General features: G+C 39.9%; 2 protein-coding genes across 8 annotated transcripts; one reads left to right on the forward strand and one right to left on the reverse strand.

Moving 5' to 3' along the window:
* Positions 1-3751: 3751 nt before the first annotated feature.
* On the forward strand, positions 3752-11449 carry LOC131254758 (heparanase-like protein 3). Of its 2 annotated transcripts, XM_058255478.1 has the most exons (9): positions 3752-4251; positions 5557-5593; positions 5725-5908; positions 6165-6313; positions 7327-7560; positions 7954-8143; positions 8233-8358; positions 10463-10562; positions 10908-11449. In XM_058255478.1, exons 1-9 carry the CDS (start codon positions 3991-3993, stop codon positions 11274-11276), a joined length of 1650 nt encoding a protein of 549 aa, XP_058111461.1. In that variant the 5' UTR covers positions 3752-3990; the 3' UTR covers positions 11277-11449. The 2 variants fall into 2 exon arrangements, with proteins under 2 accessions (XP_058111461.1, XP_058111462.1); XM_058255479.1 differs by lacking the exons at positions 3752-4251; positions 5725-5908 and having other exon boundaries at positions 5572-5593.
* Positions 11450-32227: 20778 nt separating this feature from the next.
* Positions 32228-121529, reverse strand: LOC131254759 (probable anion transporter 5, chloroplastic). 6 transcript variants are annotated; one of them, XM_058255480.1, is made up of 15 exons: positions 121066-121528; positions 108527-108672; positions 103663-103762; positions 102951-103003; positions 76178-76252; positions 61973-62053; positions 61557-61618; positions 56392-56489; positions 54565-54680; positions 44798-44834; positions 43442-43537; positions 33460-33601; positions 33314-33366; positions 32630-32716; positions 32228-32531 (listed from the first exon to the last, which is right to left on the reverse strand). In XM_058255480.1, exons 1-15 carry the CDS (start codon positions 121456-121458, stop codon positions 32430-32432), a joined length of 1641 nt encoding a protein of 546 aa, XP_058111463.1. In that variant the 5' UTR covers positions 121459-121528; the 3' UTR covers positions 32228-32429. The 6 variants fall into 6 exon arrangements, 5 of the variants coding, with proteins under 5 accessions (XP_058111463.1, XP_058111464.1, XP_058111466.1 ...); XM_058255481.1 differs by having other exon boundaries at positions 56392-56485; positions 61553-61618; XM_058255483.1 differs by having other exon boundaries at positions 102853-103003; positions 121066-121203.
* Positions 121530-137770: the final 16241 nt, after the last annotated feature.

Genomic DNA, 137770 nt, shown 5'->3' on the forward strand with positions numbered 1-137770 from the left:
GTGAATTGATCTCCCTTTATAGCTATTGATTACAAAATTTCACAATAAGTATGGAATAGTCAAGTAGTTGATTATTCAGGACTGCAGATATTTGGTTGTAATGCTTACTCTAATGTACAATCAATTGAGAGAGATAAGATAGATCAAATGGCTAAGAAGCGTACTTTTCTTAGATATGGTGATGGGGTGAAAGGTAGATTCTATAATCGGGTTTCACATAAAGTCATATTTAACTGAGACGTCAAGTTTGATGAAGGTTCCTTGTTTCGGAAGGATGAACATAAGGAAGCGAAAAAAAATAAAAAATAGTGATTGATGTTGACACAGACAAAGGCGAAACACATGAAAAACCTAAGCCATAGATAGAGTTATAGGGAGAGGTGGCTCACCACCTGTCAGGAGAAATCCACCAAGGGATTACAACTCACTATTGAGATACAAGAATAAATCAAACATTGCGTTTGTTCTCATTACGAATAAGGGGGATTCATCTACTTTTCAGAAAGCTCTAGAAGTTAAAGATATGGAAAAGTGGATGATAGTGATATATGATGAGAAGAACTCTCTGCACAAGAATGAAACGTGAGAGCTAGTAGAGTTGTCCATTGGACTTCAAATTATTAGTTGTAAGTGGATTTACTAGAATAAACTGGATAGGTACAAGGCTAGATTAGTAGCGGAGGGTTATGTTTAGAAGGTAGTGTCGACTTTATATTTTCATCAGTAGTAAAACAAGTATCTATCAAATTTGTATTAGCGTTGGTTGCTTAATACAATATAGAATTGGAACAGCTAGATGTGAAGACTGTGTTTTTGTATGGGGAACTAGAAGGACGGATCTACATGAAGCAATCTAAAGGGTTTGAGGTGTAGGAAAAGGAGAATATGATGATTTTACATTAAAGTAAGATAAATATATTATCTTCATAATTTTACCACCAATAAATCAACATAGAAATTAATGGACAGAGAGCAAATATTGTCAGCAATGAATAATATAATTTATAATATTATGCATTTTCTAATTGATAAAATAAACAGGCCCTAAATAAAAAAATTGAGATTTTTTCGTAATATAAATGCTAACAAAACACCCCTAAATCAACCTAAAAATTTGAGTATTAGAGATCTAGCTCACTCCTCCATTCATAATGAGGCTCACGACTTGGACAGTGCGGATTAACAATTCCTAATTCGTATGGTACCCTATTTATATTTTTGACAATTCTTAAGAAACTTAATTGGAAATGACACATGTTATAGAAAAGTAAAGATATAACATTTAAAGAACTTTAAGAATATTTAAAGTGTTTTTTTATGGAATTACAATTGGCAGGATGATAAGATGGGAAATAATTGAGAGGAATTCAAAAGTAAACTAGGTGGCCAAGAAGCATCTAGAAGATGCAACCAAGAGGTGTCCAAAAGCAGACCAAGCGGCCAAAAGGTGTTCAGAAGCATAACGAACGGGCGAGAGGCATCTAAAAGTGGAATGAACAGCTGTGAGACATTCAGAAGCGGAACAGACAAAGGAAAATGTATCGAGAAAGACAGAAGGATCTAGAAAACTACGTGGTAATGGTTCAACTTCCATATTAAAGAGGGAAACATCTAGAAGAATTAATACTACATGTTGTTAGACAACCGACGAAAGCAATGCAACCAATGTGTGGCCAATGAACGATTAGCGACTAAAGTCGAGCTTAGTCGAGAGAAGAGGAACAGTCAGGAAGAAGAAACATAACAAGAGAATGATCTAGAGAGAGTCCCTTCGACTATTGTAACTGCCGGAGTAATGAAGGAAGCATCTGGAAGAACAAGATGTAACAGAACTCTATAAATAGCAAATGAATTCAACAGAGCAAGATATCTCAACAATCCAAAAAATTTCAAAAACAACACAATCCAATCCATTCATTTATCTTTTATCTCAACTTATTATAAGAGTAGTAATTTTTAGTTATAATCTTTAGTTGTAATTCAAAGCTATGCCCTTACACTGGATTTGTCCTTTATCTAATATCATGTATTTTTTTAAGAGATGCATTTTTTGCAGTTGAATTTTTTTCTTGTGTTTGATTGTACTAATATTCTGAAAGTGTTTTTTGGTGGAAGTCATAAAGCATCCCATCTTTAAAGGAAGAACCCTACCTGTTGATAATCACCTAATCAATATAATTTTATACAAGTGATTAAGTGATTGATCTTCTCTGAATTTGATCATATATATTCATATTAAACATATCTACTTATTTTGGAGCTTGAAATAAAATTTGATCCAAGCGTACTGCACTTGGTAGGAAACAAACCAAAGTGCCAACAATTTGTCAAACAAACATGCCTTAAATAGAAAAAGGGATTTTCCCTCTATATAAAATCAAAACACCCCAAGTCAAGCCAGAATTTTGACTACCAGAGGTCTTGCTCACTGCTCCATCCACATTGAAGCTCACAATTTGGACGGTGTAGATTGACAATTCCTAACTGGCCAAACGAATAGACCCTAAATAGAGATTGGACCTTTCCTGCATATGAATGCCCAATGAAACACCCCAAGTCAACCCAGAAATTTATCTATCAGTGATCCAGCTCACTGCTCCATCTACAATGAGGCCCGCGGTTTGGACGGTGTGGATTGAAATAGAATAAAAAAACCTGAGACAATGGTCAAACTGATTGAGTAGCAGCCACTGCAAAATCCAGCTTGCACCAAATCTCAGAAATATTTAAAGAGGTAAAGCGCTTGCGCAGGTACTGACCGCGGTTACTTTCTTTCACACACGTGTAGAAAAGGACTTAGAGTGCATTAAATCCACGCCGTCCATCAGGTGTATCATACATTTTTTAGCCTTGATCCAAAAAATAAGGTGATCGAAACTCAGGTGGGCCACACATGCAATTATACGTAAAATTCTCTAAATTTATGCGTTATGGCCCACCCAAGTTTTAGAATACTGTGAATTTTTGGTAATTCTGTTCTCCTGATATGGAATATCAGATGAATGGATTGGATGAAATATAAACACCAAGGTGGGCCCTACACAAAACTAATGGTGGAAGTCCTGTTCCAAGATTTTCCTGGGATGTGGCCTATATAATTTCAGAATTATTATAACTTTTGTTTTGGACGGTTAAAATAATACAATTCAGCTTATGGACGGAGTGGATATTACGAAAGTTTCACCTACGTGGCTATCGGTCGGCGATGTACCTAGCATTAGCTACGCTAGCGCGGCTTTTTAAAAAGCAAAACTATTTTCACCTCCCTCCTTTTGATAACACGCCACTTTACCGGTTTGGCCATTTCTCATGTGTAAAAGTTGTAAAGTCATCAAAACTTAGGGGGGGTGTAAATATCATTTATCAATATTATTTAAACTGATCCACTAATCCAGAACATATCCAATATCAGTGGGTTCAGTTTCAGAGGTGGGCCCCAAAACTTCCAAAATTAGAAAATCTCAGCCACAAATCAAGGCCCTTTTTCTTTTAAAAGTTGAATATGGGCAGTTGATATTTTTCTCATCTTGACGATCCATCTGCAAACGACAAATAGAAAAGACAAGATCCTACTAAGTAGGAGATCTTTTTGGGCATAGTCCATCCAAGGTTGGTCCCAACATATCAATGGTCTGGATCACTGGATCATAGGCCGAGCTAAAAACCCGAGTACAAACTATATAAAAGGGATTGAGAAAAATAAAAAATATTAAATCATAGAGTCCCACCCACAGTCTTTGAAATATCTGAATAACAAGAGATTTCAAAACCAAACCACTTCCCAAGCGAGAGAGAGAGAGAGAGAGAGAGAGAGATTCCTAACTTCTACGAAAGAACCATTTCTTTCTCTCTCTCTTTCTCACAATATATAGTTGTTTTCCTCCAATGGGTCGTCTGCATTTCACCACCTTTTGCTCTTGAAGCCCTCCTTTCTTCCATTTCCTTTCAATGAGACATTGAAAAATTCTTTCCATTGATTTGAATCCCGAGATGGGTCTTGTTTATCAGGTGATGGGGTTGTGTTTTTGGTTGTCTGTATTGGTTGCTGGCCCCAGTAGAGTGCTTTGCCAGAAAAGTGTAGTAGTAGTAGCTGCAGCATCTAATGTGAGTGAAGGGACTGTTACAATCAATGGCAGCTTTGCTATTGGAAGAATAGATGATGATTTTGTTTGTGCTACTTTGGATTGGTGGCCTCCTGAGAAATGTGACTATGGCACTTGCAGCTGGAATCTTGCTTCCCTTCTCAATCTGGTATCTCTTTTCCTCATCTCATGCATTTATGTATCTATGCATGTATGTATGTAATGAGAATTTGATAGTTGTGGGTTTTAATTTCTGTGTGTTTATATGTACATATGAATGTGTATGTATGTACATGTGGAAATTTGCAAGTTTTGAGTGTTGGAGGTGATATATAACAATGGATTCTGATTTGGGTTTTCAATATTTCAATGTGGTTGTCTTCTTTTTCAAGATTGTTTGATTTTGTGTGGAATTTGATTGATGGGTCTGATTTAAATCATGGGTTTGGTAATGGGTTTATCATATAATGCCGTTTTCTGCATAATCTGTTGGGGTGAATGGTTTTTGTATTTAATTGTTGTTTTATATTGGCTCCATGTTTGGGGAAGTGTAAATTTGGGAGTTTGATGGTTTGAGATGGTATATGAGAATAAAGTCTGATATGGGTATTTGATATTTCAATGAATTTCTCTGCTCATTGTGGGGTTTTCCTTTTTATTGTGGTTTTATTTACTGTTTAATGGAATTTGATTGATGGGAATGATGTAAATTATAGGTTTTATAAGGGGTGTTTATAATGTAATAATGTAATTCTCTTCTTAATCTGGTCTTATTTTGCTCTGTTTTGTTTCCATGTTTTGTGAAATATGAGTTTGGATTTAATCATTGGTAGTGATTTTGACTGTTGGGTTTCATACGATTTTTCAGGTTTTAATTTGCTTTATTGCGTTGTTTTTTGTTTTTTTCCCCCTTTTAAAAAAATAATTATGGTGTTTCTTTCATGTCAGTTCATTCATGTTCCATGAGGTGTAACTTTGGATTTTTGATATTTGAATCTGTGATTTCAATGATACATTTTGATATGGTTTTTTAATAGGTTCATGAGATTCATTCCTTCGTCGGGTCTCTTTTGGTGGCTTGAGTTATACCCATGATTTGGGAGAAGGAGCTTTGCAGAATTTTGTACTTGAAGATTGTCTAAATGATGTCCTTTGACATTGGGCTTTGAATTTTGAATATGATTCTTTGCTTCACCACCTCTTCCTTCCCATTTTTTAGCTTTTGGGCTTGTTTGATTTTCCAAAATAAAATATCTTTAGAATTTTGATTGTTGAAAATGTATCAAAGGACTGAAGTCGTACATGCATTTTTTAAACTTTAGCTCCTCTCTCTGTGTAATGTGTTAAATATTTTATGGACCACTACCATGTTTCAGAGAATGTGACACTGAATCTGATGGGTTACAGGTGTATTCATGGAAGAATTTGAATTGGGTTTTTGAAACTTATGTATTTCAAACTTCGCTTTGTGCAGGATCTCAACAATACCATTCTGTTAAATGCTGTGAAAGGTATGAGAAACATTTCTGGTGTTGGTTGCAGTTAGCTTGGCTAACAAACTATTTTCTTCAAATTGAATGTAGATTCTCTTCGTCTTAGTCTCTTATTATTTATTTACTTTAAAATTTTGATGATTTTACAGCATTTTCCCCGATCAAGATTCGATTGGGAGGTACTTTACAAGATAAGGTCATATACGACATGGGGGACCCTCGACAACCTTGTCATTCATTCATTAGAAACACCTCTGAGATGTTTGGTTTCAGTCAAGGTTGCTTACCCATGTCTAGATGGGACGAGCTGAACGAATTCTTCAGAAAGGCCGAGTAGGATGCTTTTTCATTATTGATTTTACTATTTCAAACTAGATGGGCTCTTTTTATTCATCCAAGAGATTAATCAAACACTCCCTTTTTTTTAAAAAAAAAACCTTTTCTTTTATTTAAATTTGAAGTCCCAGTAAACTCAGTATCGTAAATTTGTTGGACATTTGTAAATACTTTCTGGAACTTCCTGTATGTTGCTGACCATTTTATTCTCATTCGAAACAGATTCATCTCATCCTTTGCATTTCCTTTTCAGAGTTGTGGTTATTTTCGGGTTAAATGCACTGAATGGTAGAGTGCCTATGCCAGACGGTTCAGTCGGAGGACCTTGGGACTACACCAACGCTGCTTCTCTCATTCGTTACACTGTCAATAAGGGCTATGCTATTCATGGCTGGGAGCTCGGTAATAATTCATCTTCCCACCACATAGGACATAAATAAAATTCAAAACAGTCATGCAAAACAGAGAAATGAAATGGTAGAAACAAATCCATCGATGTATGCCTTTAGTTGTGAAAAATGGTGTACCGAGAGAAAATCACACCTCTATGAACCATAGTTCTAAAACTTGTTGGCTTGATTAAAAACTCGGCCAACTCAACCTGACTTAATGAGATCTCGAACTGAGACAATGACAAACTCGATCCCAGGCATGACTTGGTCTGCAGTCAACAAGAGTTATCAAGTTGGCTCCACAACTCGGCCGAATCAGTGTGACTAGGTGTGACTCAAACTGAATTGGTGGGATTTGAGAGAGTGTAATTGTTTCAAGCTTCGTGCAACTAGAGTCCAGTAGGCCCCATAGTTCATGGGTCATGTGGAAAAGATCCCACTGACCAGAGATCCTCACCATACACATGAAGTGTTGAAGTGTGGGCAATTGTCTCTAACCATTCTCAAACAACCGTCCTTTGCATGGTGGTGAATAGTGGATACCCCCCAGGTAGAACGTATGAGCATGGTGTGCCGTAACTAACGTTATGGGGCCATAAAGGCCGTTATGTAAAGGTAACGGTGGCAACCGTTACATGTTATGGGGTCATAATGGCCTTTACAGAAAAAACGACCCGTAACGGCCATTATAACCCTTGTAACGGCCCCGTAACAGTCTATTATGAAGTTGATACAAGCTTCTCAGTTTTTTTTTTTTTAATAATAAAAAAAAGTGACTGTAATGGTCGTTACAGTCTGTATCGTAAAGGTAATGGTGGCGACTGCCACCGTTATTGTTACGGAATATTTTGCCTACATGATGAATGATCTAGATCACCATGAGGTAAGTTACAATGCATGATTAATGAATGCTAACAGACCTCTAATGTCAAAAACCCAAACTTTATAATTTCTTTCTTTTCATAAGTTGAATTAACTTATCATCGATGGTTTTTTAGACACTAAAAGCCTATTTATTGTCAGGTAATGAACTGAGTGGGAATGGCGTTGGAACAAAAATTGGAGCAGCTCAATACGCCGCTGACGTGATTTCGCTCCGATCTGTTATTCAAAATTTATACAGTGGCTTCAAAGTTAAGCCACTAGTACTAGCACCAGGCGGGTTCTATGATGCAAATTGGTTCAAAGAACTCATCGACCGAACCCAACCCAATGAATTGGATGTAATTACCCATCACATATATAATCTCGGCCCAGGTATGGCAATTCCGAACAAAGCAATTTTTGTAATCATCCACAAGTTTCAGCAACTTCATCAATTGAGAAATGTGATTGTTCCTTGTAGGAGTTGGTCACAAGTCCCAATCTCCCCATATGTGCCAGTCTGGCACATGTGTGCAACATCTGGGTTGTTCATCTGTTGGGCACCACCATATATGCCATGGCCTAAAAATCAGGCCTTTTTAGTCCACAGGTGGGCCATACATGTATAAAAGATGGATAGGTGGAAAAAGTTTACCAATGGTCCAGATTTGATGTTCACAAGTGGCCCACTGGATGACTGAATTGGAATGATAGGATTGAAGAGCCTCTTTTGAGTATGTCCAACATGGTTCTGTCTAATCTGGCAATCTTTATTTGACTACTTAGGTGTTGATACCCATCTGGTTGATAAGATTCTCAATCCGGATTACCTTGATGGTGAGGTGGGTACGTTCAGTGGTCTGCAGAACATTCTCAAAAGTTCCCCAACAACGGCCACTGCATGGGTCGGTGAGGCAGGAGGGGCTTACAACAGTGGTCACAACCTTGTTACGAATGCATTCGTATTCAGCTTTTGGTAGGCTAACTTCAATTTCATTATGATATTTTTCTGGGGTTGTTTACAAGCTCTTTGTTTGAAGGTTTGATTCTGTTTTCCACTTCCAGGTACTTGGATCAGCTTGGCATGTCGGCGACATACGATACTAAGACTTACTGCAGACAAAGCTTGATTGGAGGAAACTACGGTCTACTAAACACCACCACCTACAAACCAAATCCTGATTACTACAGGTTATCTTTTTACCAGAAATTCTTTGCTGCATGAACTAAGATTAGTATCAGTAAAGCAAAATCTCAGTACCTTTTTTGAGATTTGACATTAGACACATTCTCAGACTTGAAACCGGGTAGTGGTGGTAGTCAGTCTCAAGACTCTCAACCCCTTTTGAATCAACTGCCATAAAAGTCCAAGAACTGTTTTTTTTTTTTGGAAAGTTCTAGTTTCAAGGTTGTCAGCCCATCCTACCAAGGTTTAAAGCATAGTTAACGAGCCAGGACTTGCCCAGGACTCAGTCAATCATTGGGTTGAGCTTACCAGAAGAGTCATTTTAATTATATATATGGTGGTTAGGATCTCATCTCTCTCCTCTTCTTCTTCCCAATCCTCTTCTCAAATCTCATATTTTCTTCACCTTAATACGCAAATTAAAAAAAAAAAAAAAAAACATTTTCCGACTTGGTTGACTTCTTGGAATGGGCCGATTCAACTGAGTCCTGTGTTGACCCAAAAACTAGGTTCGAATCAAGGGCGTCATGGTTTTCCAACCTAGTGACCAGGCCTATGTCCGGGTTGGGTTAACTCGGGTGATTCCTGGGTTGACTTGCCTGGTTCGCAAACTATGGTTTTAAAGTGTCATCCCGAACTGGTGTTTATCCAAGGTATTCCATAATGGTAATTGTGGCTGTTATGATACGGCCATTGTGGACTTAAAAAAAAAAATTAAAAAAAATCTGTTTCGGCCCCACCACAGGCCTTTTTTTTTTTTTTTTTTCTGTAACGGCTGTTTCAGCCCTGTATTTTGTATACCGTTGCGTAACTGTTTTGGTATACCATATGTTTATCACTAGATATGTACCTGTTTCATCCATAAACAATACAGCTGTATTGACTCAAAATGACCAGAAACGGGACAATACGGCCTGATTTCAATGCTTGCTTCCTATACACAACATGGCTGTTTTCCTCTTTATGTTGGAATTGGGTCTAATCATAACATTGGGCTGGACTCTTATGATTGTTCATCATCATTTTGAAAATGATGGTGATTCATCCTCCTCACACCCAGTACTCATGTGTGTCTATCCTCACATCTGTTACTCATGTGTATCTACCATACCATCCAAAATTCCAAATTGTCTGGCACAGTGGATGGAATGAATTTCTCAAATCAAACCAATCAGGCAATCCTAACCGTCCAATAGTTGGCTACCAAATACATGGTTAAAAGTAAAACAGTGAGTGGTCCAAATCGCAAGGGAAAAATCAGATGGTTACTATCATCTTCTCAGTGTAGATTATGGATTATGCTCCATTGACAATTGGGTCAGTGATTTGGACAGTCTAGATTTCCATACAACTATGACATATATACAGGAGTCACCTAAATTTCTAAAATGGTGATAAAATATCATAACAGTCTAGCCTCATACATAACATTTAGAAAATGCCATTGTTTCTTGTAAACCCTCAGTTATATGCAGTGAACCACCAATCACATGCGGATCACTGATGGATATCATAACAGTCTAGCCTCATACATAACATCTAGACTCTGGTGCAATCATTCACCACATTTTTAATTTATTGACCATACCCATGGCATACATGTATAAAATGTAGACAGTCCAAATACTGAGCCCCTTGGTAGATGGATGATAGCTTGAATATCAAACTGATCGACTGATCCTAACCGTGCAATTGGTTGCCATCAAATGGGCAGTCGAAGTTTGAAAATGAGAATGGTTGACTGTCCAAATTCAGTTGGAAAATCAGGTTGTTAAGGTTGTCCAATCAGTATACAATGCAGAATTTGGACAATCTGGGCTGACAATGACACATACAAACCACATGTTATGATGGACAAATCATCCCCTTTTAATATTTGAAAATCCAAACTAATTTCCAACTTTCACCAAGTTCATCTTTTGATTGTGTCCGGATTCTTTTATAGTTCAATTCTCAGTCTTATTTTCTGAAGATGAAAAAGCTAAAGTTGAAAGCATAGAGTGGTTGAATTTCAGCGCGTTAGTAGCTTCTAAAGCTAGTAAGGACTGATAAGATGACTCCACACAAGATTGAATGAACAGCTGATAGTCTGTTGTTTTCTTCGTGCAGTGCCCTGCTTTGGCACCGATTGATGGGAAGAAATGTTCTGTCGACGAGCTTCAATGGCACGAAGTATGTCCGCACGTATGCACATTGCGCGAAACAATCTGTAAGTAATAATTATACTTTCATAGTAATTGGTATCATGTTCATCACTCCTTCCCGTTCCAAAGATTGTGGGCTCCATTTTGGGTGGGACCCGCCTGAAAAATGACACTGATTGGATGATCCTAGCAATCTGTTTTCACCTGTAAAATTTGCTGCTGATCATTTCCTTTTTGTACATCCATTTGATGGCCAGCAATTGGATGGTTAGGAACATCCTCTCAGTACAAATTCAATCCACACCCCATCCATAGTGGGGCCCGCAATTTGGGCAGTCTGGATTGACGTATTTCAATTTAGGTTCCTTTAAAGGTTTTCATTCTGACACATTAGCTTGCGCTTCATACAGCAAGGGATTACATTGTTGCTGATCAACCTCAGCGGAAACACCACAGCTCGAATCCATCTTACTACAGAATCTGTAGTTAGTAGGCTTTCAGCACGTAGAAGGGATCCGAGGACAAAGTTCAGTCGGACACATAGAACTCAGAAAACCAGTAGCACAATCACAAGGGAGGAGTACCACCTAACTGCTAAGGATGGAGATCTGCACAGCCAAACAATGCTGCTCAACGGGAAGATCTTAGCTGTTAATTCGGATGGGAAGATACCTCCCCTTGAACCTGTAAAACTAAACACGACGGAACCTATAACTGTCGTTCCGTTCTCCATTGTATTTGTTCACATTCCCAATGTTGTGCTCTCTGCTTGTAGGTAGTCAGTGCTTTGTAACAGTATGTGGCGAGATTTTGTGCATTGTGGGCTGTCGAATGTGGCCCAATCGAATACATGGTTGAAGGGTCATGACCAAACCATGTTGGGATATGAGAGTGTAATTGTTTGAAAATCATGATCAAGTAATAAAAGGGAATATAGAGAGGATTTACAGAACCCAGCAGCAATTTGGTGTGTTTGATGTTCTTAGATGCTTGTTTAAGCTTTTGAGGTAGAGGGAGATGGCAGAGGCCTACTTTGATGTGTAAATGACATCAAATCTGTCCATCATATGCCCCCTCTCCCCACAAAAATCATGCTGGTCTAAAACTCAGGTGGGGCCTACCATGTAGATTCATGCCTAAAACATCTATAGTCATGAGGTGTGTCCACCTGAGTTTTGGAGTGGCCTGAGTTTTTGGGGTGTCTGTTCATCTTGGTGCGGTGCATCTTCTGAATGGATTGGATGACATATACAAAATGCAGTGGGGCCCACACACAATCTAGTGGGCGTCCCATCCCAATAGAAATGAGCAGGTATCTTCCCCGGTGGATTAAAGGCATACTATTGAAAACTATTGGAATATTTGGTTAGATCAAACATGGCTATTAAAAAAATAAATAAAAATAGAAATGAGATAGAAGACTTATGGAGTTGGGTCAAGGTGTGATGTGAGTCACTCGACTTGAAATCAAATTCGTTCTCCTTGGACAACGTCCCAAGTACAACAAATTTCCACCACAATCGATCTCTAGGATACAACAACTATGACCCAGTCCCAGCAGTGTACTCATTATTCGTGGGGTTGAACCATTTGCAGTTTAATCCGAAGTGTGGGGTTGAACCACTTGCAGTTTAATCCGAAGTGTTGATTTAACTTAGCGACGAATTCAACAATCAAATACTTGTACAATAGAAAAGGAACAGAGAGGGTTTTTAACCAGAGAGCGTAAAGATTTTTTATTTTATTTTATTTATTTATTTATTTATTTTTGAAAATGGAATGGAAGTCCTTATATAAACTCTGAAGTAGTGCATCAAGCACACTTTCCTTTCGAAACGATTTGTTCTGTTAGATTTAAACCCAACCGGCTAGCCACATTTCTCTGATATAAAATGAAAAGGCGCAAGTACGAGTACACTTTTGTACAAAATAAAGTCTCGCGAGTACTCATACACACACCCGCACTAGTACACCTGCATTCATGGCCCGACCCGTCTTGTCGTGCACGTGCATACAAAGTCAAACTCAGCTCGGCTCGGTACACACGCATGTGTGTGGTCAATGACATAAATTAGAGCTATTAGCATAACCCCCCCCCCCCCCCCCCCCAAGGACCAAATTCGCATACCCCTTGAATGAGGCTTAAGCCCCAAGGTAAAAAGCCTATCTTATATAAAAGAAAACTTTCTTGGGCAACTCTGTTGTGGGACTAAACCCACAACTCAAAAGTAACAAAATTTCCAATTTTGAAGGGAAACCGAAATGAAATCCCCCCTTCACCTGTTTATTTTATTTATTTATTTTTAAATTTTGAAATAAAATACGACATTCCTCCACATGTTTCGAAATAAAAAAAACCTATCGAGTTAATGAGTAATAGTTGTGGAATGGTGCCCGTATCACCATAGACTTGAATCGACATTAAAGTAAGTAAGATATGTTTACATGAATCAGTTGACACTATAGTGTTGAATCTGAATCATTTTTGTGTAAATCGTAAGTACATGTCACTCACATAACTCTTCCTTTACAAGTAATTCTGTGGTTCAGTGCTTTTTAGTCATACACCATTACTTAAATTTCATGAGTGCTTTAGAGAATTTGTCTAGGTTCTTATAGGAAGCGGCCTCCACCTCCACACCCATATAGGTGAATTCCATTAAATGTATGCATCAATTGTATACACCACCAAATATATGGCCATGGATTCATTAAGAGTTCTAAAAATTTATTATTCTATGTTGTTGCTCGCACTGCTACTCTATAAAAGTGGCTCATTTATATCAGTGCAATCGTCTATCTCGTGTCTTGTTGTTTACCCATTGAATTTATCTCACGGGATCTCCACTTGTATATGTTGGGTTGCTGACACTGACAACTCATATATTAGGCTTAGTCTCATTCCCTTCGATGTATCACTGACTAGTATTTTAGATATTTCTTTGGTCCGATGATTTGCCAAATTATTTTCTAACCTCATAAAGTTAATAGATATGACTCCATTACGCAACATGTGTTTCACTATGTTGTGTATGAGTTTAATATGTTTGCTCTTTCTATTATATATTTTACTCTTTGTTTTTGTAATAGTGACTTAACAATCACAATGAATAGACACGATCGATATAGGCTTTAGCCACAACGGTACATCAACCAAGAGATTTCTAAGCCACTCGATTTTTGATCCAACCTTTTCTAAGGCAATAAATTCGAATTTCATAGTTGACTGAGCAATACATATTTGTTTGGTAGACTTCTAAGAAACTTCTCCTCCACCAAAAGTGAAAATGTCACGCCCCAAACTCGAAAACCAGACTCACAAAATTTTCGATCACCGAATCCGGTGCCGATAGCTTTCGTGTACCCCATTCTCTGCTTTCGGCACTCATATACCCGGTTCCGATCCTGAGATCCTAAAAGGAGGATTTCTAATATAAATTCGTTTCATAAAAAGCATAACTACAAGCATAACCCACGAACAATAATAAGAACATCATCATAAAATCCACGATGATAAAAAACTTCAGATACAATGCGCATAAAAGGGAAATACAATGATAGCAAAATGGCTCTGGAAGCTCAGCTACACACTCCTGCCCCTGCTCAGCTACGACTACGTCCTGGCGTCAGCTGCACGCATTTATTATGCATATGCTTATAGAAAGCTTAGAGGGTGGTGAAAATATGTGCACAAGGTAGAAATGCAAGAATATAATATCAGAGTAATACGGAAACATGCTAATAAATCCATGAATGCTAACAGTCGTGCCAAGGCTATGCGATACAAGACATGAATGCTATCGGCCATACCAAGGCTATACGATGCAAGACCTACATAGTTAATGTTATGTGCAAGATGCAGCTCAAGCATACCAATCCACATATCATTCCAGCCCATCTCTGGAGCATCATATATCAGTACAATTCTCTCTAGATAATCACTGGGGTCTAGTACACTATACATCAGATTGTCGCCCTACACTGGACGCACAACCATGCAAATAGAAGAGACCTCACTACCCGCATGACTAGAAGTAGGCCAACATCTACTCGACACATCGGTAGCTGACCCCATTTACGAGCTGGTCAGACTCAGCCTAGCAATTGTCCCCTACCCTCGGGCGGGAAAGGCCATACTCCCTTCCAACCGACCACAACACAGTAAAAAATGCGACCTCCTGGTATTCGGCCCTCATGCGCTCATACATCCACTCGGTCTAGGCATTGGAGCATCCTCCATGGTACCAAAAAGGTTTGAGGACTTTCACTCAAGGACATCATTGCGCCCTGGTGCTTAACAAGTTTTTTCAGTATTTAATCCTACCATCCACTCTATATCTGCGGAGGCTACAACCCTGATGTTGATAGGGCGCACAACAATCATAATCACATATACAAGATGCATGAGTTACGCAGTCCAATCATGCATCAGTCCTACACATACCATGCGCTCATGTGGGAAAACTCCGCCTATCAGGGAGTCCCATAAACAACTTGCCCAATAGCATATGCAATGGTCAACCACAACTCATAACAAGCATGCAGATGATGCGAATGAGTGTGTATCATGATGCTATGCTATCACATACTCATAATCGGTATCAATAATCGGCCTATATATAAGGCGGGGTACATAGATGGACAACAGACCCATAATATGAAGGTCAGTCCTCGATTGTGGATATAACAAACCTGATAGCATGGATCACTCCATCTACGGTGATGATGCACTCTCCTCATATCAAGGTTGGGCCTAGGTGGCCTACCTATAATCTTAAGGATTCGGAACGGGCTTCCTTCACCATACTATCATATAGCCCGCTAGATGCCCTAGGGGGCCCAAATAAGTCCTAAATGGACTCCAAGATTAAAAAAAATAATCCTATTAGCAACCAATGGGAGCCCAACATCTTGGGTTAGCCCAATGCGAATAGATGGATCATGCAAATATTAATGGGGCCCAATGATTTGAGTCAACCCACTTAGAGAATGATGAGAACAAGCCTAACAAAGACCTAAGGGAGGGTCACAATGTAGACATTTAACCATCATTGCCCATCAATGTGGACATTTAACCAACATTGCTCCCAAGGAGTGGCCCACATAGAGCCAAACATATAGTGGGACCCATGGCCTCATATACAACATAATGGGCCTCACAAAAGGGCCTGATATACTTCACAATGGGCCTAACAAAATAGTCTATAGCTCTCATAATGGCTAGAAAATAAATAGGCTTCTCTCAATTAATCTCATACATCAATATTGGGCCTCTTGGGTCAGCCCATAGCCCACATACATCAAGGTCGGCCACATGAGGCAGCCCAAAACCCAGAAAAATGCTAACGTAGACTTACTCTAGCAGTTCCAACATGGTGGCCCTCTTTGGGCAGCCCATATGCTCCAAAAATATAGCTGAGCTAAGTGTACAATGTACCTAATATAGTGGTTTACAATTCAACCCATGAAGTCCACCATAATGGATGGATAGCACCTCACCAAATGGGAATTCTAAGGTTGGATATTCAACTCATCTGGCCCTTTAAACATCCAAAAATCTAGGCAATTTGGTCCTTATAACATCAGATAAAAGGTGGGCTTAACAAGGATCAAAGGGCCCAAATTCTGCTCAACATGGAGGTGTACATCATATAAGGAAGTGTGCCTACTGCTAAACCTTTGGGCCAGCAGCATTCCAGTCAATCTGGAGGTCCAAGGGCTGGATGGCTGAGATTAAATCAACATCTAGGGGAATGGACAGCGCAGATACAACACATCAAGGTGGGCCTCACTTTCAAGGGACGGACGGCGTGGAGGTATACATGCATCACGGTGGAATCCCATCGCCCCAACAATGGACGATGAGGATATAGAATACATATATCAAGGTGGGCCCCACCCCTCACATGTGCTGCACGTGTGGGGTGGGTCCCACGTCCCATAAATGGAGGAAGACTGGGATATACAACACATGCATCAATGGTAGGCCCCACATAGCACCATCCAGAGATGGATGGTGTCAATATAGAATACATACGTCTGGTGGGCCCCACCCCCACACGTGTAGCACGTGTGGGGTGGGTCCCACGTCCAGCCAAGTGGACAGACGATTGGGTATAACACATACCTCATGATCAAACCTAGAACTTGCTGACATCAATACAGCAGCTATGTACTGCGTGGGACCCATCGTCCCTGCTGGACGGTGTGGGTACACCACATGCATCGGGTGGCCACGTGGATGGGGTCCATGTGGGTGGCCCACCAAAGCCCTGAATCAGCTGATATTTGGGATTTCCTTCATCCAGGCTGGCCCGAAAACGGGTAGCAAGTGGGCTTCATTTGCTGGATGTCCAAAAAAATCTGGACAGTCCAGATTGTTGAGCACATCAGATGGGCCACACACATCATCACCATAAAAAAAATGAGAAAGAGAGAGAGAAAGAAAGAAGAAGAAAGACCGACCAAGGGAGGGGACCCCGCCACTATGAGCCCCTCAAAAGCTCCAAACCATACAACATGATCATCATATGGGTCCCATGTATTGCATGACCCTACAAAAAAAAATCTGAGGTGGGGATGCCATCCCCACCATGAAATCAAAGTCTAGATGACCCATCATGGCCATTGATTAACTTAAAACATCATGACGGGGTCCATGGAGAATGGCCCAATCATGGATAATGCATGCATCATGGATGGGCCGTTGGCCATATCCAAAGGGTCAAGTCGGATCTCCACCATTGATTGGTGGGTCCTACATGTCCCTAAGCAAGAAAATCAAAGAAAGAATGAAAGATCTACCCTAAACATGGCACCCACCTTGGATCTTGATCTCTTTCTTCCACCACTATGTTCTAGAGCTCCAAGGGATGAGATTCAATGGTTGAGATGAGATTTTGATGGTTGGATTAGTGGAGAATATAGGTGAAAGGGTATGGATTTTTGGAGATTGCTTGGACGTCCAAGGGGTTGCTAGCAATACAGGAATAGAGAGAACGAAAGGGGAAAGAGAGAGATGAAGGAGAGAGAGAGGGGTAATGATAGTGGCTAGGCTCTCTCTCATAGGTAGGTATGATTAGGTGTAAGAGAAGCATGGTTAAGGGAGACATGCTTGTAATGATTGCCTAACAAGCATGAGGCTATGGAGGGGTAGGGTAGTAGGGTGGCTATAGCTAGGGTGATATCATCACCCTCATGATTACTTAGGGAATGATGCCATATGGGATAGGTAGGTCCTGCAACGTGCGGTCCACGACTATTATAGTGTGCAGTCAACATCTTATGATGTAAGCGTCGAATTGGCACACGAGATATGGCGTCAGAACCACGGCGACGACGCGGTCGCAATGGCATAAGTCTCGGATTGAGTCGACTCGGGTTTATAAAATGTGACTTAGGGTGGCGCGCAATTGCAATATATGGGTCGGGGGTTGCCGAAATTTGACGGGGTGGACCATGGGATCCTAAGAAATGAAATAGTCACTATGACATGGGCCTAACAGAAGACATATCCATTAGTAGATTTTGTTTATCTGAATTAGTGATCCAGTTAGTATCATTATATCCTTTTAATACAGTATGATAACCATTATAATGTAAACTATATGCTATATTACCTTCTATGTATCTTAAAATTCCAGACAAGGCATTCCACTGCTCTTTTCCAGAGTTATGTGTATATATACTTAACATTTCTACTACAAAAGCTATGTTGGTCTAGTGTAGTTTGTCAGATACATGAAGCTATTAATTATCATGAAATATTCTAATTGAGACATACTATTACCTGTATTTTTCATGAGAGTCACACTGTAATCGTAAAGTGTATTGATAGGTAAACAGTCAAAACAGTCAAACTATCTTAATAATTTCTCAATGTAATGAGATTGTGATAATACAAGACCACCATCTTTTCTAATTACTTCAATACCTAATATTACACTAGTCTCTCCTAAGTCTTTCATGTCAAATTTAGATAACATGAATTTCTTAGTCACATTAACTAATTTAATATTAGTTCAAAAAATAAGCATGTTGTTAACATAAATAAGTCTTTCTACATATTTCTCTAAATTGAGAAAATTCATACTCTCATCCTTTATTTGTTTTAAGTCTTTTAATCTTTATATTTAACTGATTTTCTACCTCAGTTTTATATTTAGAGAAGCTTCTAAAACGTCATCTTTGTTCCTTAGGGCCTGTTTGGATTTACGGCTTAGATCGTTTTACATTATATTAATGAATAAAATAATACTTTCAAAGCGTTTGATTCCGAATTCAAATCCGACGTATATGCCGCCCTCGACTACATCGCCGAGTCAGTGTACTTATTAGAGACGTTAGTAATGTCAGGGAGCAATCCATCGAGCAGTGCAACACCTTTATCGCACTGCACTGCACTGAAAAATATGCTTTCAGTTTTGAGTAGTTTGGTGGTCCATATCCAGATTTACACCTTCATTGCTGTTTCCTTCTCATCTTCACGAACTAGTTCAACTGAGGTACTAGTGACAGTTACATACACGTGAAAAATATTATGAAATCGTTTTGGACTTTATGCACCACGCCATTATATGTCTTATCCAAACATCGACTAATCCATTGCTTCTGTATACTCATCTGAATCTACTCTAATCCAAACAGTCTGCTTTTCTTTTGAAAAATGGAAAAATACATACTCTTCTATGTCGTATACCTCTGCCGTACAAAAATAAAATACAGAACAACACTATACGTAAATCCAAACAGGATCTTAACAGATAGACTCTAGTAAACCTATAGTAGTCATCTACAAAAGTTAAGTAATATCTTTTTCCATCTTTATACATGTGATTTCTAAAATCACCTAAGTCACTATATATTAACTCTAATAGAACAGAGGATTGTTATAATTGTTTAAAGGGTTTTCTAATGAATTTCAATTCTACGTATGTTTCACATTTATCGAATTGTTCATTTGATACATTAGGTAATAAACTTAACATTTTATTTTCTTTAAAGATGTTAATTTCACATAACTTAATATACTATGTCATAGATAAAAGCGTTCAACGATATAAATTGAATTGGGTGTATTCTTATTATTATCATTCGATACATTTACGATGAATAGACCATCACTACAGTATCTATTACTAACAAAATTTTCATTCTTAATCATTACAAGCTTGTGTAAATCAAATACTAACTTAACGCCAGCCTTATTGAGGAACAAACCAAAAATCAAGTTTCTTCTAATGTCAGGCATATGTAGGACATCATTTAATATAAGAGTCTTTCCAAAAATGAGTTTTGGAAGTACTTTTCACTTCCCTACAACTGGAGAAGTTATAACATTACCTATGAATAGTTGTTCATCATCTCTTGATGCTTAATAAGAAGTAAACATGCTACGATCTTTGTACATGTACTGAATTGCACCATTGTCTAGCACAAATTTCAAGTTATTTACAAGAAAGACTTTACACCACATCTACTATCATGTCAGACTCATTATCTGTTTGTACAAGATAAGCCTATGACTTATCTTTATTTCTCTTAAGCCTGTAAGTTTTAATGTGATGCCTAGGCTTTCCATAGTTATAACAGTTTTTTTTTTCTTAAATTGCTTGTTTGCATTTTTTTTATAACCTATATTTATTAGCATAATGTCCAGGCTTGCCACAATTATTATATTTGCCCATCTTCCTGACTTGATTCCACAAGATTTGCATTTGAAGATATTTCACTTGAAATTTCTTTTTGGTCACTGTTTCTGTTGGCCTCCTCTATCTATATGTGTACGATTGCGGTTTCTAATGAGATACAGTTCTTTTTATATTTCATTTTATTCTTATATTCTTCATAGGAGGGTGATAGCTTTTCTATCAACGATTCCGATAGAAACACTTTATCAAATTTAATTCCTTCTAACGACAGTTCATTAACTAGATTTTGAAAATCGTATATCTGATTTGTGATAGGTTTATATTGCATATTTCTTAGCATCTACATCTTTCAGAATGCACTTCTTTTCTAAAGCAGTTCATATTTCCTTAGCAGACTCATAAGAAGCATACACATCATATAACTCGTTGGATAAAAAGCTCAGAATATATATATTTTTTTACAATTATTTTCATATGATACTTCCGTTTGATTTGTTGAATTTATAATAAATGATTTAGACAATATATAAAACTTTAAGGGTGCTCAGTGAAAAAATAAGCTTCTGTTTCCACCGTTTAAAGTGTTGTCTAGCAAACGATTTGATTTTGGCTAACTCAGTGGAAGCATTAACTGTTATGGTAGCTATAGTATATTTAATTCAACAAATTCGATTTTGAGATTGTTGGAATATTTGGTTGCTTCAAATAGATTATTAAAAATAAAAAAGAAGAAGAAATGAGATAAAAGACTTATAGAGTTGAGTCGAGACATGACGTGAGTCACTCAGCTTGAAATTGAATTTACTCCCATTGGACAAAGTCCCAAGTGCAATAGGTTTCTAGAGAAATTGACCTCTAGGACACAATAAGTATGACCCAGTCCCAATGGTACACTCTCTGTACCAGGGTTCGAACCACTTGCAGTTTAACCTGAAAGTGTTGGATTAACTCAATGCTCCCCCCTCCCTCCAAATGACTCAATTCACATGTCCCCTGTATGAGGCTTAAGCCCCAAGACAAAAAGCCCATCTTATATGCAAGAAAATTTTCTTTGGTAAATCTAATATGGAACTAAACCCACAACTTAGAAGCAATAGAAATTTCAAATTTGGAGGGAAATCAAAATGGTTAGACTTTTTTATTTTATTTTATACAATATAACATAAATCAAGTCGAGTGATTTCTCGCATAATGAAAATACAATTCAAGTCATACATTTTTTTTGCACAAATACAAATATAGAATTCAATCTAAATCTTAGTACAATGGAAAATACATACATAAAATTTAAATTTCTTCACACAGAAAGTAAAGTTCAGATTGTACTTACTGTACATGTGAAACTACAGAAATCAACCTAAAATTCTGCTTGCACAATTAAAGTTCAGATTGTTCCGTTATTGTACAAGTAAAATTACAAAATAAATTTAAAATTTTACACGCATAAACAAGGTTCAAACTACACATAAATCAGATTACATAGAGTTTAGATTTGCGTAAAAATTAGATCTGGACGGAATTCAATTTGTACAAATTCAAATCGCACAAAAAATCATATTTGCATTGAGTTCGGTTTGTACGAGTTTGAATTACACCGAAATAAGATTGCATAGAAATTAGATTGCAAAAAATTCAGATTAAAAAAAATCAAATTATTAAAAGAGCCTAGATCTTCTGCAAGTGCTTATAGTATAGCTTATCTTATAAATATAGGTACTTTGATTTTTATAATAAAGTTAGTACTCACAGCTCTCATATGACATTGCCACTTATACTTGCTCAATCATTCTTTTTTAGATTCAATATTATAATTATGCTATTAGAATTGGGTGGGTTTTTACAATCACGAAATGGGGCCCACCTTCAATAAATATAGCGATCAACATAGTTTATACTTTTGCTTACATCCTTTTTAGTTATGGGTCGGAAAGTGATGCAGATTTGAGTGGTTAGTGGGTCGTGTGAAGGCTTAACAATTCATAGTTTATAAATCATTAAAAGTTATCTGGCTGTGCTGGTCCACTTGATATTCTGATCCATGTTAATTTTTTAGTCATTTCACAATATTTTCAGTAAAATTTTATGAATAGTATGGATTAGGAAAATAAGAAATGGTGGGGCTTATGTATACTCCTATGTACAAGTGCACTAATCAAACGTTGTTGCATGAAACAGATTTGCAGTCTTAATCTCTCATTTTAATTAAAGTAGGCCCCATTTTAACCTTGTAAAGGCCTGCCCAATTTATGGTAGAATGATATTTATGTAAAGATAAAGGGAGAATGATCATCTGTGTATGTATTTTATTGCCTTGATCGAGAGCAACTTTCTTATTTCGATATTGACAATAATACCATTCTTACAACTGATGAGAGGTTGTGATAATTTTGACTTTGGTAAGACCACCTGAGATTTGGATTTAAATGAATTTTGGCCACCTAGAAAAATATCGATTGACGCATGTGATGAACGGATTTCATCCCATGAACAAACTAAGATGAGATACAAATAATGATTTGTACAGTAAGCTTATCCTACAAGCACTTGTAGAGAATCTGACCTCTTATACAAAAATCAAATTGTATAAATTTGGATTTGACAAAAATAAACTCGTATAGAAATTAAATTACATAGTTACTATACATGAGCAATTGTAGAAATCGAAAATTGAAAATCTACACAAACAAATTGAGTTTAGATTGTGGAGTTCTTGCATTAATACAATATGAATTTCATATTACACCCAGATCCATAGCTCAACTGGCAGACTGAGTGGAGATACCTCGTTTCAATACTTTTGAGGTCTTGGTATCGATCCTTAGCGAGGGTGGTTTGTGTAGAATTATTGTTCAAATCGTGCGATTATTGAACATAAACAAATGTGGAAACTAAATTTTAAACTTCTACTTAAGGATAATATAAAGTCCAGTTGCTGCATAAACAAATGATTAGATCTGAAAATATAAACAATGAATTAGAGTTCAATTTTTTACATTTTTGTATAAATAATGTACCGAAAAATTAAAATTAAAATATGTGAAATAAAATGAATGCGATGTATGAAATAAAAGTGCATGCATATGAGATATACTCACATAAATTGTGCATGCCCTCTCTTCTTCTCTCTTTTCTCTTTTCATTAATCTTCTATTCTTCTCTTCTTTCTTTTCTCTCTCCTCACATTTTTTCTTCTTTTCTCTCAGTCCTTAAAAAAAATAAAATGTGATGTAACTATGAAAAATGATAGGATGCGTGGAACTTTTATGGTAATGGGAGAGAGAGATGGGGAGGTGATTAGGGTGTGTAATATGGGGAGTGATAATGGAGAGAATTTTATGGAAAGTGATAATGGGAAAGAAAGATGAGTGGGGGTGTCATTAAGAGGGCTATCATGACATGTGTGTGTGTGTGTGTGGAAAGACATGTTTTAATGTGTGAGTGTGGCACATGTGTATATGTAATTTTGTAAGTGTGCATATGTGTGTGTTGTGTGCATCTATGTACACGTGTTTATGATTGCATGCATGTTCGAGTGCACAATTGTGTATACGAATGCAGACAAGTAAATTAGGTCTCCATAATATTTTAGATCACTACAGGATATCCACACATTCTTAATAGGTTACTAAGTTAGGTAGTAAGTTAAATGTTAGTGCAATAAAGTTGACTAATGAATCATGTCCCAGTGAAGAGATTGATGGGCAGAGGTATCCTCACATTCTTGATTATTCGATAAGGTAGGTAGCAAGTTAAATATTGGCATAATGAAGTCAGCCAATGGAGCACATCTCAGTGAAGGAGTTGATACATTAGAAATACCTGCACATTCTTCATTGGTCGGTAATCTAAAAAGCAAGCATAGAACTTGATCGATGAGGCGATGTAGGCAGATCCCAACACCAGATCAATATCCGTTGTTAGGGCCTATTCATTCAACCCTACAAATATGTTCAGGGATAGGAATAAGTTTAAGGGCACTCTAATGAATAGGTTCAAAATTGCATTACACATTGTTAGGACTATGCAGCTGACATATGAGTGTGCTCCTCTCTTGGACAATAACTATATACCTCAATTTCTCTATAAACAATGGTATAACGAGTTGTGGATACTGTTTACTAGCTTGGAAGAACACCAACACATCTTTGTCATCTATGATATTAGATGGAGAGACTAGTTAAATTGTATGATAAGATAATTGTACTTGATTTTGATATCATATTCCTCCGTTCTTATCTTTTGTACTTGTGCATTTTATATACAAATGAGCTCTTTGTAAGTAATTTCATTGCTAATAATGACAGGTTTTTGAGGCTCCACCCTTCTACAAGAACCTCCCATTTTCACATTTTCACTCTTTATAATAAATAAATAAGATGAATTTGCATGCAAATATGAGTGTGGTTACAAAAATAAATAAAGGAATTCATCACAGTGACATTTAATAATAGAAAAACTCTTAAATACAAAAAATAAAAATAATAAACATAAGAAAAATAACTACTATTTTTTTCGATACAAAATCACGTTTGTTTTTTAGTATAAACTCTCGTTCACATTCAGTACAAGCTCATCTTCACGTACCGGAGAAGCTCCCGTTCGCATTTAGTACATGCGCGCTTGCATTTCGTTAAAGCTCATGTTAGCATTCAATAGAAGCTTGTGTTCACTTTCAGTAATGTTCTTAAAAGCAAGTTTGTACACAAAGCGAACATAAGTTTCTATTGTGCTCTAGCAACCTAAACCTAAAAAACCATAATCTCAACCTTTTAACTATCAACAATACAAGAGTTGCGGGTGACTGCGTCTGCGTTTAAGTTGATACAAATGGTTTTAATTTATTTTTTTTACATCTTTTTAAATATTCCTTCATGAGGCTGGATCCACTATACAACTTTGTAGAATGAGCTGAAAGTACATTGAGGCTAGCTTCATCTTTTCACCGAGGAGTCACAAAGAGACAAAAAAAAAAGAAACATACTGGCACTGCCAGTTCCTTAGAGTCTCAATCAGTCTCTAAATTGACCATGATACCTTCGCTCAATTCTTTTATTACAACTTTAGCCGTGGAATTGATGTATCCTTTAAAAGATTGAAACAGGCCTCACCTGCATTAACTTCATTGATCAATACCATCCATCAGTTTTTCTATCCCCTTTTATATCATTGAACAAAAAATGAGGCAGATCTGACTGGTAGGCAAAGTCTTAGTAGTGAGTAAAGTATGAAAAATTAAATGGAATCTAGAAGGTGTGGACCGCTTGATTATTTAATCTGCTTTATTTTTTTAAGCGCAAATATAATAATTTGTACATTCAAATGAACATTATAGATCATCAATAAAAGAAATGGTGGGCCCACAATGCGGTCCCACCTTCATGTTTAAGTAATTGCTGATGAGACTCAAAAATTAGGTGAGACTGGATCCTTACCTAAGGCAGTGCAACACTTTCCATCGGGTCCACCTTGTTATATGTATTTTATATCCACAAAATTCATACTTTTTTTTTTCAAAATGGACCATACCATAGGGAACAGTGGTTATTGAACATACTACCATTAAAAACTTCTTAGTGTGCATATACATGTCTTTATTGTTAATGTCCCTTCCAATCCGTTGATAATGTCACATAAGTATGGTTGATAAGGTCTCATAAACATAGACAAAGGGAATGAGCAAATATGAGCTTCATCCAAAACTTTTGTGGCACATTAATGGTCAATCATCTTTATTTCCTATGACATGGCATGCCTTATAATTGGATTTGCTTGAGTTTTTTTTTTTTTTTGGATAATGCCCTAAAATGAGCTAGAAAAATGGATGGACGGCGTGGATACATAATGAATACATCAAGGTGTGCCCCATGCTAAGGGTCGCACCATCGTTGTTAAGTCTAGGGTTGCATAGTCTTTGGTGAGTTCATGAAGGATAAATATTGCTTACAAGACGTATCGAGTAATCTATGTGACGCCCATCTTAATTAATGTATTTTATCCACTTTGACAGTCCATTTTAAAAAATGATTTTAAGGCTTTAGTTAAAAATTGGAGCAAACTAATTTGACCCCAATTGGACCACACTATAAGGAAGAGTTCATTGAAAGTCTACTACTAAATCATTTTTCTAATTGTTTTCTCTAGTGTGTTCCTCTTGAGCTTTTAATCTGCTTCAATTTTAAGTTACACCTATAAAAGAAGCTGGAATTTTTAATGGATGGCGTGGATAAATCACATGCATTCACTTTGCACCGATGAAGGACTTTGACGTACGTTTAATGGATCTACAGTGCAGGTCGATGTGGTTCGGTGTTTGTCGGTGTGGGGTTAGATTGTTTCTAGAGTCCCCATACCTAGATGCAACATCTTCTTAGGTAGATACACACTCATTTATAGTTCGGTGAAAGCGTTCGATGTGCATTCAAAGGGGCTAAGTTTAAGTCAGAGTTGATCGGTGTTATTTTAGGGGTTCGATGTAGTTCAATGTTCATCGATGTGGGGTTAGAGTGTTTCCAGAGTCTCCATACCTTGATGCAGCTCTCAGGTGGATACGCACTCATTCTTAGTTCGGTGAAAGCATTTGATGTGCATTTAAAGGGGTTGTAGTGCAAGTCAGAATGGATAAGTGCTATTTAAGGGTTTGGTATGGTTCGATGTTCGTCGGTGTAGGGTTAAAGTGCTTCTGAAGTCCCCATACCCTAATGCGACATCTTCTCAGGTGGATATGTACTTATTCGTAGTTTGGTGAAAGCGTTCAGGGTGCATTCAAAGGGGTTGTAGTGCATGTCAAAGTGGATCGATGCTATTTTTTGGGTTCGATGTCGGTCGGTGTTCATTGGTCTGTGGTTAGAGTATTTTTGGAGTCCCTGTACCCTGATGCACCGTCTTCTTAGTTGGATACACACTCATTTGTTATTCGATGAAAGTGTTCGACGTGCATTCGAATGGGTTGCAGTACAAGTTGGAGTGGATTGACGCTATTTTAGGGGTTCAATTTGTGTTGGTGTAGGGCTTGACTGTATCCAAAGTCTCCTCACATTGATGTAACTTCTTCTCAATTAGATACATACCCATTGATAGTTCGATGAAAGGGTTTAACATGTGTTTTAAGGGGCTGTAGTGTGTTTCGACAAGAAACGAAATGTATTTGGTTTGAGGATTATCTTATTCAACAATTTTTTTAAAAAAAGATAGAGAAGACAATTATCACAATGTATTTTATTTATTTTGAATTCATTTACATCATCTCATCCCTTGATTCTAAGATAAAGTATATAAAATACAAGTATCAAATAAGTTTGGATATTAATTTTGGTAGCATTTCGGCTTACAACGTATCCATCCTATTAAGAGAAGTGTTGTGGGGATTTGAATATCTTTCATTCTCTCCTTCAATTCATCTAGAATAGGAGCTTTCTTTGTATACAAGAATACTGGATTGAGAATACTATATTGCAGAAAACACTGGAATTTCAACAGCATTTCAGTTTCTTTATATCAATCCCTGTGCAATGGATAAAATCCATTTCTTCCTTCTTTTCCTTCTCCAAAGTACTTGTTAGAAGGTACTCGAAGGTTTTCTTCTTCTCGAGAATTCTGATCTTCTTCTTGTTGTCTAAAATGAGAGGGTGAGTGGGGTATTTATATGCCTTCACACGTGCAAACCCTTGATCTTTGTGCCGTAGGGTTCACCTTGCACAACATTTCATCCTTCCAAGCCTTCACGCACGAAATGATGTTGTGCAGACCCGCGCAACAATCATCTACGTTATGCGGACCCACGCAACCAACATTCCTTGTGCGGCCATGCGCAACATAAGTGTTTCATCAATTCTCTTCTTTCTTGATTTCCTTCATAGAACTTTGATCATCATTGTTTTTATGCCCCAACATAGTGAAAGTTCGAGTAGATCAATGTTATCAGAAATGGTTAGTCAGTATTTTTTGGTGTAGAGGTTAGAGTGTTTTTGGCATCCTCGTACCTTGATAATGCGTCTTCTAAAGTGGATTCATTCATAGTTCATTGAAAGCGTTCGACGTGCATTCGAAGGGATTACTATCATGCCCCAAACTCAGTGAATGGGCTCATAGAATTTCTGAGCTTTGAATCCGATAGTAATAGCCTCCGTAGTACCCCATTCTCAACCCTAACTCCTATAAGCCAGGTTCCGATCCTGGGATCCTACAAGGAAGATTTTTAGGGTGATTTTTTTTAATGTACATGAGCATAACCACACGTGTACCAAAACTAAAGCCATAATCAAATTTCGACTATGATATCAGTTTGAGTACAGTTTTGGAAGGGAAATACATGATATAATAAAAGTCTAAAAGATCAGGCATGTGCTCCTACCTTAATGTTGTTGTGATCTAGCATAACCTACACGTAAACAACATGCGTAAGATTATAATAAAGCTTAGAGAGTGCGTGCGTGTGTGCGTGATGCATGTGCCAAGCATACGAATGTCATAGTAAGTGGAAATGATGGATGACTAAACTGACAAATCCATAAATGCTATCAGCCATACTCAGGCTATGCGATGCAAAAACCCACATGGCTAAATATCATATGTTAATGATACAATACAACATGCCAATCTTTCACTAGTCCACATATCAAAATAATTTTTAATTGCATCATCTCGAGGTCCAGTACACTTCCGACACTGTTTGCTGCCCATTGCACGTAAGACCAAGCGAGTACAAAAGACCTCATTATACGCCTAGTTAGTGGTACACATAAAACCACCCGACCCGTCGATAGTGGTCCCAATTCACGAGCTGGTCAAAGTCAACATAGCATATAGCCCTTTGCACCTAGGTGGGTAAGGTCAAATCACATTCCAACTGACCTCGACATAGTGGGAAACGAGGCCTATTGGTATTCAACCATCGTGTGCTCATGAATCCATTAGGTCTAGATATTGGAGCATCCTACTGATATCACAGTGTTTAAGGACTTTCACCAATGGATGCCTGTGATGCCCTGTAACTTCAATAATTTTCGGTATCCATAAAATACTTCGCCAACCACAACAAGATTGCAGGACTACCTCCTTGGAATCACTAGAGAGTAGATGTGATGTGTCACACATGATGCATAATGCATGAATCGTATTGTTTGAGTCATGCATTAATCCTGTGCGTACCATGCGATCATGCAAGGCGACCCTATCTCACATGGGTCCCCCAAGTACCTCAAGCTAAAAAGGCGTATGTTACGATCAATCATCATTCCAAGATAGATATACGGATGATATGTATGGGCAGATGAATGAGCAACATATCCATTATACTAAGCATATTATCGGTGTCAACCTATCAGGTCAAGTACCTTAGCATGTTATCAAACATATTACATAATAATCAGCCTTAAACAGTCTGACATTTCGGGAGTGGGACCTGATCAGTAGACTCCTCTAGCAATGTAAGGGTCTATGTGGCAAGGCCCACTTGCAACTAGAATCCGCCACACGCTAGGGCCTTTACATATAACTTGATCTAGTAAAATGGATAATAGGAGATGATATAATGTATATATCAAGGTGGATCCTACTCGGGATGGCTTAAACAAACACATGCACCATAGCGGGGGTCCTTAGTAGGCCCTCGGGATAAGTTAGATGGCAACAAACGCTACAATGGGCTTATGGAAGTTTTTCCAATGGTAGGTACTTAATTCCTACAATTTCGCTTTGGTGCAGCCCGCTCAAGGGTATAATCAGCATCATCTATGGGCTCATGACCTAAATTGATATGGAAAATTATATATGAACGATATGGATAAAATAGATACATCAGAGCCGTTCTTGTTGCCGGATGGGCAGCGTGGATGAAATACAAACATCATAGCGGCCCCTGGGAAGGTCTAGACAGTGCACACCATCGTTCCACTGTTTTCCTGAGATATGGGTCAGCCTCATTTGTGGACCCCATCCCTAAAATGAGCTGGAGAAACAGGTGTAGGGCATGGATGAAACAGATACAACAGGGTGGGCGCCTGCTGGACAGCGTCCACAGGCACGCTGCCTGCAACGGGTCCACTCGTGTGGCCCCCCAAAGCATCAAGTTGATAGTTATGTTTTCCCTTCATCCTGGCCACACCTGTCCAGTGTACAGGTCGAGTGTGGCCTGCGCCACCGTTAGATGGCTTACTAACAACATGGTGGGCCACAGAAAGGTTTCAACTATGGGTTTCATTGTCTCCACTGCTCCGGGTGGTGTGCCCCACCTACGATTTGGATCTGTCTCATTTTTGGGCACCAACCCTACAATAATCTTGCAAAATAGATGGGCGGTGTGGATGAAACACATATAGCATGGTGGATTCAACGAGTGGACCACCTGTTGGATGCACAGAGAAAGGGGCAGCGCCCCAGGGAGGCTTCAACAGTGGGCATCCTCATCTCCACTGTTTACAGTGGTGCGGTTCACCTGATATCTGGATCGCCCTCATTTTAGGTGCCCTGCCCTAAAATAATCTCGTAAAACGGGTAGACGGAAAGGATGAAACACATGCATCAGGGTGGGCCCCACGAATGGCCCACCAACTGGCTGCAGAAGGGGAGCAACGCCCTGGCCCACTATTTCCTATGGTGTGGGTCACTTAAGATTTGTATCTTCTTCATTTTCGGTCCCCAGGCAAGAAATGATCTAGAAACCCTGATGGACGGTTTGGATTCTACACATACATCATGGTGGGTCCCACGAGTGGCCCCAGTTCACGCCGAAGGAGGGAAAGCGGATTGCGGAGTAACTCACTAGGCTTAGCGTACTGTGTAAAATCTGTGAGGTCCACCATGATTTATGTATTTTATCCGCTCCGTCCATCCATTTTCTCAGATAATTTTAGAGCTTGAGCCCCAAAAATAAAGCATATAAAATGTTCAAATGGACCACACCACAGGAAACAGTTGACTTGAACTTCTACCATTGAAAATTTCTTGGGAGCCACGGAAGTTTTGGATCAAGCTTATATTTGTGTTTTCCGTTCATCCATATCTTTATGATCTTTTGAACAGGTTGGATGATAAATAAACATCACTGTGGTGCCCAGCAAGGTTTCAACAGTGGTATGATCCACTTGATTTACTTTTTCTACTTAAGAGCAGTAGATAAGTAACTTATTTGAGATAAGTTTGGTTATATGATATATTATAAGTAGCTTTATATATATATATATATATATATATATATATATATATATATAAAGTTAATTACTTCAGTTTAATAAGTAGAAATTAAGATGAGCTACTAAAGGCATATGTAGATTATCTAAATGCCTAGAAATTTTTGTATTATATATTGAGTAAAACAAAGACAATTGAAGCTTCCCTGCTTTACTATTTAATCCTTCTACAGATTGATTGCTTAGGTTTCACTAGATGTGTCTGTGGATTGCTTAGGTTTCACTAGATGTGTGCTCAAGTTATACGGCTGTGTTTGGCATTACAGAGCTCTTCCTAAAGTTGTGGCTTTCATGTGGTTAGTGGGAACGAAAAGTCCTTACTATTGACAATCTTCAAACGTGGTCACTGATCATCCCCAATGTGTGCCTTTTGCGCAAATGATGCGGAATCAGTAAACCACTTGTTTCCAATTGTCCATTCACGAGATTGGTTTGGAGAGGTTCTTCGACCTTTTTCACATTCAGTGGGTGTTGTAGGAACCATTGATAGCTTGTTTTTTTTTTGGCTTGGCATGGGGATTGCCTTGGGAAAAGGGGAAATTTTTTATGGAGGTTAGCTTTGCCAAATGAGTCATGGCCCATTTTGGGGAAGAAACAATAGGTGCTTTCACGATAAGAGCAGTTCAACGTAGAAGGTTTTTTTGAAGGGCAAAGTCAGAAGTGTGGGATTGGGTGTTATATTTAAGGATTCCGATTGATTCTCTATTCGCCTCTTAGTGTTGGTCGTTGTTGTAAGCCTTTCATCGCCTTTTGGCATTTCTAATAAAATTTTATCATCTTTCCAAGAGAGCTAAGTCTTCAAGTTGAGACATTAGTTGAGTTGAGTTTTTGGGTTTTTAATCTGTGAAATGCACAGTTGATCCGGTGTTGGCTAGTTAATTTTCAGAGAAGGCATGTTGAATTAGACTACATAAACAAAATGCATTATCCTCGTACAAGTTTCTGCAAAATAATAAAGCATCTAATGAGATAATCGAATCAATTACATAGATATATACATATATAGTTTCTCTACAAAGAAGCTATACAAGAGGATTCGTGTTTCATATCAATCTCTACAACCTTCTGTTGCTTGAAATCGAGAAGATCGTACGGATCAATCACCCTTGGAAAAGCTCTGAGGTTTACTGCTTGCAAATGATAACCACACAACTGTACCAGTCAAGTAGAAGAAGATCGACGGGGCAAACAATGAAATCTGCAGTAGGAATTAAGAGATATGAGTGGATGAAACTTGAGAAGAAATGGAGCCAAAGATTGAAATGTATGGGAAACATTCAAATCCATATGACTTACACTCCATGAATGGGTTGAATCTAGAAGGTATCCTGTAAGAGCAACACCAACAATTCCGGGTACGGCTCCGATTGTGTTTGTAATTCCCTGTGTTATAGAATGCTTGAGTTATCATCCCCACTATAGTTCAGAAGATATTATGATCCTCACATTTTCAAACAAATGCTAGATTTAGAATACTTGCATGCTTTTGTCTATAGGTATTAGACAATGCTCAGCCCAAGATCGTGCACAGTTCGTTGCTCGGATTTTCAATTTGTGAAAGTGGAGCTCATGGTTCAGTGATTCAAATGTTGATATGATTGGCCCCACTGGATGGAACAGTCACAATAATATCTCCCATATGGAAAATCCCAGCCAGTCAGTTGGTTGTCCACAAATTGACAGTTATAAAAGAAAATGAACAACCCACATTCAATAAAAAACCCAATGATTCCAGGGATAGTTGCTCCCCCCCCCCCCCCCTCCTTTTCTTTCTTTTTTTCCCTTTTTTTTTCCCCCTTCTTGCATGGGCCATCCACGATAAATCTTAATGTTTCTCTTTCACGTGGATAAATCTTGGCACTATCAGAAAGTTGACTTCAGGTGAAAAACTTTTCATAAGCTACTGGTCTGTACAACTTCCAATCCCATTCAAAAGACGACAACAGTGTAGCAGCTGAGAAAGAAAAATGAATGACATACCAAAAGTATACTTGCATATTCAGGAGAAATGTCTTGATGTGTACAATAAAGTCCTGCGGCAATAAATATATGCAGGGGGTCAAAACTCGAGGAAATTCATGATTTTGATTTTGTTGTGAATAACGGTATAGAGCTTGAAGCGGTACCTGACAATGCAAAGCTTGAGAGACCTAAACCACTGGTGAGAATCGCTACGACTTCCCAAGGTGGCAGTCCCAGATCCACAGACGAAAGAATCATGCAGGCTGCAGGAGAAATAAATGCAATGGCCTGGCAAATTTTTCGCACCTACATGTACAAGCATGAGGCAATCAGAACTTAGCAGATCTGTGGATAACAACTCCTGGAATTTAGTGAAGCCAATCTAACATTGGAAGGTAATCTGAAAATTCATAGACTGGATAGGTTCAAAATTAACCAGTTGGAGGCAATTTAGAGCATTCTACAGCATAATAAACTAAAGAGTTTCTCAAGCATATATGCACAAATATGCAAGAGGAATGAAATGATCCTTGACCCGAGGATATGCATAGTATACTTTGGTTTCAGCTTCTACAAGTTGGGTCCAAAGCTCGGTAATCAAGACCATTGGTCTAATCTAACCCACCGTGGATTTTCTATAACTGAAATATCTCCCAGATAGGAAGACCCTATCCAGCATACACGGGCTGTACTATTCTTAACTGTCTATTTGCAGAGTACTAATTGAAGTATGAGGATTGTGTTCTATTCAGGAGATTTTAGGGAATACTCAATACAGAGTGGGGCACATCAGACAATAACCTCGATCATCGAACTGTGCACACCAGTTTTTTGTACAAACTGACGACAAGAATATACTGTGCATGTTTATGGGTTTAGTATTCTAATATTCCTCGACATATAATGCTCTTTCTTTTTCTTTTTCTTTTTGGTTTTTCAAATTAAACACTACCTTGACTGCAAGAGGATAGAATTAATAAAGATTTACACTTTGTCTATGTTAATTGAACTTTGAAGGAATTGGGTTTGACAACATTACATTAACACCTCAGCAGCTGATACAATACCAAAATGGTGGAGACTTGAACTACCTAGTGAGCAAATTTCGCTGCCCATTAGGAGGCTCCAGTTAGACTTTCATTACACAGTGAAGCCATCGTCTTGTGCACACTCAGTAAAATGCATGATTATCTTGAAATCATATCCAGTATTATCATTATGTGATGTGCGAACAAATTCATTATTTGTAATCAACAAATGTAATAGATTACATATCGCTTGATTGTAATCAACCTACATGATAGTCTATTACATTGCACCTGTGGGAGTTTTGTGCACTCATTGCCGGTCCCCAGCCCCAATAAAGGAGGGTTGTGTTAGGTCGGCGGCCGGTTTCAAACTTGTGCCAAAACTTACCAACATGAATCTGAACAATATCACATTCCAACTCATGCTAGGGTGTTCCTTGTAAGTGACGTGCTGCATCATAACTTGGGTGCAGTGAGAAATGGGCAAGGTTTGGCTAGGGTGTCCTCTGGAAGCGACATGCTGCAATAGTGCCTAGTTTTTGTGAGTAGGCAAAGATTCTCGCACTATTCTGGAGCGTGCAGTTAAAGAAGTTACACCAGGAGAAGAGAATTCGTCCTGTGAATCTTGACAGGTAAGAGTATGGAGTTAGCAGATACGATGAAGTGAAGGAGAGTTAACATAGCTAGTGTTCAGGAGACCAAGTGATAAGGAGCCAGAACTGGATAAATTGATGGATATAAGCTTTGGCATATAGGAAAGGACAATAATAGAAATGGGGTAGGGATAGTGGATAAAGATTTAAAGGACAAAATTGTAAATGTTATGAGAATTAAGTGATAAGATTTTATTAATAAAACTTGTGTTAGGAGATAAGATAATCAATGTTATTAATGCATATGTACTACAGATAACGTTAAGAGAATAGAATCAAGAGAAAATTCTGGGATGATACGGATGGACTAACGCAAGAAATTCTAAACATATGCGGGAGGAGACTTAAACGGTCATGTAGGAATAGAAAGTAGAGGATATGAGAGGGTATACCAAGGATATGATTTCGGGTGAAAAAATGAGATGGGAGAAGCTATCCCTGATTTCGCTATGGCATGCAATTTAGCTCTAGAAAACACATACTTTAAAAAGCAAGAAGAACATTTAATTAGAAGTCAATTAGATTTCTTTTTACTTAGGAAGTCAGAACGATCGATATGTAAGGATTGCAACATTATACCTAGAGAGTTTGACTGCACAACATGAGTTAATAGTTATGGATGTTTCCATTAAGAGATGGAAGACAATGAATGAAATTAATAGGTGTCCAAAAACTATGTGGTGAAATTTCAAAGGAGAAAACGATGTTATTCAGAAACATATTGATAGAAGAAGGAAAGTGGAATGTCAAGGAAGAAGTAAACGTTATGTGGAATGAGATGAGTGCATTAGGAAAGTAACATAAGATGTTTTAAGAGTATCTAGAGGGAAATGCCAATTACATGAGGAAACTTGGTGACGTAGTGACGATGTAGCCGAAAACATTACTAAGAAAGTAATGAGGAGAAACTGAGGCTTATGATGATCTTTACAATAGATTGGGGACAAAAGAAAGTGAGAAAGATGTCTTTAAACTTGCATAAATGAGAGAGATGAAGAGTATGAACCTAAATCATGTTAAATACATTAAGAGCAATGCCCAGAGGGTACAAGTCAAAGGACAATGGACCAATAAAGGTAGAGAAATTATTTTAAGAACTTGTTAAATGACAATCACTCTGAGAGCATAGAGATAAAAGTTCATGAACTCAAATGACATCAGAGTCTACAGATACTTCCATAGGATTGGGATATCTAAAATGAAAGAAGATTTGAGAAAGAAAAAGAAGGAAAGACCCGTGGACCAAATGGGATACTAATAGAGGTTTGAGTGTATGGGAGATATTGGATTATTTTGGTTAACAAAGTTGTTCAACAAGATTCTAAGATCGAAGGAAATGCTAGACAAATGGAGAAAAAGTACCATCATACCTATTTATGAGAATAAAGGAGGCATGGAACTGCACTAACTATGGTGGGGTTATGAGGGCCTATTTGTAATTTTGTTGAAAAATATTTAGATGAGTGAGGAGAGGCCTAGGACGCCCTAACTATTTCTCTTTTCTTTCTCCTCCTTCCTCTCCTTCCTTTTCTTCCCTTCCATCCTAAAATCTATTCCCATCTTCTACTCTATCAACCCCATGGACTCATGCCGCCTTCTATGATTCATCTTCTCAATCCAATCACCTTCTATATGCACTTAAAGCTCTTCAAAGTCTCCCTCTTGCTTTCAAATTCTGTGCTACTTCTCACATTGCCTGTGATTGTAGTTTGCTTTATTAGTGTACTCCTTACACTGGTTCACACTGTTATTTTTGGCAATAGCACTCACCCTTTATCTCTCATACAACACTTCCATTAATTCCACTAGTAGTAGGAAATGTACCCAATGTTTTACATGTTTGTCATATCTAAAAGAATCTCACATCTCCTTCCAAGCACCAAAAAAAAAAAAAAAACCCTTCATTGTCACTTTTAACTCAGTCCTGATGCATTCTTTGTGAAGGATCTGAAGATCGATTGACTACTCAGAGACGGAACTAGATCCAATGGCTTTTGTGCATTTCGCTCATCTGATTTTGCCTTTTTTTTTTGTTACGTTGTCTTCCTTATCAGCTACTTTGTCCTCCATATGGCATCAACGACTTAGTCATCATGCTGCTTGCAATCTTCTTCTTTTTTATTTTTTTCCAATGTCAAAATTTTAGCATCAATCCAAAGTCCCAATTATCCTTTACACTAGTTGCTACATGTGCAAAATTTTAATCTTTCCTTCTAAATTAACAATAAAAGAGTAGACTCTTTTCTCGAGATTGTGCATTGTGACCAATGGGATTCAGCACCTGTTTCCCCTACTTTTGAGTTTCACTTATGTATATTTCCATTGATGATTTTAGTCAATATACTTGGCTTTATCCTTTGAAGCACAAATTAAACTTCTTTTTTTTTAAAATTATTTGATGAACTTTCATCACATGGTTGAAAATCAATTTAACCATTGTATTAAAAATCTTTCAATGTGAATGGTGCTCGTGAATTTTGTTCCACAACTACTCTTATCTCATCTATCTGCCAATGGGATTCTGTCATGTTTCATTTCTTCAATCCTCGACAAAATGAAATTGATGAGCGCGAAGGTTGACGTATCATCAAGATGAGGTTGACACTTCTTTTTTACAGTAAAGTCCCATCTTTCTTTAGGGTTGAAGCCTTCAAGACTATCACTTATTAATCATTTTCCTATTCCTCTTAATAATGATTGTCCCTACGGTGTTTGTTTTTATTGGCTTCCTAATTATTCATTTACTAGAGTATCTGGGTGTGATGGGGACATCATGCGCACACGCGCACGCACACCACCCCCCCTACGCACGTACGTACACAGAAGGAGGGCCCTACCATCGATCTGGCTCAATGACGACGTCCAGGGAGGGCTTCCTAGCTAGGAGACGAAGTTTTGGTTCAAAAGGATGGGCCCGATAGTCAAGAAAAGCCCATCATGGGATCTCATAATCGTGGCCCACTCCTCGGATTGATTTCATATTTTAGGTTTTACTTATTGTTATTATTTAGAACATCGTGAACGCTTTAAATTTCTTTGTTTGGTTTTTATTTTACTTCACTTCATCGACAAGTAATAGGTTGCGCACATGGTGCAAGTTTTTGGGGTATAGAGTTTTCCCTATAAATAGGCACCCCTTGTAGTTCTTTTCATTCATTGAAGTTGAATAAAAATTCCTGCATGGTTTTTCTGCTCTCTGAGTTTCTGAGTTGTGAAAAAATTAAAGTGGGTGCGAAGCCCACCCTTTTCGAAGGGTTGAGATTAAAGTGGGTGCGAAGCCCTCCCGTTATAAAGGGTTGACTACCGTGGTGCGAAGCCACGTTTATCCCTATCCGCCCTTCTATCTTATTTCATCCTCCACACAACCATATTCATGCCAAGTCCGTTTGTTTTGCAGCTGTTCATCCCTCTACAGCCAGTTTTCAAAATCTGGCCCTGCAGGATGGCTGAAACTTCGACGGAGCACCATGCCCAGGCCGTAGCTCGGATCGACGTGAGATTTGGAGATTTTGCAGCCCAAGCCTGGACAACCAGGGCCAAGAAGCCAATTTGGGAAGGCAGGCCTTCATCGCACGTGCGGCCAGCCCACCTGCGCACTTGCGTTAGCCTCGGAGCACTGTTTGCACGCGGGGAATATTTCTGGGACAGTTTTTTCTCTTGTTTTCCTCTTTTCATCCATGATTTTATAAACTCTAACCCTAGATTGCCCTAAATCCCCAATTTATATATCTTTTCTCACCCTAGGGTTCCTTGATTTGAATTTGGTGAATTCCTTGGATTAGGGATTGATTGTCATACATGTGTGGATGATTTCTATTTCCCTTTGAGTATTGTTTGGTTCATAATTTTTATTGATCCAACCCTAACGTGTGTAGACCTGGACCTACATAGATTCCCCTTAATTGAATATTTGGACTTTTATGTGGGATGTGGAATTTGTGTAATTGTTTATGACTATGTGATCTTAAGCCTGAAATCTTGCACATCATATCTGAATTTCATGTCCCGCATCAAATTTGGTATCAGAGCTTAGGGTTCTTATAGGGGAATACATTACATGTTTAGGGCTAGTTTGTTTGAGAGTCCATCATGCACAGTTCATCATATGTAGCTTTTAAGAGTCCATAGTCCCTGATTAGTTGCTGAAATTTCTGGTAGCAGGAAGTTAAGTAATTTACATTGCTGTAATTTTTTGCTATTCCTTTATTTTGACAACTATATTGCTGGATTTTAGTAGCACTGCGTAGTTTCCCTCATATAGAGTCTCAAAGGATCATTTAGTCTCATATAGTCGTCGTAGAAAGTCCTTAGGTGGAGTCGCAAGTTGTACGCCCACACATACGGATCATGGTTTTGGCTAGCACCCTACATTAAGCATGGAACAACTGCTAGAGTCACTAAACAAGTTATCCCAGCAGATCGAGTCTTGGGGTAAGCGTTTGGAACAAGACATAGATCAATGCCTTGACCAAATAGAGGCCTCCCTCAGGACAAACCCAACCATTAGGGAAGATGACCAATCTTAGGCAGGTGGCCAGGAGGATAGACCAATGAATGGAGGTGGCCAAGGAATCAGTCAAGGGCATGCACCCGTACCCCCACCTCATGTGGTACATCAAGACCATTATTTTGAGGGGTACAACATGTGCGGCCTCGTGGCTAGAGAGATAGCACCAGAGGCTAGTGTAGAGTTACCTATTGAAGTCATTCCGGTAGTGGATGAGTTTCGTGATGTCTTTCCTAATGATCTACCGGATGAGTCTCCGCCTAGGAAGGATATAGAGCACACCAGAACATGGGACGACGTAATACCTACAGCAAAGTTTGCATTTAATAATTCTGTCGATAGGTCCACAAGTCTCAGTCCTTATGAAGTCGTTACTGGTTATAAACCTGAGAAACCTATTGATCTTGTCCCTATGTCACCATCCCATAAGCCATTAGAGCTTGCAGAGTCTTTTGTGCATCACATTCATTCATGGCATCAAGAAATAAGGCAGAAGATCACTACTAGTAATGAACATTACAAATTTTCTGCAGACCAGCATAAATGTTTCAAGGAATTCAATATAAGGGACTCTGTGATGGTCCACATCAAGCTCGAGCGGTATCCTCCGGGAGCCATTCGTAAGTTACATGCGTGTAGCGCTGGACCCGTCAAAATTATAAAACGAAACAGTCTCAATGCATATGTGGCAAATCTTCCACCCTCCATGGGAATTAGTTCCACATTCAATGTGGAGGATCTAGTTTCGTTTCAAGGGGGCCATTGATGCATTGTCCAGCCTTTCGCCCAACCATCTTGATTTATCAGACCTTTCCCTTGATCCATAGCCCCCTCCCGACCCATTTTCCCAGCCTCTACCTCCCATACCTATCCGTCCCAACCCATCTTCCCAGCTATTACGTCCCATACCTACCCCTCTCGGCCTATTTTTTCCAACCTCTACCTCCCATACCTACCCGTCCCGACCCGTTTTTCCAGCCTCTACCTCCTATACCTACCTGTCCTGACCCATCTTCCCAGCTACTACGTCCCATACCTACCCTTCCCGACCCATTTTCTCAGCCTCTATTTCACATACCTACCCTTCCCACATCTAGAGAGAAAATAGAGGATATTTTGGACCATCAGATAATATCTACGTCAGATGGTGGGTTTCAGAAGTACCTGGTTAAATGGAAGTCACGCCCAGCTTCAGACAGCACGTGGCTCACTGAGGAGGAGCTTCAGAGACTTGATCCTGACATCCTGGATCGGTTCAGGAATTTTATTTCGCCAGTGACGAAATCTTTATAGTCGGGGAGAATTGATGGGGACATCATGCGCACAAGCGCACGCACATCACCCCCCCCTCCCCCCACGCACGTACGTAAGCAGGGCCCCACCATTGATCTGGTTCGATGACGACATCTAGGGACGTACTCCTAGCTAGAAGACGAGTTTTGGTTCAAAAGGGTGGGCCCGATAGTCAAGAAAAGCCCATCATGGGATCTCATGATCGTAACCCACTCGTCGGATTGATTTCATATTTTAGGTTTTACTTATTGTTATTATTTAGAACATCGTGAACACTTTAGATTTTTTTGTTTGATTTTTATTTTAGTTTACTTCATCGCCAAGTAATAGGTTGCGCACATGGTGCGAGTTTTTGGGGTATAAGGTTTTCCCTATAAATAGGCACCCCTTGTAGTTCTTTTCATTTATTGAAGTTGAATAAAAATTCCTGCGTGGTTTTTCTGCTCTTTGAGTTTCTGAGTTGTGGAAAAATTGAAGTGGGTGTGAAGCCTTCCCTTTTGGAAGGGCTGAGATTAAAGTAGGTGCGAAGCCCTCCCTTTTCGAAAGGTTGACTACCATGGTACGAAGCCACGTTTATCCCCATCCGCCCCTCTATCTTATTTCATCCTCCTCGCAACCATATTCACGCCAAATCCATTTGTTTTGCAGCTGTTCATCCCTCTACAGCCAATTTTCAAAATCTAGCTCTGTAGGAGGGTTGAAACTTGGACGGAGCACCACGCCCAGACCGTAGCTCGGATCGACGTGAGATTTGGAGGTTTTGCAGCCCAAGCCTGGCCGACCAGGGCCAAGAAGCCGATTTAGGAAGGTGTGCCTTCATCGCACGTGCGGCCAGCCCACCTGCGCACGTGCGTCAGCCTTGGGGCACCGTCTGCACGCGGGGACTATTTCTGGGACAGGTTTTTCTCTTGTTTTCCTCTTTTCATCCATAATTTTATAAACTCTAACCCTAGATTGCCCTAAATCCCCAATTTCTATCTCTTTTCTCACCCTAGGGTTCCTTGATTTGAATTTGGTGAATTTCTTGGATTAGGGATTGATTGTCATGCATGTGTGAATGATTTCTATTTCCCTTTGAGTATTGTTTGGTTCATAATTTTTATTGATCCAGCCCTAATGTGTGTAAGCCTGGACCCACATAGATTCCCCTTAATTGAATATTTGGACTTTTGTGTGGGATGAGGAGTTTGTGTAATTGATTATGACTATGTGATCTTAAGCCTGAAATCTTGCACATCATATCTGAATTTCATGTCCTGCATCAGGGTGCCCTTGCTTACCTAATCTCACCACCTTTTTGAAAACCAAATTCAACCCCTAAGTTTCTTCCTTGTGTTTTCTTCAGGTTTAGTGATTATCAAAAAGGTTATTGATGTTTTCATCCACAAATTGGATTAGTGTTTATCTCACATCATGTTGTGTTCGATGAGAATAATCTGTTGATGGTCATTTAACTCTTCCATCTTGAGGGGTGGCGGGATTAAATGTTTAACTGCCATCTACTGTCTTTTCTTCCTCCATTTCAAGAAGAGAATATCCTTTTGCTTCCTCCTTCATCGGTGAAGATTCTCCATCCCGCCCTTTAAGGGTGCAACATCATGCCCAAGACTACTCTCCCTTCTGCTTTACCACCTACTGCTCTCTCCCTTCGCCACCTTCTGCTCTCCCCCTTCCCCACCATCATCCCATGACCACTAGCCAGTGTGCTCATCATGCAATCTTCACTTCCTCCTGTTCACCTTATTCCTCCTTTGCTTGCTCACTCTAAGGCCCATTGTGCTTTTATTACCTCTTTTAGCTGAGAACATCCTTCAGCCACTGTCGCCTCTTAGTCTCTCCATTGATGTCAAGCCTTGATGGATGAAATGTTTGCTCTTCATGCCAACAGGACTTGGATTCTTGTCCCTCAACATCCCAACATGAATGTTGCGGCCAATTTTTGGGTCCATTAAATGAAATATCATGCTAATGGCTTGGTTGAACGTTACAAAGCTCAACTTGTGGCCAAAGGCTATAAAATTAGCAACAGTCTTGATTCCAATGAAACCTTTAGTCCCATGGTAAAACCTGCAACCATGGACATGGGAAAGCCCATTTGAAAAGGCTACCTTTGATTTGTTTCACCACTTATAATCAATGAAACTTTTTAGCATTGAAGATCCTATTATTTCTCTCCCACACAACATGTCCGACACATCTTGTCCTTGCACAATGCTAACATGCACATCCATTTCCCAGTTACACATTTCATTTGTTTTCTGGTGTTGATCTCATTTCAAGTAACTGGGCTGGTTCCAGTCAGTCCAAATCCTAAACTTATATTTAGTAATAGTTGCCATAGAAGAAACCATTGGAGCATTACCTTGTTAGTGGTAGCCCTTTCTAGAAGCAGTGGGTCATATTTTGTAAATTCATAGTTCTGTCGATCTATCAGAAATTAGGTTATGCAGTCTCATCCTTGATGGAGAAATCCTGTTAAGAAATATACTTGAAAAATGGCATAAAAATCGCCCATGTTAGAGTCATGATTTCATCCTCAAAAAGTACATGTCAGAAATAAAGCATTTTCAATGGAGGGAATAAACAATATAACATATGAATGCCATCTTTCCATAGGAAAATTGGATCATTAAAGCTCAGAATGGGCATGCACCCTTCTCCATACCGTTGTGGTTTCGACTCCACTTGAAATCAGGTTGTCTGCAAATGGTGCCGCAATGCTAGTCACAAGAATTGAAGCCATAGGAGGAAGGACAGATACCTGCAATAGTGATCCATATCGATCAGAATAAGCTCACTATATCCATACATTCATTTGAATAAAACAATGACAATAGATTTTCTAGGAATGTGGTAATGATAGTTGCAGGAAAAATCCAATGAAACTAGGAAATGAATCATGATTATCGAAAGATATCTATAGCTCACTGACGTCTTTAGGGACCAGGGTGCTTCCTAAATTGTCCTCTTTTAGCAAGGGTTGGCCAGATCTCTGTCATTGTGTGTATATATTGTTGTCTTGAAGGGTAGGAGTTTGGGCTTCTTTTTTTTTTTCAAAAAAATTCTTGTCGCTATTGAGGAAAAGAAAAAAAATATATATAGTGGCTCTCATTGTAGGAATCTCAAGTTTTAGAAGTTAATCGCTAGTCACACAGAAAGGAAAATAATTCTCTAAGTAAGACCACATGGAACTTTTATTCAGATTCAATGCCAAACCAAACACCTTTCAAACAGTGTCTTTTCTATGTACACTGATATAGCATTCCACTGGTTCGAGTCAACTTGCCATTTGTTAGTTTCTGCATTGCTTACTAATTTATGTTGGATGAGTTCTTGGCTTTGTGTGAATCTTTCACATCATCAAGAAAGTTTCCTCAACTGCTTGCTCAGAAAATGAAGGTTTTGCACTAGTGCACCCCAAAATTCTGCCTTCAATACGATCATCCAAAGATTATAGCTGGGAGTAAAAAAGATAATTTATGACGGTAATCTAAGTTACCTCATGGCAACTAGTATAAGCATCTTTTGCAAAAGCTGATTGGCCATTAAATGATGAACAACAAGAAGCTGTGGGCTTTGCCTTTTCAGACCACGGAAAAAGTGAACTGAAGATTCAGAATATCTCCTAGCATGCACCAATCAAATGAATATTCAACCCTTATACATGAAGATATCAGCATGGACAAATGGTACAGCCCACTCTCCATGATGTTCTGATTTCAGTTCCAGCTTCCCAACTAAGCTACATGGAATGAAGAAGAAAGCTCGAGGAAGAAGATCATCTCTAGATTATCCACTCAATATGTAGATAGGATTTTGTAGTGGTGTGATCGTCTAATTTGGATGTGTAAAGTGTGATATTTCAGTATTATTTCTTGCATTTGATCTAGTCTAATAAGCTCTCTTTGAGTTCCACATTCATTTTGTGATTCTAGGGGAGTTACCTCTTTCTACTACATTCTACCTTCAAAAGCTAGATGTTCATGTATTAAAAGATGGAAACTGCAGATCATTGACTTACCCATGCAGCTTCGGTCAAGTTTAGGTCCAGCTCCTCACTGCATGAAATTTTAGTTGAAAATGTTAATTTCTCGATGTTTAATTCATAGTTTAGACCAAGAATAGATGCAGGAATAATGTGATAAATGGATGCAGGAAATGTCATATTTTACGACAATTATTACAGTATTTATTGAGAAGTGTGAAACAAATGCTGGAAGCAGCAAATAAGAAACTTTCGTATTTGTGAGGGGAATTGAGTTTCCCAGAATCAATGGTTCCAATCGTCCAACAAGTAACAAGGAAAAGATACAGGTAAGAATAAAAAGATACAGTTAAAGAAACTCAAATAGGGCATACGAGAGTATTTGGACTAAAACTCAACTATAGAGCAAAACGTGGTGCACTTTTGCCACTGAAGAGTAACTAGCCTTGTTATTTACAGATTGATTATAAGATGACATTCATGCACTAAGAACTCAAGCTCCCAATGTTCCTACTCTAAAGACAAGTTGTTGCTGATATACGGCTCCCAACGTTCCTACTCTAAAGACAACTTTTTGCTGACGTAGGAAAGAAAAATAGCTAACAAGGTTCACTTTCGACAAGAAACACAATGAACGCTTGAACAATGGACCAAGAAATTCTTAATTTGGTGTTCTACCTATAGTTGCACAAAGCATGAAGCAAAGCAGCAGCAGCAAATTCTAGTGCAGGAGCACCGAAGCATCTATTTAAAAATGTGAACAAGTATAAATAGGTGGGAAGCACTAAGCAGGAGCGAAAGTGAGAGTCTGAACTGGGTATTGAAGTGGGAATGTCACCTAGTTAGTGATGGGGACATCTCGTGCACACGCACGCCCCCCCTACGCACATATGCAAGGAGGAGGAGGGCATCGATGACGACATCCATAGAGGACCTCCTAGTTAGAGGATTGTGTTGTGGTTCCTTGGAGTGGACTCGATCATCATGTAGATCCCACCATTGAATCTCATGATCATGGCCCACTACTCTAGATGATTTAGGACTTTGAGTTTTGCTTATTATTGTTATTAGGAACATCATAAACGGTTTAGATTGCATTGATTAATTGTTATTTTTGTTACTTCGTCTTTAAGTAATAGTGTGCGCACATGGCGCAGCTTTTGGGGTATAGGGTTTTCTTATTAGTAGGAACCCCTTGTAGGTTTTTTCTCATTGAATATTATGAATAAAATTCTGCATTTTCCGGCTTCTCTAATTCTCTAAGTTGTGAAAATCCAATTGGGTGCGAAACCCTCCCTTCTTCGAATGGCTAACTACCGTGGTGTGAAGTCACACCCATCTCAAATCGCCCCCATCTCCTACCATCCATATTCCTCATCTCCCACAGCCATCTACGCTTCAAATCCACCCCCCTTTGCGGCCGATCCTTCCTCTACAGCAGATTTGTAGAATTAGGACTTGCAGGAGGGCTGAAACTTCAGCGGAGCACCGTGCATAGACAGGACGTCGGATCAGTCTGAAATTTGGTGTGTGTGTGGCCCACCCCTGGCCAACCAGACCCAAGCTGTCGCTTTTTGGGTTTGTGGGCCCCACACAGATGCAGGCAGGATCCCACGCACGTGCGTCTGGACCCAGCCGCTGTCCACACGTGTGGAACATCTCGGGTTCGTCTCTCTCCTCTATTTCACTCATCTCTCACCTTATTTCCCTAACCCAAACCCTAGATACTCCTAAATCCCAAGTTCTATTCCACTTTTCCAAACCCTAGGTTTTCCTAATCTGAAACATGTGAATCCTTTGGATTGAGAAATAATCCTTTGAATGTGTGGATGATTCTATTCTCCTTTGAGCATTATTTGGTCTATAATTTTAATTGATTCAGCCCTAACCTGTGTAGGCTTGGACCCTCGTAGATTCCCCTTGTTGAATGCTTGAATTTGTATGAGATGTGGAATTTTTGTGATTGTTTTAAAATTAGTATGATCTAAAGCTTGAAATCTTGCATAACATATTTAATTTTCATGTCCTGCATCAGTTAGAAGGATCCAGCAACTAAGGTTCTGCCCTTACAAAGTTTATAGAGGTTTTCTTTGTCTTAAAATAGGGTATCCTATTAAGGATATAGCATTCTAAGCAATGCTTCTCCCCACAGTTCTTTGGGGCAGACTTGTCTCCAAATTCCAAGACTTCCCGATAACTCTATGAACTCATTAAAGAGGTACTTACCACCTCTATCACTTATAAGGCTTTTAATTCTCCAATTTGTTTGATTCTCCACATCTAACTTATAGACTTTAACTTCTCTAGTACTTCATCTTTGTTTCTTAGAAGATAGGTGTATTTTGAGAAATAGTCAATAAAGGTACCTCCCCTAGCAATTGGGTTTTTTTAGTCAGGCATGTCAGAGTGAATTAGTTATAAAACTTCAGATCTCCTTTCTACAATGTTGAAGAATTTTCCAACCTCAGGTGGACTAAAAACTTCCCATTCCTTGACAGCACCATTACTGGCTTTCAAGATAAAGCTAGTCTTCCTCATGTTTTCTAGATTTTTAGAATTCACAAGCCCTAGTCTACCCTGGCATACATGAAGAGATTCAACAAATATACGTAGACGAATGCTATATTATTATCAATAACATTTAGCTTAAACATTCTACTAGCATATCCCTTGCCAATGAAGACGTTCTTCCTTGAGACTACAATTTGGCCGGATTCTATCACAAAGCATAAAACTGGCCGTGTTGAGTAGGAACCCTAAGTCGTCTTTTTCTTTTTTCACATTTCCAATGCGTGGGACAACTTACTGAGAGTTAGTGAAGGTGACAATCTATCCTGAAGTGAGTTTCAGCTCAAACATTACCTTTCCGTACAACCCTGGTGGTGAAGTTTTTCCTAGAAGAACAAGTTTAGCATCCTGTCCACAGGTTTGTAGGTTTAGAACATGATCCTATCAAAGTAAACATGTAGAGACCCTAGTATCTACCCATCACCCTTCACTTTTCCCAATAAAGATCACATTCACTTCAGAGACTACCGCCATGTACTGCTAATGCAGGGGCATTTTCACACTGGGCTCAAGTGGGGTCGCCTATTGGATGCAGGGGCACACTCGGGGTGAGTGACCCATGCGATTTGGGGCCCACGGGAGAGGTCTCATGTTCGAGACTCCTTACCAGGGGTGAGTAATGCGCATTTCACATCGGGCTCGAGTGGGGTAGCCTGTGGGATGCGGGGACACACTCGGGGTGGGCAGCCCATGTGATTTGGGGCCCACGAAGGGGGTTCGGCCGAGGTCCTAACCCATGAGATGTGAGGCCTGAGCTATGAGATAAAGGGATTAATTCGCCATACTTTAACAGTTCGAGCTTTTAGAGCAAGTGGTTAATTGTCCTGCATCAAATTGGTATCAGAGCGGGAGGTCTCGTATTCAAGACTCCTCATCGGGGGTGATTAATGCAGGGGCATTTTCACACTGGGCACAAGTGGGGTCGCCTGTTGGATGCAGGGGCACACTCGGGGTGGGTGACCCATGCGATTTGGGGCCCACGGGGGAGGTCTCATGTTCGAGACTCCTTATCAGGGGTGAGTAATGCGCATTTCACACCGGGCTCGAGTGGGGTAGCCCGTGGGATGCGGGGACACACTCGAGGTAGGCAGCCCATGTGATTTGGGGCCCACGAAGGGGGTTCGGCCGAGGTCCTAACCCATGAGATGTGAGGCCTGGGCTATGAGATAAAGGGATTAATTCGCCATACTCTAACAGTTCAAGCTTTTAGAGCAAGTGGTTAATTGTCCTGCATCAAATTGGTATCAGAGCAGGAGGTCTCGTGTTCGAGACTCCTCACCGGGGGTGATTAATGCAGGGGCATTTTCACACTGGGCTCAAGTGGGGTCGCCTGTTGGATGCAGGGGCACACTCAGGGTGGGTGACCCATGCGATTTGGGGCCCATGGGGGAGGTCTCATGTTCGAGACTCCTTACCAGGGGTGAGTAATGCGCATGTCACACAGGGCTCGAGTGGGGTAGCCCGTGGGATGCGGGGACACACTCGGGGTGGGTGACCCATGTGATATAGGGCCCACGAAGGGGGTTCGGCCGAGGTCCTAACCCATGAGATGTGGGGCCTAGGCTATGAGATAAAGGGATTAATTCGCCATACTCTAACCGTTCGAGCTTTTAGAGCAAGTGGTTAATTGTCCTGCATCAACTGCTCTTCAATAACATTTGCTTGTGGCTGAGTTTTGGTTTGATCAATCAGATGCTTTTTCTGGGGATCACAGTTTCCCATAATATCTGTCTTCAGCAAACAAGACATCCAGCACTTCTCTGGTCCTGGTCTTTTTTCTGATTTTTCTGCTTCTTTTTTCAATTTTCTTGCTTTTGGTACACAGGTGGTTGTGATGACTCAGTTTTCCCTTATTTTCTCCTTTGTCCTCAAAGAGGTTTACCTTCAAGAGGTTTCCCAACTGCTCCTTCCTCAAATTCCTACCTCTTCTTCAACCTAAGTTTTCTAGATTTTTGAAGTGCTGAAGTGACAGTTTTTTTCTTCCTATGTCTGCATTAGTTCTAATTATCTTTTCATATGGTGGCAGTTATGCGGTAGTTCTAATAATCTTTTCAATGGTGGCAGCTTTTCAATAATAGCTGCCACCTGGAAATGTCCGTACACATGAATTCCTTCAGACATGATATCATAAAGTATGAGTCTACGACATTCATTTCGAAAACTTGTGCAAGGAGAGGCTTTTCATTGACATGCACATTTCCAAGTATTTGCTAATAGTGTATTTCTTTGTACCAACCACATTTCTTGTTCCTTTAGAGCTATCCATAGTTCCTGAGCAGTCCACAGTCAACTATATTCATACACTTGATGGTTGATTATTGACAAGAATTAGAACGTGACACTTGCAAATGTAAAAAAGTCATCACTTCATTTATCAGGCAGAAGTGGACCCTGCTTCAATTTCCTAACTGGGACATGGTTTGAATAAAACATATGCAACTTGAAACAATGTCGGAAAAAATAATATCTTTTGCTGTTGTTGTTGGAGATTTGATCCATGGATCAAGATGGACCAGGTCTAGAGTCATCATTTTAACAAAAGACTCTATAGTCATAATGTCCTAAAACTATCAAGGCCGCAAAGAGAAAAGGGCTGAAATATACCCCTGTGAAATAGAATCTTTTGAGTTAGCATTGTAAGATGATGATTGGGCCTTAAGAAGATGAACCTGTAATCTAGATTTTCTAGGTTAGTGGCAAAACTGGACCAAGCACAATTGGAACTCATTTAGGACAAGTTTCTGCCCCACAAGAAAGCTTGATTCACTGATTAGAAGTGGTGATGACCCCAGGAATCAACAGCCACATAGCCAGTATATGTATCGACCCTAGTTGCAAGTCTAGGAAGATCCAGGAATTCTGAAACAGACACAGTTTGCTCAACATTTGAATTAGAAAGACAGCAATGATAATTCAAGAACTGGAGACAGTGATGCAGAGATGACTTGTTTCTTTAAATCTTACTACAGCAAAAGACCATCTTTAATAGACCATCCATGGCCTCTAAGACAGTCAAGGCAACAACTACAAACAAATGAAAGTTTCATAACTGATAAAAAGGACTGGAACATTTTAGTGTTGTAACAAAAAAAGGAAATATAGGCGTGTGTAGCCAGTCTGAGGTTTTACGATCTCGATGTCAGTCCCAAGCTTGGATAAAGGAGGGCTGTGTCAAGTCTGAGTTTTTATGATCTCGATGTCAGTCCCAAGCTTGGAAGGTTTGTGTCGGGAAGCAGGAGCGATTTCTCAATGTTTGTGTGGTTTTATGGGGCCCCTCTCAAGCTTATGGCGTTTGCTTGGATGGTGAGGAGGAAAAGTGTCTTAACAATCAATAATCTCTAGAAAAGATCATTGGTGCTTCTTAACTGTTGCATGATGTGCAGTGCAGAATGCAGATACGGTGGATCATTAGTTTTTCATTGTCCCTTCTCACAGAAGTTGTGGGATAAAGTCGTAGCCTCCTTTGGTTTAAATTGGGTAATGCAGAGGTCCATTACAAACTTATTTCTAGCCTAGCATTTGAGGGAATTCATAGAAAAAGAGAAATTGGTGTGGAGAATAGCTTTATTGGCAGTAATGTGGGTAAAGGAACAACCAATGCTTCTGAGGCGAGTGGATCAGAAATGGAAGTTTATAACAAAGCCAGGCTTTAGTTGGGTTTCTTGTCCTAGAGATGGGAGCCAAGAAGCTTCGCCTATGCTCTCTAGGCTTTAGTTCTTTGTAATTCTTTGAGCTTCGGCTCCCTTTTGAATCAAAAGTTCATTACCTTTGAAAACAAAAGGAAGGAAGTAATACAACCTAGGAGTAATTCAAGAATAAGGAAAATGGCAATATTACAGCGAGTACTAGGATTTGTTTTTTTTTTTTTCCTTAGTGTGGGTGGGCAGGTGGGGGCAAAGGAGAGTATTTTATTTGAAAGGGAAACAAGAGAGATGTGAATAAGAAAGATTAGAAAAACAATTTTTTTTTTTCCATATAGAATGGATAGTCTTATGGTGTATGAAGCTCGAGTACCATTATAGGGGTAATTGGGAATGATAAGGGAGGGATTTTATGGCAGAGGACCAAAAGATAGTGGTTTATATGTCAAAATACGTAATTAAAACTTAGCTTACTCCTCACACTTCATATGGGTGAATGCTACATAACATGCTTTTTCCATTTACAACATTAGTACAAACCAAGGGAAAAGAATTTGAGTAAACGAGTCCCTGCTGGGAAAAATCAATTGTGATCATCAGAAGTTATATATAAAGGGATATAACTTTAAAAGTACAGTCATTAATGATCATCCAACTAACTCCACGTCCTTTAAGGCCAAAATCTTCCTGAAAACCACACAAGCAAACTCGCAATGGATAAAGAGATGATCCACTGACTCATTTCCATAATTCAACCATTCTCAATCATCAGAAGTTAAATACAGAATGCTTAAATGTAAGTATGCAACAAATACAAAAGCTAATAAACCAATATGAGGTCATCTATGATCATCCAACTGTCTATTTACACACAGACATATGATTGTATGACCTATAAAAAACGGATGAACAATAGCTATAAACCACATTTCCAAAGTTTGGACACTGGAAACTCATCTTAAAGACAAGGGCATCATGAGTATAGCTATTTTGATATTCCAATCATTGTTTGGAGTATCCCTGATATTGTCGATAATATCCCCAATATTATCCGTATCTCCAGCTTGTCGATACCGATAACACTAGCAGTATCAGAAATTCTAGGTATCAACAATATATCGCTAAATATTGTCATTCGCCAATATTTTTTATTGTGTAAATTTCAGGTGTCGCTTGTATTGCCAATGTATCTGTGATATTTCAATAATATCGCCAATGTATAGATGTCACCAAGAATCTATTTATTTAAAAAATTTCCATCTCAATTTTTTTTTTTAATACATGGATGGATGGATGGATGGATCATTCATGTATTTGTATGTATGTATGTGCATGCATGGATGGATGGTTGGAAGAATGGATGGATACACAATTTTCCCCATGTTTCCCCAATGTTTCCCTAAGTCAAAGATACATGCTTTTAGGCACCATAAAAGGGAAACTTATTATTTGATTCCTAAATATGCAAATATGCGTCTTTTTCACTATTATTTGATTCTAAAATATGCAAATGTGTTTTTTTAGCATATCTTGAAGTATCATTGAAAAATTGCACCACTTTCCCCATGTTTCTCAAATGTTTTCCTGAGTCGGCATTACATGCTTTTAGATCCCCATTAAGGAGAACCTTATATATGCGTCTCTTTTGCAATTATTTGATTCCTATATATGCAAATACGTGTATTGTAGCATCTCCTGAAGTTTCATTGAGAAATTCCACCATTTCTTCATGTTTCCCTCAGTTAGCGATTCATTTCCAGGTATTAATGATATCAATACATATTTCCATATCCCTAGCCAGCAATACATGTGAAAATACCAATACTATGAACATTGATTCAAATTCAATGAGGAAAATCAAATTTAAGTATTTCCATTTCAGACTTGAGCACTCTAACAAAGAGTCCAAGTGATTAGGGGACCAAGTGCTTCAAATGTTTGGCAGTACTTCCTAGTGGAACAACTAGTAGCAACTACACATTTCATATGGTGAATCAAGAAGGAGCAATTGTTTTCAGCAGAACTAGTAGAAACATAGATTTTGATAATGGTTTACAATCACGATAGTATCCAATAAACCACAAAATCCAGTTGGAAGATGAATGACGGGGACATCATGCGCACACACGCCGCCCCCTATGCACGTATGTACGAAGGAGGGGCCCATCGTCGATCTGGCTCGATGACGACGTCTAGGGAGGGCCTCCTAGTTAGAAGACAGAGTTTTGATTCACAAGAGTGAGCCCGATAGTCACGAAAAGCCCATCATGGGATCTCTCATGATCGTGACCAACTAGTCAGATTAAGTTCATACTTTAGGTTTTGCTTATTTATATTATTTAAAACATCATGAACGCTTTCGATTTCTTTAATTGGTTTTTATTTTAGTTTACTTCATCGCTAAATAATAGGTTGCGCACATGGCGCGAGTTTTAGGGTATAGGGTTTTCCCTATAAATAAGCACCCCTTGTAGTTCTTTTGATTCATTGAAGTTTAATAAAAATTCCTGCAAGTTATTTTCTACTCTTTAAGTTTCTGAGTTGTAGAAAAATTCAAGTGGGTGTGAAGCCTTCCCTTTTCGAAGGGCTAACTACCGTGGTGCGAAGCCACATCTATCCTCATCCATCCCTACCCTCTTCCATCCATATATCTCACCTTCTTCCATCCATATTTCTCTTCTCCTACAAGCATTCCATCTGCAAATCCATCAATAGTTGCAGCCGTTTTTCTCCCTACAGCAGATTTTTAGAATTTGGCCCTACAGGAGGGCTGAAACTTAGGCGGAGCACCACGCACAAACCGTGCATCGGATCAAACTGAGATTTGGGGGTTTTGGAGTCCATCCCTGGCCGACCAGGGCCAAGGTGGCCTTTTTCTGAAGAGTGGGCCCCACACATGTGTGGTCGTGATCACACGCACGTGCGTCTGAGCCATTGTTGCTGTCCGCACGCAGGAACTGTATTCCGGTTTATGTTTTCTTCTTAATTTACCCTCTCATACCAGTTTTTTATAAACTCTAACCCTAGATTGCATTATCCTTAATTTATTTGCCCCTTTTCTCACCTTAGGATTCCTTGAATTGAAATTCGTGAATCCCTTGGATTAGGGACTGGTTACTGTACATGTGTGGATGATGTCTATTTCCCTTTGAGCATTATTTGGTCCATAATTTTTATTGATCCAGCCCTATCATGTGTAGGCCTGGACCCGCATAGATTCCCCTTAATTGAATGTTTGGACTTTCATGTGGGACGAAGAATTTGTGTAATTGTTTTTGAACTAACATGATCTTAAGCCTGAAATCTCGCATATCATATTTAAATTTTATGTCCTGCATCAATGAATCTGAAGAAGGGAATAAAAACCAATTTTGGAGACCAGTTGTCTAAAGTTTTTCCTGCCAAACACAAACAGCTAGGACAAGACTAAGATTATGCTGATGATAGTAGCTTTACTGCTTCCTAAAGTGCAGTACAGATACTTTGTATGATGATCAAATCTTACTAAATAAGCTTAAACACATCAAAAACAATTTAAATTAAGTTGGCACTTGGAAGAGAAAAGTAAACTAAAATGGATGATAATAAAAATACCTAAAATAGGTAGGGAGCCAAGACAGACAAGTATAATGACCCCAACTCCCACAAAAGTGAGCATAAATCATTGCCCATACAGCAGGACTTCTGAAAAATGCCTTCCAAGGTACATCCTATAAAACCATAAACCAATTAGAAAATTAAGGCTGACACAAAATGGTGAGAACACAATGTCTAGATTATTCAATACAAACAGCAACATATCTATCACTTTTCTAATAGAACCCCAGCTACTGAATTTTTAATTGTTAGTCCCGAAGCGCATATTTTGTATCACTCTCTTCTTTTCTTTCTTTCTTTCTTTTCTTCTTCTTCTTCTTCTTCTTTTTTTTTTGGCACAAAAAATAGCAAAAAAGTTCTGGGAAAAAACTGACAGTGAAATAATTTTTGTAGTCTTTTAACAAGAGGTTGAAGAAGTATGATTCAACCAGTTCCAATCACTGTCTATTAGCCTGTTTAATGCTAATTGTTTAGTGTAATAATTGTTTAGTGAGTCGGTAGACTTTCGTTTTTTAGAATTTAGCAGTCTACAAATGAAATATTATGCGATTTGTCTAGGCAAAATATAGGTGCATGGGTGAATTGGCCTCTGAGATATGTATAGTGTCCTTGGGTCTTGACTTTGCGTAAGTGGGGTGGTGTTTCAAATATCTTGACCATTGATTTTATGGGCCCTTCTTCGATGGAATAAGCCCCAGGCATTGTCCTATTGGACTCCTAATCCTTTGAGCTGTGCCCTCAAATAGTTGGTTAAGAAAATAAAACAGCAATGGTCCATATCCAAGGAAAAAGAAGACCAGAGATTGGATGGTTAGCATTGTCCCATCAGGGAGACTATCAAGGCATGCTCCATCATGGTATGATGCATCAGATCAACAGGGACCTGGATAACCAAACTGTGGGTCCCACAAGTACAAACCCAAGCCCAAGGGTATTGTAAATATCCTCGAGCCAAAGATCACGTAACTCCGAAGTGACTGTGTACTCTACATGTATCATACGTTTATGATTAAATTACAAAGATGGTTTATAAGCATTAAGAAAATGCTTTAGTTGAAGTTTAAATTTTTTAATTTCAATTACAAACAGATAAATTTTATGTAATTCTTTATTTGTTAGGGGAAGGGAGTCCAAGAGTCGCACATGCTAGGTGGGCTTTGCCATATTAATAGACATTTTTTCCTCCATCCACCAATTGAAGCACATAGCCATCAAGTCAAACCAATTAAACTCTAGGTTTGTATTTATGTGTGGAAATTGGATGATTTTATTTGTTTGATCAGTTTATGTACAGCTGATACATGTGTTGGTGACATGTTCAATATTCTGCACATTTATGTACGAGTTTAAGTTCATACATAAATGAAACGTGTATTAGTTGTCAGAGTCATATTTAGAAAACTTCATTTTTTTTTATTTTATTTATCAACAACAAAAGATTTGTTAAAAATACCTGCAGTGCAAAAAAATTAGAAGGATACGTTATGGCAATGGAGAAGAGATACATAATTATGGACAAGAGATCCTTTCTAGCAACTGCCGAGATCTGGTGGAAAGAGATCTCCAAATGATAAGAATACATGATAATAGTATTAAAAACAAAAGGAAGACACCAACGGGGAAGCATCCATAGGAGGCACAAGATGCTGCATTACATTAGTAAGCTTCCACAATATTAAACAACAATTCATCGCTCAAGAAAAAGCCTTGTATAAATGGATCCAATAATTTCTTAGTAATATTATCATGTCTTTCTAACAGTAGCATTGAAATCAATCTCCAGCAAATTTCAGAAGAGCTTTTTCTCGGTAAATTGCACGATACCTTTAGAGATGCGCCCACTTCTCTCAAGGATGTACTCCATTTTTCTCTTGTCGAAATAGATGTCAAGAAAGACCCAGTAGTGATCCCATGAGACCTTCCTGTCAAATAGAACATATGATTCTTCATAATCTTCTAATAGTCTTCAGAGTAAATCTTGAAGAGAAATGCTCCAGCGTTCTCAGAGCACTACAAGTCACAGTGCTCCTAGTTGCATTGGGGCACTTGGACAGTCCAATCCATTGATCCAGACTGTTCATTAGGTCCAGCATGCATTTCATGGTTTACCATACAAACATCACATTGATCTACAAAATATAACCATTTGATCAGTAGCCTTTAATATGGACGGTCAAGATCATACACACAAAATAGGTCAACTAACCAATTTGATCCATCTATTTGTTAGGACCCATCATGGAGTCCTAATGATTCTAAAGAACCATTTTTGTTAGGCAATTGTAACCATCCCATCCATGCTAGGAAAATGGATGGGTATAGAATTAAGGCCAAATCAAGGATAGATTTGATCAACTAATCAGTGTGACTTTCACATCATAGCCCATTGGAATATGTTCTAGGCTGAATGGATGGTCCAGATCGTTCGATTTACTCTCCACGTGAACTGATGCAACTAGGAACAGAGAGGCCTTGAACATTGCTCCATCTTGAAATGAAAGCACCAAATATTACAACTCAAACGTAGAAATCATGCTATCTGAGATATTTTTTGTTAATTATTATTATTATTTTATCAATGATGCATGTTATCCAAGATAGTTGATAACCACATAGAGTAAACATAGAAACACATAATGAAAAACCACATTTTCTGTTAAGTTGCAGTCATATTATCATGCCAAATCCTAAACAGAAAAATAACAGAATATATTAGAGAAATCTTTGATACCACATACAACATCTAATAAAAGTTGTGGAGGAAATAAAAGCCAATGTCAAATCTGACTAGTGATTTCATAAGGATTGGGCACTTGGACCTTTTTTGTTGGCTGATGTTTCTTTGTAATTAAAATTAGATTGGTTTTTTTTAATCTCAATTGTTACTTTTACTTTTTATTCTTCATCAACCTCTAATCACATGAGACATTTTAGTCCTGTAGATGTAGCCAGATATGTCTGCGGTTCACCTTCTCAACTGACAATTCTTTTTTTCCTTTTTTTTTGAAAGGTGATAATTTCATTAAAAGGCTGCAGCCAAAATTTACAAAAGAATATAAAGAAAAACAAGAGGCAACAACACTGCAACCAACCCATCGGAAATTGGAAATAGCTATCCGAACCCAAAACCCATTCTTTAACAAAATATTTACCCCTCCTAAACACATCTCCCCTTCTTGATAATATTGACGTATGTAGTGTTCAATTTGTCATTGATAATATTGATAATATCTCGATGTTATCGATATCGCAACACGTGTGATATTGAGACCACAATCTTTCGTTTCCTTTCCAATTGTTGATGATTTCTTGATAAAATATCATGTGTTGTTGATATTTTGCAATATCAATGGATATTTGGATGAAAGGTTGGATGGTTAAATAGGCCGGATGGGATGGTTGGACTGATTTCTTTCAACAACACATGCTTTAAAGGCCCCATTAAATGGAAACTTGTTATGTATGCATTCTTTTTGCAATTTTTTAATTTCTAAATATGCAAATATGTACATTTTAACATCTCCTGAAGTTTTGCTGACAATTCCCCCGTTTTCCCCATGTTTCCTTGCATTTCCGGTTATCAACAATATTATTGGTGATATCGATATTGTTTCCGTATCCCTGGCCAACGAAACTCGCAGCGATACTGATACTTCGAACACTACCCACAATAGGGTCATTTCAAAAATAAATTGAAGTTGTGTGTGGCCCACAATTGCATTAATGTTGTGCGTTAATTCTAAACCGTTGCTTCCAATATGGTACATCCATGACGAGTTTTCCCCTCAAGCTTCTATAGATGGCATGAAATAAAACTGCTTTCATGTTGTCGACTTGGATCAGCTCCAAGATGATCCAGTGGGCCCCACATAAGATGTGGGATGGGTTCGACAAGTGGGTCCCTTGTGCAGGAAAGGCCATTTGGCATTTTCCTTCTTTTCTTCTTCGTTTTTTCCATTAGAGGTGACCATTTGGCTGTTAGGACTGTTGCCGCCTCCGTGGGACCCATTTCGGCAAGCTTCTAAGTGTTTTTTTTTATATTTTTTTCCACACTCTCCAACGTAAAAGCTATGGCTGCCGAAGGTAGGTTTAGGTTTAGGTTAGGAAAATAATGGCTTTCGTGTGTTGTTTTTGTTTTTCTTGGTGGGTATCAATGGTGTGAGTTTGTGAAAGGGAGAAGGGTGTGGTGGTTCCCTTTATAATTTATTTTTTTTTATCAGTATGAATAGTGAGATTTTGTGAAAGGGATAAATTTTGTAATGGAAGCATGTTATAATGGATGAATTTTATAATGGAAGCATGTTGTAATTGATGAATTTTGAAATGGAAAAATGTTGTAATGGATGAATGTGGTGATGAATGTTGTAGTGGAAGAATGTTGAAATGGATGAATGGTCATAACTCCCTATGGGTCACAAATCCCACAAAAACGGTCATAACTATCTCGCTACATGTCTGATTTGGGTGATCTTGTACTCGTTGGAAATGTAACTTGATGAACTTTCAAATGGTTTTGGAATTACCTCATTTGGACACCATTTGGTTGCCCAAAAGTGGGCCCAAAGTCCATCATGGCACTTATCACCGAATGAGATATCCAAGTAGATGAACTTTGGGCCCACTTTTGTGCAATCAAACGGTGTCCAAATGTGGTGATTCTTAAGTCATTCGAAAGTTCATCAAATTACCTTTCTAACAAGTACAAAATCGCCTAAATCAAACATGTAACGAGGGAGTTATGACCGTTTTTGTCGAATCAGCGATCCATTGTGTACCGGCGATCCAGAGTCTTTAATGAATTTTGGCCCCACTTTCGGGCAATCAAATGAGGTGATTCCAAAGCCATTTGAAAGGTCATCAAGTTACCTTTCCAACAAGTATAAGATCACCCAAATCGAAGATGTAACGAGAGAGTTATGACTGTTTTCATCAATTCAGTGATTTGAACAAAAGAAGCTCAACGATTTGGTCTTCATCCAATATAATTAGAAGTTACGAAAACGATTCCAAGCTAGGTGAGAAAAGCTTGGTTTCAATGACCCTATCTACTTAGATGAGTTGGATGTAGATAATGAGTAGCTCGTCGAGACTAACATGTGCCTAGGTTGAAGATGTCGCATACGGATCGGCACCTGGAGAAGGTATTTCTGCTCGAAGGCGGAGGTTTAGAGGCAAGCAGTAGTAGTCAACCGAGGGAAGAGATCGAGGAGATGAAAGAGCTGATGATCACGCTGAAGATCAACTAATGGATGTTGATGAAGTATTAGTACGTATAGATGATGAAGAAACAAAAGAAGTATATGTGGAAGAAGCAGATGACTCTGATGATGACGGCAATGATGACGATGGTTGTGATCAAATGCCACAACGGCAAATAGATTAATGTATATAGTATCAGACACTTAGACTATTAGTATTTAGTATCAATTTGTTAGTGTATAACTTTTAAATTATATTTCTATTTTCTACAATAATAAATAAATAGCTTGTTGATTGTGTTGTTACTTCTTACTTGTTAACTATATTGTTGAATGTTGATGACTTGATGTTTAATTAATTTTATTTCTCTCAAATGTATTTTAAATATGCAAAATTAGTTATCTATTAACTTAGGAAAGTTCCCTAATTTCTTATATATTTTTTTTATTTTTCTCCTTTTTAATTTTTATTTTATTTAAAAATAAAAATAATATGCAGTCACATATGCCCATAGGCATATGCAATCGCACATGATCGCATATGCGATTTAACAACATTGGTGTTACCCTGGTAATACTTAATCCGCTCCCTTTCAAAGCTGCACAAGTCTGGAACATGGCACCTAGGTACTATCACCGTGTTAACGTGGCAAAGTTCTGTGTGCCCCACCATGACGTATGTGTTATATCCATGAACGCCTACCATTGAAAACTTCCACAAAAGTTTTGGATTAAGCAGATGTTTGTGTTTTCCCTTCATCCAAGTCTGTGTGACCTTATGAATAAGTTGGATGGCAAATAAACATCATGGTGGTCCCTAGGAAGGTTCCAACTGTGGACGTCACTGTTTCCACTACCTTTTGTGTTGTGGTCCACTTCAGCTTTGGATCTGCCCCATTTTTGGGCTCATGCCCTAAAATGATCTGGCAAAATGGACGGACAGTGTTGATATTTTTAGACATACATTATGATGGGACCCACAGAACTTTGTCAAAGGCTTCGCAATTCGATTCCTTTCAAAGCTTTTATGGAAGTCATGTATAAAAGGGTAAACTTAAAATTATGGATATTTTGGTCAAACTGACCAAAGATTTTAATCAAAATCACTTACTGCATTCAATGTTAATTCTTAAGTGAAGAGAGGAGAGCTTTAAAAAATCATGTTTTTTCAATGAAAATCCAATTAAGCACTTAATTTCTTGGATTTACCAAATAGTCTGAATGAGGAAAATTACTGAAAATATAAGTGCTGAAAATAAGTTTTACCAAACAAGCCCTTAGTATTTACACCATCCCTCATCTTCTCATTCAAAAATGTCATTTGCAAACAACATACACCATGGGATCTCTTCCTACAAATGCCTCATTAACTCGTCCATAACCAATGTGAAAAGGTATGGGCTTAATGCTGACCCAGTTCAAGCCTACAAGAATTGGGAACTCACCAGTCACTCCACAAACAAATCAGTATTCAACAATTTCAAATGCTCGAGTCCGGCTCCAGGGCTTAGTGGTAGACAGGCTCTATTTCAACATGGAGACTAGGAATCGAGTGCCCATGTGGTATGAGTGGGTGTGGGTGTGGGTAAAAAATAAAAATAAAAAATCATATACCCAATGGTCACGCCCTAACATAATATTACCAAAAAAAAAAAAAACTACATGACAAATTGGTCCCAATTGTTATAGCATTTGAGGAGGAAATTTATAAAACAATTATGTGAACAAATAATCAAATTAATTCCTCAATCAATTAAAAAATTTTAAAGGACGAAAGAAATAAGCACATACCAGATATGTATTCACCCACAATAGGAGATTGCCCTTCTTTAACGAGCTGAAACCCCAAGCACCTTAATGAATGAATAGCATGAATTAGAACTATACATTTTTTAGATCAAATAAGCATGCCAAACATCAAGTGATTCAAGCCAATAGTTGTTAGAACAAATAAGCATGCCAAAATCAAGTGATTTCAAGGCAATAGTTAATGTTTCAAACTAGAAACAATTAGAAGCAAAATGAATAAAATATTAAGCAAGAATAATTCGTAATCTTCCATTTCCCTAATATTTCCTTTACTGTGTAGTTGCTGCAATGAAATCTCATGTTCTTGGCAACAAGTTGTAACTTGATAAATAAATACAAACTAGATGTTAGAATACCAGGTAGATCCGTAATAAACCATGGATTAACTGTTTGCTTACCAAAGTACCCCAAGAAACCCAAAGATGTAGAAGACAGACTCCCAACCAAAATTTTGGATAAGAGGAGGAGCCAAGATAAGCCTGCAAGGAGTTCCGATGTTAGAAACAAACGGATAAAAAGAATATTATATTGACAATTGATCATAAACGAACTGTTTCTCTATTCATTGTGCATTGGTAGAAAAAACAAAAAGAAGAAGAAGAAGAAGAAGAAGAAAGAGAAGAGTAAATTAACAAATAACCATTTGATAAGCATCATGACATCGTCAAATAGAAAAATGAACCCCAGTCCACATGAATACTAGAAGTGACAATCTTCTACGGTCTAGACTTCCCCCTCCCTTGGGTCTCACTGCCAAACATCCTCTTAATCCTACCACGAAAACTCTACTGAAGCCAAGTAATGTGGTCACAGCTTTGAGTCAACCCCCTCAAACATGTATATTATCAGACCTAGAGGGTATAAGTTGTGATAGTGTTGATCGCCAGGCAAGTAAACCCCAACACAGTTCTGATTCCCTGACTCCTGCTAACTACTGCTACCATGATTTTTCCTTTTATCCGTCTCCACCATAATTGTACCATGGCCATCTTTAACTCAATCAATTCGTACATTTGTGCTTTTGTTTCTTTCCATTTTACCAAATATGAATCTTCTAAGTTTCTAAATTAAATTAATTGAAAAGGTTTCTGTCATTAAGTGCATATAATTTTTAAATTAATTATCATTATTATGTTACATTGATAAGATGCTCTAGCTTAATTACAACATTGGTTAACTACTCACATCTGCTCGCATTACATGTAACTAAGTTATGAACACAATTCCTTATTTGCACAACCTTTGAATTTGGAGATGACAAAAATACTCATAAAAGAATGTCTTATAATGAAATCATTGCTAATTATTCCACTTTAGATGAAAACAACTTTCCCATTTGAAGATAAAGCTTTAATGTTAGATAAAATAAAATCCCGAGCAAGGGCATGTGATGAAAATATTCATGTAAAATTGCAAGTTGTCACTGAGTGTATGAATGTCCTATGTGATGATTGTGAGATGAAAATTCGAAGTATGGATGATGGGGGAAGATGGAAAAAAAAGATGATGGAAGATGGGGGTGAATTGGGATCAATGTGGCTTCGCACTACGGTAGTTCGCCCTTTGAAAAGGGAGGGCTTCGCACCCACTTTTGAATTCTTCCACAACTCACGAAGAGAGCAGAAAAATAAAGCAAGAATTTTTTATTAACTTCAATGAATCAAAAGAACTACAAGGAGTACCTATTTATAGGGAGAACTCTATACCCAAAAACTCGCACCATGTGCGACACCTATTACTTGGCGATGAAGTAAACTAAAATAAAAACCAAACAAGGAAATCTAAAGCGTTCACGATGTTCTAAATAATAACAATAAGCAAAACCTAAAATATAAAACCAATCCGACGAGTGGGCCACGATCATGAGATCCCATCGTAGGCTTTTCTTGACTATCGGGCCACTTTTCTGAACCAAAACTTGTCTTCTAGCTAGGAGGCCCTCCCTGGACGTCGTCATCGAGCCAGATCGATGGTGGGGTCCTCCTTCTGCGTACGTACGTGCGTAGGGGTCGTGATGTGCGGGCGTGCGTGTGCACGATGTCCTCATCAACTCTCCCCGACTACGAAGATTTCGCCACTAGCGAAATAAAACTCCTGAACCGCTCTAGGATGTCAGGATCAAGTCTCTGAAGCTCCTCCTTAGTGAGCCACGCGCTGTCCGAAGTTGGGCGTGACTTCCATTTAACTAGGTATTTCTGAAACCCGCCATCCGACGTAAATTATCGCATGGTCCAGGATATGCTCTATTTCCTCTCTGGGTGTGTGAAGGCTAGGTATGGGAGGCAGAGGCTGGGATGAAAGGTCGGGAAGAGGCCATGGATCAAAGGGTAAGGGGTTGGGACATCAGGATGGGTAGGCGAAGAGCCGGACAAAGTATCAGTGGGTCCCTGAAAAGCAACTAGATCCTCCACATTGAATGTGGAACTAATTCCCATGAAAGGTGGAAGATCTACCTCATACACATTGAGACCGTTTCGCTTTATAATTTTAAAGGGCCCCGCGCTACGCGCGTGTAACTTACGAACGGCCCCTGGAGGGTACCGTTCGAGCCTGATACGGACCATCACAGAGTCCCCAATATTGAACTCTTTGAAGCGTCTATGTAGATCTGCAGAAAATTTGTAATGCTCATTACTAGTAGTGATCTTTCGGCTGATTTCTTGATGCAATGAATGTATGTGATGCGCAAAAGACTCTGCAGACTCTGATGGCCTATGGGACAATGACATGGGGATAAGATCAATAGGTTTCCTAGGCTTATAACCAGTAACGACTTCAAAAGGACTTAGACCTGTAGACCTATTGACAGAACTATTGTATGCAAACTCGGCTATGGGTAGTACGGCGTCCCATGTCCTGGTATGCTCCCCAACTAAACATCGAAGTAAACTCCCTAGGCTCCTATTAACCACCTCAGTCTGGCCATCGGTCTGAGGGTGGTAGGCAGAAGAAAACTGGAGCCTAGTATTCATCATGTGTCATAGTGTCTTCCAAAAGTAACTCATGAATCTCACGTCACGGTCAGACACTATGGTTTTTGGTAACCCATGCAGTTTGACAACCTCACTAAAAAATAGCTTGGCAACATGAGAGGCATCGAAGGTCTTAGAACAAGGAATGAAGTGGGCCATTTTAGAGAAACGGTCCACGACAACGAATATGGAGTCATGCTTTCAAATAGTCTTGGGAAGTCCAAGCATGAAGTCCATACTGATGTCCTGCCAAGGGATGAATGGGACTGGCAAAGGTGTGTATAATCATGTATGCTGTCTCTTTTGCTTTGCCGGTTGACAAGTACGACATTGCCCTATAATTTTGGCCACGTCTCGCTTGAGGCTTGGCCAATGAAATCTATCCTCCACTAGGGCAATGGTCTTGTCACGACAGAAATGACCTGCAACCCCCCCTGAATGTAACTCCCAGACAAGAAAATCGCGAAGGGAGGTGCATGGTATGCACAAGCGATCACTCCTAAACAAATATCCGTCCAAAATCAAATACTCACTATTAGCTCCTGACGGACTCTCTAATAAAGACATATACACAACTCCAAAATCTGGACACTCAGAATACTCTTCTTTGATGCGCTCAAGGCCCGTAACTTCAACGTTCATAGAGTTGAGTAATGCGACTCGACGACTCAACGCGTCGGCAGGCTTATTCTCTACACCGGCCTTGTGCTTAAGTATAAAAGTGTACTCTTGAAGGAATTGAACCCACTTAGCGTGCCTGGGGCTTAATTTCTTTTGAGAGTTCAAGTATCTTAAGGCCTCGTGATCTGAGAACAAGACGAATTCTTGCGGTAATAGGTAATGTCGCCAATGGCGTAGTGATTGCACTACCGCGTAGAATTCCTTGTCATAGGTGGAATATCTTTGCTTCGCCTCATTCAGTTTCTCACTAAAAAAGGCGACAGGGTGCCCTTCCTGGATAAGTACTCCTATGCCGACTCCTGACGCGTCACATGCGACTTCAAAAACTTTTGAAAAATCTGGAAGTCGCGTAACTGGAGCTTCGGTCATCTTGACCTTTATCTCCTTGAAGGCCTTCGAGGCGGCCTTTGTCCATTGAAACTCTCCCTTTTTTATGCAGTCCGTAATGGGAGCCACAATGGAACTGAAGCCTCGAATGAGCCGCCTATAAAAAGTGGCTAAGCCATGAAAGTTGCACACCTCATGAATATTACGGGGTTCAGGCCAATTAACGATGGTCTTGACCTTCTTGGGATCCGCCGATACGCCCTCAGCTGACACAATAAAATCTAAGAAGATCACACTACTAGACAAGAACACGCACTTCTTTAGGTTAGCGTACAACTTCTCGGCCCTAAGGATCCCACAAACCTGCCTCAAATGGTTGAGGTGTTACTCCTTAGTCATGCTATAAATCAAGATATCATCAAAGTATACGACCAGGAACTTCCCCATGAAGGGTCACAACACTTGGGTCATCACACGCATGAAAGTGCTTGGGGCATTAGTTAACCCAAAAGGCATAACTAGCCACTCATATAGCCCATCCTTCATCTTGAAGGCCGTCTTCCACTCATCACCAAGTCGTATACGGATTTGGTGATACCCACTTTTGAGGTCGATTTTTGAGAAGATAGTAGCATTAGCCATCATATCTACCATGTCATCAAGACGCGGTATGGGAAATCGATACTTGATTGTGATTTTCTTGATGGCCCTACTATCAACATACATCTTCCATGTGTCATCCTTCTTAGGTGTAAGAAGGGCGGGCACAGCACACGGACTCATGCTCTCTCAAATGAAACCCTTCTCTAGGAGTTCATCAATCTACCTCTTCAACTCAGCGTGCTCCTTCGGGTTCATTCTGTAATGTGGGAGGTTTGGTAGAGTTGCCCCAGGGATTAAATCAATGGCACGTTGTATATCCCTCATAGGGGGAAGCTCATTCGATAAATCATCAGGAAAAACAGCACGAAACTCATGTACTACCTGAATGGCCTCAGTGGATAACTTACGCTAGTCTCTGGTACACTCTCCCTAGCCACAAGGGCGTATATCATCGAGTCCGCGTCCGTCTCTCGCTCAAAGTCTTTGGCATTCAAAATATGGAGCAGTTTGGACTTCGACTTCGACTCCACTTCTTTTGGGCCACTCACACCACTCTGTGTGGTGAACTCTTTTCCAGTTGTATTCTTGGGTGGTAGAGGATTTAGCTTGACCTTCTTGCCCTCAAACCAGAATGTACACACATTTGAACGACCAAATATGGTAACATCCCTGTCATAGAGCAACGGCCTACCCAGAATGACATGGCCCACATCCATAGGAACAGCATCACACCAAATTGTCTTTATAAGATCCGAACTGAATAGGGACAAGACAGCAGTGCGAGACTGGAATGGATGTTTCATCAACCCAGGAGACTTTATAGGGCTGAGGATGGGCTTCCAACTTCAAGCCCAAACGACTCACAGTGCTAGTCGATGCCACGTTGGCACAACTACCACTATCCACGATCATCTTACAGCTCTTTTCCCCACATTTTGCATAAGTGTAGAAGATCGTGTTGCGGCGCCAGTCATCAGTGTTCTTGGCTTGAGCCAGGGCGCAACGCACAATTGCGAGGGTCAAAGACTCTTGTGCTCCCTCTTCCTCATCACTAGGGGTTCCAACTGGCTCATATTCATCCTCCTCATTATCACTCTCTGGGGGCACTACTTCTACTTGCCCATCAATAAGGAGTACTTTGGTGCCCTCTCTCGTGCCGCACTGGTGAGCAAAGTGAACAAACCCCTGACACCTAAAACACCTAGTGGCCCCACTTCCACGTGAACTAGACCCGACAATCTCTTTACCCTTATCATCCTTAGGTCTGAGCTGAACATTAGGGGAAGGTTTGTTTTGGAATCCCGTGTTAAGTCTAGCCCCAGAGGGGTTGGCCTTAGTACCGGATTCGCGAAAGTCAAACCGCCTTCCCACAGATGCTTTAAAGTATTGCTCAACATCTAACACTACTTGGTACAACTGTTCGATAGTGTCTATGTCTTTGGCGAGCAATTCTCTCCTAATGTCAGGACCGAGGCCCATTTTAAAACGAGCAAGGGTGAGTACGGGGTCCTCATCAACCTCACAGCGGGTCGAGTACTCTTCGAATTTCTCAATATAGTCAGCAACACTCATGGAACCCTGTCAAAGAGACTGTCACTCCTCAATCAACCGCATGCGATAAGAGAAAGGGAGGTACTTCTCTTTCAGCGTTTCTTTCATTTCTCCTCAATGGACTATTGGAAGTTCTCTCGCTCTTTCTTTTTTTCGCTCAACCGTCGCCCAAAACCTCTTTGCTTGACCCACAAGCTTCATCTTGACGAATCAGACTCGTCGAGCATCCAACATATCATACCACTCAAAATAGTGGTCCATATTCGCCAACCAATCTAAAAAAGCTTTAGGGTCCAAGTGGCCATCAAAAGTAGGGGCATCTACCCTAACTCCCTTGAGGAGTTGTGCATCTGGGTCATATTGATCATAATGTCCCTCACGGGGTGGGTCCACAGGTACGCGCCCATGACCAACTCCTTGGTTGCCTCCATTCCTTAGTCTAACCTCCTGACCAACTGCCTGAGATTGGGCATCCTCCCCAGTGGTGGGGTTTGCCCTGAAGGAGGCCTCTATTTCTTCGAGGCGTTTATCTATGTATTGTTCCAAATGCTTATTCAAAGACTCAACTTGCTGGGCTAACTTGGCCACTGTTTCTTGTAGTTGCTCCATGTTTAGCGTGGGGTGCAAACCGAAACAGTGACCCGTACGTGTGGGCATGCACTGACTTGTTCAACCTAAGGACCTGCTATGACAACTATATGCGTCTAAAAACTAAATGACCCTACGAGACTCTATATGAAGGAGACTACACACTGTTACTAAAATTCAGCTATATATGCTGGACTGAATGCATGAAGGACTCAAACAAACTAAACCCTAAATATGTGGTGAATTCCCCTACAAGAACCCTAGGCTCTGATACCAAATTTGACGCAGGACGTGAATTTAAATATGATATGCAAGATTTCAGGCTTAGATCACACCAATTCAGAAACAATCACACAAATTCCACATCCCACATGAAAATCCAAACATTCAATTAAAGGGGAATCTATGCGGGTCCAAGCCGACACAGGCTAGGACTGGACCAATAAAATTATAAGCCAAACGATGTTAAACGGAAATAAAATCAACTACTCATGCATAAAAATCAGTTCTTAATCTAAGGGATTCCCTAATTTCAATTCAAGGAATCCTAAGGTGATAAAAAGGGGCAAATCAATTAGGGATCATGTAATATAGGGTTAGGATTCATGAACAACGGCTATGAGAGGATAAAAGAGGATAAAAACCTGAGCCAAAAGATGATCCCGCGTATGGACAGCAACAATGGCCCAGACGGACATGCGTGTGATCCTGACCGCACGTGTGTGGGGCCCACTATTCAAAAAAAGGCCACCTTGGCCCTGGTCGGCCAAGGATGGACTCCAAAACCCCCAAATCTCAGCTCGATCCGATGTACGGTTTGTGCATGGTGCTCCGCCAAAGTTTCAGCTCGCCTGCGGGCCGAAATCTGGAAACCTGCTGCAATGAAGAAATCTGATGCAACAAAAGGACAAATTCGAAGTACGGATGGTGGGGGAAGATGGAAAAAAAAAGATGGAAGATGGAGGTGAATTGGGATCGATGTGGCTTCGCACCACGGTAGTTAGCCCTTCGAAAAGGGAGGGCTTTGCACCCACTTTTGAATTCTTCCACAACTCACGAAGAGAGCAGAAAAATAAAGCAGGAATTTTTTATTAACTTCAATGAATCAAAAGAACTACAAGGGGTGCCTATTTATAGGGAGAACCCTATACCCAAAACTCGCACCATGTGCGACACCTATTACTTGGCGATGAAGTAAACTAAAATAAAAACTAAACAAGAAAATCTAAAGCGTTCACGATGTTCTAAATAATAACAATAAGCAAAACCTAAAATATAAAACCAATCCGACGAGTGGGCCACGATCATGAGATCCCATGGTGGGCTTTTCTTGACTATCGGGCCACTTTTCTGAACCAAAACGTGTCTTCTAACTAGGAGGCCCTCCCTAGACGCCGTCATCGAGCCAGATCAATGGTGGGGTCCTCCTTCTGCGTACGTACGTGCGTAGGGGTGGTGGTGTGCGGGTGTGCATGTGCACGATGTCCTCATCAATTTCCCAATGTTTCCCTATGTTTCCAACAACAACGATACATTACGTGATACAACCGATATATCCCATGTGATAATCGATACATATTTGTATCCCAGAGGCGCGATAAAACATATTTTCGTTTGATATAGATTTATTCCAGCTTTGGATCTCGCCACTTGAATGCCTAGAAAATATTGAACAAGACCAAGATCTTTGATTTGAATTTGAGAGCGAATATACAACTTTAGCTTCTTAATACACTCTAGTCATAAACTATCATACATAACAAGTACAATATAGTCAGATTTAGTATGCTTTGAGAAATTAGAGTGATCTAATTTACTCCTCTTCAACTCATATGCAGTGTTTTAAATAGCTATGCTATGTAGCGTGCAGCTTACGCTACGTAGCTATGTAGCGTGCAACTTACACTACGTAGCTCATGAAAATAGCGTAAGTCACGTGTAGCCTACGCTACATGATAATTTACAAACGCTACACGCTACATGGACTATGCTAAACGCTATATAGCTCACATTACAATTTATTTTTCACTACAACATTAAAATCAATCAATGTTTTCAATGATTTGTTACATTTTTTTATTTTCAATAAAATTAGTTAATTTTTCAATGCTTTTAGTAAAAATAATATAAGTAACAGTATTAAATCAATTTCGTTGCTTTCGTTACATTTACTGTTAATCATTACCTTATATTATTTCAGGTTGAGTTTAGTTGCACCAAATATCATGAAATATTGTTAAATTTTATTATTAATCAGTCTAAGTTGGTCCAAAATATCATAAAATTGGTGCAACTAAGCACGACCTTGATTAGAAATCTAGAAGTAGCTACACGCTACATAGCTTATGCCTCACACTTCAGAGGGGTGAATGCTATGCTACACGCTATGCAGCTTATGCCTCACGCTTCAGAGGGGTGAATGCTACGCTACACGCCATTCGCTATTTAAAACACTGCTCATATGATACCACCACACTACTAAACTTCTCAAACTAGGCCCGGCGATTGCTCACTCCATACATAGACTTAGCTTGCACACTCTAGAGGACTTCCTTGAGTAACATAATTAGGAGGTTGCTTCATACAGACTTCTTCATGTAATTCTCCATGCAAAAATGCATTCTTTACATCTAGTTGAAAGACGCGCCAATCACGATTTGCAACTACAAATATAACAACTCAAACTGAATTACGCTTGGCGAATTTATCTTGGCTACCACTGAAAAGGTACATAGATAATCTACTCCATAAACTTGAGTGTACCCCTTGGCAACCAACTTGGCTTTCTAACAATCAATTAATCCATTAGGGAAAAAATTATCATGGAAACCTATCTACACCTCAGTAGTGTCTTACACGATGGCAGATCAATTAGTTCCTAAGCATCATTTGAATACGTGGAATTCGTCTCTTCGTCCATAGCCCTTTTCCAATTTTCATCCAACAATGCATCCTGAACAGACTAAGGTACAAACAAATCAAACAAGGCAGGAGCAAACTTCTAATAATTTGTGGACAAGTGGTTAAAGATAACAAAGTTAGAGATTGGATAAGAAACACGAGAACATTTACCATTGTGAATCGCAATGGGTAGATCATTAACAACTTCTGAAGACTCAAAAAGAGTAAGAACCTCATTAGATGCAATAGTCGATGGTATGGATTGAGAAGGAATAGCCTGTGATACTTGATCTTTTCTCCTCTTTCTGTAATATGTTTACGTGAAATCCTTCTAAGGTTGTGATTTCTTAACAACAAAATCAGGATATATATATATATATATATATATATATATATATATATATATATATATATATTAGGTAAAGGAACTTCCACACGCTACTTGATCTTTTCTCCTCTTTCTGTAATATGTTTACGTGAAATCCTTCTACGGTTGTGATTTCTTAACAACAAAATCAGGATATATATATATATATATATATATATATATATTAGGTAAAGGAACTTCCACACGCATGACTTCTGCAATGCGTTCAGTTTTACCATAGATCAGGACACTTGCAGAGAATGTAATTTTCGGTTGTCACAAAGTCTTTTCTAAGTGAAGGACAATAATATCAATTACCTTCTTAAGTACGAGAATATTCCAAAAAAAAATGTATTTAACAAAACGAGGTGCAAGTACTGCTTGACCAAATTCAAGGAGAGACAAAACAAGTACAACCAAACACTTTGAGAAATACCGAACTGGTCGATCAAGGAATAACAATGAGAACATAGTTTTGTCATTTAAAACTGATAGGGGCATCCTATTTATCAAATGACATGCAGTAAAAACTACATCATCCAATAGAACATTCATTTCTAATAACAAAACACAAGTAACCTCAATTAGATGTCTATTCTTGCGCTCGGCTACCCAATTATGTTAAGTTGCATAAACACAAGAAGTCTGATGGATAATATCATGACTTTGTATATAGGTTTGAAAGTCCTGAGAAATAAATTCTAAAGCATTATCGAATCTAATCGGACACAAATTTGCATCAAACTGAGTTTTTATTTCATTATAAAAATTCTAGAATAAATGAAAAGCTTCTCACCTATGTTTCATGAGATATAACCACATCATTCTAGAAAAATCATCAATAAAGATGATAAAGTACTTAAAAACTAACAAACTAGGAACTCGAGCTAGTCCCCCAATTAATTAAAACGGAGCATCGCTCCTAATATCAACTCTAGATGGAAAATGAGTGCTATAATGTTTACTCAATTGGCACATTTCGCACTTTGAATTCGACATTTTCATAAGGAATGGAACAAGAGTCTTTAGTTTTTGGAGAGATGCATAACCCAAACAATGATGTCACTAGATTGTTGGACCCTCAGGAAGCACTACAACACCTACTAATTCCCTCTCCAAATAACATAGAGCATTCCTCTTACAACCTCTACTAATCGCCTTGCACATCTTGAGGTTCTGAAAAACACAATAGGAAGGAAAGGGGGAGAATGGACAATTTAGCGATTTTTTATTTTTTATTTATTTTTGCTTACAAATAAAAGGCTAAAAGAATTTTTGGCGGCATATAAGACAAAAGATAAGGACATGGATGCATTAGGCTGAGCAATACCCACTAACCAACCTAACATCAATGGACGAGGTGCCATCAGCTAGTGCCATCAGCTAAAATAACAAACATATTTGAAGAGACATGATCAAAAGAAGAAAATGAGTTGCGATTACTAGAAATATGATCAAACGCATCACAATCGATGATCAATGGAGAAGGGTGAAATGACAAGAAGCACATTTTACCTGACTGAGCCAAAGTGTTTGTAGAAGTGGAAGGAACATTGTTGGACAGAGCCATTGGAAGAGAGAAACCGTGCATTTTCTTCTCGTGATAGTGTGACATTATTTTGATCACCACCAACATTGGATGCAAACATGGTATGCCAAAATGGTTACGTAATGACCATAAAGGTGACGATGGTAATAGTTGTGTTAGGGGGAAGAAACGGCTATTAAAGAAAAAATTGCCCATAACGGTCTCGAAACTCCTTTTTTTTTTTTTTTTTTTGAAAAAGGAAAGAGGAAAAAGAAGGCCGTAACAGCCGTTACAGCCTGTATTACTGTTATGAAACAACTTGGATGTAGTAGAAGTGGTGGGTCTACCGTCAACAGAAGCATCATCAATCACAAGAGCTTAATTAACTTTCTAAGCTTTTCCAAGATCCTACCAAAAATCCAGCGTGATTTATTGGACTGCAGTGAGTGCATATTTGATATCCTCTACCACCATGGCCACCTCTACCTCCCCCCAGTAACCTACCCCTTTGCCACCATGATACAGACCACAACCTAATCAACCACCACAGCCTCCACACACACTAGTGAAACAAGATGAAGAAGAGAATGCAACTATATCGGACATTAACATAAGCACCGCTTGAATCGTTTGCAAAAGAGATTCTTTGAAGCCTAGCATAGACTTCGATGACCGAAGGGATTGACACACCACTCAAAATCTAATCTTTAGTTGATTGATATTCTTATCGCAAACTGGACAAAAGCTTCATCACTTTCATATCCTCCAACTGCATCTTCATAAGAGTAACATTTAAGATGATAGGATGATATATCAAGAGTTTTTCCCACGTGCCAGTCAATTTAGCAAAACACTCACCAACGGACATGTCTCCCTTTTGGAACAAGAAAATCTCCTCATACAATTGATAGGCCCATGAGATATTCTGCTCTAAGTAGTAAAACTTTTTCCCATGCTATTCCATAACAACTTGGTGTTAACGAACACTAAATTTGAGCTCACCTTGGGTTCCATGCTATTCCATAACAACAATTTGATCCAAGCATCATCACGCATCCGTTGTCTATATCTAGAATCAAATTCCTCCAGTTCACTCTGTGAGGAATTTATCCGTTTCTTGGACAGAGAAATACTTTAACCGATTTAGCCCAATGAAGATAATTCTTCCCATTCAATTTCACGGATGTTATGAAATATTAAATGATGGTCCAAACACTTCTCCTAGTGATGAGGGACCACTAACTACGCGTTTCGGCTCCATAGCCACCTTGGAACTAATTTAAATAAACTTATATAGAAAAATGCTAATCTATAATTCGATTCATGCACAAATACACCTAGCTACTATATTGCATAGAAATTTCCAGCCCCCTCATCAACTAGAACTCACTTCAACATCATTCATGCATCCTACATAATGTAACAGATAGATGGAAGTATAAAAAATTTGCTTCCAACACAAAGTAATGAAGGAAAACAACTTAAACATCATCTTAACAGAAAAATCAGGAAGCCTTCATCTTCAAGGTGAGGCTCAGGTCTGATCAACACTCTAGTGTTTGAGGGCCCTCCAATCTTGACCCAAAAATAAGGGATAAGATTCAAGACACAAATCACTCCCAAGCTTGCTCTAATACCATGTAAAATGTGTGAAGAAGGAGACTACAACAGAAAATAGAGAAGAAAGAAGAGAAAAGAGGAAACGATAGAAGAAGAGAGGTGGACGGCTGCCCTCAAGATCACCTCCACACAGCCCCCCTCTTAGGTTTTATTAGGGCTTCACTAAAAACATGTGGAAATTACAATTATTCTCCTTGCTTAAGTAATGTAAGTAAACAACTATTCCTATGGGCCTAAACACTACCCAGCAGTAAAATAAAGCCCATACAGGCCAGCCGCATGACACTCAACCCTTTTTAACAATTGTAGTAGCAATTCAGCTGCCTGCTCGCCTAGGATCGACTTCCACTTCATTTTTGGGACTTGGGTTGTTTGCCTGGAATACTGGATTGTTACACATAGCTCTTCATTTTGCGCTTGGTCAGCTTCTTGAATCTTGTTCAAAATTCCATATTTTGGACATCAATCCACCCTTGGATTGATTTCCCATGCCGTTATTTGATTCATTAATAAATCCATCTTTGGATTCAAGAGTGAATCCTCCAATGGATCCCTTGGTGGAGTCATCAATCACTCCAACATAGGATCCTTGGCGCTCACAACAAGGTTCTGAATATTGGTTTCGAGGGAGCATATCAGCCTGGCCAGGAAACAATCTGGCCATATCGGAATGCTACCAACCAGCCTTTTTGTTTTTGCCCAAAAATTGCACAAAACTAGAAAAGTTAAAAATGGGAACACAAGAATTTGCCTTCGTTTTTTTTCTTTTTTCTTTTTTCTTGTGTTAGTTTTGTACATGTATTCAATGGTGTATCTGTCCATTCTTTAGTGAGCATAGCCTGTTGAAGGCTAAGTTTTTGAGTCTTTCCCTTCTAAATTTGGTTTTAAAGTATTTGAGAGAGAAATTCTTGGTTTGATTGTCAATTACTATTGTAATGGGTTTTATTACATATTTTAAGCTTTTAATAAAACATCACAGCCATCAACATATACCATCGAACTGAAATGTCTGTGATTAGATTACAATACAAATAATGTGAATGCAATATAATTCATGACCAATGTACTATTATAAGTAATGATATGCATGTAAATCCCAACTTAACCCAATAAGGGATTTCTTCTCCTTGGCAGTGGCTAATGCTGAAAAAGAGTGAGGAGAAGTGGAAGTAGATTCAGGTGCAGGCGCGGAGTTGTCTGTTTCAAATGTCAACAAGTATAAACGACTAGGAATGGAGTGGAAGTGACAGTGGGAGTTGGCTAGAAGTTCCAGCAACTATGATTAGTAACTAAAATTATGGCAGCAAAAAGGAACATTGAATGACACAATTGAACCAAGGTAGAATTGTGTACTAAATATATACTGCACATAAATGCTACAGAATTCCAAAGACTTCAGTATAATCTAGAAAGCACACATAAGTCACTAAGAACCATTCTTACAACCGCATTAAAAGGCACATACCCCAGGACACTTCCAATGCTCAGACCACCAAAAACGAATGCAACTGCCCTAGAGCGTTCTTGCAATGGTATCAACCTGCATATGATTAAAGGACCATCTCAATTAGGTTAACAACAATAGTGTATTTGACCTACGCCCGCGCACACACACACACATATAAAATCCTTTTAAGGAACATGAAATACCAAAGCATATATGATCATAAACACTAATGCTTATTAAAAAAAAAAAACTATGTTGGAAATTATAGCCCACCTCCCTATGTTACAGAATTCCAAGCACTACAAAATGACATGCACATGCACACGCACACGCATCTCAGTGGTAAAAGGAAAGCATTAGCAGTGTTCAAACTACAAATCAGCGGTGTTCGAGCTGGATTTCGGCACCCAGCAAGCATCTCAGTGACTGGTTGGAAACCAAGAACCAAGAAATAGGGACACAGTGTGCATTTTCAGAATAAAATTCAAGCTACCTTCTCTGTGAATGATACTTTGATTAAGATAGTGATCCAAAGAATTTCAATCCTAAATTCCTAATACAACTTACCTACTAGGGAAACAATGTTAAGGATTCCTATGAGAATGAACGTGAGAAACGTTAAACTTCCGAAGCCATGATTAAATGGATTACCATGGGGCCCATAACTCATCTCATATCACTTTTGGCATGACATGTGTTAGGTAAGGACATATCGCAAGAGCTATCTATGTGTGAAAGCGTGGAAATTCCATTTTGTAAAAGATAACGGCAACTAATTAAGAAGCCCGCCAAAAAGCAAGAGAAGAATACAACCCAAAACAAAAATAAAAAAGAGGAGACTATTAGCAGCCCAAATTGCATGTACATAGACAACCCTACCCAGAACAAGGCCCTTAACTTTCCTCATAAGCTTTGCCACTGAAGCACTATCATTCCAAAAGCAAAGGCCATTACGAGCCCCCCAAAAAGCCCAAACCATAGCCATCATGATCAGCCTCCACACACCTTTTCCCAATTTTCCCACCCCTCCCCCATGCCAAGCTCACAAAAGATCTTCCACTGTCATCAGCATCACCCAATCAGTATGAAGCAAAAAAAGAAAATGATCCCAAACTTTATGAGGTCATTATGCCAACTCAGACGATCTGCATCAAGAATATATATATATATATATATATATATATATATTGGACATGTATATAATGGTATATATATATATATATATATATATATATATATATATATTGGACATGTATATAATGGTATATCAGTCATTTCTTTGATAAGAATGCCATTTGTCAACTTGACCTGTTGAAAGTCAACTAAATGAGCCCTAACACATGTTAAGAATGATTTGGTGATTTAGGGCCCATTAAACATCGTAATACAATATATATATATATATATATATATATATATATATATGGAAAATGAAAATAAAATAAAAAAGTTAAGGTTTAATCTTTTCTCCAACTTTTCCCATAATGGTCCAATCTACTTCAATTCGTCAAATCCCACTCAAATCTTTTGTTTTGATCCCAAAATAGGCCTACATCTACTCTAAAATGAGTTTTAAGCTTCCTTCATTGTTTAAATGCAAAAGGATGAGGAAAATACAAGAAATTTTGAGAAAAATAAATAAAATCAAATCTAGGGCTTTTTAGCCGTATCGGCCACATCAAGCCTGTATCAACCGATACCAGCCATTATAGGACATTGTTTTTGTCCTTAGATTGTTTTGACACTGTGTCGTGTATTGTATTGTGACGATACAAATACAATGTGGTGGTATTGGCTAATATAGTATGAATATTACGAACCATGAGAAGAATAGAGTGTCTCTAACGAAACTTCCAAATCAATTGCTTCATGCATTTCTTTCCAGCCCAATATTGGTTTGCTCGCTTTTTAATACTTTCTACTTCCTAAAATTGGGGGAGAAATCCCCATCGTCATCTTCCCAATGTAAGGGCCTTGACCCAAGGGACGAGACATAAGCATCTTGTAGACCCATTAGAGAATACACTCATAATTTTATTGAGAAGTTAAGGCAAGATTTTATGGCATAAGCAACATCTTGTCCATTTTCACATCATTATAATTGAAAGTAGCATAATTTTCTTGAGAAGTCAAGGCAAGACTTTATGGCATAAGCAACACCTTGTCCATTATACTATAATTGAATGTAAGAAAGTTCCAAGATGATGTTACATGGAGATTAAAGCAAATATGGAGAATGGAAAATCTATAACTGGTAGAAAAAGACATCGGATATGGATTTGATTGGGGTAATAGTTTCAGCGTAAAAGAAGATGGAGGTGTTGGCAATTGATTTTGGAGTGCAGAGGGAGTTTGACATTCATACCACTTGACTACCACCAATCATGAACATGACACCGAGAATGAGAAGAATGGCATGGTAATGGAAACAAGTCACCATAAACCATAGGATTCACGAATCGTACTGCAGGAGACTTTTTGCAGACCGACTTCCTGTAGGACTACCAACTTCGACAGGGTGGGCCCTGCCTTGATGAGTTCGTGAAATCCACTCTGACCATTAAGTCTATAATGGCAATTTAGCAGTAAGGCTCAAACAGCCGGCGGATTCATGATTCAAGTGGGCCTCTCCAAGGGAAATAGTGCGATAGGGGGGGTGCCTACCGTCGGATTTTTATAGGGCCCACCGTGATGTTTATAAAAAAATTCACTCCAACCATTAGTTGCCTTGTGAGCATTCATGCATGTGGACCAAAATTTAGGCCCCATACTTGATTTATGCGGGCCACACTGAGTGAAACAGTTTGGATGGTGGGTGTCCCCTATTGTTTATGCTCACATGGCCCACCTGAATAGTGAATGTGGCTGTTGTTTGAGCCCTATGGCAAAATTTGCATCACACACCTTATGGTCGGAGTGGATTTCAAATACACGTCAAGGTGGGCCCACCCCCACACCACTTGATATTGGCTGATGCAAACGTGAATTGAATGTTGACCATGCCATCAACAACCTTGGTACTAGTCGTTGCTTGTGGGACCCACAATTATGTGTGTTTTATCCAAGTTGTCCATCCATTTTCACAGCTCATTTTATAGCATGAGTCCAAAAATGAGGCAAATCCAAATCTCAAGTGGACCACATGATGCAATGAGATCATCAATGGATTAACCAGAACAATTTAAAACACAAAATAAAGCTAACGTAACACAAGTTTATTTTTAAATTCAGTAATGTAACATGTTCAAATTCAAGCCATACGACAATTCCGCAATGTAGATCCAATAAAATACCAAATAATCAGGATCTATGGAAGGTAGGGCTTCCATCCAAGCATAGAGGTTGTTCTCAATTCAAAGGGGTTCACTTGGTTTGTGAGGGTTTTGGGTAGGTTAGGGTTAGGACTTTAGGGTTTAGGAATCAAAATTTGGAAATTAGAGTTTAGAAGTAGGGTTATGGGGAATTAGGGTTTGAGACTTAGGTTTTTGGGGAATTAGGTTTGTGAGAAGCAGGATTTTGAGAATTAGGGTTTGAGACAGATTTTTAGGGTTAGGGTTTTAGGAAACTAGGGTTAGGATTTTGGGATTTGGGGATTTTGGGTTTGGAGAAGAAAAGTAGAAGAAAAGAAGGATTTGAGAAGAAGATGAGAAAGACGAGAGAAATAAATTTTCAAAGAGAAACAAAGGGGATAGATTAGGCTTCACACCTTGGCATCACATCATCAATCTCCATTCACAAGAGATTTTCTATCTCAAAGCAAGAGAGCTTTTTTTATATTCAAAAAGTTCAATAAGATTTTGGGTTTGGAGAAGAAAAGTAGATGAAAAGAAGGATTTGAGAAGAAGATGAGAAAGACGAGAAAAATACCTTTGCAAAGAGAAACAAAGAGGATAGATTAGGCTTCGCAACTGGGCATCACATCATCAATATCCATTCACAAGAGATTTTCTATCTCCAAGCGAGAGAGTTTTTTTTTTTAATTCAAAACGTTCAACAATAAGCTAGGGCTGGACGTCCAAGCCTTTTATAGTCTCAAGAGGCACTATTTACAAAAGCACGCTCTCAAATGAAAATCCTCACATAAGGACGCTCAATGAAATAACATTTGTTCCTAAACCCTAATCTCAACAAAATATCAAAATAAATCTAAGATGAATAATCAACTAAATAAAAGAAATAAATCTAAAACATCCTAAAATCTACAATCAATCTGATCTAAGATCACAATGATCCAGCCGTCCGATCAAAGCGTCCTCAAGATTCAATCATCCGATTGACGTGTCTTCGCAATCCAACAGTCCAAATTCCTCAATAAGCAACCCACATACATTTTCCTAGTGTAAGGTCCTCGAAGATGCATGATCATGCACGTGGGGTCTTCAATGTGGCCCACCTGGGCCCATATAGTGTAAGTGCAACCAACCGGGCCTTATAGCGATCCAGAGTACCATAAGAATGCAGCTTAATTGAGAAAACCCATTTACAACCAATGGCTTTAACATTCGCCGGACAAGGAACAACACCCCATGTATGATTGTCCTGAAGAGCTCGAAGTTCTTCGGCCATCGACTCACGCCAACATTCATGCTTAACACCTCAGAATAACATGATAGAATTGAAATAGAGGACAAAGTAGCATGAAGAGATGTATGAGAAATGTCATACCGATCAGGAGGACAAGAGAGTCTAGTAGACCGGCGAGGAACAATGTCAGAACCCGGATCAGCCGCAGAAGGAATAGTCTGAACAGGCTCAGATGTCGGGTCAAGCTCAGGAAGGGGCAAAGTCAGTTGTCGGCGTTCATACACAAATCCAGGTTTGAATCGCTCAATAATAGGAATCAAGTCATCAAAATGAGGAAGAACATTGATATCAGGCAAGGATGCAACATGAGTAGAAAAGAAAGACTGATTTTCAAAGAAAACAACATGACAAGAAATACGAAATCTGGTAGAACATTGATCATAGCAAACATAACCTTTGTGAGAATTACTATAACCCATAAAAGCACATTTAACAAATTGGGCAGAAAGTTTGTGTCGTTCATGTGATGGCAAATGAACAAAACAAACACAACCAAAGTTATGCATATCAAGATAGTTGGGATGCTAATGATGAAGACGATAATAGGGAGTTTCATAATGCAAGACACTTGAAGGCAATCTATTAATTAAATAAACTGCCATGGATAAGGCTTCCACTCAAAATTTAGAAGGAACTGGAGATTCAAGCAATAACGTTCGAACAACCTCCAACAGGTGGCGATTCTTACGTTCAACAACACCATTCTGTTGAGGTGTATAAGGACGAGAATGCTCAGAAACAATTCCTTTTTGCTTGAGAAAGGCATGAAATTCATGAGACATATATTCACCACCCGAATCGGACCTTAACACTTTAATGCCTGAAGAGAATTGAGTTTCAATATAAGCCACAAATTGTTGAAACACAGAAAATACCTCAGATTTAGAACGAAGAAAATAAATCCAGGTATAACTACTATAATCATCAATGAACGTGACAAAATATTTATAATTTGCATGAGATATAACAGGAGTAATACCCCACACATCACTATGGATCAAATCAAAACAGCTTTCAGCACAACTACCATAAGCAGGAAAGGAAAGAGACTTACTCTTACCTAATTTACATGTTGAGCAATCAAAAGAGAGATGAGAGGAAAATTGATCTTTATTACCCAACAAACCAGAGTTTACTAAATGAGATAGAACAATAGAGTTAGGATGACCCAAACATTTGTGTCATACTTCACCCTTACTGTTTACAGTAATACAAGCCAAAGAAATGCAAGAAGGAATAGAAAAATGTAGAGGAAACAATCATCCAACTTTAGGCCCCTTCACAAGTATCTTCCCCAACACCTGATCCTGCACAATACAACCATCACGAGAAAACCCAACATTACAGTTGTTATCAACCAATTGTCCGAAGGAAATGAGGCTAGTAGAAAGCTCAGAGGATACAAAAACTTCTTTAACTAATAAATTAATATCCCCAACAGCATGAATAGGTAACTGAATACCACCAGCAATCTGAATGTACGATGAGCCATGATAATTCCGAACATTGGTAAGAGGGTTGGAGGAACTAGTCATATGATTAAACACAGCAGAATCAACAAGCCAAGGTAAAGATGGTAGTGTACTGTTACCTTGAAGCCCTAAGGCTGAAAAGGCTGAAATAATCATCTGCTGAACTGTTTTAGGAGTAAGAACAAAGGGATCACCAGCTGTAGAGGAATTAGCGGAAGCAAAAGTACCCACCGTAGCTTGATAGGCATTAGTTTGGCAATTCTGGGGACAAGCCGGACAGTCTTTGATAATATGTCCTGGCTTCTTGCAATAATTGCAAGATTTCTTGGCACAGTGAGTAGCAATATGCCCATATTCCTTGCAGCTGAAGCATTGGACCTTCCACATATCCCTACCCTTGCCTTTCTCGTGAGTTGCATAAGTGACGTCATTAGAGGTCATGCCGTTCTGCTGAAAAGTAGCTTGTGTTGCAAGACACTGCTCTTCACAAAGTAATTCCCCAAAGCACACATCCAAAGAGGGAGGAGGATCACGATTCATCAAATTGGAGCGAGTTGCCTCAAATTCCAGTCGTAACTTCATTAGAAATTGATCTCTCTTGCTCTGTTCATGAACCTCCTAAACAACAGCAAGAGATGTAGCTGGTATCTTAGCATAAATAATGTCAGCAAATTCACCCCACAAGTTCTGAAACCCAGAAAAATAATCTTGTATGGAGAGATTGCCCTGAGTGTAATTGGCGATCTCATATTCCAACTGAAAGCGTCTGGCTGTGTGGTCCTGATTGTAAACCTTCTTTAAATACTCCCACATATCTCTTGCAGTCTTGTACGGCCTCAGATTTAGGACAATCAGAGGATCAACAGATCCTAAAATCCATGTCATGACTCTAGCATCTTTCACTTTCCACTGAGCCAATTTAGAAAGTTCAGTAGGAGCCGGATCACTTCCATCTATGTGACCCCATAACTCTTTCCCCAAGATAAATAGGTGAAATAGAAATTCCCAGGTAGAATAATTCTTACCCGTGAAGCGCACACCAAAAGAATCCGAGTTGCTAGTAGACATGGTGCCTGTAACACAGTAATAAAGACAGATAATACTAAATCCACCTCATCCCTAGTCCAAAAACAAGCCTACAACCAGCAAGCCCAAAACAAAAGGAGACCAAAATGAGAGTTTCCAGCAAGAACTGGACACGCCGACAGTCACTAATCACCACAAAATGAGAGTTTCCAGCAAAAAAGAAACTTCCCACCCTCAACAGAAACTGTCGAGCAACAGTTTATAACCCACCAGAATTGTCTAAACCTTCCTTTAAAGGTATCGATAGCCAAGGAGACCAACAGATTAGTCCCAACCCAACCCAAAAATCTCAGAACAGGTAATAGAAAGCTTTGATACCATGTAAATATTGTGGATTGAATGTCCTCATTGTGAGGTTCCTCTGTTTATATAGAAACTCTAAGCTAATTAAAAGGCTGAATTGCAGCCATTAACATCAATCTAGGCTAACAAACAAGGAAACAATATCTATACAAGATATATACAATCAATAACTGTACAAGATATATACAATCATGCCATAAATAGATGACCTAATTATGGCTAAATATATGTTGTCTCGATTGACACAATCATGCCATAATTAGATGACCTAATTATGGCTAAATATATGTTGTCCCGATTGACATATAGTAGTCTAAGCTAAAGTGAAATTAGGGTTGATCTCCTCCTCTGGTATACCTTGTAAGGTGCGTGAATGTCCTTATCACCACACTCAGGGAAGAGTGGTGATTGAACGCCCACTGTTAAAGAATTCCTAGGGTCCACAATAATGTTCATTTGCCATCCAACTTGTTGATTTGGTCATAGAGCCTAGATGAAGGGAGATCCAAAATATTAGCTTGATCCAAAAGTTTTATGCCGCCAAGACATTTTTAATGGTGGGTGTTTAATCAACCACTATCTCCTATGGTGTGGTCCACTTGAGATTTAGATTTGTTTCATTTTTTAGTTCATGCCCTAAAATGATCTAGAAAAATGGATAGGCAGTGTGGATAAAACCAGTGTTCGCAATATCGATAATACCGGCCGATATATCACACAATATATCGTAGATATCGCGCGATAATCTTCGATATCGTGGATATCATTGATACCATCACCCATTCTTTTTGGATTTTTTGATAGACGCAGTCATGGGTTGATTGCTCACCCATTCTTTTCGAATTTTTTGACAGACACACTCACGGGTTGATTGCAAAGTCTGTCATGGACTCACGAGTCCACTGTAGCCAACAACCCACGACAACAATGAAAGGTCGAGGTTGCATATTTACCGAAAAAAAAATTTAAAAGAAATAGAAAAAAAATGGAGAGTACCTGTAGGCTGTAGAGAAGATTGCGTGATCAGAGGTTGGCCATTCCATCAATTTTTATTTTTATTTTTGAGAGGTAACGAAAACTTTATTAAAAATAAAGGCACAGAAATAGCAAAACAAAAGCAAAAAAAACAACAAAAACAAAATAGAAAAGGGGAAGAAACTCGCTGAGATAGCACGAAGAAACCCCTCAGTTACAGAACAGATTACAGCCCTGAAGATTAACAAAGATGGAGGCCCATTCAACTATATGATGATGAACTCTTAAGGAGAATGAAGTCCACCAAGTTGGAGATGTCGTTAAAGCATCTCCTATTCCTTTCTTCCTATATAGATCACCAAACTGTCAATAAAGCCATTCTTCACACTGGTTTCTTTTCCTTGCCAAAAGTAGGACCATGCCAAGCTTGGAGAAGTCGGTCCATCCCTTCAGGGAAGACCCAGGAAATATGGAAAGAATTTAAGGTTGCTAATGAAACGTTTGAGAAGAAAGGGCAGTGAATGAATAAATGATTGACTGATTCTTCATTGCCCATACAGCAAAGACAAATGATTGAGAGGATCATGCCTTTTTTCCTCAAATCATCGATAGTTAGAACTTTCTTCTTATTGACCAACCATCTGAAAACGGCCATCTTGGGGGGGATTTTGTACTTCCATACCTGAGCCATCAATGAATCAGTAAGAGAGGAGTTGCTACTATCAAGGGAGGTGAATAGAGAAGTAACTGAGAAGTTGCCAGTTCTGTCCAATCTCCATGCGATCCTATCCACGCCCAAACTGTCAACCTTGTTGTTGTTGATACATTGGAGGAGAGCTAGGAATTCTTCAAACTCCCAATCTTGAAGATTTCTACGACATAAGGGATTCCAAACGATATGTTCACCACACAAAGAATAACAATCAGCAATTGAAATGTCACGCTTGGGGGCTAGACGGAAAATATTCTGGAATCTGTCTTTCAGCGCCACTTCCCCCGCCCAAATGCCTTCCCAAAAACGGATTCTGCAGCCATTTCCGAAGGCGAAATAAATACCCTTGAAGACATCCTGTTGAACAGATAGGATGTCTTTCCAAACAGCAGAAGCTCTGTAGGTTGAGGAAGCCTTTATCCACCAGCCACCCTTAGCTCGGCCGTATTTGTTCTTTATAAGGGAATTCCAAAGAGTCCCTTCTTCAGTTCCAAGCCTCCAGATCCATTTGCCCAGAAGAGCATGATTCATCTTTTTAAGATCCCTAATTCCCATACCACCTTGATTAATGTGTTTGCAGACCTCCTTCCATTCCACAAGGTGGAATCTCTTCTTCTTATCTTGACCATGCCATAGAAAATCTCGTCTGAGTTTTTCGAGTGTAGATAGAACCGAAGGCGGACATTTAAAGAGGGACATATAGTAAAGGGGTAGATTTGATAGCACTGATTTGATCAACGTAAGACGACCCCCTAATGACAAATATTTGCACTTCCATCTGGCTAAGTATTTTTCAAATCTGACAATCACTTTGTCCCATAAAAACCTGGGAGGTTTGCCTATGCACAGTGGAAGACCCACGAAAGTGGTTGGGAGACTGCCAATGGAGCATACAAAGAAATCCACAAACATACGTAATTATTCTTCCTCCATATTTACACTAAACATCTTAGATTTTTGGAGATTTACTTTAAGCCCCTAAGTAGCCTCAAAGCATCGGATAATAGTACGCAAGTTGCTGATTTTGTCGAAGTCCGCCTCGTAGAAGAGGAGAGTGTCATCTGCAAACTGGATGTGAGAGATCTGAGAAGTCATGCCTTTGACCTTGAAGCCGCTAATGATACCATTCTCTTGGCCTTTTTTCAGCATTCTGGAAAGGGCTTCGCCAACAATGAGGAAGAGAAAAGGGGATACTGGATCCCCTTGACGCAGGCCACGAGAAGAACTGAAATAGCCTTTCGGGGATCCATTAAGAAGAACAGAAAATAGGGTCGATTCAACACATACCTTCATCCAACCATTCCACTTCGCTCTGAAGCCCATACGATGAAGCATATATTGAAGGAAGTTCCAGTCTACATGATCGTACGCATTCTCGATGTCAAGCTTGCAAAGAAGGCCCTTCACACCGGATTTGTAGCTAGAGTCCAAGCATTCATAAGCTATGAGGGCCGAATCGATAATTTGCCTACCGGGGATAAACGTGCTTTGATTGTCAGAGATGATGTTATCCAGCACTCCTCTCAACCGGGATGCTAAAACTTTTGCCAGAATTTTATAGGGGCTGCCAAGGAGACTAATCGGCCTGAAGTCTTTTAAAGAATCTGCTCCTGGAACCTTAGGAATAAGCGCAATGAATGAGGGCCCCATATCCTTGGATAGACGACCACGATCGTGAGACTCATTAAAAAACACCATAACATCATCTTTTAGCAAATCCCAGAACAGTTGAAAGAAAATAATCGGAAAACCATCGGTGCCGGGAACCTTCTCACCCCCAAGCGTGTCAACTGCCCTTTTAACTTCTTCAAGAGAGAACTCAACTTCAATAGCCCTGGCGTCCACATCAGAAATGCGATCAAAGTGCAATTGATCGAGTTTAGGCCTTTTCCAACCTTTGTTGTGCAGCAATTTGGAGAAGTAAGGAACTGTTTCAGCAAAAATTTGATCATTATCCTCTGATCTTACCCCATTGACCATCAGGCTGTTAATCCTGTTGTTTTTGGCACGGGTACTAGCAATGCAATGGAAGTATTTTGCATTTTTGTCTCCTTCTTTAATCCATTTGGATCTAGATTTTTGTCTCCATGAAATTTCGTCTTCCATCACTCTAGCCGTATATATTTGAATTAACTGTAATCTTCTGGCCCGAGTATCTGAGGGCATCTGAGTAGACTCAGCATTGCGATCTATCGATTGTAGCATGTAAAGGATCTCGGACGTTTCTATCGCCCTTTTCCGAAGGTCCACCGCTTTCCACCCCTTGATATGCTCTTTTAGGAGTTTCAATTTCCTGCAAAGCCTAAAACCCGCGAACCCTTCAACCTTGAAACCTGACCACCAGTCTTTAATCATTTGATGGAAGCCTTCAATCTTCAGCCAAGAGATCTCGAATCTAAAAGGCTTAGGGCCCCAGTTTTGAATTTCTGCATCCAGAAGTAACGGACTATGATCTGATGTAGGCTTTGGTAGTACGGATTGCGAGACAAGTGGAAAAGCATCTACCCACTCCACCAAGAGAAGGAAGCGATCCAACCTGGCCAAGATTGGATCAACCTTGCCGTTAGACCATGTGTATTTAGAACCTATAAGCAGTAGGTCCACCAGAGCCTAAGAGTCGATCCATAGGGAGAAGGAACACATGGCTGGAGACAGATATTTGCCGTTGGATTTGTCTTCCATATATCGAATAATATTGAAGTCTCCCCCAATGCACCACAGGCCACTGAACTGCTGCCTAGCCGCATCCAATTCCTCCCAAAAAAGCTTTCTGCTATCATCTTGATACGGACCGTAGACAGATGTAATAAGACATTTGAAATCAGAGCATGTATCTTTGAGAATAATGGAGATAGAGAAAGAACTGGTCCAAGAGTTTTGAAGAGTCCAGACTAAAGATTTCCAAGCCATCACAAAACCCCCTTTGCTACCGTTAGCATCTAAAGCCACCCACTTTGCATCTTTTTCCTTCCATAATGAAGCCATCAACCTGTCATTGAAATTTGGAACCTTAGTCTCTTGAAAACAAATAGCATCCGCTTTGTTGCGACCTGACATATCTTTGATGATCCTCCTCTTCTGGCAGGATCCCACCCCTCTAACGTTCCACGATAGAATCTTCATCTAAGAAACCGATCTGCCCCGTGTACCTCCTTTAGCAATGCTCGAATATTCCCTTTTTGAGTAATTTGCCTTGGACTGCAGATTAAGGAGCTCTCTGTTGATGATTGACTTCATAAGAGATCGTTTTGGAGATCTAGAAGGTGTCAGGGGTCGCCCACGAGATTCAATGTAATGGAAAAGGGTTACGAAATCCTTCGGGTAGTCACCAAAAGATAGCCCGATGGCCATGCCAACGTAGCCCATTGCATCTCTAATCCATTTCTTTTTTTCGAATGATATTCGCTAGTTGCGCCTTGTGATCCACATTACCTAATTGAGGAAAATTGTTATCCTCCAAAACTTCTGAGGATTCGCCCGTTCTAATCTGAAGAGGCATTCCATAAATTGACAGAGGTAATTTCGATTTCCCTCTTTCTTTACCGATTTCCATCTTTATTTTCTTCGAATCGATAAGCACAAAGATTTCAATGAAAAATAGGGTTTGATTGAGGAGAAGATCTGGAGATTTCTCAGAGATTCCGGCAAGAAATCGGACCGGATTAACTGTGATTGAGGACCCTCTTCCTTCCGGAACCCTCTTGAAAACGACTCTATTGCGTTCGAAATGGAGGGATGCGGATTAGATATGAGAAGTTGAGTAACGAGACTCGCTGCTGAAGTGACGTCAACAAGTTCTGTGGGTCCCACAATAATGTATGTGTTGTATCCACACCGCCCATTCATTTGGAGAGATTATTTTGGGGCATGAGACAAACAATGAGGCAGATCCAAATCTATAGTGTACCCCACAGAAAAAAGTGGAGAGAGTGACGCCCACCGTTGAAACCTTCCTAAGGTCCACTGTGATGTTTGTTTGAGATCCAACCCGTTGATAAGTTAAAAAATAAATTAAAGGGAAAACACAAATATCATCTTAATCAAAAACTCTTGTGGCCTTTAGAAGTTTTTAATGATGGGTGTCACCGGTGTTTTAAATATCGACAATATCGGCCGATATATCCCACGATATATCTTGTATCCCAACCGTGCGATACGAAACACACAGGTAGTGCCGATATATCCCACCTATTCGATCTAATGAGCAATTTTTTATTTTTGATCTATTTTTTTACTGTAAATCACATTAAATTGGTGTCAAATAATTACAAATATATGATTCTTCATGTTTTCCATGAAAAATCGTGGATTTGGAGCTTTGATTTAGAGATTTGGGGGAGATGGGCCAAGTTGCGAAAAAATTTTCTCAATTTCTTGCAAATCAATTACAATCTTTGTATCAAAACACAAAATCAATCGTGTATATAACCTAATCTAGTGATTCTTCTTTTGCTTTTGAATGTATTGCTTGTGTTTCCATACATGTCTTCTTATGTTTATGAATTATATGAATAGACTTTGAATATACATGCATTAGTTCAGTTGGACAATGCATGTATTAGAACCCCATACAAAGAAAACCCCTATTATGTGCATTTTTTTTGTAATGTATTGATTTCTAATTGTGTATTGATGTCTTTTTCAACAATCCTTGAAGTTTCATTGAAAAATTCGACCAATTCTCAATGTTCCCATGTTTCCCAACAACAACGATACATTACGCGATACAACCGATATATCACATACGATAACCGATATGTATCCATATCCCAAGGGTGAGATACATTACGCGATAACGATATTTAAAACATTGGGCGTCACTCTCTTTTATATTATTTCTGTGGTAGGGTCCACTCGAGCTCTGGATCTGACTCATTCTTTGGCTCATGCCCTAAAATGCTCTCTCCAAATGGATCAAAAAATACATCATGGTGGGACCCACAGAACTTGGGGATGTCACTTGAGCAACGAGTCTGTCTATAGGTAAACAGCATCCAAAACAGGGCCTCCTTTATCTGGCTATGAAAACTCTGTGGGGCCCACCGTGAATGTATGTGGTTTATCCACGCCATCCAACCGTTTTTACAACTCATTTAATGGGTTGAGCCCAAAATTGAAGCATATCCAAAGCTCCAGTGGACCATACCATATGAAACAGTGGGAATAATGATTTCAACTGTTGAAACCATGCCATGCCCCGCAGTGATGTTTTTCTGTCATCCAACCCGTTCGTAAGATCAAAGAAACAGGGTTGAAAGGAAAACATAAATATAAGCTTGATCCAAAACTTCTGTGGCCCTCAAGAATTTTTCAATACGTTCAATTAACATTGTTTCTCGTGGTGTGGTCCATTTGAGCTTTGGATATGCTTCAATTTTGAGCTCGAGTACCAAAACTATCTGACAAAATGGATAGGAGTGGATAAAATATATAAATCACGGTGGACCCCACAGAGTTTACTGAGTACAATGTAAATTAAGGTGGTGGATTTGGTGCTATATGCGTAAACAATTCAGTGGGTGTTACGCTTAATGTAGGGCCCACAATGATGACATGTGGTAGATCCACTCCATCCAATTTTTTTTATAGCCAATTTTATGATGTCATACCAAAAATTAATCACATTAAAATCTAAGGTGGACCACACCACATCAAACAGTGTTAATGAACACTTACCATTAAATGATATGGATCTGCTTAATTTTTTTGACGCGGTCCACCAAAGATTCGGATCTGCTTAATTTTCTGGAATAATATGCTTAAATGATATTAAAAAATAGATGAACAACTTGGATAAAATATATATATATAGCAAGGCGGACCCACAGAGCCTATGACAAGACTGGCCGGTCTACCACATAGACACCCCTCAAGCTCCGAGTGGTACGAATGGTTTAAAGGAGATTAAAGTTACATGGGCCACACAATGATGTATTTATTATATCCACCCCATTCATCTATTTGGTGAGATCATTGTAGATCAAGAGCCCAAAAATGAGTCATATCCAAATCTCAAGTGGGCCACACCACAAATGGCAGTGGGACAATGATTCTTACCATTAAAACGTTTGTAGGGCCCATAATTACATTTATTTTCCATCCAATCCATTCATAAAGGCCACAAATACCTGGATGAAGAGGAAAAACAAATATCATATTGATCCCAAACTTCTGTGACCCTAAAATGGTTTCAATGGTAGACGTTCAATCCCCCACTATGTTTTGCAGTGTGGTCCACTTGATAATTGGATCTTCCTTATTTTTCGGCGGGGAGGATTATGGGGCATGGGCAGTAGTAGTAGCATGCGGGTGCCAAATCTACCTTCAGATCCGAGGATGTACAAAGAGGGAGGAGGAACACAAAAGAAAATAAAGAACATGTTTAGTGGAAGGGATGTAAGGAAGAAAGTTGGAAAGTTCATAACAAAGTTTTTTATATACAATCAAATCCCCGCGAATGTCGCAACAAGTCCGCACTTCAAAAATATGATAAGTGAAGTGCAGCGTGAGGGTGAGGGTGTGCAGCCAGCTACGCCCTTTGAGATCATGTGGAAGTACCTGGATGATGAATATGCAGAGATGAAGACATACGTTGATTCGTATAAGCAGTCATGGGAGATGTACGGCTACACCGTCATGTGTGACGGTTGGATCGGACCGACGAAGATGTCGGTCATAAATTTTATGGTCTATTGCAAGGGACGGGCGGTGTTCCTGAAGTTTGTATATGCGAGTAATAAGATTAAAGATTCTAACTATATTTACGAACTAATGTACAATGTCATGCAAGATAGTGGGAGGATAAACATTGTGCAGTTTGTTACGGACAATGAGAGTGCATTTGTCAAGGCGGTGAAAGATATTCAGAACAAGTATCATATATATTGGACCCCCTGCGCAGCCCATTGCATCGATCTCATGCTGGAGGCGATCGGGGATAGGCCATCGATGAAGACCGTAATTACTGATACACTACTCATCACAGACTTCATATACAACCAGTGTTCAAGTTGTCGGCGATATTATCGAAATATCGCCGATAATATCGGTATCGCTAGTCTTGCGATACCGAAACCCCCTTATTTCGTTTCTCTTTGGATTATCGGCGAAATATCGCAGATATCGATGAAAAATCGGAGATATCGGCGAAAATCCTGGATTATCGCCGATAATATCAAGATTTTCGCACTGTAGCTACCAACCACGATCCCTATCACGGGAAAACTGTGGCCAACAACCCATAAATCCGTGAGAAAACCCTTCTTTGAAAAAATCAAAAAAAATATCAGAAATAAGAAAACCCCTCTTTCGGAAAAAATATCGGAATCGAGAAGATCGCCTACTTGTTGATCGGATCGGAAGTTGGAGCTCGGAAGAACGCATCGATCAACAGCACCCGGTGCCATTCCGTTCGGATTTTCAGGTTTGAAAATCCCCTTTCTGCATCAACCCTCTTTCAAATATCTCATTTCTTCGGCGGAGATATCTCTTCCACGAAATTTTGGGGTTTTTTTTTTCTTTTCGTAAAGAAAAACCCGTAATAGATATTGGGTTTTTTTTTTCTTTTCTTTTCTTACCAGCCTAATGAGGCATGCGCACCTACGCACATGCGCACCTTTGTACACGTGTCATGGGAGTGTAATCCGGACGGTCCATGTGATGCAGAATCACATGAAACTTCGTAGGGGCAAATTTCATACCGATCTAAAACTCTGGTAGGTTATAGAAAAGAGAAATGCAAATCAATAAACATTTTTCTTCTTTCATGGCCCACCAAAGTTTTGGATCAAAGTAAAAGTTGGGCCTTACAGGTTTCATGGGGTTCTGCATCACGTGGACCGTTCAGATTTTATACTCCCATCATGTATGATGGCCCACCAAAAAGTTCACACCAGTTACGTACGAACGCAGTGAGCATATATCAACGCATTACGCGGAAAACAATCCGCGCGTGTATAAAGGCAGCCCGGCCACCGCATGTAAGGCCCACCATGATTTATTTATTTTATCCACTCCGTCCATACACGTTAAAAGATAATTTCAGGCCTTTATATACAAAAATTTGAGGCATATCCAATGTTCAAATGGACCACACCATAAGAAATAGTTGAATTGAATGTCTACCGTTGAAAAATATTTGGAGGGCCACGTAAGTTTTGGATCAAGCTAATATTCGTGTTTTCCCTTCTTTCGTGTCATTTTTAACTTTTGAATGGGTTGGATTTCAAATAACGTTATGGCCAGCCTTAGGATAGTTTCAATTGTAGGAATCACTCTTGAACTGTTCTTTGTGGTGGGGTCCAGTGCAGATTTTTATCTACCTCATCCTTTCGCTCATGGCCTAAAATGATATCTCAAAATGGATGGACGGTGTGGATACAACACATACATCGTAGTGGGGCCTACAGAACATGGTGACGTCACCTCAGTAGCCGACCGCTACTCAACCTGTCAGTATCTAAGCCGCGTCCGCACGGATCGAAAATGGATTGGCTATTCCCCTACCACCAGCCATTGCACTGTGGGTCCCACCATGATGTATATGTTTCATCCATGCCGTTCATCTATTTTTATAGATAATTTTACGGTATGAGACCAAAAATGAGGTATATCCCAATCTTAAGTGGACCACATTACAGGAAACAGTGTTGAATGAACATTGACCATTTAAAACTTTTTGGGGCCCATAAAACTTTTTGGGGCCATCCAATGAACATCTCGCCTCTTTTTTTACTGTAAACATATCTTTGATAGTATATCAGATCCATGAAAATGGTGGGACACACCATGATGATCAAGATGAACCGATTTTTGGGTGGGCCACAACTTCAAAATCAATGGGCAGCCGATGGAATACTTAGTGTACATGTGTGCCAGCCAAAAGAGTGGATTGATCTGATTTTCATTCCAGTTGATCATCATGGTGTGGTCCACCTTTGGCACGTAACCGATTTTGTACAATTGTGACACTTCTGCTAGAAAGAAATCATTGTATCAGAAAATAACATCCAGGCAGGCCCTGGTTCAGTTGAATGGGGATAATTTCTTTAAATTTCTACTCAACTTCTATTTTTGGGCAAAAAATAGAAAGCTCCAAAAATGATATTTTGCTGATTGGGTCAGCGCATGCTTTTTGGCCCCCATTAAATGAAAACTTTTAATTTAATGTATTCTTTTTGTAAATTTTTTATTCCTAAATATGTAAATATATGTGTTTTGGCATGTCCTGAAGTTTCATTGAAAAATTCCACCATTTTCTCCATGTTTCCCCCTTTTTTTCTACATTTCCGGTTATCGGCGATATTATCGGCGATAACGATATTATATCTTTATCTCCGGCCAGCGAAACTTGTAGCGACACCGACAACTCAAACACTGTATACAACTACACCTAGTTATTAGCCGCAATGCGCGAGGTGTGGTGGGGATATAGTGCGCCCCGGGGCGACGCGGTTCGCCACAAATTATATCGTGTTAAGTAACCTCCTCAAACACAGACAGGGGTTACGAAAGCTTTTCGCCTCTCATGATTACGAAGAATGGAAAAAGTGGTTGACGAAAGTAACCTGGAGAATTGAGGAGCTACTACTGAGAAATACATTGTAGGATTACGTGTGCAATGTAGTGGGTATTCTAGAGCCCATTTATGTGGTGCTGAGGATGATGGACAATGAGACAAATCTGTCGATGAGGTCGCTGTATCTCCATACAGCTGATGAAAGAGGCCATCAAGGCTACAGCTCCCAACGCATATAAGTGGATGCATGCAATAATAGACGACCGTTGGGAAAGAACGCTTTCCCAGCCACTACATCATGTCGGTAAGTACTTATATGGATTTTTTTTTCTATATGCAATGATAAATGAGGGTTGTACTAATGTGTAGATGTTGGTTTTCAACGTATTTCCTGAATCTCAAATACCACTATAGCCGGAATATCTACGAAGATAATTCATTAAAGAGGGTTGTACATAAGTGTACGACCACATATTCCCCGACTGTACGGGGAAAAACAACTTTGGCAGTGAGGTAAATATGTTCCGCACTTACATTCTCATTATCTTCATCTCAACCATTCCATACTTATCCTGGTTGCTATACACCATCAATAGATTGTTAGATTCCGCAAAGCGGTTGGAATGTTTGCATCAAATTATCCTGGTTGCTATGCGGCAAGTGACTCCAGTAGTTATGACACATCATTTTATGATATGCAAGCGAATGGTGGTCCATGTACGGGACTGACTGCGAGGTTTTACAGCGACTGGTTGTCCGTGTGCTTACACATACAGTGTCCTCGTCACCCTGTAAAAGGAATTGGAGTACATTCTCCCTCATCCACACAAATAAACGTAATAGATTAGGGTATGAGAGGCTTCAGAAGCTAGTGTGTTGTCACTACAATATGAAGTTACGAGAGAGACTGCTCCACGCAGAAGGTAGAAGAAAAGCACAGGAAGACTCACTAGACCTGATGACGGTCGGACAGCATGCATATGCTGAGGATGAGGAGGATGACCCAGTTTACCAGTGGGTTAGGTCAGATGACTTGGATACCTCGGATGGGCGACCAGAGCCACACATTGCGGCTGAGGCAGAGACACGAGGGATTGATGTTGACGGACATGTAGAGCAGCAGAGGTCTCCTGATCAGGCATTCGACCCATTGACGAGGAGTCCAAAGGACAGCCCGCGGTAGTCACTATCACGCGGGACACGTGAGGAGGAGACATTGTCTGATACCGAGACTGAGTCAGAGAGTGATGCGGGGGATGGGTCCGGTGATGGTGATGGCAGCGATAAGGGTGATGATGACTTTAATGACAGTAACGATGATGATGATGATGATGATGATAGTGATGACAGGGATGGTGGCGGCGCGGGTGGAAGTCAGGATAAGAGGCCTCTTAGCCCCTTCACTAAGGAGGAGAATTTCGATCATACCATGCGAGACCTTGACCATGGTTCTCGTCCAGGAGAACCACGACCCCATCTTATTGTAAATAAGACATACACGTGTCAAAAGCTACTGAAGAAAAAGCATACTCAGAAACTTTCAGATTTTGAGGAGCTGCTGGCAAAATGCATGAGGAACACAGGTGTTCGTGACAAGCGAGGTGGCTCTAGATTTGGATCACGGACGAGGGAGGGGAGCTCGAGTTACAGGCCACAACATGGATCTAGAACACAAACACAGGAGAGTAGCTCGAGTTATGTGTCACAGTATAGGCATGGATATGGACCTAGTGGATATGCGGCGAGTGACTCCAGTAGTTATGGCACATCATTTTTCAACTATGGTCAGGAGTTCACTTATACATATGAGCAGGGATATGAGCAGCAGTATGGATACGGCCAGCAATATGGATACCAAGGAGCTTCATATGTGCCCATCCCAAATCCATTTCGGACACAGACTGTGACGATTATACAGTACCCACGGATGGGCGTATTGATTCAGTTCGGAGGGGATGGTACCAGTGTTATGTCAAAGAGTATCTTAACGGGCACCACTCTACTATGACCTGGGCACAGTGTTGTCGATTTATGGAGTAGCAGTACTATTCCCAGCCCCGTCAAGATGGTGACGGTGATTACAAGCCACCGTGCAACCCTGTGGGTCTAGGCCACAACCAGTCCCCATCATTGATATGTATATTTCTCAATTTTTGCTTCTTTCGTTTTTCAATTAATTGGTTGTGTTTTCATACATGACTTTGATATATTTATAAATGTCATGCATTCAATTTAAACATAGTTAGTTGCATTATTTCAGTTAAACATCGCATAGCTTAGGACCCTATACAAAGGAAATTTATTATGTGCATCCTTTTTTTTGAGATGTTATGATTTAAAAGTGTATTAAGAGCTTTTTTAACAATCCCCAAAGTTTCATTAAAAAATTCAACCATTTTCCCAATGTTTCCCCATGTTTCCCAAAAAGTACGATAAATTATGCGATACAAACGATATATCCCGTGCGATAACTGATACATATTTGTATCCCAAGGGTGCGATACATATCGTGATATCGGTATTTTGAACACTAGATAAAGCACGTGCATCATGGTGGGGCCCACAACACTTCCAACACCGACTAGTTACAAGGTCAACAATGTCAAGCATGCAATCCCACGATGACCTAGGAGACCAGGTGGGGAAACAAAATACGGGAGTGTTAGGGGTGTGACCAACCATGGCGTGCATGTGAAATCCACTCCAATCATAAGACACATGAAAAAGATTTAACCGAAGAGTTAAAAAATCAACCACATCCATAATTCAAGTGGACCACATAAGCAAAAATAGTGCAGGGGGACGCCCACCATCCAAATTATTTCACTTGGAATGGCCAACATAAATCATCGTATGGCCCTATTTTGCAGTCCCCATGCATGAAGTTTCATGAGGCAACTAATGATTGGAGTGGATTTCACATAAACATCATGGTGGGCCCTGTAAAAATCCAATGGTAGGCGTTCCCTATACACTTTCTATTAGTGTGGTCCACTTAAATCATGAATCAACCTAGTTTTTGAGTCCTACAGGCTACAAGTAAATTTCCATCACAAACCTAATAGTCGGAGTAGATTTCACGAATGCATTACGGTGGGGCCCACCCTATCTAACTTCACACCCCTACGTGGACCCAATTCGAGTGCCTAGCCTGTTGAAGACCCCACATGCATGATTATGTATCTTTGAAGGCCCCACTAGGAAGATGCATGTGGACTACTTAGTTGGATCATTCCGACTGTTGGATCATCGTCATTGGACATCTTGATCATGGGCCATGAAATAATTTAGTTTATTTAGTTGTTTACATGTTTTGTTATTTTTTTAGCTTATATTTTTTATGAGATTAGGGAGTTAGGAACAAATTTTATTTTATTGAGTTTTTATGTTAAATTTTTTATCAAAGAGCGTCTTTTTCTAAAAAGTCTTCCCTGAGACCATATAAGGCTTAGACGTCCACGGCCTAGCCCATTATTATTTCATATAAAATTTATATATAAATTTCTCTCTCTTTGCTTTATGATGAAAACCTCCTATGATTGGAGTGGTGTGAAGCCATGGAGTGATTCCATCATATCTCTCTTATTTTCTTCTCTTAAGGTAATATCTATACTTTCCTCTTCTTTTCTCTTTCCCTAATTCCCTCAATCTCTCTCAATCCCTGTCTACTCTATTTTCTTTTTCCCTTAAACCCATTCCCAATCTCATCCAAAACCCATCTAAACCTAGATCTACCTACATCGTAAAACCGTACAGACCTCCACACGTGACCATACAACCAAACCATCTCCTCTCTCTTTCCCTCTTTGATCCTTGCTCATTTCTCTCTAAAATCCATAACCCTAAGTGATGCAGGACCGACACATAAACCAATTAACTTGTGAGATCAAGTAGCCGAATTAAGATGTTTAACAAAAAAAAAAAAAAACATTGCTATAATCATCACAAATATCCTGAAAATCAAAAGGGCATCATGCATAATCCTAGCCTAAGCTACCAACATTGTAACACAAGATCATTAAATAAAACAAAACTAGGATCTAATGGATGTAGGGACATCTAATTAGCATAGGGTATAGTTTATTTCAAAATAGGAAACCTAATACAACATAGGATGAAAATTAGGATTTGGGTAATTTGGGAAAGTAAGAAATTTAAGTTTAGGGTTAGGGTTTCGGGGATGGAAGAAAGGGGTTTTGATATAATGATGGTGAGAAACAAAAAGGGGCGAGTGAGATTCATACGTGTGGCCGTACAGTCACACGTGTAGCGTGAGAGGATGGGTTTAAATCGGTTAGGGTTTGGATTGTGGATGGGTATGGGAGAGTTGGGTTTGGGAGGACGAAGATTTGGAATGGGAGAATTAAGAATCTGAAGAAAATACCTGGATGGGAAAGAAAAGAGAAGATGGTGTACGGATAGATAGAGACGTCGCACCTCCGTTGATGAAGATTAGCCTCGCACCAATCTTCCTTCCAAATTGCATGGAAGTATCTTCAAATCGCATGAAGATGTGAGAAGAAAGCAAGAGCTTTTCTTTTTATTATATCACAAAATTCAATGGGAGAGAGGTCACACGCCCCCCTCTTTTTATAGATCCAAGAAGTTTCAAAATTACAAAAATCACCGTCTTATGAATTTTAACGAAAATAACCCTAGTATAAATAAAATCAACTAAAACGCTCATAATGTGTCCAAATATAAAATAATCAAAAACTAAATCCTAAAATATGATAGAGTATAAAACTGGTATGGTCGATCAACGATCAATGGCCCGATCATGTGATCCATGAGATCCAATGGCTCAATCGTCGCGTCCCTCCGATCCAACGATTTGGATCACTCCATAAATCATCCCATGTGCATCTTCCCAGTGTGGGGTCTTCCAGATGCTCGCACATGCACATGGGGTCTTCAACACGATCACAGGTACTCGCCTAGCCACAAGGAAATCGGCGCGGCCCACTTCCTCCTCTGATACGTACGTAATGGTGTACGTGACGTGATGTCCTCATCACTAAGCCTAAAACCCTCAAGTCCAATCCTAGACCCTAGGTTTCCCAAAACCCTAACCCTAAATCACCCTAAATCTCAAAACCCTAATTCTCCATAACCCTACTTCTAAACCCTAATTTCCAAAATCTTATTCCCAAACCCTTAACAGACCAAGAGATTCCCCTTAGAATTAGATCAATTCCTATGTTAGACTTAGATGGAAGTTCTACTTTCTATAGGTCCTATCTAATCATGTTATATAATATCTAACTGACAGGTTGTGATTTAATCTTGAATCTGAGCATAGTTAAATACTTAAATTCATTATGCTTGTGATTGATTAGCAGTATTTTGTACTTTAAATTATTATAGTTAATACGTTGAGGATCCTATTGCATCATTTTAGGCTAGGCCATCCATCCTGCATCATCTTTTCCGACAAGTGCATCGTTGACTCCTCAATAACCAATGCAAAAGGGTATGGGCTCAATGCAGACCCATGGCGCAAGCCTATAGTAATTGGAAGCTCACTTGCCTCTCCATAGTGGTTCTCACATTTGTTATTGCTCCCACATACTGCATACATATCCTTAATCATGTTAATATATCCTCTTGAAACTCCTTTCTTTCCCAACATCCACTAGATTAACTCTCTAGGGCCCTATCTTATGCTTTCTCTAAGTCAATAAAGACCGAGTAGAGATCCATCCTCCTCTTCCTATATTTCTCTATCAATTATCCAAGTAGGAAAATAACTTCAATGGAAAACCTCCCTAGCAAGAAAACAAATTGGTTTTCTGATACATGCATCTCATGTCTTAGTCTTTGCTCAATCACTCTCTCCAAATGTTCTATAATACGGCTCGTAAGTTTAATCCTACGATATAGTGCAGTTACATATGCATCCTTTATTCTTATAAATAGATATCACAGTACTTTCCTCCATTCGTTGGCAGTTTCTTCTGTCTTACATTCTTGTTGAATGACTTTGTCGACCAAAATGACCCAGAATATCGCATGCAGTTCCAAACCTCTATTGGTATACCACCTGCTATGTGTGTGCATGCGCATGGCAAGAAAGAGAGAGCCTTGCTAAGTCCACAGGCATGTACAAATCAGCTAATGCACAGGCTGCCACATATGCCAATATGACACACAGGTGAAATATCCAAGCCATCCATCAAAAGGATATCAGTATCACTACTTATATTGCTTATCCCAGGAATCAGGTTTGTCCACTAGTCAGGTGGGCCACAATTAATTGGACCAATGTACAGTTAAGAAAGGATTGAGCGAAACTTTTTAATACCATGGCACACTTATTTCTAATATCATGGCACACCAACTAAGTGGACCACCTTTATCTTTCAGCCTTAGCATCTACACATTGAGGTCCACATGATAAATAGCTTGGATATTTCACGTATGTGCCCACTAGCATACGGGTGGCATGTGCACGTGTGTGTGTTCGTGCATGCGCATGTGCATTAGTGCATGTGTGTGTTGACATATGCGGCAGCATGTGCAATAGTGTGTGTGTGTGTGTGCGCGCGCACGCACATTAGGGTGCATGTGTATGGGAAATGATTTGATGCAAACGTTTTCATCAAAATTACAGTGAAAACATTTTGTGTGGGGTTCACTAGATGATGTGTTGATGACATCTGATCCATCCATCAAATGCGGCAGGTTCATTTGGCCAAGGGCCCCAAAATCAGCTCAATCCAAAATGAAGGTGGGCCACAAAATAGGAAACAGTTTAGGTGGGTGCCCACTAGAGTGTAAAAAAAGCTTGATGGCTATGGGATCCTTCATCTGGAGCACATGCTTCAAGTAAATGGGTTGGATGGCGAACCTGTTTTTTTGTGAACATAAATATAAAAATAAAAAATAAAAAATAAAAAAAAAACTGCAAATAGGCATGATTTTTGGGCCATGGTATTAAAAAATGGTTACTTAACGGCCGTAATGGTAATGGTGGGAGCCATTATGCAATACCAGGCCATAACGGTCATTCTAAAAAAAATCACCCCGTAACAGGCCCATTATGCTAACAAGACTGATACATTATCTTCCTTCGAAAAAAAATTGACCATTACAAAGCCATAACGATCCATACAGCCCGCATTATAACAGCCATAAGGCTGGCCATTATGGCCACCGTTGCATTACTGAATACCTTGTTTTGGGCCCATGCCCAAAAGAGGAGCGACGCATCTAATGGTCAAAGTGGATGTCATCAACACTATGGTGGGGCCAACAAATGATTAATGAAAACATTCTTACCATATTCCAGTAAAAACATTGGCATTGAATCATTTCCCTACACACACATACTTATATGTATATATGTATAGAGATTAGAGAGAGAGAGAGAGAGAGAGAGAGAGAGAGAGAGAGAGAGAGGCTCATATCCAACAGGTTGGACCACTAATTTATCGCCCAACCAGTAAATAATTTTCATCCTATCATGTTTGTGCAACATCTGGCTCATACAAAAGGTTTTTCACACCATGAGGATTATTATGCCGAAATCAGATTGACCCACCTATCAGGTCAACCACATTTATATAATCTTATTGTATCAGTGGCTAGCTGTTGTTTTTTATGGTGTGGCCAACCTGAATACCTGATGAGTGGATCTGGATCGGTTTGATTTTTGCACTAGGCAATCCTCATGATAGGGCCAACCTGTTGAAAGGGTAGAGCATGAAAGGTTGGAACTTGGAAAGGTAGTCTGTAATGGCAACAGTGGCTGTAACGTCCACCACCATTACTATTAAGATACAGGCTGTAATGGCCATTACGGCCTTGTTTTTATTTTTTTAGAAAACCCACATCAGCCCTGTTATTGGGGACATAGCGGGCGCTCATGGGTCATTTTTTACATAGCAGCCATTACAGCTGTTATGAACCCATTACGGCACACCAGATAGAACTATAACATTTTTTTTCAAGAAATAAGGAATTCGACCTTAAACAAGAACATGCCGCATGGAAGGATAATTTAAAATGCAAGAATCAGTTTCTTATATAAAATAAAGAATACCACTCAATGCAAAGAGAGACCTTCGGCAACAACCACTTGAGGTAGGTCGTAAAATGAACATGCTTGCTAAACTGCATGGAATTTCCTAATATTCTTGCCTGGCAATAAGGTCGGTTGCAGCTGAAGGGGAAACACCTTCTCCTATTCCAACCTGCATATGACAATGAATAGCTAAACACCATGAGGTTGTAAAATCTTTACATAACAGACATGCCATTATCATCTAAGCCTTGTCCCAACTAATTGGGGTCAGCCATAACAGACACATGTAATGTAATTTATGAAATATATTAAAGAAAATCAACCAGACATGAAGAATGGGCATGCATGTAAATGATCTAAAGAATAACTTTTTTCCCTCAGATAATGCTAATCATCTGGTCTATGGCTGGTAATTTAATGGGTCCAAAAATTGGATGCTAAAAAGCATCTGATATGGATGATTTGCACATTAACCCAAGAAGCGTGACTGGACCAAATGGGCAGTCTAGATTATCGATTGCCTATGTCCAAATGCATCTCAAGTCATAGGAAAGTCGCAATGGGTACATTTGAACATTTTCCATTATATTATTTGTCTTTTTCGTTAATTGCCTGAAATTTACAATGCCATATGACTTAGAACTACGATGAAATATCATAACTTAAAGAAGTCAGCTCAAATCAAATGGAGAGACCATTGGAAGAAGTTCACATGCCAAAATTAGAACATCATAACAGTTTGTGAGATAATTTACTAAATGCAAGCCATGGACACTGGCCAAGTTGGAATCCAACAGCCAAAGTCAACAGATAGTTACTTGCGCATACCAGAATCCTTGAAAAAACAAGTCCAGGCATGTATCCTGCTACAGAAGGAACAAGTATCGTGGCCAAAGACCAAGTCAAGACTCCAATCTCTAGAACTCTCCTGCATTAACAAGACAATAACTGGTAAACATAAAAAGTATCTTGGTACACAGGAAGTTTGAAGAAGGATGAGGAGTTTCATAAGCACGAGAAATATATTCTCTTTTTATTTTTTACGTCTTAATTTTTTATCAGCTCACTGCATGAATAATACATCAAGATAGATAAATGCATTTATAAAGAGAAAGTAGCAAGAATAAATGCAATGAACAACTAAAGTACAAGGATCGAAATGTTGATCAAATGTAAGATGCAAGGACTAAAATCATAATGATATTAACAAGCACCTCATTCTCTTATTTACAACCGCCTGCTTCCACAGTCCATGAAGCAGACCAAAACACCTAGATTTAAATTAATATATGCAAAGAAGTGAGTAAACAAATAAAAACAACCTGCTTTGATCATGTATAATCTTTGAAGATACAATACCCATTTCCCCAACAAGTCTGCATAAGTGATAGATCCTGAGCCAGTGAATTCCATTACCTAGCCTACTGAAAGAATGAGGACTCTAGTCATAATAAAATGCATTGTGCAACTACCACCACTAATTTTTCTACATTGGAAATTAACAATGCGCAACAAGATTCTTTAATTTGAATAGCAGAATCTAGAGCCATCGAGCTTTCTCAGAACTCCGGTAAGAAATTCTGGAAGTTGTTTTTTTTTTTTTTTTTGAAAGATAGCGGAAATTTTATTACAAACTCACCAAAAGTGAAAAAAGAATATAAGGAACTCAAACAAAACAGAAACTAGGGCCGCCTCAGAGGTTGAGGCAGAAACATCCCAACTAGAAATAAACCATTTAATTTTTTTAATGGTGGCATCAACCTCTGCCCTTTCGTTTTGAAAACAGTGCCCATTCCTCAATCCCCAAATAGCCCAAAGCACTACCCTTAAAGTCATCCTCCACTTAGATTTACCAACTTTGCCCACTCCACCCCCATGCAAAGCCCACAACACATTATCTAGGGACTTCAGCATGACCTAGATGGTTTAGAGCTCGAAAAGAAAGTGATGCCAGTTTTTCGTAGCAAACGAACAATAAAGGAAGAGGTGGTCAATAGACCTTGCATCAGTCATACACATTAAGCAAATGTTAAGAAGAACTAGCAATCTCCTCTGAAGATTGTCAATTGTAAGAACCTTCTTCCGACCCACAAGGCATACAATGGCCGCCACATGAGGCAAGGCTCCATAGAACCAGTATTAATAAGGATGCGTCGAACCATGGGGGCAAGGCGATGAGGCAATCAACCCAAATAGCGAACGGACTGAGAATTTACCAGAACGATGCACTACCCAAATCATCGAATCTCCATCAGAATCTGAGGGGTTGATACCTTTAAGAAGATCCAACAAGCTGATGAGTTCAACAATCTATTGTCCATCATATTCCTATACTACATCTAGGAGGGCTCCAAACTGTCTGGCTACCACAAACTGAAACACAATCCGCCACCGAAATGAAATGATCCGGAGCAAGACGGGCGCTCTAGGAAAAAGATCCCAAAGCGCACTACTCATGCACCAAACGTCCACCAAAAAACAGATGTGCCTCCCATTGTCGAGCGAGAATGCAATACCTCTACGAACAAGATGTTATGTATCTACAATCACCTTCCAACTATTAGAAGCTTTATAGAGAGAAGACCTCTTCACAATCCAATCTCCCTCCCGCACTCCATACTTACTGGCTTTGACATCCCTCCACAATCTTCCAGATTTAGTGCCAAACCTTAAAATCCATTTCCCAAGAAGAGCAAAAATCCGGAAATCATCAGCATGACTAGCTAGGTCATCCCTACTCTTGAATGCCTAGACTACATAGATGATCGCCGATCTCCAGATATTCATAAATACAAGCTTTTAGATGCAAAGATCTACTAAAAGTACCCAAAATCAGGGAATAAGATGGAGTCCCACCATCCCAAGTGTCTTTACAGAACACATCTTACTTCCATCTTCAATCATAGCATGAAGTTGAACAATGCAATAGTTCAACAAAGACAAACCATCATCACAAATAGCATGAAGGCAAACATCAAACTGTTCCATAAAGCAAACCCGATAGATTCTTATCAACAGATTGCAAGAACCAACCTCCTGTCTCATATTTGGGCCAAAAAAATTTGATCCGTGTCTAAGAATGATGCAGGGGCATCTTGGTGTGATTCCAAGGATGCACCGTATCTCCACGCTGGGGTGGGGTGACCAACGAGGTGGGGTCTATGTGATGCAGAATGGCCACGAGGTGGGGCACATTGTAAGACCGTGTGATTTGAGGACCCATGAGAAGTGGGGGTTGCCCATGGGGGGTCTCTCCTGGGTTTTCCTAGGAGGACCTGCATATAGGGATAAACTGGTCCTTCCCCATCAACTTTAGAGCTTTTAGTGTGATGGTCGGTTATCCACTATCAAGTGGTATCAGAGCGGGAGCCCAGGGATCGAATCTCCTCACCAGCGTGGGTGGCTGATGTGGGGGCACCTTGGTGTGATTCAAAGGATGCATCGTATCTCCATGTAGAGCTGGGGTGGCCCACGAGGTGAGGTCTGTGTGATGTATAATGGCCACGAGATGGGGCCCACTGTGAGACCGTTTGATTCGGGGACCCATGCAAAGAGGGGGTCGCCCATGGGGAGGTCTTCTTCCCTGGGTTTGCTTGGGAGGACCTGCATACAGGGATAAACCAGTCCTTCCCCATCAGCTCTAGATCTTTTGGTGCATTGGTCAGTTGTCCATTATCAAAGAGTCTGTTTTCTATTCTCTAATGGCATTACCCACCCAGATCATGTTGAAGTTGCACTAGTTACTAATTCCAAATACTCACTCTACTATAGTGATGTAGAGCGGGTCGCAGACAATTTCATGGCCAAGATGGATCAGAAAAGGCCCGATCGACGACAGAAGTGATCCGGACGGTCGGACCTTAGATCGGGTGTATCTCACAATCCGGAATGAGTTATCGGGCGTAAAATATATGATTTTTGGGTAGAACGAGCTACTTTAGCCAACCAGAAATACCCCTGGATCGACGGTCATTTCCTTATTTTAATTCTGTTTTTACTATAAATAGTAAGTTTTAGTTTGATTATAACTCTTCATCCGTTGGGCTTTAGGAGTTGCGCCCGACGCGAAAAGAGCTTAGAAAAGTTAGGAGAACAGCTTGGTGAAGCCAAATAGGACACTTATTATTTTTGGCCGAAAACCTTGCACACTAGTAGACATCACGACCGTCTATAAATAGTAAGCTTACTATTTATAGTAAGTTGCGAATTCTAGGAGTTTTAGTTGTAGTTTGCTTCTGATTTCTCTCTCATTGCTTGGTATCCCTATTTAAAGGGTTGTAAACTCATTTATTTCATTAATTAATCAATTTAGAATTTTATAGAATTTATTTTCTATTTTTCTTGCTTTCTTTCTCGTGGATTCGAGAAGCCTCTGTGAGGAGTCCAGAGAAGTTCCATGGATTCGGAACAGTTATCCTCTTGAGGGAGACGGTGCTCGACCTCATCACGTTCATCCCTGCGTCATCTAGTAGGCTGAAGTTAACTAAAGCAGAAATCTCTTTTCTGTACAGCTCAATTGAACCTGCTTCTCCACTACTCTTCTCAGTTGACAATGGAAAACATGGACTGCTTGACGAAACTCTCCAAACTAAATATTTTTGTAACCAGTTAATAGTTTCCCTGTAACCTTCTCAAGAACTCAAACAAGGCTAACTGTCTGCCAACACTTTGAAAAGGAGCAAATAGCAGTATCCACTAAGGCAGACGAACCACCTTCATCAACTTCCAATGATAGTCTTATAAAAAAGCAACAGAGTAACGTGTCTGGGGAAGCAATGATGACAGAACCCTTAGCAGAAAATCACTTCTATTCTTCTTGGAGCTGGAAGGGATAAAAGCAGCAAAAATCAAATGATCAAAGATGCCACAAAATTAAGAAAACAGAGGAACAAACCATACAAATCTTCTGCAAATTGATCATCCAAGTTAATTTTAATCTCTAACCAGCCAACTCTCTCCCTGTTAGATGGAAGAAACTAGAATCTGACCCAGGCAAATTCAAAATACTTAATCAGCCTCGAGAATAAGCATTCTCACAAATAACTCAAAAAATGACTACCTTAGCCATAAGAGAAGTAAATTATCGATGACTCATAAAGAGATGAGGGAGGTAACATCCAACTGAGGAAGCAAATATGGATTCAGCAACTTACACAGCATTATAGGGACTTCTAAAAACAAGGATATGCATTCATCTAGAAACAATTGAAAATTAGAAAGGGTAGTTCTTGACGAGCTGACCAAAATTAGAGAAGAAACAAAAAATTATGCTAAACAAAAAATGTACATGGAGCCATGAAGCATTTTGCCAATTTACTACATGTGCAAAAAAGCAATAAGGTCAGGTTTATAAATATCTCAGAATTCATAATACACCACGGAATAACTCTATTTGCCAGGATAAAAGAAACATCATTTGAGAGAAATAGAATTGCTTATAAAGATATTACTATTATAGACACTATAATGTTGGAGCATGCAAACAGAATTAGATCCCTTTGATGCAAGAAATGGTAATCAATGATAGATACAAAGAAGCATGGTATATGGTAACCTCCATTCACATCAAGTTATATGTTCTAAAAGAACGTTTTCATGAAGAAAACCCCGCTAGGTCAAGGAAAATGGTGAAAACAACCATAATATTCAAAATCAGAAAATCTTTAATATAGTTTGACTTTCAAAAACTAACCTTCCGCCAAAACTCTTTGCAAGCCATCCACCAGGCAATTGACTTAAGGCATACCCCCAAAAGAAAGAAGATTGAACCAATCCAGCCATCGATGCATTCCACCCAAACTGGTGTGACATGGGAATGATGGCAATACTCAAGTTTACCTATCGAATAAAACATATGACATAAGTAGCATCCCAAAAGATCTACCAAATAAAAAGCTAAATATTATTTCTTGGAGTTTTATATCAAAAAGCATAGGTAAAAACTTAGTTGCAAGATACTTCTAACTAGGTGCTGCTTCCGCTTCAAATTGCACTTTGGACTCTCACTCCAGCTCCTGCTTCCTACCCACTTATCCTTGTTTACATTTTAAGACAAACGCTACCCTGCCCTCGCACCCGAATCTGTTGCTGCTTCACTTCATGCTTGTGCAACTACAGGTAAAAGTAGACATAGTTTACACATTCACAAAACAAATACAAAATTAACGAGTTCTAACTGAGAAGGCAATCATCACATTTTTTTAAGATAATATAAAATTCACCAACCCACTAGCCCGAAGACAACCTTGTGTAGGGTGCACAGTGCACCACCCGCATGATAAGGATTTCGTAAGAACAAAATCAATGGTGGATTGAATGGGGGGACCAAAACAAGGAGAACCCGCAGCCCACTCAAATCAATCACACAGGAGGAAAAGCTTCTTCACTCCCTCAATTGTTGATGACGATGGTTTGCCAGCAGGATGGCTTCAAGCAACTAGCTGACGGAACCCCACCTCTCTCTCCTTCTCTTTCTACCTCACTTTTTCATTCAGTTTCCGTGAACAGTGTAAAGGGCTAAGAGGGAGGGAGGAAAATATATATGGGTGGGTGGTACGGGGGGGGGGGGGGGGAGAGAGAGAGAGAGAGAGAGAGCTAGTGGAGGTAAGCAGGAGCCCATGTGGTGCATTGGAGCTCACACATCATGGGCCCCACCCAAGGTTTGCTAACTAACATCTCCCACTTGACCAGTGGGGTGGGGATGAAAAACCTCATATTCACAGAACAAGACAATTGATCAAGGCCATAAAAATATGAGCTGAGGATCAAAAGAATAGGGTCAACCGGGACTGCACTGTCTCTATGCACTAATTATTGTATTGCAAATGACCACCATACCAATCAACAACCTCCCAAGCTCTACACAATTTGCCCTAAATCCACAAAACCATACAGGGTGGAGACAACCCTCCATCTATAGTCGCTTGGCCTACATACTTGTTGAGTTCAAAACCTATGCTTCGCAAATATTCTTTGAAGCTTTTTAAATATGTTCGTATCTACAAATAGGCACCACACACACAGACATACACTTTTTTCAGAAGAGAGTTGACAATTAGTGTTTCTCATAAAACTCGATGATGCCATGGCAAAACGTCTCAAAGTGTATAATCATGGTCCTTGAAACCAGGTGTAGCTACAAGGATCTTCCACATGCAATCACACAATTCGAAGTCAACTAAACCACTTTAGCATCAATCCCTATACATCCTTAGCCAGATCATACATGACTTTGTATTGTATGCCAAAGTACCAAAGTCATGACACCCAATCTCATCATCCTATATGAAAAGGAGGGCACATAAGAGCACAAGGGTCACCTATGGGACAAACCGTTTGCAGAATATGCTGATTAGATCACATAAGGCATTAGTAGGTAAAAGGGTGCCAAAGTAGAGTCACTCAAAACACTCCGAGCATGTGGTCACTCACCCACACCACAAGGTGGAAATTAGGTATATGTTGTGTCTACAATGTGTTAATCCCTCTCTAAAGAGGTGCATGCATTGACTCAGCATAGTAGCTCCTGACTTTGTGACATACAGCCCATGACGCCAAGTATCAAGAGTCAAAGGTCCCTTCTCAAAAGAGGTCCAAGTATTGATCTCAGTAATTCCTAACCCCACTATCATTGCAAGCACCATTCGACTCATAGTCTCATACCCATGGTTTTAAATATTGATATCGTATCGGCTGACGGGCTTATCATATCTGTATTGGCCCACGTTGGAAAAAAAGATACCATATCGACCCGATATAGACCGTATCGACACCGATATCCCATACCCATATCGTTCAAACCGATAGGGGCTTAAATACCCCCAATTGGCCACCTTTTTTCAATTGTTTCCCCTTTTCTTTGTTCTCCTTTTGAAAAACAAGGTTTGAAACATCAAATCTAAGGATTGAAGGCCAGGTACCCAATTTGGAGAAGTTTCTTTTTTTGGAGAGGTGACAAAACTTTAATAGAAAAACTTGTGAAAAGTGAGAAAAGAATACAAAGATATGAAAAAACTGAAAAACAACCCTCCCGACATAGTCAGCCTATGCTGACTTGACAATGGAAACCCATTCCCCCAACAATTTCAAATCAAATCGAATGATCGAATCGTGCTTGATTTGGTTTTTTTTTTTTTTGTTTTTTTTTTTTTTTTGGCGTTTCTTCCATTTTTATTTTTTCAATTTATGGTGGAATTTCTGAAAAATAAAAATAAAAAAATAAAATTGAAAAAAACTTTTTTCTACTAATTGTTGTAATGATGCATGTAGTCTTTTAATAGTATGGATCTACATATTTCGCACATGCAATGATTAAATAATTTTTTCTCAACATTTTTTTTAAATTCTCGAGTTAAATATTTTGGGCATTTTCTGAAAATTTTACATTTTTCAAAAATAATTTTAGGAAAATGAAATGAATGTGGGATTTAGATAAATTTATGTTTGTTTGGAACATAGATCCACCAATTGCTGCTGGATTTAAATTATTTTTGTATTTCAGGCTATTTTGGCCAATTTTTAGGCTTTTTTTTTCTTTTTCTTTTTCTTTTTTTTTCTCAAAAGCAAATTGGGCCAAGGAAAATTAATCGTTGTTTGAACATAAATCTATATTATTTGGACATATATCTACCATATGAGCGGTAATTTTATTTTATTTTTTATGTATTTTCAACCATTTCATAATTTTTTGTAATTTCTTTTCAAAAATCAATTTAGAGAAATGGAAATATGGATGAAACAGTAAGATGAATACATTCGTTTTCACCTCTTCTTCATTTTTTTTTTAAATATTAAAGTTGGACCCAAAAAAAGTCAACATCACAGCTTACAATAGGTCACCCCAACATATAACAATTTTACCAATGAATGGTCCGATACACCATTGAGTATGGTTTTAAAAAATAATAGATTCCTGGTTATTTCATTTTTTTCTATTTTTCTAATATTTTTTTTGCAGGACAATTAACTACTTGCTCTAAAAGCTCGAACTGTTAGAGTATAGCGAATTAATCCCTTTATCTCATAGCCCAGGCCCCACATCTCATGGGTTAGGACCTCGGCCGAACCCTCCTCGTGGGCCCCAAATCACATGGGTACCGCCTCACACGGGCCTCCCACTCCGAGTATGTCCCCGCAACCCATGGGCTACCCCACTCAAGCCCGATGTGAAATGCGCATTAATCACCTCCGGTGAGGAGTCTCGAACACGAGACCTCCCCCGTGGGCCGCACCCACTACAAGTGTGCCCCTGCATCCCACAGGCGACCCCACTCTAGCCCGGTGTAAAAATGCCCCTGCATTAATCACCCCCGGTGAGGTGTCTTGAACACGAGACCTCCCGCTCTGATACCAATTTGATGCAGTACAATTAACCACTTGATCTAAAAGCTCAAACTGTTAGACTATGGCAAATTAATCCCTTTATCTCATAGCCCAGGCCCCACATCTCATGGGTTAGGACCAGTGTTTGCAATATCGATACTATCGGCCGATATTATCGGTATCACGGTCCAGCGATACGAAACCCTTCGAAAGATACAGAAAAATTGAAATTTTTTACAAAATACTTTGTATCGATCAAAATATCGTCAAATATCGTTCGATATCGCTAAATATTGTTCTAAATATCATGCGATATCAACGATACTATCACTTTTATTGGGATTTTATTACTTTTTTCAAGAAATTTGCTATACAACACCTACCAGGGCTACTGTAGCCAACTCCGGGATGTTGGGAGAGCATCATTATCCGAAAAAAAATGAAAGAAAAGAAAAAAGAAAAACTTTCAACGGTAGATTTCGATACCTGTAAAGAAGATCGCCCTGATTGGAAGCTGTTTGATGGGTCATTCGAATCGAAGCCTCTGATTTGGAGAGATTTGGGCGCGAAATCCGTCGAAATCCTCGAAATCATCAGCATTTAGGAGAGATTTTAGGGTTCCGGCGTTCCGGAACCCTCTCTGCTTCCAAAAAAAAAGGGCCCCGAGCCCTTATTTAGAGGAAGCGGACGGACTGGTGTATCGCACATCACCGACCAGGATGGTGTGTTGACGTCACCAAGTTATGTGGGTCCCATCATGAGGTATATGTTATATCCAAACCGTTTGTCCATTTGGCGAGCTCGTCGTAAGGCTCTAGCCAAAAAATAAGATAGATCCAAAGATCAAGTGGACCACACTGGAAAAAGCAGTGGGATATTGAACGTCTACCATTGAAACCCTTTTGGGGGTTACAAAAGTTTTGGATCGTATGATATTTGTTTTTCCTCTTCATCAAGGTCTTTGTGACCTCATGAACAGATTGGATGGAAAACAAACGTTATGGTGGACCCTACGAATGTTATAACGGTGAGAATCATTGTCCTCACTGCTATTTGTGGTGTGGTCCAATTGAGGTTTGGATGTGACTCATTTTTGGGCTCATGATCTCTCCAAATGGATGAACGGTGTGGATATAATAAATACATTATTGTGGGGCCCATGTAACTCTGATCTCCTTTGAACTGTTTGTACAACTCGAGGTGGACGATCGTCAGCGCTCGTCTTGGCTTCACATGAAGTTCATGCATTGGAAACTTAGGTGGGGTCCATCATGATGTTTGTGAGAAATCCACTCCGTCAATCTGTTTTTTGAGCACATTTTAAGACATAGGGCGATCCAAGACTCAAGTGGGCCGAAAACGTGAGGATTGAAGGTCCACAGTTGAAATATTTGTGGGGCCACAAGTTTTGAATCAGTCTAATATTTGGGTTTTCAATTCATCCTAGTAGTAATGACGTTATGAATGGTATGGATGGAATGTAAACATCACTATCAACCCAGGAAGGTTTCAACGGTAGGAATTTCCCTACCCACCTTTTTCTTTAGTGCGGCCCACTTGAGTCTTGGATCCTGCTCAATTTTTGCCTCAAGTCTTAAAATAAGCTCACAAAACTGATGGATGGAGTAGATTTCTCACAAACATCACGATGTGCCCCACTCCTGCGAAAGGATTTAGTAGGAAATTCGTGTCCCATCTTCGCACGACACTACCCATACCTCGCTGATGTGTGGTACAGCAGCCAATCCACACCCTCCATCCATTTTCATAAGTAATTTTAAGGCATGAGCCCAAAAAGGAGACAGATGTAAGATCAAGTGTACCACACGACAAGAAAATGTGGTGGCAATGATGTCCACCATTGAAGCTTTTTAGGGCCCACCGTAATGTTTATTTGCCATCAAATCTATTCATGAGGTTTGACAAACCTGGATGGGAAAACATAAATATTAGCTTTATTCAAAAAATTTATAGCCGCAAAAAAGTTCAATGGTGATCATTTAATGACCACTATTTTGTGTGGTGTGGTCCACCTCAGATTTGGATCTGTCTTATTTTTCGGCCCATGCCCTAAAATGATATGTTAAAATGAATTCCAATTGAGGTTTGGCTATGACTCATTTTCATACATATCTTTATACATTCATAAATGGTATGCATCATATTTAAATATATTTACCTTAGCTTAATCAGATAACGCATAACTTGGTACCTTATACAAAGGAAATTTATTATGTGCACTTCTTTTTTGATATTTTATAATTTAAAAGTGTGTATTAAGGTCTTTTTAAATAATCCCTGAAGTTTCATAAAACAATTCAACCATCTTACTAATGTTTCCCCATGTTTCCCAAAAAGTGCGATAAATTATGCGATACAAACGATATATCCCGTGCGATAACCGATATTTATTTGTATCCCAAGGTTGCGATACATTGCGCGATACTGATATTTCAAACACTGGTTAGGACCTCGGCCAAACCCCCTCGTGGGCCCTAAATCACATGGGTACCGCCTCGCACGGGCCACCTACCCCGAGTGTCCCCGCATCCCACAGGCTACCCCACTCGAGCCCGATGTGAAATGCGCGTTAATCACCCCCGGTGAGGAGTCTCGAACACGAGACCTCCCCCGTGGGCCGCACCCACCCCAAGTGTGGCCCTACATCCCACGGGCGACCCCACTCGAGCCCGGTGTGAAAATGCCCCTGCATTAAACTTTCACATTTTTTGAAAAAAAAAAAAATGTCCAATACAGGCTGGTATGGACTGATACAGACCCAATACCAATGCACAGCGCTATATCGTATCATTTTTTAGCCGGGCCGATATACTTTCCGATATCGATATTCAGAACCATGCCCGTACCCAATCATTCAAAGTTGTTTATTGTGTGGAGGAATAAAGCGCTAAAACACTAACGCATGAGAATCTCTTCTAAATATGCCCAACATATTAAGAATCTAACAATATAAATATAACTATGTTAGAGAAAAGCTCCCACCATTTCCAGATGGTCTTAGAACTCGTAGAGCTCAATCTTAATTCCATATATCTTTGATGCAGGACAACTAAACACTTGCTCTAAAAGCTCAAACTGATAGAGTGTGGCGAATCAATCCCTTTATCTCATAGCCCAGGCCCCACATCCCATGGATTAGGTCCTCAGTCAACCCCTCCTTGTGGGCCCCACATCACATGGGTTCTGCCTCACACGAGCCACCCGCCTCACACAAGTGGAGCCCAATGTGCCCCTGAATCCCACAGGCCACCCCACTCAAGCCCAATGTAAAAATACCCCTGCATTAATCACCCCCGGTGAAGAGTCTCTAATAAGAGACCTCCTGCTCTGGTACCACTTTGACGCAAGACAACTAACCCCTTGTTCTACAAGCTCGAACTGATAGAGCGTGGTGAATCAATCCCTTTACCTCATAGCCCGAGCCCCCACATCCCACAGGTTAGGTACTCGGCCGAACCCCCCTCGTACGCCCCACATCACATGGGTTCCGCCTCACACGGCCACCCGCCTCACTTAAGCCGCCCACCCCGAGTGTGCCCCTGCGTCTCATAGGCCACCCCACTTGAGCCCGTTGTGAAAATGCATCTGCACTAATCTTCCTACTTGAATATGTCTTTCATGAACGTCACATCTTTGTACTCTATCTCAATCCGCCTGTTATTTTCTTTCATGCACTAACATGTATTCCCTTAGAGTGGATTGGGTATCCAATAAAAATGCACTTGGTCTTCTCGTTCAACTTGCCTGATAAAGAGCAAGAATCAATTTGTGGCCTAGAGATCCCCAAGGGCATTGATCGCTAGAAGATGGTTTTCTTCTTCAAAACTAATTTGAAAGGAATTCTATTCAACACATTGTTGGAAGCAACACATTTCCACAAAAGACCATCAGTGGATCCACATGCGCCATCAACCATCTTACCCAAGGTATTCAAAAATGATTGCAGTAATAGTGGAAACCATTGCGCATTACAGGGTCAATGAAAAACTACCGATACAATTTTCTTTCTTTTTTTGAAAGGTAACACTACCAAGAAACCATGGATTACTCACACACTACACTATCCCTACCAACTCATCTAATGAGCAAGAGAGCCCATATCCATGATGGGCCTTTCTGACGTAAGGAAGGGTGTGAAATAACAATGAAGAAGATCATCGTCTTTATCAAGTAATCAAAAACTTGAATCCGCAAGGTACTTTCCTGAATCCACAAGAAAAAAAAAAAAGAGAAAACTCAAATATTTTTTTATTGAATAATGTTTAAGAATGTCCATCAACTCTCAATTACAACACTAATAAATAAAAAAATTAAACCCTAATTCCTAATTAATAGAATAGCAAAATTCTAACCCTAATAGAAGTTACCCAAAATAGTAAAACTCATCTAAAGCTTGATTTTCCAAAAATAGAAAGTCTAGATAAACTTTACTAGAGGAGTCCTAACATGGTTACAAGCAATTTCTAAAAAAGATGAAAAGCTAAAACTTTAAAATTAAGGAAATACTACAAAAATCGGAATTACTAAAAATAGTTTTTTTTTTTTTTTTTATAAAATCCCATTTTTTTAACTGGAACAGCTCGTTTTTTTTTTTTTTTTTTTTTTTTTTTTTTGCAAAACGGACTAACGCAACCCACTTTGTGGATCGGTTCACCTCGGATGGCCCGTTACAGTAAAGATTGATAGGTTGTGCGTCCTGTAACGATACTCGGATCAAAAGTTATGGCCAATATCTGTTTGGCCTTCCTTTGGCCCAACCTTACTAGGAATATATATATATATATGTGTGTGTGTGTGTGTGTGTGTGCGCGTGTGTGTGTGTGTGCGCGCGAGCGCGCCTACACCAGTCCCCTCCACTTGGAAAAAAACTTGTCCTCGAGTTATTCAACAAACTCGGCTCATGATACTCATACCGGTCTACTATAATGAAATTCCATGACATCTACATGTCCTCGAGAGGATCAACAACATAGGCGTCGATCTTCTTATTCATTTGCTTTTTATATTTCCCAGTCAAAAACCTCTCCTTACGCAGGGTAACTAGGTCCACCATGTTTTCTACCTCATCACTCTTAACCGGTAACTTAGGCAAAGGGACCAAGTCAAGTGTGTGTTTCGAAACACGATTATGCACAACCTCGAATGAGGACTTGCTAGTGGATCAATTCTGTATGTTATTGAAAATGAATTCCACCTGAGAAAGAGCACTATCCCGCATGGGGGGCAATTCGTCGAGAAGTTTATCGGGCATAATTCCATCAGAATACTACAAGACCAATTTCAACTTCTCTATGATGTCCATGGATTCTACTTCCTTTTCTTCTACAACTAATGCATTGATCTCCCACGTCTCCTTAGATTTTTTTTTCGATCTCCAGAATGTTTGTGGGTTTTACTTCTTTTCCCTTTTCTAATGCATTGATCTCCCCCATCTCATCAAATTCTTTGATGAAATATTGTACAGTTACAGGAGACTGCTCATCCACTTTAGAAGTCTTGGGTTGGTAATCCATACTCATAGGGGCGAAGATAATCTTTCTACCATCTTTGACAAAAATAAAAATATTATCCGGACCTCTATGCATGGTACCACGATCATACTACTATGATCAACCAAGTAACATATGACAAGCTTCCATATCAATCACGTCACACACTACTTCATCCTTATAATATTTATTGATTGAGAAAGGAATACGACATCATTAAGTTACTTTTGCCTCACTGACCTCCTTGATCCATCCAATCATGTATGGAGAGGGGTGATATTCAATCTCTAGTTGCAGCTTTTCCACCATAAGCTTTAACATGATATTATCACCACTTCCACCATCTATAATCACATCACAAACCCTTTTGTGCACGGTGCACCTCGTTCGAAAGATTTGTCATTGTAGATCTATCTTATCATTCAGCGTATGCAACAACTTCCTCACGATCAGAGTGGTGGCTTGTAATTCACAACTTAAGCATGGTGGCCTACGTTTCATCACCGGTGTCGCACCATAAACATGATGATCGAGAGCTCCATCACCAATTTCATGTTGCTCACCATTACAAACACAGGCCCGTTCGGAAACTTTCGTCATGTGGTCGATCGATGCTTGCAGTTCTTGCATGGATCGCACATTCTCCCATTGCACCACCCCCAATGACACCTCAAACACCCCTACTGTCAACGGTAGGGGTGCACATTTAACCGGTAGAACCGTAGAACCGGACCGGAACCGACCAAACGGTCCGGTTTGGTCCGGTTCTAGAGTTCACCGGTTCCGGTTCCGGTTCCAAAAATCAAAGAACCGGTGACGTCGGTTCGGTTCTCGGTTTGGGGGTATGTAGAACCGAACCGAACCGTGAACCGATCCGTAGAACCAAACCGTGAATCCGATCCGTAGAACCGAACCGTGGAACCGAACCTTGAACCGAACCGATGTATTTTTGCATACTTTATAATTATTTTCTCTAGAATAATTATTTTCGTAAATGTATTTTTGAACACCTTATACAACATCTAAACCATTCATCAAATGGACCACAACATAGATGGACATGGGCTTGCAATTGGGCTGGATTATAAAAAGCCAAGAACCGTGGAACCGAACCGGTTTTAACAGTTCGGTTCTAGGGTGCCAACGGTTCGGTTCCGGTTCCAAATTTCCTAGAACCGTTAGGAACGGTTCGGTTCCGATTTCACCCCAAAACCGGACCAAACCGAACCGTGTGCACCCCTAGTCAAAGGATAATCTCCTAGAGCACTGTCCATGGGATTGTTGCCCGAACCTTGGTTAAATGTCATTAAGTCGAGGAAAAGCCTCGCTCTGATACCAACTGATGCAGAGAACAGTGTAAAATATAATGAAGACATAACCATCTTCCTCAAGTAGTCAAAACCTTGAATCCGCAAAGTAGTTTCTTGAATCCAAAAGAAAAAAAAAAAAAAAGATAAAACTCAGACATTTTTTAATTGAATGATGTTTAATAATGTCCATCAACTCTCGATTACATCACTAATAAATAAAAAAATTAAACCCTACTTCTTAATAACCAAAAATAGCAAAATTTTGACCCTAATAGAAGCTACCCAAAATAGTAAAACTTATCTAAAGCCTAATTTGCCAAAAATAGAAAGTCTAGATAAACCTTACTAGAGGAGTAGATAAAAACTATGGAATCTAAAACTAGAACTCCCAGTTAACAAATATCTGAAAAATAGAAAACTACCTAAATAAGAAATTATTTGAATAAGAAGAGTTTAAGATTACTTCTTGCCTAATATAAAGATATCAAAGGAAATTACCTAATGTAGAGATTTAAAAGAAATAGAAAGTGAGAATATTTCCTAATGTAAAGATTTGCCTAAAAATGAAAAGTGGGTCATTTCTTGGGTTATGCACGTGTGGGATGTGGGGCAATTGCATCAACCTTGCTGCCTCTTGAAACAGTTTCCTCATTACAGTTTCCTCATTGTCTACCCTGACATACAATATTCACAAAGAAGCAAATCTACTTTAGTTAGAGCTCTTAACAATCCATCTCGTGCCAATCTGTCCATTCTATCTATATCCATCTCCCCCAATCCATTTCTTTCTTTCTTTCCCGTACGCAAAACCTTAACTAAGCCTTTCCTCTTTCCCATAACCAAACTCATCCGCAAAACCCATCCATCCCTCTTTCCCATACCCAAACTCATCCCCAATACCCATCAATCCCTCTTTCCCATCTTAAAACCCTAACATTCTCCTTTTATAATTCCAAAAAGAAAAAGAAAAACATCGTTTGTTTGATATTTTCCCCGTGATACAGATCTACATGCAATCACAATCTAACAATTTGTATTCGTTGTCATAGCAATTGGCAATCATCGTGGCCAGATCTGCTTGTTTAAGGGTTTTGTGGCCAGATCTGCCAAACTATATCTGGTGATTTGGATCTGCAATCTGTATCAGATTCATTAACTCTAACATTGCATGCCCACGAGGACTTCTACAGTCCTACGATGGTGGGTAATCATCATGATGGCTTGATATCAATGATGCAACAATAGATGGAAAGGCTACGAGCATGGTAATGACCATGAGACCTACCTAGGGTCTCGGCAGCTTCTACATCCTAGGCAAGGACCATGGGCATCTAATGACCCTCATTATGACTACCCTAACTATGCTGAAGGAATCCAACTTCTTACACAGAGAATCCAACAAGGCAAGTGAAAATTAAGCTTAAAGAACTCAGTGGTACCATCGACCCAAATGTTTTCCAGACAGGTGAATCTCTTGGAGCTTGAATATTGAGAAGTTTGAGAAAGTGCTATCTCTTAGAATGTTTGCAATTGTTGCATGTGTTGCCTCTTCAATCTTTGCATTTGTTGCTAAGCATTTTCATCAAATTGCATTCCGATGCTTCCGGCTGCAACACCACCCCTTCAGTAATGCTGTCAATGGGGTCAGGCCTGGGGTCAGTTTCAGCCTGGATTTTGACCTATTTGGACCGGGTTTTTAGGCCAGGTCCATTCAAATTTTGATTTTGCATGGTCCAGGCCTGACCCATTGACAAGCCCGCCCTTCGGACAATCTTATCCATCTGGCTCTTGATCCGAATCCGAATAATTGGATAGCCAAGATTGTTTGACAGAGTAGATTGCCACTCTTTCACCCATCCACAGTTAGGCCCACCCAGTGAACAGCCCAGATCATTGAGGTTGCACCTGCCTATACAGAACACTGGTCCACTTAAAAACACCATCAGCTCAGGCAGGAGCATTGAGAAGTGCCTCCATCCAAGTTAATCATTCAAACAGAAGTTTCTCCAAAAGGGATCGATTCGGCAAATTTCATCATCGAGAATTCAAAAGCCAATAAGCATAAAAGCAGTGAGTAAAGTAAGAAGTACCTTATCCATGTTGCAGATGACGAAGGCAAGGGAAGTGGTGACAACGACCTTATACCGCTGCGGCAGACGCTGCCACGGCGCCCATTTCCATCCATCATTCCTTTTGCTACTGCTGCTGTCGTCGAGCAAGCTTCCGTTATCCTCTTCCAGAATCGGATTCTTCTCGTCGAGAGCACTGTCGGCCGTTCCTAGACCGCTGAGGATTCTACTTCTTTCTTCATCTGAAAGAACCTCTCCTTTGCCCTTGCTAACCGAAAGAATCGTAAATCCAGAGGATCGTCGTTGGCAGGAAAAGAGATGGGAAGATTTGTGGTGGTGGTGGAGAGTGTTAGGAGAAGAGATGGGATTTCTTGTATGAGGCGAGAGAGATCTCATAAGGAAATTCGACGCCATGCCTAGTGTTTTACAAGAAGACTCTCTCTCTCTCTCTCTCTCTCTCTCTCTCAATCAAATGAGAATAACGAAGAAAGGAGAGAGAGGAGAGGGCGTTGAGTGTTGAGGCTTTTATCATGGAGGAGTTATTTGATACTCCGGCAGTGTGTGACGCTTGACACGCAGGCATTTATAAATGGTACACGTGGCAGGTACTAATCCTAAGAAATTAAACTGGCTAAATTGTTGAAACCGCTGTCGTTAAGTTACATCATATACATTAGGTTCGTTGAACAATCGTAGCCTCTGATTACTGGACACTTATCTTTTGAAATAAGACTATTGGATGTTTTTCATTTTTAACCGTCTAATAAATGTAAAGAAATCTGATATATAAATCACTGGATAAGAGTAAGCTTTTGTTCATGACACATCTAAACTGGGATACATAATTTGGACGGTTTAATTTGAATTATTTGTATTATATCTTAGTAATTTCAAAATGATTTTTAACCGCTACGTATCATCCATCGCACTTCCAGAATATCAGACGAGTTCTTTCGTCTAATGTTCGACAGAGATGGGAGGACGCGGATTACGTGGAGAACCCAACACCAGGTGGCTACGTGGCGTAAGGACTCTGTGGGGCCATGTATGTATTTTCATGCACGCTATCCTTCTGTTTTTTTTCTTTTTTTTTCAGCTCATTTTAGGTCATGAGCCTAAAATTGAAGTATATCTAAATCTCAAATGGACCACACCACATGAAACAGTGGGATAGTAACGTTCACAGTTCACCGTTCACCTTTGAAACCTTTATGGGGCCCACAGTGATGTTATTTGTCATCCAATCTGTTCATATGGTTACAATGATTTGGATGAAGGTAAAATACAAATACCAGCTTGATCAATAACTTTGTAACCCTCAAGAGGTTTTCAATGGTAAATATTCAATCCTCACTATTTCCTGTGGCGTAGTCCACTTGAGATTTGAATATGAGCTCATGCCCTAAAATGAGGGGCCAAAACGAATGAACGGCGTGGATAAAACACACACATCTGCCAATGGAGTCATTACGCTAGGTAGATACATGCTGTTGGGTTCACCAAGCAATCCGGGTCTGAAAAGTGACCGCCTGACCGGTATATTCGTGTACAACACCTGTTCCCCGCAGCGCGTGAAATGTCCATGACGTTGAGCTGTAATGTTGTAATGCTTAAAATCCACTTCGCCTATCCGGTGAAAAGCATTATTTGGAGAGTACGTACAGAGAATAGTTCCAATTAAAAACGACCATGTAAAATTTCTCCTGAAACTGTTAAGTTAACGAGGTATGGCCCACTTCAGTTCCGTGTAAAGTTGATTTTTTATCTTCTTTTGTGAGTTATACCTGATTAACCAATTTAACGAGAGATATACATAGTAACAGGTATGATTGGCATCCATGCCTATTAATCCATATGATATGTCCATGTATAAGTTGTGGATCTACCTGACTTTTGACGCGGAGAAACTGAACATAAAGATCAGAGATGGATTTTACATATACAACATGGTTAGCCCCACAGACTAGATGGACTGGAATAAGTGTCTCATGTGCATAAAGATTAGGCATGGATTTTACACATGCAACATGGTGGGCCCCACAGACTGGAATAAGTGTCTTTCTTACCCACTGGGTGAGAACCTACCCAGGATATGTGGGACTTGCCATGATGTGTATGTGAAATCTTCTTTGTCTATCAGGTGAGGAATTTTATTTGTGCATACATAGGAGGAGAAAATATCAATTTAAAAAAAAAAAAAAAAAAAAACAATTGGAAACGTTGTAAAATTATGCTTCAAACTTTTAAATTTGTTGTAAAAGAAAATAAAAAAACGTCCGCATGTAATTAGTGTAAGTGAGGTCAAAAAATAAAAGTAAAAATGGTTAAACTAAAATAAAAGACAAGAGGCATGAGAATTTACGTGATTCAGCAATATGCCTACTCTACGGAGCAGCAACATGGAATTTTCTTCTTCACTAGAATAAGAGAAACATAAATATAAAGCTTGCATTTCTTTCATTCATACAATAAATTCCACACCAAGAAATACCCAAGAAGTTGAATTAATGGAACTAAGACACCTCTCTCTAACTATGCATTTTCTTATGTAAACCACACCAATGGAGAGAGCATGTGCAAAGCCAAGAGAAACAAGCTCTACCTTGTATGACTTAACGTACAGTCATATGCCAGGAGAGTTGTCTCCAAGAGAGACACATCAGACAAAGAGCAAAGGAAAGACATCTTCATCCGAGAGATGTCACTGATAACATCCTTCCCACTTGAATACTAGTTTCTTTAATAGTGTAATAAACACTACATATAACAGTTGCTCAAACATCACCAAATACTAGGTAACAACAAGCCCAACAAAATTATTACACCAACAAATTTATCTCTTACAATAGGCTTCATCAGCAAATCTGTTACGTTGTCATTCGTGTGAATCTTCTGCAGTGAAATTTAACATTCTTCCACCACTTTATGAACAAAGTGATAATGAACATCGATTTGCTTGGTCTGAACATGAAATATTGAATTCTTAGCTAGGTGTAACGCACTTTGACTATCACAATGAATAATCCACCACATTCTGCTTGAATTTCAATTATTCTATTAATCTCTTTAACCAAATAGCTTACTTGCATGCTTGTGCAACTAACATGTACTTTGATTTTGTAGTAGACAAAGCTCCTACTAATTGTAATCACAACATTCAAGTAACTGCACCGCCGTCCAAAGGAAAAATATAACATATAGTAAATACAATGAATGTCACACCAGAAAGTAACTTAGAAGATGAATTAATGAAATGGAATACCTCTCTTTAATTGTGCGTTTTCTTAAACAGAGCACACTGTTGTACCGTATTCCTAACTGTTCTTGAGAAACCCAATTGAAAATTACACGTGTTATAGCAATAAAAATATATTACAAGCTAAAGATATCCAAAAATGCTTGGAGTGTTTTTTGTGTAATCATAGCTGACAAAATGACAAAACAAGAAGCAGTTGGGAGGATTTCAAAAGTAAACCAATAAATTGACCAAGCGACCGATAGTCATCCAAGAGGTCGAACAAGCGGCTGATATTCATCCAAGAGGTCAATCAAGCGATCGATGGTCATCTAGGAGCTCAAGCAAACGGCCGATAGTCATCAAGGAGCTTGATTGAGTGACCGAGTATAATGTGGTCGAGTCAGCAATAAGCCTAGAACAATTACTAAGACATGTGGCAAGGAAGTCTCCAAAAGGTTGTGTAGTGTTAAATGATTATAGCAACTATTAGAACGTGGGAGGCATCAGGAAGGCTAAGTAATACTGAACAGTTATAGCAATCGTCATAACGTGGGAGGGATCCAAATGACTTAATTAAGGCTATAATTAGCAAAGGAATACAACAAGAAGAGTCGTCTCATACCAACTCAATCAAACCAAACATTACCTTCCCATTATACTTTCAATTACCATTCAATTTAAATTCCATAGTGTAATCATCTACTTTCCTTGTCAAGAAAATTATATTTCTTAGTGTAATTCTTTACTTTCAACCCATTGTTTACATTCTAACGTTAACTAAGTAGCTAGTAATTTTAGCATTAATTTAAGTCTACACTCACACACTGGATTTAATTCTTTATTCAAGGTATTTTGCAGCAGCTTCTCGCAACTGATTGTAAGAATCCATTTCTCATTTCACTTTATCTGTATTGAAAAGTATTTTGTACAACAGAAGACAAACGTGCAATCCATTATCAAAGGATAAACCAATTCTCTCTGAATACCGCCTAATCTTATTTAAACATTAAGCGAGGTTAGGGTTAAAGTTGTTCAGTTTGACTTGAGCCGTAATTTCATTTATGGCACGCCCACACACGTGTTATAATATATTGATTTAAATATATTTTTAATAAAAAACATTATATATATATATATAAGGTTTACAAAATACATTTTTCTTAGGCTTTGGGAATAGTCCCACATTGGAAAATGAGAAGGAAAATCTTGTGTATATATGAGAATGGTGGAGTATTGTAATGTTTACTGTAACGCTTTGAAAATCGGGGGTCGAGTAGAAGTCCAACTCCCGAGTTCCAACGCATTACTTATGAAACATATTTAATGATGATTAAATGTTGTTTGTATTAGTGCATAAACATGAATAAGATTAAGCCAAATCAGCAATACATAATCTAGGGACAATTGTAATACGCAAGCGGAAGACTTACTCAAATATGTATAGCGTTATAACTTAGTATAGGTCCCCAAAGTATGTATGCATTGCCAGGTCAATAATTACATGTATTGTTTCAAATTACAAAAATGTCAAAAAAAAAGTAATAGTCCACTACAAGTATAACCCTGAAGCCCGGCCGATCAGAACGGTCTAGGTAACCCTAAGACAAGTTAGGGTTAGGTTTTCTTACTCAAGTACGGAGTTGAAAACGCCGAATTTGTGATACAGAGGGGGTGATTAAGTGCGTGGAGCGACGGGATCGAATCCCAGGAAGAATCTCCAACTCTCACTCTGACTTTCTCTCTTTTCCCTTCTCTTTTCTCTCCTCTCTCCCCTAGAGTTTCTCAAATTCGTATGAGGTGAGAGAGAGAGGGTTTAAGGTCCTTATATAGGCTCAAGTTTGATGGGAATGGCCCCAGGGCCAAGGTATACTTAGGTTATATCCAAAGGGCGTCTGTTTCAGCCCAACGGAGCACTTCTGGTGGCCCCTTTTCCATGTGCGATCGGACATAAGCTCCCTGACCATGGATCTAGATCAGGATGAGTTTTTGATCCGATCGGGTTTGCAGATCATCCATGGCGGACCCGTTTCAGTTCAACGGTCACGGTCACTCGATCAGGGTCACAAGTACCTCGATATGTGTGGGACATTTCTCCTGGTCCGAGGGTGTATTTGGGTTAAATTCTGACAGTCTGAATCCTTATATTTGGCCCGCAAGCGACACGACTCAGATTACTTAAATTCAGAATTTACTTCTAAATATATTCACGTTTCTCACACACTTTGTTCTGGGCTCAAGTTGCGTATTTCTAGACACAGTTAAGACTTGATTTCCGAGGGGGTTGTCAAGTCCAGTAATGCGGTCATAACTGTATAGTTTCGCGGTTATCGGACTTTCGACGTGCGGTCCAGGTCCGATACGAAGTTTCAAGATGCTCTCGAGAGCAACTGGGTTTTGAGATGGATTCTAGACTTCAGGGTAATGTAGCGTCAATGATTCTGCACGTTTTGGATCTTGCAGATCATATTTAAAGTGATTAGTGCTAATTTCACAAGTACTCTAGTATAGCACTTGTTAATATTAACCTAATTTCTAAAGGTTTTGGTCCTGGGTGATTTCTACCTGAGGTGGTACTTGGGTCCTTGTATGGATTTTTCCGGGATGTTACAATCGACCCCCCTTAAAGAAAAATTTCATCCTCAAAATTAGTACCTTTTCATACTCCTCGAGAATCTGAGGGTAGTTCTTTCGAACCTCGGCTTCTGTTTCCCAAGTAGCCTCTTCTTCTGTGTGATGCGTCCACAGTACCTTCACAAGTGGGATAACCTTACTACGTAGCACCTGTTCCTTCCTGTCTAGGATACGCGTCGGTCGCAGTACATAAGTAGCGTCCTCGCTCAACTGGACCTACTCCCATCTGATAATGTGGGAAGGATCGAGAACATATTTCTTCAGCATAGACACATGAAATACGTTATGCACGCCTGCGAGTGGAGTGGACAAAGTAAGGCAGTACGTTACCGCCCCCACTCGATCAAGTTCTGGAATGGGCCAATGAATCGAGTCGTGAGCTTCCCCTTCTTGTCAAACCGAAGGACTCCCTTCATAGGGGAAACCCCGAGGAATACATGGTCTCCGACTTCGAACTCTAACGGTCATCGCCTCGTATCGGCGTAGCTCTTCTGTCTGCTCTACACTGTCAAAAGTCGGTGCCTGATAATGTCAACTTTTTCTGAAGTCACCTGAACTAACTCTGGGCCAATCAAGCTCCTCTCGCCAACCTCTGTCCGGTAATGCGGTGCCCTACACGGACACCCATACAGTGCCTCGTAAGGAGCCATGCCAATACTCGCCTAGAAGCTATTGTTATAGGCGAACTTTGTATAAGAGAGACAGTCATCCCAACTGTCCTTGAAATCCAGCACACAGGCTCGTAACATATCTTCCAGAATCTGATTCACCCGTTACATCTGCCCGTCAGTTTGTGGGTGGAACTCGGTACTGAACTTCAACTTTACACCCATCGCTTTCTAGATACGAGTCTAGAAAATGGATGTAAATCACGTGTCTCGGTCTGACACGATTTCCAAAGGAACTCCATGCAGACGTACAATCTCCTTGATGTACAACCTAGCCAACTCGTTTGCAGAGTTCGAAACTTTGATAGGGAGGAAATGAGCCGATTTCGTCAACCGGTCCACGATCACCCAAATGGAATCATGTCCCCTCCTCATCTTCGGTAGCCCTGAGATGAAATTCATAGAGATGAAATCTTACTTCCATTCTTCTATAGGCATGTGCTGAAGTAGTCCAGGAGGTCGGCGATGCTCTGCCTTGACCTGCTGGCACGTGAGGCAATGTGATACGTAATCTGCTATGTGAGACTTCATATTGTCCCACTAGTACGACCTCTTCATGTCACGATACATCTTCGTACTGCCTGGATGCATAGCCATCTTTGAATCGTGAGCGGCCTCGAGAACTTCCTTCCTTAAGTCAGAGAGGTTCAGGATGCATAGGTGACCACGGTAATGTAAGCCCTCATCCGTGCCAACTCTCCATTTTGAGTCCCCATCTGCACTAACCTGCTCTCTCATCTTCGCCAATAGCTCATCGTCTGCCTGAGCTGCGATAATCCTGTCATCAATGAGGGGTTGTACTCGAATATGTGCGATGCCCTCATATGGCTCCTTCACCGTGAGTTTCTGCTCAAAGTCTTACACGAACTCTACCATGTCCCACTCTGCTACCATCAACGGAGCTGGAAATGTCAATGCCTTCTTGCGGCTCAACGCATCTGCTACAAGGTTGGCCTTGCCAGGATGGTAAGAGACTTCGAACTTGAAGTCCTTCAGTGTCTCCATCCATCGCCGCTACCTCATATTCAGGTCCTGCTGAGTGAATATGTACCTGAGGCTCTTGTGGTCGCAAAAGAGCTCGAACTCCTCTCCGTAGAGGTAATGTCTCCAGATCTTCAAGGTAAAGATGACAACAGTTAATTTCAAGTCATGTGCAGGGTAGTTTTCCTCGTGTTTCCTCAACTGTCGCGACAGGTAAGCAATAACCCTATCTTTCTACATCAAAACACCGCCCAAACCGACGCGAGATGCGTCCGTGTATATCGTATACTTGATCCCTTGCTCTGGCAATACTAGCACAGGGGCGGACGTCAACTTGTCTTTTAACTCCTGAAAGGCTGCTTCCGCCTTTTCATTCCAGGCGAACTTCAGATCCTTCCGTGTCAACTGATACAAAGGTCTAGCTATTTTCGAGAAATCCCGAATGAATCATCGATAGTAACCCGCCAGACCAAGGAAACTCCTCACCTCAGTAACCGAACCGGGCTGCTTCCAGTCCTGAACTGCGGCTACCTTAGTAAGGTCCACAGCTATCCCTTCCTTGGACACCACATGTCCCAGGAACTTGACTTTTTCTTTCCAGAAGTCACATTTCTTGTACTGTGCAAACAACTGGTTCTTCCTCAGAGTCTCCAAGACTAATCGCAGGTGTTCCTCGTGTTCTTCCCGACTCTTAGAGTATATCAGGATATCATCAATAAACACAATGACGAATCAGAACAGAAATGGTCGAAATACCCTGTTCATCAAGTCCATGAACACAGCCGGAGCGTTCGTAAGGCCGAACGACATTATGAGAAACTCGTAGTGTCCAAAACTGGTCCCGAAGGCCGTCTTCTGCACGTCCTCATCCCTGACGCACAACTGGTGATACCCCGACTGCAAGTCAATCTTCGAGAAATACCTTGCCCCCTTCAACTGATCAAACAGGTCATCTATCCTGGGCAAAGGATACTTGTTCTTTACCATCACTTGGTTCAATCTGTGATAATCAATACATAATCGCAGAGATCCATCCTTCTTCTTTACGAATAACACGGGTGCTCCCCATGGAGATACGCTGGGTCGTATAAAGCCTGCATCCAACAGATCATCGATCTGTTTCCTCAGTTCCTCCATCTCACACGGAGCCATGCGATAGGTCGGAAGAGATACAGGTGTCGTACCAGGCACTAGGTCGATGATAAAATCAATTTCGCGCTGAGGGGGTAGTCTAGGTATCTTCCTGAACACTTCTGGGAACTCTTGGACCACAGGAGTGCCCTCCTCAACTCAAGTTAAGCGGGCTTCCCTAGCAGCCCGATCAGGGTCATGCCCCGTTGCCGTATGAGGGGAGCTCTCATCCGTGTCCTGAGCCTCCACTTCTTCTTCATGTTCTTCTTCTATCTCTTCTCTACTTTCCTCCTCGCTTTCATACTCTTTACTAGCCGTCTCGTCCTCATTCTCATCGAATCGAGCTTGTCGCTGTCGTGGCCCAATTTTCATCTGATTGAGAGTAGTTTCATTGATGTAATGGATCGGCACCGGCACTTCCGCCCCAAGTCTATAGCCAAACTCCCGTGCAATCTTGCATATGAGTCGGTCGAATGGGAGCGAATCAGACGCTCTGGTGGAGCGTGCGGTAAGAACTATCTGTCGCAGAACGTGCGTAGGCACGCACAACTTCTCTCCGTGCCCCACTTGGTACAGGAAATCCACCATCAGATGGGTGCACTCGCTGCGGTTGCTCCACCTAGGGTACACGTTATACGTGAAGATGTGGTGGAGCAGGCGGAAGTCGTCAGTCATATTAGTTGCTAAGAGACTGTTGTTCGGATTCCAGCGAGCCAGTCGTCCACAAAGGAATCGCGTGCGGCGGTCCCTTTCACGTGCGTTCCTCAAATTCTTCTCGCTTGCATGCACTTCGCCAAGCGACATCTTCATAAGTCGAGATATCAACCCAGCATCAATTGTGGCCTCCCGAGCTCTACCAACGAGGATCTTGAACTGCAAGGGCTCTAACGTAGGCTCTCGAATGTGGGCGTAGAAGGCTCAGACTGTGCCCACATTTGCAAGGTACTCACCTTCGAGCACAGGACCCCACCCGGCCTCTACCAGGCGGTCCATCACCAGGTACTGCCTAAAGAGCCTCTCATCTACATGAGCTTCAAAGAGGACACTGTGACCCTGAAATCTCCCATGGGACATATCCGTCAGGAGAATCCTTTCGAGGGGAGCCTGGGGATCAAGCTCCCGCTTGGTCTTTATCTCTCGATCAACACTTGCACTTGTGGCGGCGCCTCTAGGCCTCCTTGAACGAGTAGGGCGACTAGGCTCGGCCTCATCCGTAGGAGTCCTCTTCTTCCCCATGAGAGAAAGAAGCGTGAAAATCGAGAAGATGACCGTCACAAGCTCGAATAAGGCCATGGAAAAAGGAAGAAATTAAGAAAATGGGATGGTTGAATGGGTTCCCACTGCTTGTTGAAGCACACAATGGTATTTGTGTGTTCAAAATGAGAAGGAATGAAGAAAATAGGAGAGGGATTGTTAGGCTTTGGAATGTTGAGCTACAAAGAGGATTTGTAAGCTCAACAAATGAGAAAAATAAAAAGATGAAAAGTGGGTTTCGACGTAAAGGGTGGAGGGGTATGAATGTTGAAGGAAAATGATGAAATGGGTGGATAGAGGAGAGATTTGAGAGAGATACAGAAGTTTTTGAAGAAAAAGGAGAGCTTGGAGGGGTAGGTTATGAAGGGGAGGTGTGTTTGAAGGGTTTAAAACCGACTCAACACACATCAGTGGGCCACACAACCCCCTAGGGGCGTCGGCCCGAACCGGCCCGCCCGGCCAGGCCCGCTAGCAGGCAAGGCCTCCCGGAACCAGCGAGGTCCTCGCCGGTCGCTGGACATTCCAACAATGCCTCGTCGGTGGGACGAGGTCCTCCTACCCCTTAGACTTTAAAAACATGTGGGACCCAGGGTGAGTCCCCCTGGAATTGTTTCGTTTGGCCCCCGACGCCGTTTTGACTCGTTTCGGGTCATTTCATGTAATTTCTGATATAACATCGTATTTTCTCGATTGTTGAAGGCTGGGATAGGGTAAATTATGGTCTAAACCCGTCGATTGACGGTCTAGGGATGATCCGGGGTCGTCTCAAGCGATCACAGATGTGTACGAACCTAATCTCAGCGATCGTTTTCGGTAACTTTTGCCAATTGGCGAAACTGGATGACCTAAGCCTGTTTCTACATTTTTCTCGCACCCACCTAGGTCGAAATGCGACAGCGTACGTCGTGTGACAATAACCCAGGTCCGGTTTAATCCAAATCATGCTCTGATACCAACTTGTAACGCCCTAAAAATTGAGGGTCGAGTAGAAGTCCAACTCCCGAGTTCCAATGCATCACTTATGCAACATATTTAATGATGATTAAATGTTGTCTGTATTAGTGCATAAACATGAATAAGATTAAGCCAAATCAGCAATACATAATCCAGGGACAGTTGCAATACGCAAGCGGAAGACTTACTCAAATATATATAGCGTTATAACTCAGTATAAGTCCCCAAAGTATGTATGCATTGCTAGGTCAATAATTACATGTATTGTTTCAAATTACAAAAATATTAAAAAAAAAGTAATAGTCCACTACAAGTATAACCCTGAAGCCCCGCCAATCAGAACGGTCTATGCAAACCCGCTTAAATACTGCATATAAGAGAAGACATCCTCATCGTCTACGAAGTCCACCTCTGCCTCATCAGTCGGGTCTCCATCTGTAGCTAAGATAGAGTCTGGTTGGTGTGTGCAACACCGTCCTGAAACGTGGGAGTGAGTGATCAACTCAGTGGAACAATAAAGCAAAGGTTAACATGCTCTCAATTCAGTCAAGCAGTAAAGATAAAAATAATACAATCAAGCATCCCTAAGTACTCTGATTAATGCAAGAATGGTATGAATAAATAATGCATGCCCTCGCCTGCACTCCCTCTGCGATCTTCATCTAACGGTCACGCATGTTAGTCAGTTCTTCAGTGCTCTGCCCAACGTCAAACGGCACATGCAGTGCGGTGCATGAACGTGATTACCAAGTTCTTATTAGTCCTTTTCATACAGAAGGATTAGGAAGCTAAGGTACCTCCCTTATATCAATTCTCAAACGATGATCCATTCTAGGGTCGTCAATCCTAGTGAATCTCATACGATGATACGGTTCTACGTCGCTGCAAAGGGCTCGTCACCTTATCAATGCAGGCCTAGTATGTACTCTTGTTGCTACGTAAGGGCTCGTCGTCTCTACGCGGTCTTAGAGTATGCTCGAGATCACTACAAAGGGCTCGTCACCTTATCAGTGTAGGCCGACAGCTCAAATACAGTGTACCATACCACCGTATTCGGCTCACAAGACTGTGTTGCTCACTGGACACTATGGGGAGGCTCGTCACCCCAGCATAGGCCGACAGCTCTACCACGGTGTCCCATACCACCATGCCCGGCTTATGAGTCTTAGCGGATCGAGGTACCAAGGTTTAAAGGAGTTTTTACTGGTGAGTTTGGTACCTTAGATTCAAGCAGTAGCGTCCATACATGGTGAACATACATCAGGTCAATCGGGTTACCTGACGAGCTCGACTAGTACGAGCGCACGTTGAGTTGACCGACATGAAGTGCGTAAGCACTCCGTGTGGCCTAACCACTGCCGACATCCCAGGTACGGCTCGGATTCATCGATTACGTCCTATGTGGCGAAATCAACCTCAACCACCTATTCAATGTCTGTTATCGATTGCCTGGACTATTCCGTAGTCTCAAACACATTCAATTATGATAGATAATCATACAAGCTAATCAGAATAGCAATGGATCAACAATTCCAATCATACAAGCATGTGAGCATTTGATAGATTTCAACTTAAACATGAATTCACACATATGCAGTCCCTAAGTAAAACAGACAAAAAATATAAGTTACATGGAGGAAATCATACACATTATTAAGGTAGTTGAGAATCTCTTCTCAACGCCCATATAAAGTACAATTTATTACACACTTGTTCATTCAGACATTTCTACAAACACTTAGACTACATATTCCAACATACATGACGTATGTTGGTGATAGCACTATTAGGGCAAATCCTTTCACTAAGGAATTGTCACGTATACCTCAACCATATGTCTACAACAGTTAATCATGGCAAATCCATATCCAGAATCCATACTCATGCAAACATTTCAACAAACACAAGAATATACTATATTCAACATAGTTCATATAAATGTGTAAAGTGCAGGAACAACGTGTCTAAGCATGTGATAGCAATTCAAATTAATCATAAATTATTAATTGACATTGAAAGCCTTGAAAACCATAACCTAAACATTTATAGTCTGCATCTTTCGCCGATAGACTCGTAGCGAACTCATTTTTAAAAGCTAAGTCTTATCTGCGGCACCACAATAACCTATAACAGGGAATAAGTTAGCTAATTCATCTATTACACTCGTCGAAAACCTCAAGACAAGTTAGGGTTAGGTTTTCTTACCCAAGTACGGAATCAAAAACGCCGGATTTGTGATACAGAGTGGGTGGCTAAGTGCGTGGAGCGACAAGATCGAATTCCAGGAAGAATCTCCAACTCTCACTCTCACTTTCTCTCTTTTCCCTTCTCTTTTCTCTCCTCTCTCCCCTAAGGTTTCTCAAATTCGTATGAGGTGAGATAGAGAGGGTTTAAGGTCCTTATATAGGCCCAGGTTTGATGGGAATGGCCCCAGGGCTAAGGTATACTTAGGTTATATCCAAAGGGCGTCTGTTTCAGCCCAACGGAGCACTTCTGGTGGCCCCTTTTCCACGTGCGGTCGGACTTAAGTTCCCTGACCATGGATCTAGGTTAGGCTGAGTTTTCGTTCCGATCGGGTTTACAGATCAGCCGTGGCGGACCCGTTTTAGTTCAACGGTCACGGTCACTTGATCGGGGTCACAAGTACCCCGACATGTGTGAGACATTTTTCCTGATCTGAGGGTGTATTTGGGTCAAATTCTGATGGTCTGAATCCTTATATTTGGCCCGCAAGCGACACAACGTAGATTACTTAAATTCGGAATTTACTTCTAAATATATTCACATTTCTCACACACTTTGTTACGGGCTCAAGTTGCGCATTTCTAGACACAGTTAAGACTTAATTTCCGAGGGGGTTGTCAAGTTCAGTAATGCGGTCATAACTGTATAGTTTCGCGGTTATCAGACTTTCGACGTGCGGTCCAGGTCCGATACGAAGTTTCAAGATGCTCCCGAGAGCAACTAGGTTTTGAGATGGATTCTAGATTTCATGGTAATGTAGCATCAATGATTCTGCACGTTTTGGATCTTGCAAATCATATTTAAAGTAATTAGTGCTAATTTCAGAAGTACTCTAGTTTATCCCTTGTTAATATTAACATAATTTCTAAAGGTTTTGGTCCTGGGTGATTTCTGCCTGAGGTGGTACTCGGGTCCTTGTACGGATTTTTTCAGGACGTTACATTTACCCACCTAGTTCGAGGAGAATCGCGCTTTGCACTGGAACACCCGCGCTCGGTGCGAGGACGTGGGCATGTGAGGCAATGTGCTGTAGAAGAGCTAGTGGTGCACTTTGCACTTCGCACATCCGCATCATGTCGTAGAGGGTCGCTCCTTTGCGAGATGTGTGCGAGTCGCTGTGCGACTAAGAGCTTAGGCAGATGGATGGCTGGAAGACTAGAGGACTGAATGAGGTTCCTCAAAATATATACAGGCTGGAAATATAGCTATTGCAAGGAGGTGTAACTCCTCATGCAATTCATTGCCAGACCATGCAGAAACTGCTGCATGTGGCTAGCCCGATAGCCAGACACTGCTAGCCAGTATCTCACAAAAGTTAACATGCAGCCAGCTGTTATAGCACATGCACAACAACTAGAAACTGCCAATAACGTCTAGTTTCTCTAACAGCTATAAAACGGCTAATGAGATTTATTTACTTGGACCATAACCCCCATCCACCACTGCCTATATAAACATGGCCTGTATGGGTTTCCAATACATCACAACTCACTCTAGCAAAATACATACGAAACAACAACTCTTATAGACTAGAAATTTCCAGCAAGACAGCAAAGTTCATCTAAAACATTGCCTGAAGATCACACCAGCAGTGTGGTCTAAAACGGTTCATCTGAACCATTTGTCGAAGGACTGACCAGTGCAATGGTCTTATCCACATTTCCTCCTCTTTTTCTTTATGGGATATTTCTTTTATTTTCTGCCAGAAATTGTGTAACAGAATTCTATTAGGTGGATTTTCGTGTTTGCTAAACGGAGATCCACGTCAGGCTTGTCGTATCGTAGAAGTGATTTGCATGTAACCTTTCAGCATACTCGATATATTTGAGTTGAGACAAATTACGCTTTAAGGACAGCATTCCAAACGTGTTTCAGCCTATTTTGATTTCATATCATTCGTCGTTGGCTTTTATAATTTATAAAAAACTATTATTTTTGTATTTTTCTCAACAACATGCACAGCCGAAAAACTAACCACCAACACTCACAAGTGGATATCACTTGCAAAGCCAGCTTGACCTTGCATAACCATACATACGACCGTATGCGAGAGGATGGTTATCTCCCATACACGTTAAGGCATAGAAAGAGGAGGGAGAGACGTCTCCCTTTCGGGACGTCACCAATAACAAAGTTCACTTGACGTGGACCCCGTGAGTTTTCCATCAGGCTTATTTTTATGTATACGTTTCATCCTTGTGACGAACACCTGACTAACAGGTTTTTGAAAGACACAGGCGATGGTGTCCCCACACACAAACCTATCGATTGGTATCCATTCTCCATTGTTCCTGTGGTGCATCCCACCTGAGTTGTATATCTGTATGAATTTTGGCCCTACGTTTAAAACTAATGATCTCGCGTGATGGACAGAGTGGATTTCATTGTGGGCGCACACATATTGACTGGTATGTAAAATTGGGACGCGGATTTCCTGCTGAAGGCAAGTTAATGCGTTGGAACTTAGGTGGGGCTCACAGTGATGTTTGTAATAAATCCACCCCATCTATCTATTTTTCGAGCTCATTTTAGGACACTGGACCAAAAATGATCCGAATCGAATACTCAAGTGGCCATTCGGTAGGAAACAGCGGGGAATGAGCAACCACCGTTGAAACATTCGATATGGCCACAAAAAGTTTTGCATCAGACTAATTTCCTTTTTACTTTTGTTTTCATTTCATCCAGTGGAAATGACATTATAAACGGTTGGGATGTCACATAAACATCAAGGTGGACCCAGAAAGGTTTCAACTGTAGGAATTTCTTTCCCCACTGTTTCCTATCGTATGGTCCACTTGAGTCTTGGATCCGTATCATTTGGGTCCCATCCTAAATTGAGCTCAAAATCAGATGGACGGGGTGGATTTATCATAAACATCACTGTGGGCCCCACTTAGGTTAACTTGCCTTTAGCAGGAAATCCGCGTCCGTAAAACTGGCAGCCGAATCATTTACTGTACAGCTGGAAGCACCGGAATATTATGGTACTAATCAGTGATCGGAACACATGGAAATCTGATGTACCGAACGGGTCCGTCTATCTGTTGGAAAACAACATGGATGAGTCTTTTTTCCAAAAAATAAAACCTAGTGAATGATCTTATCCGTCGCTTTATTTAATTTTCTATTTACCAATATTTGACCATTAAATATTTTTTCCTAGTGTCGCTTTAAGGGCCATCTATCAGAAGCATTGGATTTTCAATTTTCCATGAACCGTACGGAATATTGAATGGACGGCTGGATATAATATTTACGCTGCCGCGTGTTCTTTGGACCACATGGTTCCACCTTGTTCAGTTTCTACCGTCTCTACTGTATGCCTCTCGTCTTTCATAGGACTGCAACGAGCCACGCCAACAACTGCTCCGACTCTTAGCGTCATAGAATAGCAACGCACTTGCAGTCGCGGAAATCAGACGCCCTACTTATGAGAACTTATTGGGAGAAATCCAGGCCGTTCATCTGAAGGGAAATGTGATATCCTACGTTGATCAAAATTTTCTTGGCTTCTTACTCAATGATATGCATGTTTGAATGTGATCCCTCGGTTATCCTCTTATAAAAACAGTCCAGTCTTTTGTACGAGTGGCCCACCTTTTGATGCGAATGTCATATTTCT

This window comes from Magnolia sinica, chromosome 9 (genome assembly GCF_029962835.1).
Source record: "Magnolia sinica isolate HGM2019 chromosome 9, MsV1, whole genome shotgun sequence".
Classification (NCBI taxonomy): Eukaryota; Viridiplantae; Streptophyta; class Magnoliopsida; order Magnoliales; family Magnoliaceae; genus Magnolia; species Magnolia sinica.

Bases quoted from the DNA above. Each gene is read 5' to 3' on its own strand.
- LOC131254758 (XM_058255478.1), top strand. From the start codon at position 3,991: ATGGGTCTTGTTTATCAGGTGATGGGGTTGTGTTTTTGGTTGTCTGTA. The intron at 4,252-5,556 runs GTATCTCTTTTC...CGCTTTGTGCAG, and splicing joins TTGCTTCCCTTCTCAATCTG to GATCTCAACAATACCATTCT. The intron at 6,314-7,326 runs GTAATAATTCAT...ATTTATTGTCAG, and splicing joins TATTCATGGCTGGGAGCTCG to GTAATGAACTGAGTGGGAAT.
- LOC131254759 (XM_058255480.1), bottom strand. From the start codon at position 121,458: ATGGCGTCGAATTTCCTTATGAGATCTCTCTCGCCTCATACAAGAAAT. The intron at 103,763-108,526 runs GTTAGTTTTTGA...TTGTTAATGCAG, and splicing joins GCAAAGAGTTTTGGCGGAAG to GAGAGTTCTAGAGATTGGAG. The intron at 103,004-103,662 runs GTATGCGCAAGT...TGTCATATGCAG, and splicing joins TTGTTTTTTCAAGGATTCTG to GTTGGAATAGGAGAAGGTGT.